Here is a 140,996-nt window from a genome sequence, read left to right on the forward strand (position 1 = left end):
TTTGAAAGTCTCTGCCCACCCCCTCCCCCATCTCCGTCTGTGCCGCTCTACCCGCTTCCCTGTCTGTCACTCTGCCCATGCTTGTCCTGGGGGAGGGGGATGCTGCTTCCAGCTGGGGTGACAGTAAACTCAGTGGGGAGGAGACCCAGTTCCTCTATCCCCTGCAGCCCAGACCTTCCCCTACACCTCCCACTCCCCATCCCTCAGCCCTTGCTACCACTGTTTAGGGGTGCACACTGCAGCAGTTAAAGGGAACTGGGGCGACCCTTGGGGACCCACAGATCCACCAGAAGCCAGGCTCTGGCTGGGTAGCACTTGGAGGAACTCATTCCTTGCCTGTCCAGCCTCCCATCCGTTCTGGCCCCCAAGGGTGCATGAAGGGGGGTCCCCCCTGCGGAAGGTGGGGCGGGGAGTTCCTTGGCAGGAAGGGAAATGGAAGGAAAAGCTGGGCTCCACCCGGGCGGGCGGGCAGGCGGCCCCAGGGCCCCCGGGGCAGGCGGCAGTAACCCGAGCCCACTGGTGTGTGGTGCTAGTGTACGCGTGGGTGGGGCTGACCCCCGGCTACTCCTGGGGGGCAGTGGGGTCTCCCCCAGGGGCAAATCTGGGAGCCCAGGGACGGGAGGGGGGCCCCCGCAGCGGGACGCGTGCCCCACCAGGGTCCTGATCCCACCCCCTGGAGGTCTGGCCCTGGCCCCCAGGCCCCGCCCCCCGGGCCCTCCCTCCCACCCCAGGGCCAGATGTTCAGCTGGCGGAGGCATCGGCTGGGGGAGGGGTGCTGAGGCCGCAGCCGGCACTACTTCCCTGCCAGCAGCTTCATTGTGTGCGCGAGGAGCGAGCGGCGGCGGAGAGCGGGCGAGCGAGCGGCAGCCCGAGCGCGGCGGGGAGAGCGAGCGCGCCGGGGAGGGTGCGAGGCGGCGCCCGCGGCTGCGCTCCGCCCGCCTCCCGGCAACTCTGCCCAGCGCCGCGCGCCGTGCGCGCCGTCCCGCCGCCGCCGCCGCCGCCGCCGGGGCCCCGGCGGGCTGCCGTCGCGGGCAGGGGTCTGCTTGGGACACGGGTCCCCGCCCGGGGACTGGGGCATCCCCGGCGCAGCCGATAGCCGCAGAACCCTGGGGGCGCAGATTACGCTGCAGCGGCCGACCGCTGAACGGCGTGGGCAGGTGGGCGGTGGGGTTCCAGGGCGCCCCGAGGACCGGGGACCGCGACTTAAGGGGAACCCCAACCCTGAAGGGCGTACATAGCAATCGCGCCCCAGCCGCGCCGGACCTTGCGCTCATCCCTTGCGTCCCCCACTTCTGCACAAACTTTTCTGACGCCCTGGCTCGTGGGGGTCGCGGAGAGCGCTGGGGCTGCCCGGTGGGCTCCCACCCCGCCGGACCCTAGCCACGCTGACCTCCTGCCTCTCCTAACCTCAGTGGCGACCTCTCCAGGCCCGGCCAGGCTAGGCACTCGGAGCGAGTGCAGCAACCACTGTCGCTCTCCGAAAGCTCCCGCGCCCCCCCGGGGCAGCTGGGCGGGGTAATGCCCTCGGTGATGGAGAAGCCGAGCGCGGGCTCCGGGATCCTGTCCCGCAGCCGGGCCAAGACGGTGCCCAACGGCGGACAGCCCCACTCGGAGGATGACAGCAGCGAGGAGGAGCACTCGCACGGTGAGCCCGGTGGCCTAGGGTTAAAAGCGCGCCGGCCTTGGGGGAGCGGAGTGGGGCGGGAGGGGGAAGAGTTGCCGACCACGAGCGTGTTACACTGATGGCTCCTGCCTCTCCTGGATTGGAGCCTCTGCTTTGCTTCTCCCCCAAGCCCAGGCTGCCGGCACAGCCAATCTGGAACCTGGGCCCCTAGCTGCTGTGGAGGCGTCCTGTCGGCCCCTCCCCTGCCCTCAGCTCCTCAGGGACTGAGGCATCCCTCCCTTGCATAGAGTGGATCTCTCATACCTTGCCATCTTGCAGGGGACTGAGGTCTGGCTGGAGCAGGGGCTGGAGAGACACCTCCACACAGAGCTGTGAGGCTCCTGTGGTGGGGAGGAGCCTTGGGTTCCTTGCAGGGCTGTGGTCCAGGTCTAGGGGCTGCCCTCCAACCCGGCTCCCCTCCCCCCAGCCGGAACAAAGCACTGTGCTTGGCCTGGGCTCTAAAACCGCCTCCTTGTCCACCCTCCAGCCCCAATGGCCATGGCTGGACAGGGTCTTTTCCTCTTCCAGTCCCTTCTGTGGCTGCAGGTAACTGAGGGGGACAATCAGGGAAAAGTGAGCCTCCTGGAAGGTGGGGGCCCTGGGTGGTCAGGAAGGAGAACTCCAGGCCAGCCACCTCCCCCGCCACATCCTCTCTCCCGTCCGCCCTCCCTGGAGTCCTGACTACCTCCCCCTTGCTCCACAGACAGTATGATCCGCGTTGGAACCAATTACCAGGCCGTAATTCCGGAGTGCAAGCCTGGTGAGTGGCAGGACAGGCTGTGAAGTGGGGTGGGGGTGGAGGCCCCGGGCTTAGCCTGCAGCCCCACCTGGGGTGCCCTTGGCTGGCTCCCCCTGGGAGGACAGGCTGGCAGGGGTGGGTGGCCCTGCGGCATGGTTAGCTTTCCTGCCCTGCCTTCCTGTCTGGGTCTCTGCCCCTCCTTCCCTTCTGGGCCTCAACCTCCCTGGCTCCACTCCTCTGCTGCCCTCTGGCCATGGGTCCAGCCAGGCTTGTGCCACCAGGCTGATCTGAGTGTCTTCCCTCCTGCTCCTCGGCCTTTCAGAGAGCCCTGCACGCTACAGCAACAAGGAGCTGAAGGGGATGCTGGTGTGGTCACCCAACCACTGTGTGTCAGATGCCAAGCGTGAGTGGGGCACAGCCCTGGGAGGTGGGGGCTTGGGTTCATCCCAGCTCCAAGCCAGCTCTTCTCAGAAGGGGGCTGGAAGCTGAGGTGTGTGTGGGTCCAACCCTTGCCCTGGGGCTCGTGTTCAGGGGCCTGGCCGCTGGGGGGTGGTCCCTTTCTGGACAGGCCTGGGTTAGGAGCTATAACCCCCTTCACCAAGACCCTGCCCCTCCTGCCCCTGCAGTTGACAAGTACATTGCAATGGCCAAGGAGAAGCATGGCTACAACATTGAGCAGGTGAGCCTTGGCCCCCAGGGACTTGGGAATGGGGTGGAACGGTGCTGGGAGCAGCTGAGCCTGAGCTGCCCCTTGCCCCGGGCCAGGCGCTGGGCATGCTCCTGTGGCATAAGCACGATGTGGAGAAGTCGCTGGCTGACCTGGCCAACTTCACCCCATTCCCTGACGAGTGGACAGTAGAGGACAAGGTGCTGTTTGAACAGGCCTTTGGCTTCCACGGCAAGTGCTTCCAGCGTATCCAGCAGATGGTAAAGCCCTTCCACCCCCACTCCCTGGCGCTCCTCTGCCCCTCCTTTCTGAAGAGTTTACCTGGGGCCCAGAGTCTTGAGTGGGCCCCAGCTTCTGGCGTTGCCTCCTCCAGCTGCCGGACAAGTTGATTCCCAGCCTGGTGAAATATTACTACTCTTGGAAGAAGACCCGCAGCCGAACTAGCGTGATGGACAGACAGGCCCGGCGGCTGGGGGGCCGCAAGGACAAAGAAGACAGGTGGGGGCAGGAGCAGGCACTGGGCATGAGGGTAGGTAGAGCTCCTGGCACCTGCCTCATTCCCTCCCTGGCCCCTGTGTCAGCAGTGATGAGCTCGAAGAGGGTCGAGGAGGCGTGAGTGAGGGAGAGCCTGACCCTGGAGACCCTAAGAGAGAGGTGAGCTCCCAGAGCCTCTGGGCCCCGCCTGCCTGTCCTCTTGCCTCTCTCAGGCTCTGCACCACCTACCCGCCTCTCCTTTCACTGGCAGCCTCTGCCCTCTCGGCCCCTGAATGCACGCCCAGGCCCTGGAAAAAAGGAGGTCCAGGTATCTCAGTACCGCCACCATCCCTTGCGAACCCGGCGTCGCCCACCCAAGGGCATGTACCTGAGCCCTGAGGGCCTCACGGCAGTGTCAGGAAGCCCAGACCTTGCCAACCTCACGCTCCGAGGCCTTGACTCTCAGCTCATCTCCCTCAAGCGCCAGGTGGGGCCCTGGGAAATGACGGGGCTATGCAAAGGGGGCACTCAGCACCTGGGAACTGAGGTCTGGGGGGAGCTGAGGTGTAAGCGAGATGGTTCAGGGGCTGAGCCCCATCCTCTAGGACTCTGGGCAATGCGGTGTTCTTTTTGGGCCTTCTTTTAAAAACTGGTCTATAGGCTGGGTGCGGTGGCTCACGCCTGTAATCCAGGCACTCTGGGGGACTGAGGCGAGCGGATCACCTGAGGTCCCGGGTTCAAGACCATCCTGGCCAACATGGTGAAACCCCATCTCTACTAAAAATACAAAAATTAGCTGGGCATGGTGGCACACGCCTGTAATCCCAGCTACTTAGGAGGCTGAGGCAGGAGAATCCCTTGAACCTGGGAGGCAGAGGTTGCAGTGAGTGGAGACTGCACTACTGCACTCCAGCTTGGGCAACAGAGTGAAATTGTCTCAAAATAAATTAATTAATTAAATTAAATTAAATAAATAAAACCCACCTGCAGATTTGCCAGGAGCCCCTGGCACAGCCCCAGACATTGTATGTAATCCCAGCACTTTGGGAGGCCGAGGTGGGTGGATCACCTGAGGATGGGAGTTCGAGACCAGCCTGACCAACATGGAGAAACTCTGTCTCTACTAAAAAAAATACAAAATTAGGCCAGGCGCGGTGGCTCAAGCCTGTAATCCCAGCACTTTGGGAGGCCGAGACAGGCGGATCACAAGGTCAGGAGATCGAGACCATCCTGGCTAACCCGGTGAAACCCCATCTCTACTAAAAAATACAAAAAACTAGCCAGACGAGGTGGCAGGCGTCTGTAGTCCCAGCTACTCAGGAGGCTGAGGCAGGAGAATGGCGTAAACCCAAAAGGCGGAGCTTGCAGTGAGCCGAGATCCGGCCACTGCACTCCAGTTTGGGCGACAAAGCGAGACTCCGTCTCTAAAAAAAAAAACATAAAAAAATACAAAATTAGCCAGGCGGAATGGCAGGCGCTTGTAATCACAGCTACTTGGGAGGCTGAGGCAGGAGAATCGCTTGAACCTGGGAGGCGGATGTTTTGGTGAGCTGAGATTGTGCCATTGCACTCCAACTGGGTAACAAGTGAAGCTCCGTCTCAAAATATACATATATATATGTGTGTGTATGTGTGTGTGTATATATATATATATAATAAAAATAAAAACTGGTCTACAGAAAGGGGAGAACCCCAGCGGCTCCCCTACTGAGTAGTGCAGGGGAACGAGCCAGATGGTGGACGGCAGAGAGCTTTGCCGGGCCAGTGGTGCTGGTGTCTATGCAGAAGTAGGGTCCTGTGAGGGGCATGGTGGTCTGCCTGAGATGGGAGTCTGATGTTCCTCCACTTCCTGGCCTTCCCAGGTACAGAGCATGAAGCAGACAAACAGCAGCCTGCGCCAAGCCCTGGAGGGCGGCATTGATCCACTCCGCCCCCCGGAGGTATGGCCGCTCTTTAAGTTAGGGTGCAAAAGGGGATTTCTCTCTGGAGGTAGCGCAGAAAGAGTACTACTTGGGGTGCAGGGCTGCCATTTGCATGGTTTTGAGTCTAAAGGCTATGTGTGTTCCTTGCTTTCCAGGCCAACACCAAGTTCAACTCCCGCTGGACCACAGATGAGCAGCTTTTGGCTGTCCAAGGTGGGTTAAACTGTGGTGAGAAGAGAGGACCCCAGGAATCTATCTCCCCACCCTCCAAGGAGTGCGGGGGGCAGAGGGGAAGGGTCAGGGAAGTAACTAGTTCTGAGGGGTATTGACGCTGCTGCCCTTTTGACCCTTGCAGCCATCCGTAGGTATGGCAAAGACTTTGGGGCTATTGCAGAGGTGATTGGGAACAAGACTCTGACCCAGGTGAAGACTTTCTTTGTGAGCTACCGGCGCCGCTTCAATCTGGAGGAGGTGCTGCAGGAATGGGAGGCTGAGCAGGATGGGGCCCCTGGAGCCCCGGTCCCCATGGAGGAGGCTAGGAGAGGGGCTCCATTGCCAGCCCCAGCCCTAGAGGAAGATGATGAGGTGAGAAGGGGGTGAGAGAAACCCCTCAGAGAGAAGAGGTGAGGCGAGGCGAGGCAAGGCGCTGCCTCGGTCCTTAGACTGGGCTGAGGGCGGGAAGAGCCTGGCTTCTCACTCTTTTCTCTCCCCTCAGGTCCAGATTACAGCGGTCTCCACATCTGTGCCCCGATCAGTGCCCCCTGCGCCACCACCCCTCCACCTCCCACCTCGCTGTCCCAGCCGCCCCCACTGCTGAGGCCACCTTTGCCCACGGCTCCCACTCTGCTCCGACAGCCACCCCCACTGCAGCAGGGCCGCTTCCTCCAGCCCCGGCTGGCCCCCAACCAGCCCCCACCACCTCTCATCCGCCCCGCTCTGGCTGCCTCCCGCCACAGTGCCCGTCCTGGCCCTCAGCCCCCACCCACCCTGATTGGAGCCCCTCTGGAGCCCCCGGCACCCTCACTCTGAGCCCTGTGGCCCTCCACCAACCACAGGCTCCAGGATCCCTTTGCTGGCCATCCCCAGGCATCTCTGGTGTCACTGAGGACAGAAGGGACTAGGGATCTGGCGGGGTCTTTGGAAGACCAGAGCTGCGCACAGCCCAGCCCCGCCCTGTGGGTTCTGCATGTGTTCCTGGCAGCTGGGCCTGTCTCCTGGGGCCATGGCCAGGCTCAGGGGCCTTTGAGCTGGCCTGAGGGCACTTTCGATTCCTGGCTGGGACTGGAATGGCTGCCTCCTAGTCTGCTGGGGCTTGGCCTCTGGGCTCTGCCCTTTATGTGTCGGGGGTAGTGACCTTAGCATGGGGTGGGGAGAGGGCAGTTGGGTGTGCTGGCTGTTCTCATTCCTCTTTCCCTTATTTTTAGCAATAAGTCTGGGGTGAGGTGGGGAGGGAGGCTGCAGAGGGGGAGGTGGGCAGAGGAGCCTTACAGCAGCTGAGGCTGGAAGAGAAGCTCTGTCTTCAGGGGCCAGCTGGGAAATGCTAAGGAGCTGAGGGTGCCCACCAAACCCACCTTCCAGAAACTTGGAGAAATGGGGGTTGGGAATTTATGCAGACATGGATTTATTTTTCAACATTTTTTAAAAATTAAAAAAAAAAAAAAACCTAAGCTTACTGAGTTTTCTTTCCCTTTTGGTGCAAGGGCCCTGGGCTTTGCTTCCTGTCTGTGCCCTGTGGGTGGGTGGGGAGCTGGGCCCACCCAGCACTGGCCCCAGACAGGAATCAAGTCTCTCCTGCAAGGCAGGCAGGCTGGGCCACATCTTGCCCACAGGGGACTGGGTCCCTGCCTGGCTGGGAGAAGAAACAGGAGGAGGCAGCTCAGATTCCAAACATTCTCTTTATTATGTGTTTGATCCAGAGGAGAAACTAAGTGCAGGGTTGGGGAGGAGGGGGCTAGCCGGGGAGGGGCCACCTTGCCTGGGTGCCCCGGGCCCCTACCCCCTTTGGGAGCCAAGCCATGCCCTCCCGGCCCCCTCAGAGCACCCGGGCTGTTCCATAGGGCAGGAGGGGAGAAGGGAGGGAGGGGGAGCCCTTGGTCTGAGCCGCAGTAGGAGTGTGGGGCAGGAGGGCTGAGGTTGGCGAGGCCCCTTCCTAGGACGCAAGGGCTCGACTTAATCGCTGAGCCTGGCCTGGGAGCGGGGGTGATGAAGAGGGGTGGAGTCATCATAAATCAAAAAAAAAAAAATAATAAAATAATAAAATAAAAAATAAAACCCATCACAAAAAAATGTACAACTCAGGTGAGGGTAGGGGCAGCCTCTGTGTAGGACTCCCTCCCCCAATTTCTCAAGAACAGAAACAGTAGAGAAATAAATTAAGGGATGCAGTGGCCACCACCAGCCAAGCGCCCAAAACCGCCCATGCCCACACTGGCCACTGAGGGCAGCAAGCTGGGAGTCGCTTTGCCTATCTGTCCCCCACCCTGTGGAGGGCAGATGCTCCCGGCCCTGCTGCCTAACCCAGCCTTCTGCCAGGTGGCCCTGGAGGCCCTGGGCAGTGTCTCCTGAGAGGAGGGGGCGACAGTGTCAGGAAGAAAAGGCAAGGCTGAGAGATGAGAGTGGTGAGGGAAGTCACTGCTATGGAGAGAGCTGGTGCCCAGATTAATGCCAATGAAGGGGAAGCCATGGGGAGAGGAAGGGCGAGGGGGCTGTGCTTTCAGACAAAGGCTCCCCCATCACAGAGTGCCCAGTGGCCCTGCTCTGGAGACCAACAGCCCAAGCGGCCCCCCTGGGGGGGCCCGAGGAGCCAATTTGCCCTGCAGTCCCCTCCCCTCTCCCAGCCCTGGGGTCAGCCCCTCCTTCTATCCGGGAGGGGTGGGAGAAGATGGCACAGACTTTGAGGAGGGAACACACGTCCCCACAGCAGCTTGTGGAAGGAAATGCCCAGCTCTGGGAAGGAGGGGCAGAGGGTACAGTGTGGAGGGAGGCGGAGCCTTGTGCCGGCCCTCCAGCCTCGGCAGCCCCGGAGCAGCCCCCAGTCCCACCCACTGCAGGGCTGCGCAGCACCCCCGCCCCCTGCCCCGCCACCCAGGCCTCCAGCCCAGGGGCCTGAGGTCAGGGGAAGGCCACCTCTGGTGGTTTGCTTGGAGGGGAAGGAGGGAGGAGAGGGAAGAAGCCCACAGCGGGCCTGGCGGAGGGCCTGACGGGAGCTCCACCACTCTTGCCTGAGAGTGTTCCAGCCCTGAGCCACCCTCCCGGGAAACCCCACAGATCCAGTCTCGACTGTCCCAATGGGGCAGGGAGGAAAGGTGGCCGCTGGGATTTTTTTTTTTTCTTTTTTCTTTTTGGTAATAAAAAATTTCTTGGTTTAGGCGAAATACTCTGTGCAACCGCAGTACCGAGGGGGAGCCCTGCCCCCCCTTCCACCCTCCCCTTCCTTTGCCTCCAGTGGGGGAGAGGGGAAGGGGGAATCTCTGGGCAGGGGTGAATGTGGGGGGCGGGAGAACAATCTCCCACCCCCCACAAACATGTAAGAGAAAACTGAGAAGGGCCAGGGAGGGGAGAAGTGCCAGCAGGGGAGACACACCAATCCATCGCTGCAGTCTCGCCCAGGTGGGGCGGCGCGGCGGCCCGGCAGCCCGTCCAGCTGGCCCGCCCCCGCCGCCCCCGCTCCTGGCAGCCTGTTAAAGCTTCAGCTCGTTGGCTATTTTGGAGGCAATGTTTTTGAAGGCCATGGAGGTGCCCGATATCCGCTTAAATCGAACCCCATTGAGAGAGAGCCGCGGCAGTTTGCACACCTCCATCTCCCACTGCACGAAGTCCTCGTGGCCCGGCGTGCCGTGCATGCACAGCAGCATGTATTTCTCATGCAGCTCGCTCTGGCAGCTGTTCGCGTCCAGCACCTTGCGGATCTCCCGCATCATCTCGTTGGGCTCCATGGAGCTCGTGGTCTTCATACTCCACGTGAAGCGGAGGGAGCGGGGTTTGGCCTCCCGAAATTCTTCCTTTTCTTTGTCGTTGACGCCACTGCCCACCACGTGAGGTCTGTGGAGAGGGCAGAGGCGGGCGTCACGGGGGGCTGAGGCACCCCACCCCAGGAGGGCCACCCTGGCAGACAGCCCTCGAGCCCAGAGAGGAGAGCGGGAGGGAGCAGGAGCAGCCAGGCGCGGCCCCTAGCTGCGGGGGCGGAGGGAGGCAGTCCTCCAACCCCTGTTTCAGGACAGTGAAGGGGAGAAGCCAGCCTTGGGGTAGGCGGGGTGGGGTCAGGGAAGACACCGGTGCCCTCAATAGCACGAGCATAGACTCTATCTCCAGAAAGAAGCCTCGCAGCACAGGGAGGTGGGAGGGTCCAGGGGTAGGAATCTGTAGCCCCGACCACCCGACCCAGAACTCCGACTTCCGGAATATACCAGACCTGAAGAGAAGGGCCCATTAACTCCTGCAATTGGGTTTGGGAAGGGGAAACTCTCTGAGGAAAGGGAGGCCCCAGAGGGTAGGGACAGGGCAGAACCACGGGAGGAAGAGCCAAGTGGCAGAAGGAAGAGAGGAGCAGGAGGCTTGTGGCAAGCCCGGTGGCCCGGGCAGGGCCAGTGCTGGCTCCAGCCCTCTCACCTGAGCGTCTCCACTCGGTCTTTGCTTTCAGGTTCATTCAGGTTCCTCAAAAAACAGAGCGAGGGAGAGTTTAGTGCTGGGATCTCTCGCTCCTTCCGCCGCCACAGACCCAGATGAGAGGGGGTCTGGGGAGGTGCCACCAGTGGGTGGGCAGGACCCAAGCCCAGGGCCCTCTGCCCATCACCTGGCAAGCCAACAGGGCTCTGCAGCACCTCACACTGGCGGCTCAACCATTTCTTTCCAGCAGGGAGCCCAGCACATGGGGCCTGTCCCTCCCCACACTCCCAGATCTGTGTCTGCGCCGGGGAGAAGCCTCCGCTCTGGGGGAGGAGGGGGAGTGGCTGTGCACGCACTTCTCTGAGCACACCGAGCACACAGCCCGGCACGAGGCTGCTCCCCCACAACCAGGGCTCACGCGCTCTTCTGGGGGTTGCGGGTGTGAGTGAGTTTTTGGAGCCACACGCTAGGGTCTCAGGACTGCAGTCCTTTTGGAGGAAAGGGGCTGCAATGCTTTGGGTCTCTGTAGGAGGAGGGGCTGTGGCTACCCAAGGGTCTCTGTCAGGAGGCTCAAAGTGCCAAGGCCTGGGTCTGCATGGTAGGCACCTGGGGATGGGTGCCTGCTGCTGAGTGGAAAAGGCCGCCTCCTCCGACCTTTCCCAACTCCCCTACCTGCTGGCCTGCCAGGCCATCTGCTCATACACAGGGAGGACGAGGGCGGGGCGGGGCAGACACCTTGGGTGGGTGGTGGGGAAGAGGTCTGGCCCCGCTGAGCGGCTTCTCCAGCTCCTGGCTGGAAGATGGGTGTCTGGAGCTAGGAAATTGGGGATTGCAGAGGGAGGATGTGAGAGGAAGGAGAAAGAGCAGCAGCACATAGAAATAAACAGGAAGACACAACCAACACAGGGGTGCACACAAGCGCACTGCGAGCAGGGAGCCCGGCTGTGCGAGGAAGGCACCCCCCCTGCTCTCTCCAGATGCCCTGTGGGGCAGCCCCCTGCTGGGGCCCCTTGAGGCAGCAGCCAGCCAGGCAGTCAAGAGCTGGGTGAGAGGAGGAGGGGATGGGGAAAGCCTGAAGACCCTGTCTGGACGTTCCTCCATCAGCTGTGGCACCAATGTGCCTGCCAGGCATCCCAGTTCCAATGCAGGGCCTGAGCAGACAGCCCTGGGGAACAAGCACTCTTAACCTGGCCCTTGGTCTTCAGCTTGGTATTTGGCCCCCAAGGCCTGCAGAGAGGATGAGCATAAGGCCAGGGGTGAAACAGCCAGGAAGGGGCCCATGAAGGGAGACCTCTGAGCAAGGGTGCAGAGATCTGTTGTTTTGCTAGGGCTTGGGGTAGAACGGCCCTTGCCCTGGAATGTCCCAGCTCCCGGCACTTTGGAAGGGACAGGCCATATCTGGAGAAAACAGCCCAGAGGAGAAGAGGCTTGATTTATTCAGATGCTGCTGGCGGCAGGGGTGCGGGTGGGTGGGGCTAGTTCTGCAGGAGCTGCCAGGAGGGGGTGCTGTGCTCCATTTGTGAGACAAAAGCTCCTAAGGTCTGGAGGATCTAGACTGAAACCTTGGGGTCCCAGGGTCCCTGTAGTGTCTCCAAGGTCCTGCCATCCCATAGGCCAAGGGGAAGAGGTCACACAGCTCTGAAGTTCAGGAAGCCCAGGAGACAGACAAGATACCATCCCAGATGCACTTGTAACCCTGGAGCTTCCTCACAGCGCATGCACATGACAGGGGAAAGCGCCAGGAAAGGATCCCAACACTTGTGACCAAAACCTGGAGTGAGGGGGAGTGGGGATGGGGTGGGGTGGGTGAGAGGAGACAATCTTAAAGGGAGGCTTCCCTCAGACAGTCTCCCCTTACTTGAGGACAGGCGTAACTGTGGGCCCAAGGAAGGCCCCTCATTTTTAAAGCCATTTGCCCTGAGTGGGCCAATGTGGCCTCTTAGCCCTGCCTGTTCGTACTGGGGGCACTGAAGGCAGGCCCTGTGCCGTTGCCCAATCAGAGGCAGTCTTCATCCCTTTAAGATGGCAGAGAGAGGAGGGCCACACAGACTTGGTTAAGCAGATGGAGGAGAGTAAGAGCCAGAAAAGGGGAGTTAGTGATGGAGGCAGGACACAGGACATGGACACACACACACACACACACACACACACACAGCGGGCTCAACGCCTACCTTCTGGCAAACCTGAAAGACAGATTTCTAAAAAAACAAACAAAAAAAAAAGACAAAATAAAAAAAGAAATAAAAAAAACCAACAAGACGGTATGTGGATAAGCAGGTGGGGAGTGGCTTTACAGGTTCAAGGGTCATCCCGTTTTCGGAAGAGCCGCTCAGCGAGACTAGAGTCCCAGGCTTTCAGACCTGCCCACCCTCTCTGCAGGCCTCACACCTGCATTCTGGGGCTCAGATGGGGCAGTGGCTTTGGCTCCTCCAGCAGAGTGGAGTGAAACGTAGAGGAAGGGCAGGCGAGCCTGCTCTCTCAAAGCCCCTGCTGCTTCCTGAGCTGCTACTCCAAGGCAGGGAGAGGAATGGGCAGGACAGGGACGCGGAGCATCCCAGGAGGCCAGCCAGTTGGCTGGATGCACTTCAAGCTGCCCCTCTGTGGTGGCTGGGGGCTCAGGTGTGAGCAACCCCATGAAGAGATCCCCACCCTGGGTCCAACACAGGAAAGCTCTGGCACAACCTTTGGCACACAGGAACGCTTTGGCACAACCTCCGGTTAGGTTAGGGAGGAGGCCACTGTGGGCCCTCGCCAGTGATTTCATTTATAGGTTTCGCCCTAAGAACCCCTGGGCAGAAGGGCATGGCTGTGGCTGCAGCCAGAAACAGAACCAGCTAAGGGGAGAGGCAGTCAAAGGGACAAGAGACCAGGACAAAATTTTCCTTGCTGGCCCCAGCCTGGCTCATGCCTCATGACTTTGCAGCTGCGTCACCAAATATAAGTTTCCATGGGAACCCAGGAGAGAAGGGGGGGCTTTTATTTTAGCATCTGAGTTCACACTCTCCTAGAGAGGAGGCGGCATCGGCCATCTGCTTGGGGCCAGAGAATGAGGGGTGCTTGTAAGGAGTTGGGGAGAGGCCTAAGAGGGGTGGGCCTGGGCACATAAGGTGTTGACAAAGACCCAATTTCTTGTGCTTCCCGAAGCCTCTTCTAACCCCAAGACCCAATACCGGTACAGTGTCCCAAATCCCAACCCCCAACCCCCCACCCACTCCCAGTCAAGTAGGAAGGCCTGGCCTAAGCCTCTCTGCCACCCAAAGCTCCTTGCTTACCTGCGTACAAACTTGGAGGTGAACTTGCTGAAGATGCTCCCAGAGGCCCCCCGCCGGCCCTGGCTGTGGCCAGAGGGAGAGGCTGGGGTCACACCATAGGGCAAATTCTGCTGGTCCCGCACCTGTCGGAGCTGCCCAGCATGGAAGGTGCTTCGGCTGGACACACCCCGGGGGAAATTAGTTCGGTCTGGGGCTCCACCACTGCTGCTGATGTTGTGGGCGGATGGGGAGGCGACAGGGACACGTTGGGGGGCTGTGCTGTGAGAAGAGAAGTGGGGTTGAGGGGGACGAATTAGGGTACAGGACAGCCATCATCCCTGGGCACCTGGACACCCTGTGGCGGGGACAGGGAGGGGATGCCAGGGCAGAGGCAGCCATCACGAGGACACAGAAGGAAGGGCGTGACTATTGAGGACAGTGGTGAGAAGGAAGTCTTGTGGAAGTGGAAGGAGATGGTTTGGGAAGGGAGGGAGGGAGGCAAGGAAGGACCCGTGTGTGGAGTGTGGTTTAGGCTGGACAGAGCGGCCTCCCTGGGAGCCGGGCAGACTGGACCCTCAAGCGGGCAATGGGGACCAACCCTCGAAGATTGAGTCCCTGTGAGGCCGACTATCCCCGGGGTCCCTAAGGAAACCCAGGAAGGTTCAGAACAAAAAGGTTTCCCTTTGGAGCCTTAGGACAGCTTCCTGCATACCTGTTCTGAGAGGGAGAACTGGAAAAGAGGGGCATTAACGCTCTTTTTTGTTCCCTCCACTTCCTGGCCGCAGGGGACAGACCCATTTCTTGTGGCTAAGATGACAAGAACAGAGCAGGACCCCCAAGTGGGAGGAAGAAATTGCTGGGGCAAGGGGGTAGGGTGGGCTGAGGGCAGCAGGTGCAGCAGCTGCCCCAGCACACTTGCCTGGGCCGCGGCACCTCACAGTTACTCTCCGTGGGGGGCAGCCCAGAGGCCTTGTTGGGGTGCACGGAGGCCGACATGGATTTCTGGTGCTGGCGGGGCCGGGCCGCAGAGACTGCGGCAGAAGCAGAAGCCGTGGAGGCCCGGGACCCTGGCATGGTTAGGCTAGGAGACAAAAGCAGCGGAGAGGCCCGTGTTAGGGGTGAGTGAGGGCAGGAGGCCTGGATTAGGAAGCAAGGGCAGGGGAAGGGCCAGAGCTGGGGAGCTCCAGCAGGGTAGAGGTCAGGCCTGGGCAGCAGCGGGATGCAAGTCAGAACTGAGGAATGCGGGGCTGGGAGTGGAGGTGAGTGAGGTCGGGAAGCAACGAGGTGGGTCAGAGCCTGGGAAGAGGAAACCAGAAATGAAGGAGAGCAGACAAGGGGCTGCTGCCTCCAGGCTGCACTGGCCTCCTAAGAATTCTAAGAATAAGAGAGTTTCTTCTACAGAAAGAGTGGGGTGTTGCTGAGGGGAAGCTTTCATAAACTCTGAAGAGATAGAGCCAGGAATGCAACACTAAGAAATGCGGCCGGTGAAGGCTGGGGAGCTCTGGTCTCATGGGGATGGCTGGAGTCGCCCTCTATGTGTACACCCCTCAAGATGGGCATCTCTTGGTTCTGCCCTGAGCTGGGACCCCCAACACAAGGCCTTAGGTGCTCATGTCTAGAGGAGGGCAGCTGCCATGCCCTGGCCGTGGTCGAGAAGCGAGCATGCAGCTGAGATGGCCACAGTCAGCCCCACACTTGGCAAACTGCAAGAAGCAGTCAGAGGAAGATGGGGAGGAGGCAATGGCGTGGAATAGGGGAGGGGAAAGCTGGACTGGACACAGCCAGGATGGAACTCCAGGGAGCAGGGAGCAATGTGCTGGCAGGGACAGGAGACGTTGCTGCTGACAGACATCACCCTGTGAGACGTGGCTCCTAGGGAGCGAGGCAGGCAGGGCCCGGGTCTCTCACCTGTCTTTGCCATTCTGGATAGAGGCCTGGCCGAGGCTGGCCCGCTCCAAAAGTGGGGAATTCCTGCTTCGATTTGTGCTGGTGGAGAGGACGCTGTTCTGTGGGGGAATAAAGGGCAAGCGTTCTATCAGAAAGCCGAAGTGGTCTACAGCCAGGTTCTCCCCCCAGGTTCATGGAACAAGCTTCCCCTCCCTTCCATCTGAAGCAGACAGTGGTAGGTTAAGGAAAGGATTCTGCTTTTACTCCTGGGAGCGAGGCTTCCTACTGCAAGCAGAAGTGGCAGCCAAAGGGAACAGAGTCTGAATTAAGAGAAGAGCTGCCTCAGAGGGCAGGCCTCACCGCAGGAAGGAAGGAGAGGGCGGGGGCTGCGGCTCACCGTGGAAGGGGTTGGGGTGGTCTTCTTCCTCTCCAGGCCGGGCAGGGGGCTGGCAGGCACCTTGGCTGTGCTGCTGGCTTTCCGCCCCGACTCCCGGTCTTCCTCGGGCCGCTTATTTTCTGCATTGTTACTCTGAGTCTTCTTAGAGTAAGAATTAGAGGTGGGAATGGCAGGACCAGCTGCTGGGCCAGAGGGAGGGTGGGAATGGGTAAGGCCAAGGGGTCCACTGAGTACCAGCCCCATGCATGCTCATCTCCTACAGGGCTGGCCAACAACCCAGCAAGCCCCCATTCCACAGAGGTGAGGGAAGGGAAGTGGCTTGCCCATAGCCGTGCTACTAATAACTGGCTGAACAAGGACTGAAACTTAGCTCTGTTACCCAAGTCCCCACAGAACCTGTGACCTCTCTGGAGAGGGGTGACTCCCTACCTACAACTCCCAAAAGCATTTACCCTGGTCGCTGAAGCGCCGCTGCTTGGGATTGGCCGACACGCTGCGCTGTACCTTGTGGGATGGGGATGGGGCGCTGCTATTGGTCAGATCAGCTGAAGGCCGGGGCTTCAGGGTGATGGTGTCACCTTCCAGCTAAAAGAAACAGAAAACAGCTTCAAGGGAGGGCAGAAGTCACATGGAAATCCCTACAGATGGACACATTTACACATACCACCCTCTCCCAACACTCAAATACCCAGGATCATACCAGACGTCCACTTGTAAGACCAATAAATCCCCCCTTCACCCTGGAGACACACATGCTCTGACACAGACACTGACAGACAAAGCCTCAGAGAGGAATACATAAGCCACACACCCAGACACAAACATCCACAAGAACACATGTCCAGATTCAAGACCACTCCCCTCAACACAGAGCAATATGGGCCTACACCAAGTGGCAGCAGGTGCCTCTTTTTTTTTTTTTGAGACAGAGTCTCGCTTTGTCACCCAGGCTGGAGTGCAGTAGCACGATCTCAGCTTACTGCAAGCTCCGCCTCCCGGGTTCACGCCATTCTCCTGCCTCAGCCTCCAAGTAGCTGGGACTACAGGCGCGCACCACCACGCCCCGCTAATTTTTTGTATTTTTAGTATAGACGGGGTTTCACCATGTTAGCCAGGATGGTCTCGATCTCCTGACCTCGTGATCCGCCCGCCTCGGCCTCCCAAAGTGCTGGGATTACAGGCATGAGCCACCGCACCGGCAAGCAGGTGCCTCTTAAGGATCCCACCACCAGAGGGACAGCAGGGCAGGGAGGCTGGGAGTTCATGTGGGGGGACACAGATGATGAACAAAACCCAAATGGGCAGAAGAACAATCACAAAGTCTCCAGATCCACAGACGGGAAGACAGACACATACACACACACACAGATACACAACCCAAACATAAAGCACTAGACAGAAGCAACAGACTCAAAATAGCCGGGTGTGGTGGCGCCTGCCTGTAATCCCAGCTACTTGGGAGGCAGAGGCAGGAAATCACTTAAACCCGGGAGGCAGAGGTTGCAGTGAGCCAAGATCCTGCCATTGCACTCCAGCCCGGGCAACAAGAGCGAAACTCCGTCTCAAAAAAAAAAACAACAACAACAACAGACTCAATCTTCTGATCAGACACACACACAGACCCCCCTGCCCCACACCCACCCACCCACCCACCCACGCAGAAATGTACACTTCCAGATACAGACACAAAGATATCTAGATCAACACAGAAGTGCTAGCCGATGACCTAGACACATCTAATCAATGCAGACTAACCTAGATCAACTACTTACCCGTATTGAAACTCTGACCCAGTCTCACACCGACCCTAACAGCTTTCTATTAATTCAGTCATGGAGATCAGTGAATGGGCCAGAGGACCTTAGACACCAAAGCTGAGGCTTAAAATTGGTGAGCAGAGAGCACACCTACTCAGAGATGAGCTTCTGCCCTCAACAGGTGTTAGAAGCATGGGTGCTACTGACAGTGAGGCTGGCCAGGTCAGAGAATGGAGCGGGGAGCACACACCTCGGAGCTCTTGTAGCCCAGGAGCAGATAGGTGGCCATCACCTCGTTGTATCTCTGGCCCACCAGCGAGTCCTGGATCTCTTCCCGTGTATAACCCATGGACACCATCAGCTCTGCACAGGGGGACATATAGTTAAGACTGGCCTCAACTCCTAGGCAAGCTTAACCTCACAGCCCGGCACAGCCTCACCTGTCCGCCGGGGGTCCTTGTAGTCAGGGAGTGGCTCCACGTAAGGCTTTAGTTCATCATCTTCGTGACCCACATTCATCCATCGATCTTTCATGATTTGCTGGGGAGCACAGAGAAGGAAAAGGGCAGGGGGAAGAAAGTCAGCTGGAAAGTTTCCATGGGGACCCCAGGCCCTTCCGCCAGTTAGGCTCCACCGCTCACCTCTAAAGTGCCTCTCTTGCTGGGATTAAGAATGAGAAATTTCTTAAGCAAGTTTTCACAGTCCGTGGACATGTAGAACGGAATACGGTATTTTCCCCTCAGTACCCGTTCCCGCAGCTCCTGTAGGAGGATCCAGGGTTAGAAAATTGAAATTATCCCAAGGCCAAAGGAAGAAATATAATATCCAAGATCCTGAGAGCCTAGGCCTGGCCAGACATAAATGAAATATGGAAGAAGGCAGAGAGCCTGGGACAAGACACCTCACCAGAGAGGCAAGTGAAGTCAAATACCCTCGTACCCTCTAACTTGACCAGTGCGAGGCCTGCAATCCGGAGTGCCTTGGGGGATGAACACACACACAGTTTATCCCATCTTTCGAGAAAGGAACTGAGGTTATTCATTCCCAGGTGCAGAAGGCCTTTGACTGCTGCTACCTCAGCAAGCCCTTCTCTGAAGCTTTGGCTTGGGACAAATGTAGACAGGTGGCAAAGGCGGGAGGTCAGGGCTAAGACCAGAGGCCGAGAGGAAATGAGAAGCAATAAAAAGCTTGCACTTCACTCCACCTTGAGATTCTGTCCATCAAAAGGCAGGGATCCGCTGACCAGTGTATAGAGGATAACTCCTAGGCTCCACACATCCACCTCGGGTCCATCATATTTTTTGCCCTGGAAGAGTTCTGGGGCAGCATAAGGGGGACTGCCACAGAAGGTGTCCAGCTTGTTCCCAAAGGTGAATTCATTGCTGAAGCCAAAGTCTGCAATCTTGATGTTCATATCAGCATCCAAGAGCAGGTTTTCTGCCTGGGAGGTAAGATGGAAAACATCAGGGAACCAAGTGAACCAGACTAAGGCCCTGGGCAGGAAGGAGCTGAGGGGAATGGGAGAACAAATGGAAAGTCATCTTCAGTCTCAGAACTTTCTCCACCAATGTCAGGGTAGGGCTTCAATCAGCGTGAATAGGCTGGGCAGGAGGAAGGCAGTGCAGGCCACTCCTCACACGGCCAGCCACGGGAGAGATGGGAACTGAAGGCCTAGAGACCCTGTGAGCTGTGCAAAGCTACAGCATCAGGCCCAGGTTAATCAAATCATGTCTGTGTGGACTCAGCAACCAAGAGACTCACAGGTGTCCTCAAACTTGAGCATCTTGGTAATAGAGATGGTATACGCGTGCCTGCCTGAAAAAGCAGCTGGGATACAGCTGTGGAACTTTCAGCACTCTTCCCTGGGTCGGCTACCAGGTTGCCTGAAAGACCAAGAAAGCCCGGAGTGCGCCTGCCTCTTTTGGCAGCACTGAAAGGTGATGTGCCAAGAGGTGAAATGGCAGAGGCCCCCTGCTCAAGGGCTGGAATGGAACCCGAGGTCCAGCCACAAGGTCTCTATCAGAGGCAGCCCTAGGGGCTTTCTGGTCATCTCAAAAAAAAAAAAAAAAAAAAAAAGAAAGGCTGGAGTTTCCTGAACACTCAGGGCCTGATGGTTATTGATGGTTTTATCATGGAGAACCAAGGGGAACAACCTGGCCCCCACTCAAAGGCACAAGGAGAAGTGCATGCCTTACCTTTAAGTCTCTATGGACAATAAACTTCTGGTGACAGTACTGTACAGCAGACACTATCTGAAAGGAAGGAAGAAGGGTTAACCCAGGGGTGCCTGAGGGTGGGCCACAGGGGCTGGCAGAGCAGTGATCCTGTGACCTAGTGCTAAGCTGCCACACAGACAAGCAGAGCCCAAAGTACCCTCCAAGGGCCACTTACAGACAGGCAGCTTATCCTTACATGTCAAACCCCAAAAGGCAGAGGTCAGGTCCAGATCCTATGGAGGGAGTCACACCTACCTGGCGGAATTTGGCTCGAGCCTCTTTTTCTTTCATCCTGCCATGAGCCACTAGGTAATCAAATACCTCTCCTGTAAGAGACCAGGCAGGGATCTCAGTCAGAGCTGGCTGGAGGTGGAAGAAGTGGGGGCACAATAGGAAGAGGCGTTCCACACCTACCGCCACTGGCGTACTCCATGACAAGGTAGAGCGTTTTCTCAGTCTCAATCACTTCAAATAATTTAACTACAAGAGAAAAGGCCAAGCCTTAAGTCAAGAAGCAGCGGGGGCCACATACTGCTCTAAAACATGTCCAGGAGCATCCTAGGGATGAAAGTCTCCCCTCCTTTCATGATCCCCCACTCCCAAGAACAAGTTCCTCTCATGCCAGCCAAACTGCTAAGGACAGCCCAGTGTGCCAGAAGGGGAAACGGATTTTGAGCTGAGCTTCCCCAGGGGTATCCTTGAAGACCGCAGACTCCAGAAGGCAGTGTGCCTCGGGGAGAAGATGACATGCTGGAAAGCAGAGCCTTGCTGTTGGGGAAGAAGAGAGAAATGACAACTTGTGCTCACCTATGTTGGGATGATTCAAAACCTTCATTATTCTTACTTCGCGGAATAGCTGGAAGATAAAATACCAGGGGTCATGCTTGCTCAACTTGCTCCCCTCAGGTCCCTCCAAACAGAGCCCCTGCTAGGATTATTTTTTCCCAAAAAAACCAAAACCAAGCAGGGAAAAGAAAATAGGGTGGTTGTCTTGCTCATGCGCGGCCTTCCCTGTGGCTGGGAAGTCGGGGAAGCTGGAGGAGGGCTGGCTGTGGGGACGTGCTACCCGGGATGGCATCGGGATGAGCCAGCCGTGCCCTCTGCTGCGTCTACCAAATCCAGCCCCAAAACAGCAGGCGGGTTTTGGCTGGGTGCCTCTGCTGGAGGGAGTGTGAGCCCATGTGCGTGAATATTCAGAACCCGAGCTGCTGCCTTGGTTCAGTGACAGTACACACCCCAGCTTGGTCTGTGTAAAGGGGTGGTGGAACCCCAGAGGGGGACCCCATCATTTTCTGATTTACAGTAGTCAGAGGGCTCTGTTCCAGGGGATAGGCCTTTCCTTCCTGGGCCTCCAGGGTGGTGACAGAAGAAGCCACTCCTATATATAGCTGATGCCAATTTTAATCAAATCCACCTCCACACACTCACGCTCTCTTTGTGAAACAAAACCAGGGGCTTCAAACCATGTATTTTCATAAAGAAAGATGACAGAGATGAACTCCTTCCCCCCGCGGGGGCCAGAGAACTGGAGGTGGGGCTTCTTGTAATTCCAGGCCTCATCACTTGCACAAAGAGCAGAACTAGTTTTTGTTGTTGTTGTTGTTGTTTTGTATTTTTTAGTAGAGACGGGGTTTCACCGTGTTAGCCAGGATGGTCTCGATCTCCTGACCTCGTGATCCGCCCGTCTCGGCCTCCCAAAGTGCTGGGATGACAGGCTTGAGCCACCGTGCCCGGCCTTTTGTTGTTGTTTTTGTTGGGGGGCATAGGGGAAGCCCTAATTCGAGATATGGTTTATGGAATAAAGTGAATACATTTGTTTCCCCTTTAATGATGCCCCAGAGCTTTCCTGAGCTAGAACGGAAAAGAAGAAAAAGGCTTTCCAATCTTCAGGAACCCAATGCTGGCCTTATCCTTTATTAGAGCCTAGTTTTTTCTTACTTTTTTCCCTGGCCCAACAGATATTTTGGAAGAAGAGGCAAAAAGCCTCGATACCACCCTCTGGGGTGGTAATGGGGAGCAGCACTGAAATGGGGCCAGAGGCAACTGCCAAGGCTTCTTCCCCTAAGGCTGCTCACCTGGCATGGAAGTGGCATTCTTCTGGGAGAACTTGGGGTTTTCTGGGCTCGTCTAGACCCCTGAGGGGGCTAGCTTCTTCAATGTTCATTTTTTAGGGATTATTGCTGAGATCACATTTTTGGCCAGAATCAGACTGGCTTTAGTAACAGAGTCTCAAAAGGTTTTGAAAATGGCTCTATTTGTCCGGTGTTGGTGCCTTCCACAGAGTCAGGAAGAATTAGGGAGAAAAACAAGGTAGGGAGTGATGGCTTGGTGGACTGGCGATTATTACGATGGCAGGCTAGGCTGCTCCCAAGGCCAAATGGCCCATCCCACGCTGACTACTTCTTCTGTGGGGCTGGAGCCAGTATGTCAGGAGCAGCCCTTTTCCCCTTCCTCCTGGAAAGCTCCAAGCAAGGACACCCTGGTGATGACAGCAATGATTCCACTGAACTGAAGAACCCTTGAAGGGATCCCGGGGTAACAATTAATAGGAAACACCTTGGTTCTGGCTATTTGCATGTCAGGGGAACAACTCATCTACTCTAATTCCATGAGCATTGCCCTCAACAACAATCCTCAACCCCTACTCCTAAGGTTCCCAGTATCACTGTATCTGACTCTAATGTTAGCACAAATCATGCCTTCTCCTAACTCAACTACCACAATATGCTACGGAGAAAATATCTGATTTGCCACAAGATGAACAGAACTAGGTTTTGTTCAGAAAATTTGAGCTGGAGCTCATTCTCTACAATGTAGCTGGCACAGAACCCAGCTGCAGGTTCCCTGTTTCCTCTTATTCTTGTATTTCTTTTTTTTTTTTTTTTTTTTTTTTTTTGAGACGGAGTCTTGCTCTGCCGCCCGGGCTGGAGTGCAGTGGCCGGCTCTCAGCTCACTGCAAGCTCCGCCTCCCGGGTTCACGCCATTCTCCTGCCTCAGCCTCCCGAGTAGCTGGGACTACAGGCGCCCGCCTCGTCGCCCGGCTAGTTTTTTGTATTTTTTAGTAGAGACGGGGTTTCACCGTATTAGCCAGGATGGTCTCGATCTCCTGACCTCGTGATCCGCCCGTCTCGGCCTCCCAAAGTGCTGGGATTACAGGCTTGAGCCACCGCGCCCGGCCTTATTCTTGTATTTCTAAAGCCATTCCCCTGGATCATTCCAGATCTTGAAGTAGCTGCATGTGTTTCTAGTAGTGGCTACAAACATGTGTTTTTGCATAGAGCTGGCCGCAAGCCAGAAGATAACAAGATGCAGGAAGTAGGTCAGACAGGTAGGCCAAGTGGCTGGGAATGAACAGAAAGACTTCACAAGAGCCAGTGCCTGTGGCCAGGAAACCCACTCAAGAGGAGTCACCACAGAGGATTCAACTAAAACCCCTAAGGTAGCAGAGCCATGTGGGGTGGTGAGTGAAATGGCCAGAAAATTTAAACTAGGAATTCAAGAGAAGGTCTAAATGGGGTGAGTAGATCATTGACCCCAGAAGAGAGATTTAGAAAGGGACAGGAGGGCCGAGCGCGGTGGTTCACGCCTGTCATCTTAGCACTTTGGGAGGCCAAGACAAGCAGGTGACTTGAGGTCAGGAATGTGAGACCAGCCTGGCTAACATGGTGAAACCCCATCTCTACTAAAAATACAAAACTTAGCCAGGCGTGGTGGCGGGCGCCTGTAATCCCAGCTACTTGGGAGGCTGGGGTGGGAGAATCACTTGAAACCAAGAGGCAGAGGTTGCAGTGAGCTGAGATCACGCCATTGCACTCCAGCCTGGGTGACAAGAATGAGACTCCGACTCAAACAAAACAAAACAAAACAAAACAAAACAAAAACAAACGGACAGGAGGTGCCATGTGCTTACCTTCTGGAGGCTCGAGGAGTTCAGTTGAGTCTTGTCAATGATCTTCACAGCTACCTGAGGATGAGACAAAAAAGCCCCAAATCACTTCTCTGACTAGGCAAAATCCAGGATTCCAATCTACTTCCTCCTTTATATTTCGCACTCCTTTTCATCCCACAGCTTTTTGCACCCCTATATCTCAGATCTCATTTCTGCCAGATAAACGAGGTTGGCTGCAGTAGTAGTCCCATCACCACCTGCTGGAGTGTCAACAGGGCTGGGAGGTGCTGCCATGTCCCTAGTCCCAGTGCTCACCTCTTTCCCAGTCAGGATGTGTCGGGCCAACTTCACCTTGGCAAAGTTACCCTTGCCAATGGTCTTGAGGAGCCGGTAGTTTCCAATGTGGGGCTGCTCATCAGCAGAGGTGGCTGAGTTGCGGCCCCGAATCATGTTGGACTTACTGCTGGGCTTGGAGTCAAGGTGTCCCAAGGTGGGCTGCAGAGTAGAAACAGAGATACCATTACAAGCTACACTTCCAGTCCTCTAAACACTCTCTGCAAAATATGTAAGGGAGGAGGGTGCAGGGGCAGACGCCAGGGGGCTGGTAGGCATGTGAAGAATCATAGGACAGGAGAAGAAAGGAGAGGGGCTGAGATGACAGCCAGTCTTCACTCCAAAGGAGCACATCATGAGGTCCAGTGCCCAGATCCTGTGGGTGGCAAAGCTCAGGAGCAGAGCTGTCCCATCACTGGCTCCCTGAACCTCCACTAGCAACACAACAGCTCATCTGGCTCAGGAGGGAGAGCCGGTACCCCACTTCCCACTATGCTGCCTGTGCACACTGCAAGAAGACTGCATCTCAAAGTCATGGTAGCAACATGGTCATAACTGCTTCAATGCCCTCATTGCCACCCAAAACTTACATGAACCTTTATTATTTATTTATTTATTATTTATTTATTTATTTATTATTTTGAGACAGAGCTTTGCTCTTGTTGCCCAGGCTGCAGTGCAATGGTGCAATCTCAGCTCGCCGCAACCTCTGCCTCCTGGGTTTAAGCAATTCTCCCACCTCAGCATCCCGAGTAGCTGGGATTACAGTCACACACCACCATGCCCGGCTAATTTTGTATTTTTAGTAGAGACGGGGTTTCTCCATGTTTCTCAGGCTGGTCTCAGACTCTCGACCTCAGGTGATCCGCCCGCCTTGGCCTCCCAAAGTGCTGGGATTACAGGTGTGAGCCACCGCGCCCGGCCATAATAACCTTGTTAGGCAGAAATGTAGTAGCCCTCCCTGCATGGAAGGACTGCGTGGCCTGAAGTTAAACCCGAGTCTCCTGCATGGGAGACGAAATTTCTGCCGCTGAACTACTAATGTCCCACCGAACCTTTATTATTTATCACTTTACATTTATTTGCTGTCTCTCCCAGTAAGAATGGAAGCACATGAAAGCAGGCATATATTCTTTATTCACTGATAGATCCCAGCACTTAAAGAGAGACTGGCTTATGTTTGCTGCTCAATGAGTACTTGTACAATGAAATAACCGAATGACTAGGTCTGAGCAAGGCAGCAGTCTGCCCTGCTCTGCCCTTCTGGCTCAAATGAGGGGATGAGGATGCAGAAGCTACAATGACCAGCACTGAACAGGCATATAAACATAATACAGGTTGAATATCCTTTATCCAAAATGCTTAGGAACAGAAACGTGTCAGATTTTTGATCGTTTTGAATTTTGGAATATTTGCATATACATAATCAGGTATCTCAGGGATGGGACCCAAGTCTAAACGTTTATTTTTCACGTATACATTATATGCATGGCCTGAAGGTAATTTCATATTTTACAATAATTTTGTTCATGAAACAAAGTGACTGAATTTTGATTATAACCTGTCATGTGGGGTTGCGTGTAGAAGTTGCCACTTGTGGCATCATGCTGGCACTCAAAAAGTTTAGATTTTGGAGCATTTTTGCTTCTGGATTACAGATGTTCAACCTGTACAAAAAGGGTATGGTCTAGACAAAAAACATGTATCTACGTGAAGACGTGTACATTCCTCAAAGTGCTAAACACAGATTATGTGAGCCAGCAATTCCGCTCCTCAGTATATACAAAAGAGAAATGAAAACATAAATCCACAAAAAACCTGCAACCAAGGTTCACAGCACCATAATCCATAATAGTCAAAAAGTGGAAACAATTCAAATGCCCATCAGCTGGATGAACAGATAAACAAACGTAGCATCTCCATACTGGGGAGTAGTGGTTGGCAGTAAAAAAGAATATACGCTACAACACAGAAGAAACTTGAAAATGATGTTGAGTAAACAAAGCTGGTCATAAAGAACCACATATTATATGATTCCATTTATATAAAATGCCCAGAACATGCAAATCTATAGAGACAGAAAGTAGGTTAGTGGTTACTGAGAAGGATGGGGGAAATTTAAGGGTGACAACTAAGGAGTGTGGGGTTTCTTTTTGGGGTAATGAAAATGTTCTAAAATTGATTGTGGTGATGGATACACAACTGTGAATTTAATAAAAGTCACTAATTTAAATTTCAAATGGATAAACTTATGGTATGTGAATTACCTCTCACTAAAACTGTTCAGAGTCTGAGCCAGGCAAGGTGGCTCATGCCTATAATCCCAGCACTTTAGAAGGCTAAGGCAGGAGGATCACTTGAGGTCAGGAACTCAAGACCAGCCTGGGCAACATAGGGAGACTCTGTCTCTAAAAAAAATTAAGAAATCTTGGGAGATTGAGGCAGGTTGATTGCTTGAGGTCAGGAGTTCGAGACCAGCCTGGCCAACATAGTAAAACCCTGTCTCTACTAAAAATACAAAAAATTAGCTGGGCGTGGTGGTAGGCGCCTGTAATCCCAGCTACTAGGGAGGCTGAGGCAGGAGAATCGCTTGAACCCGGGAGGAGGAGGTTACAGTGAGCTGAGATTGCACCACTGCACTCCAGCCTGGGCAAAAAGAGTGAAACTCTGTTTCAAAAAAAAATAAATAAATAAAATAAAATAAAATAAAAACAAATAAATAAAGAAATCAACTGGGTGTGGTGGCACGCACCTATAGTCCCAGCTGCTCTGGAGGATGAGGCGGGAAGATCGCTTGAACCCAGGAGGAGTTCAAGGCTACAGTGACCCATGATCATGCCATTGTACTCCAGCCTGGGTGACAGAGTGAGACCCTGTCTCAAAACAAAAAAACAAAAAACAAACAAAAAAAACCCAACAAAACAAAAATGCAGAGTCTGGTCTAACTCCTGATTAGAGCTCTGGTTTACAACTCACAAAGAACATCTGGTACGATCGCTCCAGCATACTGCAACAAAGCATATGAGGCCACAGCCTCATTCCAGAACCATCCAGAGCTGCCTTGGAAACTTCAAGAAACAGTTTGGAGGGCAGCAGGGTGACCAGAGGAGTGTGAGTCAAAGCTCTTCCTTTCATGGCCCCTGTTGGCTCTAAGTGAAGCACTCAAAAACCACAGAGAAAAAGAATGACTTGCTACTACTGCCCAAGGAACTGTCCAGCATTCCTAGGCAAGAACCTTGCTAGCCCAGCCAGATGCTTTTCAGGCAGAAATGACAGCAGCAAGTAAATTCAGTATCCTGATTCTGACATTTCCCCTTCTTCACTGTGCCCACGCAGGGCCTTTGCATAGTAGCTGCAGGGTGTCTTTTGGTGAGCTGTTTGACCAGATCCCAGAAACACATGGGGCTGAACCTTGGAGGAGAAAGATCCCATATATTTGGTAGATGTTTGAAGGGGGAGGCTCCTCACATCCCAGAAGAGGCCCTTTTAACTTCCTTCTTTCTGTCTTCCTCACCAACCTTTGCATCTCCATGAAGCCCCCCAGCCCTTACTGTCTGCTCATTCCAGCCCACAGAGCTCTCTGGTGCTCTGTTCTCCATGCACCCTGTAGCTCACCTAAGACTGGTTGGTTCTCAAACAGTGTTTGCTAGACAAGTGAATTTTTAAATATCTGCTTTTTTCCCTTCCAAAGGATCTCTAGGGTTCACACCCCTTGGAGAGAAGGGCATTGCTGGCACCTGACTGGGCCAGTCTCCTGAAGGGTACCCCAGCCCTATCCAGCAGGGTACTGAAAGCCTGGCCTCCTCAGGCTACCTTTTTCTCAGCCCCAGCTTCCCTTTCCGTGCTGCTAGACTGCTTCCCACTTTACCCAGTCTGCCTAAGGGGCAATGAACAGGAAAAACCTTCCTTCTGCCCCAACTCCTACGAGAGGAAGATGGGTGGGAAAGTTTCCTTGGCAATCTCTAGTTCACCTTCTAAGTTTGTTGTCACTCCCCTTTTCTCTGATGATGTAAGTCCAAGGCAGCAGGAAGAGTGACGGTCTCTAAGTTCTCAAAATCCAGACCAGGGATTTAGCATCTACCTGGGGACTTGGGCCTTTTGCCAGTTGAGACCAAATCTGGGCATCCCATGCCCATCCTGAGTTCTGCTCTGCCCATCCCTCTTGGTGAACCGAGGGGCCGGTCTGTGTGGCACAGGTCAGCATTCCCTGCCTGGCCCTGCTGCACACTGGGCCTCAAGGAGCTTAACAACCACAAGCAAGATTCTGCCATTCATTCTCCTCCTTTCTGGTTAAGACTGTAGATGTCGGAGATAACCTGCCAGGTTTCAAATCCTAAATCTGCCACCTACTCAGCACATACTAACTTTATTATTATCATCAACATCATCAAGTCAAGCACAGTGGCTCATGCCTTTACAGGCAGCACTTAGGGAAGCAGAGGCAGGAGGACAGCTTGAGCCCAAGAGTTCAAGACTGCCATTCACAAAAAGGAAAAAAAAAAGAATATATTTAAAAAGGCAATATAGCGAGACCCTCATTCACAAAAAGGAAACACACACACACACACACACACACACAAAACCCCAAAACAGAACAACTGTAACATCAACATTGTCAAGAAGGAGGTGAGATTATTACAAATAGGGAAGAGAAGTACTCAAAAAACGACCGGTGGCCAATATTGCCAGACATCTGTGCCAGGCAGCGATCTTGAGGAACTCTGCAGTCCAACAGAACCAGGTTCAAGTCCTGTCTCCCCCACCTACAAGCTTTAATTTCCTTATCTGTAAAGCGGCCATAAACGTTCCCTACTTTACAAAAGTAGATGAGAGAACACATGTAAAACACCTTATCCAGTGTTCAGTAAGAGCAACCATTGTGTCCCCAAATACTACTGTCTGCCAATCCAGAAGTCTCACTGTCAAAACAACCTTCAAAATCAAAGTTGAGCCCGCTAAGCCAGCTACAGCCCAGCTGGAGGCTGACAAGAGATGCTAGGGGCCTTTTCGCAAAAGGGGCCAGGTTGAGTGCCTGCTCTCCTCCGGACCTGGTGGACTGCCACACTCCCTCAACCTGTTGCTAGCTGACACCAGCACCTCTAGCCTTCAAAAGAGGGAAGAAGGGGAGTTAGGAACTCAAGACGGGGTCGCTGTGAAGGGCTGGTCCCACATTGGGTATCCAGGACAGGGAAAGTGAGGAGGTTCTGCTTGTTCAGGAGCCAGAGAAGCAATAAGCACTGATGCTTGCTCTTTGATCCCTTGCTCCAAAGTCACCAACCCACTTTTCAGGACTGAACCATCCAACTCACAGGACTCCAAGTGCTCAATCCTTCCCTTACTTACCCCTGCACTCCCTCTTCTATGCTGTAATATGTTTCCCACAGCAGGGATGTGAGCCAGGGTAAGGAGGCAAGCCACTGGGAGGAAGCAGAGAAAAGAGAACGGGAAAAGAGAGGAGAAAGTCTCCAACAGAAATGCTTCTTGGGGTAAGGCCCCAAGTGAGGCAACTTCCTCACCTAGCTGCTTCCCTGAAGGATAAAGTGGTAAGAGTATGCAGTGGCTAATATGGAGAGAGAGTTTCCCTTTTTGGGTTCTGGCTGCACCATTCAGCTTGGCCCTGGGTCTCACCAACAGGATGGCAGGCTGAGGATTAGCTACCCTACTAGGCCAACTCAACAGGACCTGGCAAAAACCACGTTCTCCCCTCCACCACCTCCTCCCTGCTTATAGTAAGATGTGGCACACCAGGCACTCCCAAAGCTCTGGCCTATATCACACTCCAGGCAGGCCCTGAAGGATGGAGGAGGTCTGTCGAGAGGAGTCCCTATGGCTCTCAAGTAGCCTTTAGGAAGAATAAGGGGTCACCCTGCAAGGCAGTTATTTGGAACCAAAAGGCAAACCAAGCAGTTACTAAGCAGGCCTGATTCAGAAGTAGGGCTGAATCAGCTTTGGGGTCTGCTACTGAGAGGAAGAGAAGGCAGGACATGGAGGAGAAAATAAAAAGACAGGTTTGCACCCACTGGGCCTGTCAGGCCCTTCCCGCCTGGGACCTCAGACTTGGTCTAGGTGTGTTGTCAGGCTTGCCCGGAAGACAGCCGCCACCCCGAGAGGCCTGGCGCTGACTCAGGTAGGCAAGGCCCCTGCCCTAATGCTGGAGGCTCCTACCAACAGTTGTCCCGTGGAGAAGCTCATGCTTTGGGACTCTGCATTCAGGGCTGGCCTCAAGTGTCCTTTGGCTTCCCGAGGGCTGAGAAGGGGCCAAACCAGGAGAGGTGATACTCCCTGGCCAGAAGCAGAGTAAGCCGGGTACTACAGAGTGGGGAGAGAAGAGTATCCCTTGGGCACCGGCCCTGGGTGACAGCCCTAGATCCTAGGCTCCCCCTCACTGTAGCACGAGAACATCCTCTCTGAGGCCTCGGGACTCTGCCTCCCACCAGTCCCTCCTCACCCACTTGTCAAGCCGCTTGTTCTCAGGGGAGACTCTTCTGGTATGTGCCCCTCTTCCTTTCCTAGTCAATGCCACTTCCACATCTGGACAGCCTTCCCATGAATATTACTATGCTGGACTCAGGCAGGGCGCCACTTAGCAACTCTCTAAAGATCCTATGTTTGAGGTGAGAAGGAAGAAAGAGGAGGAGGCAATCCTAGAGTAAAAAGGGGGACAACATACCAGACTGGAGAAAGGGAAAAGGACTACCAGCGACTTCCATTCAGCAGAGCCCACAGCAGAACCTGTCAGGCAGCGAGGGCAAAGTACAGAGGCCGGGAAGAGCCAGGCCCAGGGCGGGGGCTGCAGGCTCAGCCAGCCACCCTTACTCAGCCGGAGCAGGCGACACCTTCCACCACCTCCTCAGTGAAAAGTAGCTAAGCAGCCAGGCCGAGCGGTTCCTGCCTGGGAACCTGGACGGTGTCGCAACCGAAACCACCACTAGCAGAGAGAGACTGAGTTTGGCAAGGAGAGCAACAGGGACAAAGCCCCGCTGGCTTCTCAAGGGCCAGAAGCCTGGTAGTAAGGAAGTGCGTGCAATTCCAGGACAGTACACCAGAAGCAAGGTGGGAGGGAAGAGGCAGGAGGGAATAGGGCAGGAAAGGAGACAGAGAGAGAAAGAGGCGGGTTTAGATCAACTTCCTTCTCCCCTCCCCCTCCCTACCTCCCCGGAAGTGGGCAGCCCCACCCTCCCCAAGGTGCTTTGCTGGGTAACAGCTGGTGAGAGGGTGAGGAGACTCACTGCAGCCACGGCTGTCATAAAACCCTAGCTCACCTGTAGCAGGTGGGACCTGGGTAGGGGCAGATGACTTTAACAAAGCCTCCAATAGGGCTGGGGAGGAATATGTGTGACTCAGATGTGCTGACCCAGAGTGGCGGCCCTGCCAAAGACCAGCAAACTACCCCCTCAAGAACGAAGTAGGGAGGAGGGTAAGCAGAAACCAGCAAGCTGACAGTGGCGGATGGACCTCCTACTTCCTAAAAAAGCAGTGCTTAACCTTAGAACCATGCACATTCCACTTAGACACAAAATATTTTGGGCATAATTTCAGGGAGTTCGGGGACTCTATGTAAAGCCTCCTAGAGGTAGGTCTGTTTTCTAGATTAAGAGCCTTTATCACTGATAGAGCATTCTATCAATGAAAAAATCCTGTTTCATCCTAGATTTTGCCCAAAAGCTAGAAACAATCCAAACGTCTCTTCTAAGTGCCTTCCAGGCCTGCTTCTGAAAATTCATCCATCCCTAGGTTCTCACTCACCCAAGTCTCCAGTCTCCAGTTTTGCCTTACCTTCAAAACAACACTGCTTTCTCAAGGAATTCCAAAGGCCTGGGATTCCTCACACTTTCCTCCTGCTAAGCCCCCACTATCCGGGCACATGGTGAGCACGGGGCAAGCTGGCTGTCTCTCATCTGGAGAAGACTCCCCTTCCAGACCAACGACCCCTGTCTATGTGCTGGTTGCAGCCTTGCCTCTGGTTCTCAGAACGATTTCTCATTCATCCCTGATTCTAGGCTAGGCTCTTTCTCATTAAGGAACTCTGTGACCTTCTCATGTTGGTAACCATTAACCCTCTAGGGAAGGGCAAAGCTTCCTCTGTGCTCTCACAGCACTTAAGCATATATCCCTGCAAGACGATGCTACTCAGGAATGGCCAAGAAATGTTTGCCTTACACATAAGCCCTGGCCAACAGATTCACATTTCTGATACTACTGTATGTCCACTTTGTTTTCTCCAAACACAGACCTACAGGGTAGGTAGTCTCCCCGTTTTCCATTGAGAAATTGGCATTCAGAGGTTATGAGACTAGCCCAAAACCTCACAGCTTCTCAGTACAGAGCTGGGGCCAGAGCCCAGAGCTTTGTCACCATTTCAGCACTCTGCTGTTCCTGACAGTCAGTCCCCCTTACCAGTTCTCATCAGCCCTTCTTTGATGCCCAGGTGCTCTCATTTCCCCCAAAAGATAAGCCTCTGGCTCCTCCTCCATAAGCTAGGAGGCAGAAGGTATGAAGGCTCAGGAAAGGCACTCGGGACAATGGGAATGACAATGTTTGGTTCAGGCCAATGGTGGAGGGCTGTTTAAAGGCCTCTCCCAGTGGTCCCACAGCAACCCTTTCCTTTTTCCAGCCCTTGAAAAGTGGGCCCTGACTTCAGTGGGCCCACTGGATCCTGGGATCGAGCTTGCCTGGGCCCTCCGGCCCCTTCACTCACTGGTAGACTGAGAACCAGAGCAGGATCAAACAGCTTCATTTTTCCAGTCCCTTCATTTTTCTAGGGCTTTGCAATGTGACAGAAGGACTGTTTCCTCAATCCTGTTTGTGGGAGACAGTAAGGGGTTTTACAAACGGAGGAAATACAAAGCACTGACCTCAAACAGAAAGGCTGGGAAGAGATAGGGTAGGATTTAGATAAAAAGTCACATGGGGGCCAGGCACGGTGGCTCACGCCTGTAATCCCAGCACACTGAGAGGCCGAGGAGGGTGGATCACTTGAGGTCAGGAGTTCGAGACCAGCCTGGGCAACATGGCAAAACCCCATCTCCACTAAAAATATAAAAATTTGCCGAGTATGGTGGCATGCTCCTGTAATCCCAGCTACTCAGAGGCTGAGGCATGAGAATTGCTTGCACCTGGGAGGCGGAGGCTGCAGTGAGCACAGATTGCGCCACTGCACTCTAGCCTGGGCGACAGAGTGAGACTCTGTCTCAAAAAAAAAAAAAAAAGCCACATGGGGCTGAGCACTGTTGCTCGTGCCTTAATCCCAGCACTTTGGGAGGCCATGGTGGGAGGATGACTCGCACCTGGGAATTCGAGACAAGCCTGGGCAACACAGTGAGACCCTCTCTCTCCAAATTCAAAAATTAGCCAGCCATGGTGCCATGGGCCTGTAGTCTCAGCTGCTCGGGAGGCTAAAGCAGGGTGACTGTTTCAGTCCAGGAGGTGGAGGTAACAGTGAGCTATGATCGTGCCACTGCACTCCAGCTTGGGTGACAGAATAAGAATGACTCTTGTGACTCTTATTATTTTTTTTTGAGATGGAGTCTCACTCTGTTGCCCAGGCTGGAGTGCAGTGGCGTGATCTCGGCTCACTGCAACCTCCACTTTCCGGGTTCAAGCGACTCTCCTGCCTCAGCCTTCCGAGTAGCTGGGATTACAGGAGCCTGCCACCACACTCAGCTAATTTTTTAATATTTTTAGTAGAGATGTAGGTTTCACCATGTTGGCCAGGATGGTCTCAATCTCCTGGCCCTGTGAACCGCCCACCTTGGCCTCCCAAAGTGCTGGGATTACAGGTCTGAGTCACCGCACCTGGCTTTTTTTTTTTTTTTTTTTTTTTTTTGCGATGGAGTCTCGCTTTGTCACCCAGGCTGGAGTGCAGTGGCGTGATCTTGGCTCACTGCAACATCCGCCTCCTGGGTTCAAGTGATTCTTCTGCCTCAGCCTCCCAAGTAGCTGGGGATTACAAGTGCATGCCACCACATCCAGATAACTTTTGTATTTTTAGTAAGACGAGGTTTCACCACCTTGGCCGGGCTAGTCTTGAACTCCTGGCCTCAAGTAATCCACCCACCTCAGCCTCCCAAAGTGCTGGGATTACAGACATGAGCCACTAAGCCCAGTCTCTCTTTTTTTTTTTTTTTTGAGACAAGGTATGACTCTATCGCCCGGGCTAGAGTGCAGCAGCATGATCTTGGCTCACTATAACCTCTGCCTCCTGGGCTCAATTCATCCTCCCACCTCAGCCTCCCGAGTAGCTGCAACTATAGGGCCACAGCAATATGCCCGGCTAATTTTTGTATTTTTTGTAGAGATAGGGTTTTGCCAGCTTGTCCAGGCTGGTACTGAACTCAACAATTCAAGTGATCTGCCCATCTTGGCCTCCCAAAGTGTGGGGATTATAGACATGAGCTACCACTCCCAGCATAAGACTGTCTCTTAAAAAAAGTCATGTGCCTGTGGCAAGTCCCTATTTATTAATTTATTTTTAGACAGGGTCTTATTCTGTTGCCTAGGCTGGAGTGCAGTGGTATGATCTTGGCTCACTGCAGTCTTCGTCTCCTGGGCTCAAGTGATCTTCCTCTTGAGCACCTGGGACTACAGGCATGTGCCACCAACCCCGCTAATTTTTGTATATTTTGTACAGACAGGATATCACCATGTTGCCCAGGCTGGTCTTGAACTCCTTGGGCTCAAGCAATCTTCTCACCTTGGCCTCCTAAAGCGCTGGCATCACAGGAGTGAGCCATTGCGCATGGCCATATGGGACATTTGGTAACTGGGAGATGGAGTCCCTTGTTTTTTAACCCTTCCTCCCTCACTGTATCCAGAAACCGTCTTTGCATCCTTTGATTCTGAGCAACTATGGTTATCAACTGCCAAGAGTCAATAAACCAGAGGAGCATTCAGTGCTGGAGAGCTTGTAAAACTGGCAGGCACTCACCAGTGGAGAGCCTGGATGCTCCCACCCCCAAAATTAACTGTGACTGCTCCACTTGAGAAACAGCCACATTCCTTTACTATCCCACTGTAGATGGGAGGCAGGGGCTGCTCCCTCTTCCCAGCCAGGGTAGGAGCCTCCCTCACAAAGGATAACCAGAAAGCCTGCAACTTAAGTACAAAGCCAAAACCAAGGTGGTTTACTGCCCTTTAGCTCTCTGAGCTACAATCCTCAACACAAGGCAGGGAGATCAGCACTGCAGCCTGGCCCATGAGGCAGGCCAGGCCTCAAACTTGCCTGGGAAAAACCTGACATGGCAAAAGAGGTGAGAACAGAGAGCCACCTCCAGCTCACTCTCCTTCAGGCCTGGAAGCCACAATGCAAAGAGCACTCTCCAAATCTCTTGTCTTCAGAGCCACTTGAAATGCTGGGCTCCTCTTGAAAGTAGATTCTACTGAGCAACCAGGGCTTTAGAGGCTTCCAGGACCACTTTCATCCCTGAGAATCTGCTTGCTGGGGTCTGGTCTCTAAATCCCCAACTACTGTTACCCTAGCAAACTTTTGTTCAACAGTATTCTGGAGCCCTGGCTCCAGTTGCAAAGCTCAGTGAGATCTGGCTCCTGCCTTCCAGAATCTTAGAAGAGGTAAACTATACAGAAAACTTACTAGAGTCGCTCTGCCCACCTCTGCTGCTTACCAGTTGACTGAACATGAGCAAAGTGACATAACTTCTCCAAATCTGTTCTTCATTTGGGACATAAAGATACTAGCTGGACCCATTTCACAGAATTAGAGGGAAGATTAAATGAGAAAATCTGGCCGGGCATGGTAGCTCACGCCCGTGATTCCAGGACTTTGGGAGGCCAAGGCAAGCAGATCCCTTGAGCCTAGGAGTTCGAGGCCAACATGGCGAAACACCAGCTCTACAAAAAAACACAAAAATTAGCCGGGGTGTGGTGACATGTGCCTGTAATTCCAGCTACTTGGGAGGCTGATGTGGAAGGATCACCTGAGCCCAGGGAGGTAGGCTGAGGCTGCAGTGAGCCATGATCACACTGCGGCACTCCAGCCTGGGTGACAGAGTAAGACCCTGTCTCAAAAGAAAAAAGAAAAAGAAAAAAGAAAATCCGTATCAGTGTTTAGCATAGAACCTGTGTTCGGGAATGTCTTGATGATGTATTCTATTATTATCTAGCTTCACTTTGGGGTAGGAACCATTGTTTCCCATCTCCAAGGGTTCTCTAGGCTCTGGGAAGAGCTACAATACCTAGAAACTTGACTGTAAGTACCAGTATAGCTAAGTTGATTCCTGTCATCCTGGTATTCCTTCTATAACAAGGAAAAGTCAAATTCTTGCCACGGCTGGGCCATCAGGCAAAGAAGACCCTCTTTCCTAACATAAAACCATCCTGCAGGAGGAGTAGGTGAATGACAAAGTGCCCATGCCTCTGCCCTCTGTGTGGCCCAGAGGATGGTGACAGTGGTCCTGCCAGGGTTCTTCCCTTCTTCATCAGTTCCTTAACTCCCTCCTCCCAGAAAAGGTCCACAAAACAACTGATATACCAGTACCACATGGTGCCAAGGGCTGGGGGAAGCTCACACTGCCAGCCTCGCACTTTATGCGGTTCCTCCCATACCAGTGGGTTACCGTAACCATGGAGACCAACAAGTTCCTCCATATCACAGGAGAGCCAGCCTGCCAGTAGCCCAGGGCTCTGGGGGATGGGGGTGGTGGGGGTAGGCAGAAGGCAGCCTGCAGCACAGAGGTTTGGCTCACTTTACAGAGGACTGTGGGGAGGTAGCAGATCCTAACCAGTGCAGCTGAGGTGGCTGGGCTTCCTCTTAAGCTCGTTTTCTTTGCCTAGTATGTATGTTCTTGGCATATTTTCTGGGCTCTCTAGACACTGGGGCTCTCTTCCTAGCTCCACTGCTGTACACTGGGGATAATAGTGAAGGGTGCCGTTCCGGAGTTAGACCTGTGATAACCCAGCTCCACCGCGCTGCACGTGCACATACACAAAACATTGGAACAATACAGAAAAGATTAGCATGGCCCCTGTGCAAGGATGACACACAAATCTGTGAAGCATTCCTTTTTTTTTTTTGAGACAAGAGTTTCGCACTTGTTGCCCAGGCTAGAGTACAATGGCGCGATCTTGGCTCACCGCAATCTCCGCCTCCCGGGTTCAAGTGATTCTCCTGCCTCAGCCTCCCAAGTAACTGGGATTACAGGTATGCACCATCATGCCTGGCTAATTTTCCTCAGGTGATCCACCCAGCTCGGCCTCCCAAAGTACTGGGATTACAGGTGTGAGCTACTGAGCCCGGCCCATATTTTTTAAAAGATTAAAAATTTTATTATTTCAGGCTGGGCATGGTGGCTTATGCCTGTAATCCCAGCACTTTGGGAGGCCAAGGTAAGCAGATCACCCAAGGTCAGGAGTTCGAGACCAGCCTGGCCAATGTGGTGAAACCCCATCTCTACTAAAAATGCAAAAATTAGCAGGGTATGGTGGCACGCACCTATAATCCCAGCTACTAGGGAGGCTGAGGCACGAGAATCACTTGAACCTGGGAGGCAGAGGTTGCAGTGAGCCGAGATCGCACCACACTGCACTCCAGCCTGGGCCACAGAGGCAGATTCTGTCTCAAAAAAAAAATTTTTTTTTGAATAAATAAAAATAATAAGAAAAAAGAATAGGTCAGAATTGTGGTACAAAGAGTTACCCAGATCTACACATACTAAAAGGAAAGTGGTTATCTATCCTACACGTCTTCCTGTGATCCAGGTAAGTCCTCTTATCCCTTGTTTATCTCAAATCCAGACACTGTCTTAGCTGGGAGTGGTCACTCACTTCTCTGGACTCTCAGCACTCTATCTGTACCCTTCATTTCTTCTTCTTTTGTAAGAGATGAAGTCTTGCTCTCTCGCCCAGGCTGGACTGCAATGGCACAATCACAGCTTACTGCATCCTCAAACTCCTTGGCTCAAGGAATTCTACTGCTTCAGCCTCTCAAATAGTTGGGACTACAGGTGTGTGCCACTATACCCGGCAAGTTTTTCATTTATTTCTTTTGTAGAGATAGCATCTTGCCATCTTGCCCAGGCTGGCCTCAAACTCCTAGGCTCAAGCAATCTTCCTGCCTCAGCCTCCCAAAGTGCTGGGATTATAGGCGTGAGCCACCACACCCAGCCCCATTGATTTCTTGTTTGTGTCCCCATACCTTAACCCCCTCATGCTCTGACAGATCAGAGCCAGTGTCTCCTTCACCCTCATATACCCTCAGTGCCCAACAATGCCCACACCTACTTGGCCCATGTTATAATACGTAGGGAACAAGAGAGGCACAACTTTTTCATCTTTAAAGTTGCCTACTCTCGACCCCAAGAGATAAGGGTAACGGAAGGAAGATCACAACTTCTTGCTACCAGCCCCGTTTCCCCTTGTTCAAGGCATTTGTTGCCCTTGAAGTTGGTTGGTTACTATCTGTCCTTCCTGCTAGACTACATTACAAAAGGAGGGACCTTGGTCTTTTTTTTTTTGAGATAGTTTCTTCTCTGCCCATCCAGGTTAGAGTGCAGTGGTGTGATCTTGGCTCACTGGAGCCTCTGCCTCAGGAGTTCGAGTGATTCTCCTGCCTCAGCCTCCCAAGTAGCTGGGATTACAGGTGCCCACCACCACGTGTGTGTGTGTGTGTTTTTAAGTAGAGACGGGGTTTTGCCATGTTGGCCAGACTGGTCTTGAACTCCTGACCTCAGGTGATCTGCCCACCTTGGCCTCCCAAAGTGCTGGAATTACAGGCATGAGCCACTGCACCAGGCCAGGTCTGTCTTATTCATGGCCCAGAACAATGCCCAGCACAGTATTCAATATAGTACTGAATGAATAAATGTGTACAAATGAATAAATAAGAAAACATGTTGGGGTGTCTTCATGACAGTCTCTGGGACCAAGTGATAACTGAAAGCCCACATCAGTGTGCTCTGCAAAAAATACCCATGAGGGTAGTGAGCCACGAGATCCCCTATTCCAGTGATGGATGAAAAGTGAGTGATCACCAAGGTGAGCTGGAGACAGACTCAGAATATAGGCACAACCAGGGACCAGCAGGGCCCATCCCACTTGCTCCCCTAAATCAAGCCCTAGCCTTTCTTTCATCAGAGGGAAAACCCTCTCCTTCAAACTTCCTGCTGCCCAAGACAACCATCAGATACTCCCACACTTAAGACAGTTCTCTCTGCCTCTCTACATTTAGTTTCTCTACCGCTTTGCTATCAAAACCATTGTGTCTTGCTGTGACAATGAATGCAACTCGAACCATTCTAAGAGCTACCAATTGGGGACAGACAGTGACTTGTATAAGAATCTAGGAGACATTTATTTATTGTTTGCCACACTAAGAGTTCTGCTTTAATATTTCTTACGTGAACCAATGTACTGACTCTAAGGCCCTGTTAACTGTAGGGTGTCAAAATAATTTCACCCATACACACCTGCCTCCTGTCCTGCTGCACGAATCAGTATTCCCACCCTGCCCCCAACCCCTCCCCAAACTGCCTCCTGTTACAAAAAAGCAAAGGAACTAAAAACGGCAGCTGGGGAGCTCAGTTGACTCACCCAGCATAATCATCTCCTCCCAGAATCTCCCATCTTCTCCTGGGGTTTTTGCCAACACAAAGTAAAAAAGAAGCATGAGATCTTAAAACAAAACAAAAAAAAAACTCTCTCAGCATTTATGCAACAGTCTTTCTACCTGGGTACAGATTTAATCCTTTGTTTCTGCCCTTTCCAATGTGGTTTCCTTAAAACTTGCTTGTATGCTGAGGATAAGATCCAGTCTGGAGCTGGGAAACAGGCCTTCTAGACCCCCCCAGTCCCAGCATTGCTGCTGGAAAGTGCAGAACAAGACATGTGCCTCTTCCTGCTGCATCTTTCTCTGGAAGTGAAGAAATACTGCCTTCCTACTCCACCAGTTTCAAAGAGGGAGTTGAATTAGAAGGAGGAAATGTCAGAAAAAAAACACTGGGACAAAGTTTGTTGCCCCAGAAGTCACCATGGCCACAGGTCACAGCGCATCAGAAACCACCCCAAGGCTGTCACTGCCACCCTCACCTCAGAACTGTCTCCCTGTTGGGCCCGGCTGCAAAGTGGCTACTCCACTTAAGTGACCACTAAAAATCCAACTGGCTGATCTTTCTAGAAGCAAGCCCTTACAGGGCTGCTCCTGCTGATAGAGAAAGGTGCTATCTTTCTCCTGCAGCAGATCACTAAAAACCCAAGCAGGAGAGGGCACCTAAGTTGTGGAATGAGGGCCATCCTGTTTCAGGTGCTACCAGACTATGGATCAAATCAGCTGACATGGAGAACCCAGACAAACCTAGCCCTCAAGGCAATCACAGAAGACAAGGGTAGCTCTCTAGCAACTTTTCTGGGTAGGAAGAGGAGGGTGTTTCTTTTTTGCCATCTGGTATATAGGAGGACAACTTACTTGTACAATAGATAGTGCCATGACCACAAAATATGATTTAAAAAAAATTTTTTTTTTTTGAGACAGAGTCTCACTCTATCGCCCAGGCTGGAGTGGAGTGGTGTGTCATCTCAGTTCACTGCAACCTCTACCTCCCGGGTTCAAGTGATTCTCCTGCCTCAGCCTCCTGAGTAGCTGGGAGTACAGGTGCGCACCACCAGGACCAGATTTTTTTTTTTTTTTTTTTTGTATTTTTAGTAGAGATGGGGTTTTACCATGTTGGCCAGGCTGGTCTCAAACTCCTGTCCTCAAGTGATCTGACTGCCTCGGCCTCCCAAAGTGCTGGGATTACAGGCGTGAGTCACCGCACCCAGCTGAATACAAAATAAAGAGACACTTCCACAGGCAAATGCAAATCTGTTGCAGCATATTAGTCAAGAAATCCCCAAGTTACCAAAAGTTCTGTTCTGAGAAGGAACTCTTTTTCCATAGAAACATGTTACAAATGGTAGCTGTGTTCTCAGGACAGCCCATAAGGTCCCAGCATAGTATTTCAAGTGGTACGTGAATCGTACTTAAGAGTTAAACCATAGCCCAGAACAGGAAATGAATTCAGAGTTCCAACTCAGGACCTGGGAACAGATCTTTGCTCTCCAAGCACCATGTGCAGCAGACACTGGGGCTCCCTAGCCTTCAAGCTCTGGGTGAGGGCTTGAATCAAGAAGACTTGAGCTGGGCGCGGTGGCTCACTCCTGTAATTCCAGCACTTTGGGAGGCTGAGGCGGGCGGATCACGAGGTCAAGAGATCGAGACCATCCTTGCTAACACGGTGAAACCCCATCTCTACTAAAAATACAAAAAATTAGCCGGGCGTGGTGGTGGGCACCTGTAGCCCCAGCTACTGGGGAGGCTGAGGCAGGAGAATGGCATGAACCCGGGAGGCGGAGCTTGCAGTGAGCCAAGATCGAGTCACTATACTCCAGCCTGGGCAACAGACCCAGACTCCGTCTCAAAAACAAAAAAAAAAAGAAGAAAACTTGAACAAGAGAGCTTCAAAGCATTTGGGGTAGAGCTTAAGGCTGGGTGGGAGAGAGGGTCTGAGGAGTTATAAACACAGATGGAGATGAGCAATGAGGCTAGAGGAAAAATTTTAAATGGGTGCTGCCTTACACAAGAGAAGAGCTAATTAAGGAAGACCAGGTAGAACAACTTCCAGCCAGAGGAGACAAGACAACCTGCAACAGTACCCTGACATATCAGGGGCAAAAAATGCTCTTTACAACTGTCTTCCCTCCTAGGCAACTGACGCGGGGGCCATGCTTCATACCTGCCTTACTCGGCCTGCCACTGCTGCTGCAGTCTCAACCCTGTGCTGAAGGCTGGATCCTGTTACTAAGTGGCCATGGCCTAGGCAGGTATCCTGGCCAGCTTGCCAGATCAATGGAGGATTCATTTGTCAGCAGTTAGGTGAAGAGTAGAAAGCCCGAGCTTCTCAGTGAGATTGAGTATATGTCAGCTTATGGCTTTAGGCTGAAGGTGCCCCTCAAAGCCAACCACTGCTGCTTATTCGCTAGTGGCAATGACAATTTTGCTCCAAGGGGGCCCTTGCTGTTTGTACTTTCTACTTAGGAGCAAAGTATGGCAAACCAGATGACAGTCATTTTCCATCACATGTGCCTTATTAAAAAGTACTTTTTTTTTTGAGACAGGCCAGAGTGCAGTGGCACGATCTTGGCTCACTGCAGCCTCGACCTCCCCAGGCTCAGGTGATCCTCCCACCTCAGCCTTCTGAGTAGCTGGGACTACAGATGCCCACCACCACACCTGATTAATTTTTGTACTTTTGTAGAGATGGGGTTTTGCCACGTTGCCCAAGCTCCTCTCAAGTGATAGGCGTGAGCCACTGCACCCGGCCAAAAGGCACTTTTTATACTGAATTCATCCTTTCAACATCCTATGAAAAGAGTCTGGGCTGGGTGCGGCGGCTCACGCGTATAATCCCAGCACTTTGGGAGGCTGAGGCGGGCGGATCACTTGAAGTCAGGCATTCGAGACCAGCCTGACCAACATGGTGAAACTCCATCTCTACTAAAAATACAAAAATCAGCCGGGCGTGGTGGCGGCCACCTGAAGTCCCAGCTACTCAGGAGGCCCAGGTGGAACGGTCACTTGAGCCTGGGGAGGTCGAGGCTGCAGTGAGTCGAGATCACGCCACTGCACTCCAGCCTGGTTGGTTGACAGAGCAAGACTCCGTCTCAAAAAAAAAAAAAGAGTCTGATTGAACTGGTTTCTAAGAGAAGGCCCAAGGCATTTGTAACCTCTGTGGTATGAACCTGGGAATGGCACTCTTTGGTGAGATTAGCTCATGCACTGGTGGAAGCCCTCAGGGACCAGAACCACCTATTAACAGGTGGCGCTGGGAGGAAGGGGGCCACTCTTGGGCATTGCTAGATGTGCTGCTACACAGACTATGGACAAGGGAATGCTGGGTGTTTTGAAGGAGGCAAGCAGCCAAGTCTGTAGCTCTCCACCTCTGAATTCACTCAGAGACGGCAGGGAAGAAACGATGGCTCCAAGAGGAATACAGCTCCTACCCAACAAATCCTAAAAGGCAGCTCTAACTGGAAATAGGTATGGTGGCATAAATGAAGACCCAAAGAAGAAACCCACCCAGGACACCTCTCATCAGTAGAATTTAGCTTGGTGGTCACAGGCCGCGGCTACCCATTCTGTTGCTCTACATAGTTCATGCTAACTACCAAGGACGAAGAACCCCACAGCCACAGAGGGGTCCTTACCAATTCTTGAAAACAGAAGTTAAAGAGGCCAGGCGCGGTGCTCATGCCTGTAATCCCAGCACTTTGGGAGGCTGAGGCGGGCAGATCACAAGGTCAGGAGATCGAGACCATCCTGGCTAACACGGTGAACCCCCGTCTCTACTAAAAATACAAAAAATTAGCCGGGTGTGGTGGCGGGCTCCTGTAGTCCCAGCTACTCTGGAGGCTGAGGCACAGAATGGCGTGAACCCGGGAGGCGGAGCTTGCAGTAAGCTGAGATCACGCCACTGTACTCCAGTCTGGGCGAGAGAGCGACACTCTGTCTCGAAGAAATAAATAAATAAAAATAAATAAATAAATAAAAGAAAACAGAAGGTAAAGAATCAGAAATTACCAAATATCCACACCATCTAAAGCACTGAGAACAATGCCTGGCGACATGCTGGTTATTTCTATAATTTCATATCCTTTTCCAACTTATTCTGTAGGCTGCTAGAAGATACAGCTTGAACTTCTTTACTCAAAGCTCATCACGAATTCCCTGCATCTCCAAAAGGAGATCGATGTTTTCTCCAGGAGAGTCCTGCAGCTGAAGGCTAAGTTCTGGTCATCTATGCACATGGCTTGAACTTGGACTTGGGTTCAAGTCTGCACCCAGGCAGAAAGGCTGCTGCATAAATGGAGCTAGAAAAGGCTCCAGCAGCTCAACCATTTTATCCCTTCCACAAAAGGCCACTCTCCTCTCCCCTGATGAAAACACACACATCCCACCCTAGATGTATGGACCTGGAAACTTTGCAAATCAAGTCATTATGGGAAATGTGATCAGTGTTTCTCTCACACACACATGCGTGTGTGCAGTGTGACCAGAGTAAGTCCATTCTCATACACAGTGCTTACTGAAGCTGGGCGCTGCCTCTTCAGCTGTGAGACAAGGGAAACCTGTGTGCATGTATATAGGGAGGGAAGTGATGGTGCTGGTGAAAGCTTAGCCACACTTCCAGCTCCTGGGTGTGTCTGCCATAGAATCCAGCAGCCTCTCTGGCAGCCAGGCCCCTATCGCCACTGTCCTTCACACAACATAACAGGATCGCCGTTTAGGAAGATGGGATTTTTGGTGTTGAGTTTTGTAGCCCATGAACTAGCATACGTCTGCCCCATCTCAGGGGCAGTTTCCTGAAACAGCTGCATGTCCTGGGCCCCTGCAGACAGGGTCTGAGAAAGAAAAACAAGATGCCAGAACTAGAAATTTTAGGGTAATAAAGAAGGAATGAAAGTTGGCCACAGTGGCTCATGCCTGTAATCCCAGCACTTTGGGAGACAGAGGTAGGCAGATCATTTGAGGCAAGGAGTTCGAGACCAGCCTAGGCCACATAATGAGACCCCCCCCCCATCTCAACAAAGAAAAATTAGCTGGGCGTGATGGCTCACACCTGTAATCCCAGCACTTTGGGAGGCTGAGGCGGGCGGATCACGAGGTCAGGAATTTGAGACCAGCCTGAACAACATGTGTAACCCCATCTCTATTAAAAATACAACAATTAGCTGGGCGTGGTGGCACGCACCTGTAATCCCAGATACTCAAGAGGCTGAGGCAGGAGAATTGCTTGAACCTGGGAGGCTGAGGTTGCAGTGAGCCGAGATCACACCACTGCACTCAAGCCTGGGCGACAGAGTGAGACTCCATCTCAAAAAAAAAAAAAGAAAATTAGCTGGGCGTGGTGGCATGCACCTGTGGTCCCAGCTACTCAGGAGGCTGAGGCAGGAGGACTGCTTGAGCTAAAGAAGTTGAGGCTGCAGTGAGCCTTGATTACACCACTGCACTCCAGCCTGGGTAACACAGTAAGAGTCTCTTAAAAAAGTAGAAAGAATGAAATTGTCCTCTTCTCACAGCTGAAAGCCCTACCCCATGGGAGCAGACTTTTCCCACCTGGTCCTAAGGCCTCACACACACTCCCATTTACCTTTCTTCACAGACCAGGATTCCTGCTGGTATCTCCACTCTACCCTGACAGCTCTACCATGTCAAGTGACCGTGGTATCTAACGCTGATGCTGGTTACCCCATGAAGAGATAACCAAGGTCATGTGAGCTAGGCCGACACGTTCTGCTGCACTTGTTTACAGACAAGGGGATTAAAACAACCTGTCAAGGGAGGGGAGGGGGCACACGGGCAAGCACTGGCAACACAGCATAGAGGCCTCCCGCCAATAAATTTTTTGCTCAAATATAAAGCAGAAATCTCTCACCAAACACCAAACCAGCTAACTATGCCAAATACCACTTATGGTCAAGCGACCTTGAGGCACTGCTCAATTTTTCCAATGTTCTTTGGGTTTTTTGCGGGGTGGAGTGGAGGGGAAACTAGGGAGGTAGGCAACATAAGGTCCCTAAAAAGCCCCAAGTTCAATTAATACTTAAGCAAAGCATGTAGGGCTTAAAAAAGAGGAGATGTCTTAAGGGTATATTTGTATAAAGCAAGCATTCAATTCTCAGATGCCTAAACTCCGCATCAGAAATCCAAATGCCAAAACAGAACTTTCTGTGACCACTTATGTTGGAATTGGGAGGAAAGTAATTCCTCTTAGGTGCAGTTCCAGGGCAGAGGGGATCAGGTAGCAGGGAGTCTGGACACCAGGCCAAAGTCATCCTCTCTAACCAGAGGGTCAACCTGACAATGATAGTCGCTGGCCACAAGACACAGGAAGGAAGAGGGAAAGGTGGTCAGCACCTGAGACCCTGGCCTCAGGCAGTACAGGCCATAGAAACTATATGGCTGTGGCGCAAAAGCTGACCCCTGGCTCTGTGAAGTTACAGGCTTTCCACCGCTCCTCTGCAAAACCATCTGTCACAGCCCCTAAATAACCAATCCTCAGGTTGGGCACAGTAGCTCACACCTGTAATCCCAGTCCCTTGGGAGGCCGAGGCAGGCAGATACCTGAGTTTGGTAGTTCAAGACCAGCCTGGCCAACATGGTGAAGCTCCGTCTCTACCAAAAATACAAAAATTAGCTGGGCGTGCTGGCGCATGCCTGTAGTCTCAGCTACTTGGGAGGCTGAGGCAGGAGAATCGCCTGAATCTGGGGTGTGGAGGTTGCAGTAAGCCGAGATTGTGCCACTGCACTCCAGAGTGGGCAATAGAACAAGACTCCGTCTCAGAAAAAAATAAAATAAAATAAACAATCCTCCCCATTCAGCAGGGTCGGGCTGCTACTGGCTGGTCTCTGCCTCAGGCTCTCAAGTCTTAGCAGCGAGAGGATGTTTCCATTTGGGTTTTCCCACAGCTGGCTGTGGAGGTTGGCAGAAGGCTAAAGCGGTACCCCTTTCCTAGCCAGCCAAAGGGGCAACATGAAACAACTGCTGGCAGCCTGTGCTCCCGCTCCAACATCCCCTTTCTCGCAAAGGAGCGGCTACCACTCTCTTGACCTTCCATCCACAGTCTTGTTGAGGCCAGGGAAGATGCACCCAACCTAAGAAAACTGAAGGTAGTAAGTCAGCGACAAGAGAACGCAGTTTAGGAACTAAAGAACCTGGCTTTCGGGGAAAAGGGGGTATTGTACTCTAAGCGATTCTAAGAAGAAACTCGCCAAACCACCCAGCCAGCTCTTCTGAAGAGCAGGGGTATTTAGAAGTGCTTTCCATTTCCCAAGCTATTAGAGAACAGGGTGGCCTTGAACAGAGCTGGTAACAGCAGAATGAGTGCACACACCTGCCACAGACTGCCAGCCCGGGACAGTAACGTGCTCCAGAGTTTACATACTCACGCGCCCAGGAATCTCCTCCAGATCACTGCTGACAGGCAGAGCAGGGAGGTGGACTGAGTCCCGCTCTGAGCTGGTCACTCCAGTTTGCCTGGCAGGGTGGGGGTGGGGGCAGGGAGAAGTTGGGGAGAGGAGGAGGAGGAGGAAGGGAGATTACTATTCTCTATTTTCAAGCCCTGCCCCTAAAACCAGGGAGGGAAGCGGTGGGGTTCCTGTTGCAGGAGCTCCAATCTCTAGCCACTACAGAGCCAACCGGCTGCATAAGAATTTTGGAGAATGTGCACATCAAACAAGCTGGGAAAAGGAGGGGAAACCAACCGGGGTAGAAGTGGGTTGGTCCCCTGCCAAGAACTCTGAATGGTACTCCTATCAGAACTAAAACATAACAGGAGGTGGGCAGGTTTGTGGCCTCTGGGAAAAGGCAGGAGGGAAAGCAGTAAAGACTGGACAAGCATGGAAACAAAACTCACTCCCTGGCAGGAGAGGACAGCCTATGGAGTCAGAAGTGAAATGCTGTCCCAGTAAACCTTTCCCAGTAGGACAATCACATTCTAACCTTAGGTCAATTTTCATATGCTTCGCCGGCTGTGACCTGGACCCTGTAGTGTGGAACACGGTCACTTCTACAATCCTATAAGTTAAGGCCTGCCACTCCAAGCACTTGTGAGGGAAGAGGGACTCTCATTGGCTGTGTTGTGCAATCTAGTCTGTGGCCAAGGGCAAAGCAGAAGCCACAGATGACGGGCCCTCCCACAGGGAGAGGAAAGCTCCTCCCTTTCCAGAACAGAGCCCAAGGCTGCCACAGAGAGGTGCTGTTTAGTGACAGAAATATTTGTCAGGAGTGACCAGAGGAATGGCCACTACGTACTTCCTCTTTCTCACCAACTGCTACCATCAGCCTCCACTGGCTGTCTCTGAAAAGCCTGCACAACCTCCGGTGGCAGGAGTGTTCTCTGAGTCATTCCCTCAAGAGAAAAGGGAAAGTGGGCCTGACTCCTGGGCCTGAAGAAGCCTCCCAGTGCCCTCAGCCAGTCCTTGCTGCAGAGCAAAAGCCAAGGACTGAAATCCTGGGCAGCCTACTCTTCACCCACACCTGCATACCGTAAAAGCACTCCCTCTTCCTCTAGAACAGGCACGTGGCGGTGGGGGGCGCACCAACACTCATCTCCACAGCCACACAGCACTGAGAAAAGGAACTGACGGCTTCGTATTTAAAGCCTTAAAAAACCAACTTTCTGTATGCACACACGTACACACACACAAATACGCATATACACACACAAACATAACTGATTTTATCTATGTGTGTGTAGGCATATACACATATACATGTAAAATTGATATCCAGATTAGATCCACGTGGTTTCTGGATTTTTGCCCACAACTGTATTATGAGCTGGCTGTCTCCCCTTCCCTGCCTGCAGCTCCAGGCTAACTCTCTTCCCTTCCCAGAGTCTCATTCGGGGTTCCAGCCACCTGTCTTCAAATGTAGAATGGTGTCTCAGACCTCCAGGTCTTGGCCACAGTTTTCCACTGCCTGGAACACTTTCCCTCTAGCAGTCACTCCCATTCCTCTTCGTGGTGAGCCTCAGCTCAGACATTGCTTCCACCAGGAAGCTTTCCTGATCCATGCATCACTTCACAGGTTCTCTCCGGACATTTCCCAGCTCAGGCTTCCTGCACTAGCACTTCACTGCTTGCTGGACGGCCTGACTCCTTCACAACTCCTGTTGGCTGTCCTGTTCACTATTACACAGACTGAGAGCAGCATCAGGGAATTTCCAAGACTAGACCACTTTGTGTCTTCAGTGCACAGGCACAGCGCCTGGCACCTAACAGGCTCTCCAGAAATGCTTTCCTAACTCACCATGGGAAGTCTTGGGGTCAGAGTCTTCTTGCTTTTCTCAGCGTGACTCCTCACCCAAAAGCTCTTTGCACAGCTCTGCTCCATGTGACCCCTTTTAGCCCGGGTCAGGGCTAGAACGCTGGTGCCCACTTTTAAATCATTCCCAGCCAGGCGCCATGGCTCATGTCTGTAATCCCAACACTCTGGGAACCCAGGTGGGAAGATCGCTGGAGCCTAGGATTTGACACCAGCCTGGGCAATATTATAAGACCCTGTCTCCACCAAAATACAAAATATACAATAAATAATCATTCCCTAGGGCCTCTGGCACCTCTATGAACACAGTCTCTGGCAGGATTTCAGAGCTCCTCTCCGGTGTGCAGAATTGGGGCCTGTTACCCTTCCACTTGTCCTTTCCCAGCCTGCCCCTCTTAAGTGATGGCAATGGGGGCACAGTGCCAAGGCCTAAGATCCATTCTAGACCCAACTCTGTACAAACAATTTATGTCACCTTGGGCAAGTCATTCACCCTCTTGGGACCTTTGTTTTCATGCTTATAAAATGAGGCACCGGAGACGAGCCCTGAGTGTCTTCCTGTGTGGATGCGACAGTCCTCAGTGCCTCTGTGCTCACAAGCCTTCCAGACCTCTTCAAGACCACAGCAGGAAGTGGGCATCATCTGCATGTCCTGAAGATCGCTTCCTGACCTTGACTTACGTCAAGACAACCTGCCTAAAAGTCTGGCTCCGGAAGTAAACCTCACCTAACATGACTAAACAACAGGTTGGAAAATCTCTTCCGCCTAAGGCTGAAAAAATTAAAAGCAACCTAGGTAGACAACTCCAGAAATCAAGGTAGTAAGCAGCAGCACACCCCAGAAACATGACAACCCTGAACTCAGGGTGCCCTCAAGAAGGATCATCTCCCTCCCTAGACTTCATTTACTCACAATTTACAAGCTCCTGGCCCCTCCCAGACACTCCACATACCATAAATGTGGCCACAAGGCACAGGGAAAGGCACAGTCTATTTCCAACAGGCCCCAGGGCTCTGCAGCCTTACTTTGAGCAGCCCAGAGTAGGCACAGCCCCTGTTAGGGTAAATGGCACACCTAGTTCCTAGCACCTGCCCCCACCTGCAGCATGATTCCCTCAGAAGCTCCGTGAGTCTGCAGGCTTCCAGGTGGGGAGCTGCCTGCCTGCCTGCCTGCCACGAGCAGGTAATCCATGAAGAATAACTGAGTTGGCAAAGCCTAGCAAGCAGCAGTTTCAGCCTCCCTGCCCAGAGTAGGGGTGGGTGGGGTGAGGGGGGAGCAGGGAGGCAAGCACAAGCAGACCAGTTTAACAGGTCCTTATTTCCACCACCCCACACAGCTGGTGCCTTCTTCACCAGTCCAATAAAAAGAGATTCCAAAGTCAGATGGCGCTTTCATACCACACATCACAAAGACCAGAATCAAGGAAGAAAACAGTCATCCTTCTCACTCTTCCCCCACCCACAGTGGTCTCGGAAAACATGGTCCCTAATCTCACAGTTCGCGGGTCAATCAGGAAAAGCAACTGATCTGCTCTGAGATGCTCAAAGGAAAATCTGGGTCCTCGCCATCATCAGGCGCTGAGCTGGTGTGAAATCAGTTCTTCCTGTGCCATGCTCCTGGGCTTTTCTCCCACTATAAATAACTCCAGCCTTCTGACAGACCACATGACCTCTCCAACACTGGACAAAATGCCCAACACTAGTGTTCTTCTGCCCACCCATCAAAAAAGAGGCAAGACTGAGACCACTGTAACCAGGAGCAACAACGCAGGTAGACACGTTGGTGTCTGGGCAAGGTGTCAGGGGCAAGGACAGAACTCAGCAAAGCCAGGAGGGCTTGGCTCTCTGGCTCTGGTCCCTACTCCAAGAAGCCAGACAGTTTCCTCAGCAGTGCATCCTCCCTGCGGTTTCCTCTCCGAGTTAACACAATCCAGCAATGGTGTAAATCTTCTCCCTCATCTTCTCATCCTGAAAAAGCACTTCTTTGCAGTCTTTACCACACCTACTTAAGATACTGGTTAAGACTTGTGACTTACACAGCCAAAGAATCAGACAGATATCTGATTTACCAACCGACATGGACGCACTTCCCTAAGAATAGCTGTAATGGAGAATGCCCACATTACAATTTTTTTAATTAATTTTTTTATTTTTTTGAGACAAGGTCTCAAGCAATCCTCCCACCTCTGCCTCCCAAGTAGCTGGGACTACAGGCCCGCACCACCACGCCCAGCTAACTTTTCTTTTTTTATACAGACAGTGTTTCGCTATGTTGCCCAGGCTGTTTTCAAACTCCTGGGCTCAAGCAATCTGTCCACCTCCACCTCCCAAAGTGCGGGGATTACAGGCATGAGCAACCGCACCCAGCCTCATGTTACGATGTTAAAAAATTTTTGTTTCACAAATAATTCATTGAGAGATGACCATGTGCAAAGTTCTCCAACAGTTTCTGGGTGTCCACAGTGATACAGAGAAGGATAAAATACAGCCCAGCCTTCAAAGAAGGTAACAATCTAGTAGGAGATAAGCACAAATCACACAATCCAGTGTGGGACGCAAATCCAGGAACTGAAGTTATGGTCAGCCTATTCCCCCAATTTACTGTCTAAGGCTTTTTTTTTTTTTTTTTTTTTTTCCAGAGGAACAATGGGCTAAGAGAGATCTGAAGATCCCCGTATCACTTCCAGTTAGGACCTGGCCTTCCATGAATGAGGATGCCTGCCCATGGCGTCAGCCATGGTGAGAGTTAGGCAGTGCTGGAATGAGAAGCCAGCTCTGGGAAACTCACTGAAGAACCAGTCATTTAGCTTTTCTCGTCTTTCATCTCCCTCTGGAAACTTGAGACAGGCCTAGTATACAAGCAAAGGTGACATGAGAAGTGCTTAAAAATCCCAAGTTGAAAAAAATGCCGCTCAAGACTGGGTAATGGAAATGAAGTTGGAAAAAGCCCCTAATAACACGAACAGAAGAAGTTCTCTTGGGCAGGAGGTGGAAGGGATTCCTGAAGTTCTATATCCAAAACCCCAATATCACAATGCTAGCTGTGACCAAGGAGGCACATTTATATATTTTTCCTTTACTTCCCAATTATTGGTTGTCTGGTTTCCCTAATTCTGATTCAACCAGTTCTATAGCTCAGCTCATAAAACTATACCTTGGCCAAGTGTGGCAGCTCACACCTGGTATCCCAGCACTTTGCGAGGCTGAGGCAGGCGGATCACTTGAGCCCAGGAGTTCAAGACCAGCAAGGGCAACATGGGGAAACCCTGCCTGTACAAAAAATGCAAAAAATTTGCTGAGTGTTGTGGCACATGACTGTGGTCCCAGCTATTCAGGAGGCTAAGGTCGGGGGATAGCTTGAGCCTGAGAGGCAGAGGTTGCAGTGAGCCAAGATGATGCCACTGCACTCCAGCCTGGGTGAGAGAGTGAGACCCTGTCTCAATAAATAAATAAATAACTATACCCTTATCCATCAGGCTACCAGCAGGTTCAGAGCTCTTCAGGAAGATAGGGAGGAACGAATACTAAGTCCTGACACTGCCTGGCAAGAAACAAAATTCCCTAGACAGACAGAAGATTCTATGCCATATAAAAAAAAAAGAATCAGAGCCTGGGGGGTAAAGATTAAGGCCCCAGTCTTCTGTTAGGAAAAAGACACAATTCTGAAGCTACTTCTCCTATCTTAAATGGGAAAAGTTAGGGAGACGGTTGGTCCAAATCACCTCAAAAGAAAATCACTTCTTGAAATTAAAACAAAAAACAAAAAAACACAGATGAGAGTGAATGGGAACTGGTTTATTTAAAAACCTTTCCTGTACAATAGACAGTGAATTAGCTACACAAGCCTCTTCGGAAATGATGTACCAAGAGGAATTTGATAATAGAAGCATTCTGAATGTGAAACTGGGAGTTCAGCAGCTAAACGTTTCTTATTGAGAAAAATCCTCACACCACAGTCATAATGAAGGTTTAACATCAGTGTTTGACATTTTGTCATTAAGAGATTGTTTTAACAGTCTGGATTTGGCAGCCTGCCCTATCGGCTGTTTCACAAGCAGTTTCTGTGGTTTCAAGAAAGGCAGGGTGTTTGCTTTTAAACACTACTTTTTTTTTTTTTTTTTTTTTTTTGAGACTGAGTCTCACTCTATTGCCCCCAGGCTGGAGTGCAGTGGCGCAATCTCTGATCACTGCAACCTCCGCCTTCTGGGTTCAAGCAATTCTTGTGCCTCAGCCTCCCGAGCAGCTGGGATCACAGGTGCACGCCACCATGCCTGGCTAATTTTGGTATTTTTAGTAGAGACAGGGTTTCACCATGTTGATCAGGCTGGTCTCGAACTCCTGACCTCAGGTGATCTGCCCACCTTGACCACCCAAAGTAACATTATCTTAAAGTATATATTTCAGAATAGGGTCCAACCATTCCAAGACAGAAAGAGGGAATGAAAACCAAACGAAATAAATGTGGTGCTACCAAACAGAACAGGAGCACACCAGAGAGCAAGGCAGGAAAAGACATTATTCACCACCCGTACCAAAATGGCAAGACAAGCCAACTTAGTACTTCTTACAACCAAGTTAGAAAATTAGGACACAAAAGTGGCACTAAAGACATGAGATTAATAAAGGGAAATCCCTACACAGAATTTCATCTCTCCAAAATCAACTTACCTGGCCTAAATCTGTTTACTTGAAAAAACACAACAAAACCACCCCGACAGGGTCACACCAATGAAAAGGACTGTCATCTAATCAATTAGTAGCCACACCTCTCTGCCAGCACGAGATGTCGGTAATTAAGGTAGAGATTTTTCTCCCTGGGAATACAAGTACAGAAGGGCAGAGCCCCTATGGACCTAACCCATTATGACAGCCTTTTCATTAGCAAGGAAAGCACTGCCACACTCTCCAAGGAAGCCATGGCCACAGCATTAAAGAACACCTGAGTGAACAGCAGCTACCTCTGTTGAGAGATAAAAATGTGTTGGAGATGGGGTACGGGAAGCGGCAGAACCACTCCTAAGAAAACCAACAGGCTGTGTTTCTCAAAAAAACTTACATGGACCTTGGCTTTTCCACTCTTTTTTTTTTTTCTTTTTTGAGACGGAGTCTCGCTCTGTCACCCAGGCTGGAGTGCAGTGGCCGGATCCCAGCTCACTGCAAGCTCTGCCTCCCGGGTTTACGCCATTCTCCTGCCTCAGCCTCCCGAGTAGCTGGGAATACAGGCGCCCGCCACCTCACCCAGCTAGTTTTTTTTTCTTTTTTGTATTTTTTAGTAGAGACGGGGTTTCACCGTGTTAGCCAGGATGGTCTCGATCTCCTGACCTTGTGATCCACCCATCTCGGCCTCCCAAAGTGCTGGGATTACAGGCTTGAGCCACCGTGCCCGGCCGGCTTTTCCACTCTTAACAAAAAAAGCACCTATGGCTCCAGCTACTTGGGAGGCTGAGGTGGGAGGGTCGCTTGAACCTTGGGGGCCAAGGCTGCAGTAAGCTGAGATCACACCACTGCACTCCAGCTTGCGTGACAGAGTGAGACTCTGTCTCAAACAAACAAACAAACACCAAAGAGATGGGTTCTAAAGTAGTTTAGAAATGGCACATAACTACATAACTGGGCCGGATACAATGGCAACTGCCTGTAATCCCAGCACTACGGGAGGCCAAGGCAGGTAGGTTGCTTGAGGCCAGGAGTTCCAGGACAGTCTGGGCAACATGACGAAACCCCATCTCTACAAAAAATTAGCCAGGCATAGTGGCACATGCCTGTAGTCCCAGCTACTTGGGAGGCTGAGGTGGGAGGATTGCTTGAGCCTGAGAGGTCGAGGCCAAGATTGTGCCACTGTACTACAGCAGCCTGGGCAACAGAGTCAGACTCTTGTCTCGAAAAGAAAAGAAAAGGCACACAACTGTGATTTTTGATAAGTAAATCTTATTTATTTATTTAATATTAGAGATGGAGTCTTGCTTTGTTGCCCAGGCTGGTCTCAAACTCCTGGGCTCAAGTGATCCTCTCACCTTGGCTTCCCAAAGTGCTGAGAATACAGCCATTGAGCCACTGACTACATCCAGCCCTAGGTGATACTTTAATCAAGGGCAACAGACCAGGCACAGTAGCTCACTGCGATTTCAGTGGCCTGAAATCCCAACACTTTGGGAGGCCAAGGTGGGTGAGGGTCACTTGAGCCCAGGAGTTTGAGACCAGCCTAGCCAACAAAGCAAGACCACATTCTCTACAAAAAATAAAAATAAGGCCAGGCACGGTGGCTCACGCCTGTAATCCCAGCACTCTGGGAGGCTGAGGCAGGCGGATCACCTGAGGTCAGGAGTTCAAGACCACCAGCCTGACTAATATGGAGAAACCCGGTCTCTACTAAAAATACAAAAAAAAAAAAAAAAAATTAGCTGGTGGTGGTGCATGCCTATAATCCCAGCTACCAGGGAGGATGAGGCAGGAGAATCACTTGAACCCAGGAAGCAGAGGTTGCAGTGAGCTGAGATCAAGCCATTGCACTCCAGCCTGGGCAACAAGAGCGAAACTCCATCTCAATAAACAAACAAACAAACATTAAAAAAATTAGCTGGGTATAGTGGCACAGCCCCTAGCTGCTCAGGGGGTTCACGCAGGACTGAGTCCAGGAGGTTGAGGCTGCAGTGAGCATGTTTGGGCCACTACACTCCAGCTTGGGTGTCAGAACAAGATCCTGTTTCAAAAAAAAAGTGGTGGTGGTGTTGGGGGGACACAGTGGTTCTCACCTGTAATCCCAGCACTTTGGGAGGCAAAGGCGGGCAGATCACTTGAGGTCAGGTGTTCAAGACCAGCCTGGCCCACATGGTGAAATACTGTGTCTACTAAAAATACAAAATTAACCGGGTATGGTGGCAGGCGCCTGTAGTCCCAGTTACTCAGGAGGCTGAGACACAAGAATCACTTGAACCCAGGAAGCGGAGGTTGCAGTGAGCCGAGATTGCACCACTGCACTCTGAAACCCTGTCTCAAAAAAAAAAAAAAAAGCGGGGTTGGAGGAAGGGCAAGAGCTCACCCCTTTACTCTCACCCCATGCTGGCATCTTAAAATAAAAGGCACCCTTGCCAAAGTTAGACAAGCAAGTAAATTAAACCATACACTCAAGTTTAACTAAAATTCTGTAGAGAGGCATAAAGCAACCAATCCCACTAAGAAACAACTGCAGATGTCTAGGATATCTAAGATGTCTGGTCCCCATAGCTAGCCATGTGTACAGGTACGGGGACCCGCTTCAGGAGAGAGAAGCAAACCAAAGGAGAGACTGAGCAAATGCAAACAGGAAGTAGTGGCATAAATTACACCAGCGATGGGATAAAGAGACACATAGCAGGATGTCCAGAGTTCAGCTCCCAGGACTGAACTGGCAAGTCCTAAACACACACAAGGCCTGGCACTACCAGCTACAGTGCTCAGGGCTGCTAGTAGTCAAGGCTACGAACAAGTAGCTCTGTGCCTGTGTGTGTGCAAGTGGCACACAGAGGGTTGCAAGAGAGAATCTGAGTTTGCTTCCTAGAGACAAAATATACACAGTTAAGATCCACACACAAAAGCTTCTTACGTTTTGTGGGGTTTTTTTTGGTGGGGAGTGGGGCGCTTACAAAGAAAGAGTTCTAGAATCTCAACATTTCATGGGTGCCACAGAGCAGGATAGTCAAACCTAGAAATCTATAATGTCCTATACTTTAAGGTACTTAATTGTTATCAATTTTAGGACTCAGGGCTTTGGTTTTTCTAAAGGGGTTCTTGAAATTCCAGAATATGGGAAAAGATAAAGATGTGAATCAGAAGCTGGGGTCAAAGAGGGTTTCTTTAAAAGGTCTCCCTTGCATACAGCACTCAATAGTAGGGAGGTAAGCCCAGAAAGCTGCTCCCACTCCATCCACACCATTTCTGCCACATTTACCAATGGCCACCAATGACAAAAGAAACAACTGGAGGCAGAGGAGGCCATTTGTGACTCTAAATTCCATCTGTGAGACATCTGCCTCACACTTACCGTGAGCTAATCCTAAGGAAACTAACTTCTACTGCCTGGACACAACTGAAGCCAGGGACAAAGGATTCTTCACAACCAAGAAAAGCTGCTTCTGACAATGACATACTCTGGACCACCTGGGTTTGCAGCCTTAAACAAGTTATTCAACATTTCTGGGCCTCTATTTCCTCACCTGTAAAATAGTAAGATCTACTAACTTACAAAGAGTAAATGAGGCCGGGCGCGGTGGCTCAAGCCTGTAATCCCAGCACTTTGGGAGGCCGAGACGGGCGGATCACGAGGTCAGGAGATCGAGACCATCCTGACTAACACAGTGAAACCCCGTCTCTACTAAAAAATACAAAAAAACTAGCCGGGCGAGGTGGCGGGCGCCTGTAGTCCAGCTACTCGGGAGGCTGAGGCAGGAGAATGGCGTGAACCCGGGAGGCGGAGCTTGCAGTGAGCTGAGATCCGGCCACTGCACTCCAGCCTGGGCGACAGAGCGAGACTCCGTCTCAAAAAAAAAAAAAAAAAAAAAAAAAAAAAAAAAAAGAGTAAATGAAGCCAGGCATGGTGGTTCATGCCTGTAATCCCACCACTTTTGGAGGCTGAGGTGGGTGGATCACCTGACGTCAGGAGTTTGAGACCAGCCTGGCCATATGGTAAAACTGCACCTCTACTAGAAATATAAAAAATTAGCCGGGCGTGGAGGCGGATACCTGTAATCCCATCTACTTGGGAGGCAGAGGCTGCAGAATCGCTTGAACCCAGGAGGCGGAGGTTGTGGTGAGCCAAGATCGTGCCATTGCACTCTAGCCTGAGCAACAAGAGTGAAACTCCATCTCAAAAAAAAAAAAAAAATTAGCCAGGCACAGTGGCAGATACTTATAGTCCCAGCTACTTGGGAGGCTGAGGCAGGAGAATTGCTTGAACCTGGGAGGTGGAGGTTGCAGTGAGCCGAAGTCGTGCCGTTGCACTCCAGCCTAGGCAACAAGAGTGAGACTGTCTCAAAAAAAAAAACACAACAACTAAATGAGTTAATGAAGGTAAAACAGCTAAACAAGTGCTTGGGACAGAGTAAGTACTCAATAAATGTAGTTATTCTGTCTATAGCTAAAGATACACAGCCTCAGAGGCAAACCATGCAAAAATAAGGAGACCCTGCCCACTCTTCAGCCACTCAGTCCATTCCCTTTAAGGCTGAGTTTCCCAATGACTTGGAGCAGATTAATGCACTTAGAGGGCCATCCAGGAGGTGCCATTACTAAGCTATTGCCTTAACTAATACAGTAAACAAATCTTTGAAATTAAAATTCCTTTTTTTTTTTTGAGACAGAGTTTTGCTCTTGTTGCCCAGGCTGGAGTGCAATGGTACGATCTCGGCTCACCGCAACCTCCACCTCCCAGGTTCAAGCAAATCTCCTGCCTCAGCCTCCCTAGTAGCTGGGATTATAGGCACGTGCCACCACGTCTGGCTAATTTTGTATTTTTAGTAGAGACAAGGTTTCTCCATGTTGGTCAGGCTGCTCTCGAACTCCCGAACTCAGGTGATCCACCCGCCTCAGCCTCCCAAAGTGCTGGGATTATAGGCATGAGCCACCATGCCCAGCTAAAATTCTTTTTATTTTTGAGACAGAGTCTTGCTCTGTCGCCCAGGCAGGAGTGCAGTGGTGTGATCTCGTTTCACTGCAACCTCCGCCTCCAGGGGTCAAGCAATTCTCTGCCTCAGCCTCCAGAGTAGCTGGGATTACAGACACCCACCACAACACCTGGCTAAGTTTTTTGTATTTTTAGTAGAGATGGGGTTTCACCATCTTAGCCAGGCTGGTCTTGAACTCCTGACCTCGTGATCCACCTGCCTCAGTCTCCCTAAGTGCTGGGATTACCGGCGTGAGTCACCATGCCCAACCCAAAATTAAAATTCTTTATCTTCCACATAGACCAGTAGCCGAAGAGAGAAAACAGCACATTAAGTTCAATTCTGGAACTGAAATGCAAGCCACATGTAAATCTGAAAAGAAATATGCTTTATGGAAAAAGCAGATTATGGGACTTGCTGAGTGATGGGAAATGGAGCTACAATCCTGTATGTAGACAGGAATTGATATGTTGAGCACTTGATTAAACAGTTTTTAAAAAATGATTCCAATGAGATATGATTCTGAGCAAATGACATGAGTTTTTGTTGTTTTTTTTTCTTTGAGATAGAGTCTCACTCGGTCACCAAGGCTGGAGTGCAGTGGCATGATCTCTGCTCACTGCAACCTCTGCCTCCTGGGTTCAAGTGATTCTCCTGCCTCAGCCTCCTGAGCAGCTGGAACTACAGGCACTCGCCACCATACCCGGCTAATTTTTTGTATTTTAAGTAGAGATGGGGTTTCACCACACTGGCCAGGCTGGTCTCCAACTCCTGACCTCGTGATCCACCTGCCTTGGCCTCCCAAAGTGCTGGGATTACAGATGTGGGCCACCATGCCTGGCTTTTTTTTTTTTTTTTTTTTTTGAGAGGGAGTCTTTCTCTGTCGCCCAGGCTAGAGTGCAGTGGCGTGATCTCTGCTCACTGCAGCCTCCCCCTCCCAATTCAAGCCAATTCTCCTGCCTTAGCCTCCTGATAGCTGGGACTACAGGCGTGCAACCACCACGCCCAGCTAATTTTTGTATTTTTAGTAGAGACAGGGTTTCACCATGTTGGCCAGGTCGGTCTCGATCTCCTGACCTCATGATCTGCCCGCCTCAGCCTCCCAAAGTGCTGGGATTACAAGAGTGAGCCACTGCACCCAGCTGACATGAGTTTTAAAAGATTTGCTTAAAGTTGGTCAAAGTGACCATTAGAGAAGGCCCAAGGTCTATTATTCGTATGACTTACGGAAGCTGTTAAAAGCTAGAGGTGCTATGGAAATTGGAGAATGAGTATATGCAAAAGAACAATGTTGAGAATTACAGGGTAGTTTAAAGATTATATACTACTACAATTCTCCCTGTCACTTAAGGACTTGTCAAGGAAATACAAAGTTGACACCCTGCTACAAACACTCCAAATAAACCTCTTATAGGAAAATAAAGTATACCTACATAAAAGTGGGATTTACAGGCATGTTTCATTAAAAAACAAGGGTTATAGTCTGGATGCAGTGGCTCATGCCTGTAATCCCAGTACTTTGGGAGGCTGTGGCAGGTGGATCACCAGGTCAAGAGTTCAAGACCAGTCTGGCCATCATGGCAAAATCCTGTCTCTACTAAAAACACACAAATGGCGCGGTGGCTCAAGCCTGTAATCCCAGCACTTTGGGAGGCCGAGACAGGTGGATCACGAGGTCAGGAGATCGAGAACATCCTGGCTAACATGGTGAAACCCCGTCTCTACTAAAAAAATACAAAAAAACTAGCTAGGTAAGGTAGCGGGCGCCTGTAGTCCGAGCTACTCGGGAGGCTGAGGCGGGAGAATGGCATAAACCCAGGAAGCGGAGCTTGCAGTGAGCTGAGATCCGGCCACTGCACTCCAGCCTGGGCAACAGAGGGAGACTCCGTCTCAAAAACAAAACAAAACAAAACAAACACAAAAATGAGCTGACCATGGTGGCACACACCTGTAGTTCCAGCTACTCGGGAGGGTTAGGCAAGAGATTCACTTGAACCTGGGAGGTGGAGGTTGCAGTGAGCCAATCCAGCCACTGCACTCCAGCCTGGGCGACACAGCGAGACTCCGTCTCAAAAAAAAAAGAAAAAAAAGAAAAAAAAAGAAATAGGGGTTAGTCCAGGCATGGTGTCTTGCGCCTGTAATCCTAGCACTTTGGGAGGCCAAGGCAGGTGGAGCACTAGGTCAGGAGTTCAAGACCAGCCTGGCCAACATGGTGAAACCCTTTCTCTACTAAAAATACAAAAATTAGGTGGGTATGGTGGCAGGCACCTGTAATCCCAGCTACTCAGGAGGCTGAGGCAGGAGAATTGCTTGAACCCGGGAGGCGGAGGTTGCAGTGAGCTGAGATATGCCACTGCACTCCAACCTGTATGACAGAGCAGGACTCCTTCTGGAAAAAAAAAAAGAGAAAAGAAAAGAAAGAAACAGGTTAAAAAGAGTCAAGTACAAAAGGAAAAGAAACAAAAAGAAACAAAGTATGTCACCTCTGGAGCCACCCAGGGAATAGACCATTGAGTGTCTGGCCTTAGTGACTGCAGCCTACCAGCCCTCAGCTATTGTAAGCACCAAGGTTCTTCAAGGATAGAAGCTGTGTAAGGTTTGCAGTTTTCAAATTTGGAATTGACCAATAGCCAATACATAAGTTAAAAAAAAAAAAAACAAAACCTACTATCATAATAAAATCCAAGTAAGCCAAATGATCTTTTTAATCGAATAAAACAACAAAAAGTAATGCTATGTATTCAAAGGAGGAAATGAGCCAACTTTGGCCAAGGTCCATCAGGTCACTGACAACCAGCTTCCTCAGCTAGAACAACTGAAAACCAAGACAGCAAGTGCCTTCCTGAGGCCCAGTCAGGGCCCCAGAAATTGCAAAACAGAGGCTCATTATGAGGTCATAGCAAGTAATCAACCAATCAAAGACAGGGATTATCAGTCCCATCTCTGTTTACAGAAGAGTTCTCACACTGTCTGGAATCCCTTTACTCTTACTGATGACGTCAAATGGATTTCTTCGTGTGGGTGACAGCTACTGATATTTACTGCATTAAAATTAAAACTAGGCCGGGCGCGGTGGCTCAAGCCTGTAATCCCAGCACTTTGGGAGGCCGAGACGGGCGGATCACGAGGTCAGGAGATCGAGACCATCCTGGCTAACACGGTGAAACCCCGTCTCTACTAAAAAAAAAGTACAAAAAACTAGCCGGGCGAGGTGGCGGTGCCTGTAGTCCCAGCTACTTGGGAGGCTGAGGCAGGAGAATGGGGTGAACCAGGGAGACGGAGCTTGCAGTGAGCTGAGATCCGGCCACAGCACTCCAGCCCGGGTGACAGAGCAAGACTCCGTCTCAAAAAAAAAATAAATAAATAAAATTAAAACTGGCCGGGCACAGTGGCTCATGCCTGTAATCTCAGCACTTTAAGAGGCCGAGGCAGGCGGATGACGAGGTCAGGAGTTCGAGACCAGCTTGAACAACATGGTGAAAAGCCTATCTCTACTAAAAGTACAAAAATGAGCCGGGCGCGGTGGCGCGTGCCTGTAATCCCAGCTACTCCAGAGGCTGACGCAAGAGAATCGCTTGAACCTGGGAGATTGCAGTGAGTGGAGATCACGCCATTGCACTCCAGTCTGGGTGACAGAGCAAGACACTGTCTCAAAAAACAATTTTCAACTGAGAAAATGTTACACTATTAACTCATGTAAAATTATATTACAGGGTCAGGCGCAGTGGCTCATGCCTGTAATCCTAGCACTTTGGGAGGCCGAGGCAGGCAGATCAACTGAAGCCAGGAGCCTAGCCAACTTGGCAAAACCCTGTCTCTACTAAAAATACAAAAATGAGCTGGGTGTGGTGGTGTGCACCTGTAATCCCAGCTACTTGGGAGGCTGAGGCACAAGAATCGCTTGATCCCAGGAGGCAGAGGATGTAGTGAGCTGAGATGGTGCCACTGCACTCCAGACTGAGTGACAAAGCAAAACTCCATCTCAAAAAAAAAACACAAAACAATAATAATAATAATGATAAAAATAAAGCCAGGCACAATGGCTCATGCCTATAATCCCAGCACTCTGGGAGGCTGACATGAGGGGATTGCTTGAGCCTGGGAGGTTGAGACTGCAATGAGCCGAGATCATGCCATTCCACTCTAACCTGGGTGACACAGTGAGAACCTGTCTCAAAAAATAAAATATAAAAAAAATTTATTGCCGGGCGCGGTGGCTCAAGCCTGTAATCCCAGCACTTTGGGAGGCCGAGAGACGGGCGGATCACGAGGTCAGGAGATCGAGACCATCCTGGCTAACACGGTGAAACCCCGTCTCTACTAAAAATACAAAAACTAGCCGGGCGAGGTGGCGGGCGCCTGTAGTCCCAGCTACTTGGGAGGCTGAGGCAGGAGAATGGCGTAAACCCGGGAGGCGGAGCTTGCAGTGAGCTGAGATCCGGCCACTGCACTCCAGCCTGGGTGACAGAGCAAGACTCTGTCTCAAAAAAAAAAAAAAAAAAAAAAAAATTTATCAACCAAAGTCATGGAGAACCAACCCAAGTTTTGTCTACAACCATGATTCTTACAGTTTTTGGTTTCAGGACTCTTTGCATTTTGAAAAATAACTGAACACCCAGAAGTTTATGTTTATATGAATTGCATCTATTAATATTTACTATATTGGAAATTCGAATGAGGAAAAATTTAAACATGTATCAATTCATTTAACAGAACATGAGTAAACACATTACATGTAAACATAAATGATTAATCTTTAATAAAAAATTTATTTTCCAAACCACAACTAAATGTATACCAAAGAAAATCTACCTGATGAACTAATCTTATAATGCAATCAAAACACAACAGCTGACCAAAAAACAGGCCAGAGGTGGTGGCTCACGCCTGTAATCGCAGCACTTTGGGAGGCCAAGGCGGGCAGATCACCTGAGGTAAGGAGTTCGAGACCAGCCTGACCAACATGGAGAAACCCCGTCTCTACTAAAAGGCAAAAATCAGCTGGGCATGGTGGCATGTGCCTATAATCCCAGCTACTGGGGAGGCAGAAGCAGGAGAACTGCTTGAACCTGGGAGGCGGAGGTTGTAGTGAGCCGAGATTGTGCCACCACACTCCACCCTGGGTGATAAAGTGAGGCTCTGTCTCAAAAAACAACAAATACTAGCAAATTAAACAAACAAAACAAACAAAAAACAGATGAGTATAAAAACTGAAAAATTTAGGCCGGGTGCAGTGGCTCACGCCTGTAATCCCAGCACTTTGGGAGGCCGAGGCGGGCAGATCATGAGGTCAGGAGATCGAGACCATCCTGGCTAACACAGTGAGACCCCGTCTCTACTAAAAATACAAAAAATTAGCAGGACGTAGTGTGGGTGCCTGTAGTCCCAGCTACTCAGGAGGCCGAGGCAGGAGAATGGCATGAACCCGGGAGGGGGAGCTTGCAGTGAGCTGAGATCACGCCACTGCACTCCAGCCTGAGTAACAGAGCAAGAGAGACTCTGTCTCAAAAAAAAAAAAAAAAATCTGAAAAATTTAAAAATAAAAAAAAATGAGAAAAACAAAAAATAAGGCAGGTTGCAGTAGCTCATACCTGTAATCCCAGCTCTTTGGGAGGCCAAGGTTGGCGGATCACTTAGGCCAGGAGTTCAAGACCAGCCTGGCCAACATGGCGAAACACTGTCTCCACTAAATATACAAAAATTAGCCGGGTGTGGTAGCACACACCTGTAATCTCAGCTACTTGGGAGATGGAGGTGGGAGGATCAACTGAGCCTAGAGAGGTCAAGGCTGCAGTGAGCTGAGATCACGCTACTGCACTCCAGCGTGGGTGACAAAGTAAGACTCTGTTTGAAAATAAATAAACAAGCAATAAAGGAATGAAAAGGGAAAATCAGAAAAAAATTTAAGAAATAAAAAAAGGGGAGAAAAAGAATAAACAAGCCACATATTTTAAAGAACAACAACAACAAAAAGCAACAAAACCCACAGGGCCAGTGGTGTATGTATCAGAAGGAAAAAATCAGTTATCTTTGGTCAAAGTCCCTCACATCACAGGAACCAGAAGGACTGCAAACCAAAGTACTGAATGCCTCTTTGAGGCCCAGGCAGGGATTATACTGGGGCTGGGAACAGCAAAACAAGGGCTCCTTATGAAGTCATAGCAAGTAACCAACCAACCAATCAAGACAAGGGCCCCATGTTTTGTCTACTTCCGTGGTTTTCTCACCTTTGGTCTCAAGAACTCTTTATATGCTTAAAAAATTATTGAGGACTACATAGCTATCTTATTAGAAATTGAAACTAATTTAAAAATATATTTATTAATCCATTCAAGATAATAAATCCACGTTTATGCTAATAACCTTTTTAAAATAAAAAACCTGTATTTTCCAAAACAAAATGAAATTTCACCACAAGAGTAGCAGTGCTTTACATTCTTGCACATCTCTTTAATGTCTGGCTTAATGAAAGACAGCTGACTTCTCTCTCATATCTGCTTCCGCACTCCATGTGTTTTCATAAGTTGTTTTGGTTGAAATATACGAAGAAAATCTCACTTCACAGAGACATGTAGTTGAAAAACAGAGTTCAATAGCCTTTCAGATACTGAGGATTTTCTTCTTTGATACTATATCAAAATTCACTAAGTGGTAGATTTTAAAGGCTAGTTGCAATGTGGAACCTGAAATTTTATCAATAAACGTTTCATATACTTTTACATTAAAATCCATTAGTCATCCTGCACTTTGTTTTTTTTTTGAGACAGAGTCTTGCTCTGTCGCCCAGGCTGCAGTGCAGTGGCCGGATCTCAGCTCACTGCAAGCTCCACCTCCCGGGTTTACGCCATTCTCCTGCCTCAGCCTCCCGAGTAGCTGGGACTACAGGTGCCCGGCTAGTTTTTTTGTATTTTTTAGTAGAGACGGGGTTTCACTTTGTTAGCCAGGATGGTCTCGATCTCCTGACCTCGTGATCCGCCTGTCTCAGCCTCCCAAAGTGCTGGGATTACAGGCTTGAGCCACCACGCCCGGCCCACTTTGTTTTTTTTGTTTTTTTTTTGGAGATAAGGTCTCACTCTCTTGCCCAGGTTGGGGTACAGTGGCACAATCACAACTTACTACAGCCTTGACCTCTTGGGTTCCAGTGATCTTCCCGCCTCAGCCTCCTGAGTGGCTAGGACTACAGGTGCATATCACCAATGTTAGCTAATTTTTAAAAAATTTTAGCAGAGATGATGAGGTCTTGCCATGTTGCACAGGCTAGTCTTGAACTTCTGACCTCAAGCAATCCTCCCTCCTCAGCTTCCCAAAGTGCTGGTATTACAGGGGTGAGCCACCATGCCTGGCCTCATCCTGCACTTTGAATGGCTCTTTTACCCACTAGAATTCTGGAAAATATTTCTTCACTGACTTGTGCAGAATTTCCAAATACTTATATTTCACACAATATCAAAAAATCACACTCATTAATTTTACTACCAATCTCAGAAAAGTTTTAGCAGACACAAGTTTTCCAAAATTCTAATTTTCACTTGAAAACTTGAATTTTATCAGTGGCAACAATGACAGGCTCATCTTTTTCATTTTCATAAAATGTCCATATGAACAACTCTAGTCTGTCCATCAGTTGTTCTTTCAAGAAAAAATTATGATCCCTGCAGCTGGTTCAGCTCCAACACACATGATTTCCTCAAGTTTGGCATACAGCAGCAATGCTTCACAGATACTTTGTATTTCATCACTTGGAATACCTTTTTTTTTTTTTTTGAGATGGTGTCTCCCTGTTGTTGGCCTGGACTGGAGTGCAATGGCACGATCTCGGCTCACTGCAATTCTTCTGCCTCAGCCTTCCGAGCAGCTGACATTACAGGTGCCCACCACCACGCCTGGCTAATTTTTGTACTTTTAGTAGAGACAGGGTTTCACCATGTTGGTCAGGCTGGTCTCAAACTCCTGACCTCAGGTGATCCACTCACTTTGGCCTCTGAAAGTGTTGGGATTACAGGTATAAGTCACCACGCCTGGCCCAAAGAGACCTTTATTAAAGGGTTGATAAAATAAAAGGCTGGGCATAGTGGCTCATGCCTGTAATTCCTGCACCGTGGGAGGCTGAGGCAGGCGGATCACTTGAGGTCAGGAGTTTGAGACCAGCCTTGCAAACATACTAAAACCCTGTCTCTACCAAAAAAAACAAACAAACAAACAACAACAACAACAACAACAAACAAATAGAAAAATTAGCCAGGCGTGATGGTGCGAACCTGTAGTACCAGCTACTGGGGAGGCTGAGGTGGGAAAATCACTTGAACCCGGGAGGCAGAGGTTGCAGTGGGCTGAGGTCGCACCACTGCACTCCAGCCTAAGCAACACAGTGAGATCTTGTCTCACACACACACACACACACACACACACACACACAAAATTAATAGTTTTGGCCAGGCATGGTGGCTTATGCCTGTAATCCCAGCACTTTGGGAGGCCGAGGCAGGTGGATCACCTGAGGTCAGGAATCCCAGACCAGCCTGGCCAACATGGCGAAACCTGTCTCTACTAAAAATACAAAAATCAGTTGGGTGAGGTGGCAGGTGCCTGTAATCCCAGCTACTTAGGAGGCTGAGGCAGGAGAATCACTTCAACCCAGGAGGCAGAGGTTGCAGTGAGCAGAGATCATGCCATTGCACTTCAGCCTGGGAGACAGAGTGAGACTCTGTTTCAAAAAAATAAATAAAAATAAAAATAAATAAAAATTTTTAAAAAATGAATAAATTTAAAAAATAGTCTTTAGTCCTTCATTCAAGACATTCTCAAGTAACAATGGCTTTTATTTTTCAATCACAAGTTTGTGGTGGGAAAGAACACCATGACAATGACCACTGGTAGAGTTTATTGCCACTTCCTTGATCCATGTTATGGCGCCAGCAGTTTTCTCCACCACTGCTTCTGCACCAAGGGTGCAAATGGAAATAAAGTTGTTCCAGGATAAATCATGAGATTCAGGAAGTTATTCAACCCTTTGAATATTTATCACCATTTGTATCTGCTTGTGAGCATTCACATAAAATAAATTATTCTTTGACGAGCAGTTGGTGCTGATACAGCAAGTCGAGCCACGTTTATAGATTTGCTCATTTGTAAGGTGAAAGTAAAATTCTGTAAATAAGATATTAACTTGGTCTTCATGTGTGCAGCTACATCTTTTTTGTTTTTTTGAGACGGAGTTTCACTCTTGTCGCCCAGGCTAGAGAAGAATGGCACGATCTCGGCTCACTGCAACCTCCACCTCCTGGGTTCAAACAATTCTGCTGCCTCAGACTCCTGAGTAGCTGGGATTACAGGCATGCACCACCATGCCCAGCTAACTTTTGTATTTTTAGTAGAGATGGGGTTTCACCAAGTTGGCCAGGTTAGTCTCGAACTCCTGACCTCAGGTGATCCACCTGCCTCGGTCTCCCAAAGTGCTGGGATTACAGGCATGAGCCACTGCTCCTCGCTAAATCTTTAATTTAATGAATCCTGGTAACATCTGAAGTGGCACTACCTTGAATTTTACTGACTTTTCATCCAGTGGGCATTCAGGAATGTCAGCTGTTCAAGACTTCATTAGTCTCTCAGATTCCGTGTGGGCTTTTCTAGTCAAAGCAATGTGGCAACTTATCCTGATTGATAGAGGCTTCAGTGACTTTTTTATTTCTAGTTTAAAAGCTGGAAGAAATTTTGGCTTTTAAAGAGCCATAGTACGCACGCATAAAATACACAATTCCTTTTTCTTTAAACTCTAAATGATCTTGAAAGAATGCCACAACTTAACTGGTACATAATACTACATGAAAATGTTCTATTGCCTAAGACACAGTAAGGTACATTATGAACGTTTATGAAACTGAGAAGATAGTTTTCATTATAGTTCATTTCTTTTCTGCTTTTTTTTTTTTTTAGTTCTTATTTACAGTTTTGCCCAGTTTCTTTAGAGTCCTCCTTTATACTTGTTGGTATGTCCACTTTAGTATTTTTCAACATACAAATTGCAGCTATGGGTTGAAAAAGCAAGTCCTCTAATCTCCCTTTTGTAAGCCAACAATCCACCCTTACATATAAGAGAAATATTATAAATTTTTTTCTATTTTAGAATAAAGTGCTAAAATAAGTTGTCAATAAAATTTTTACAATTAGTTTTCCCCCAATTTTTTTTTTTTTTTTGATATGGAGTCTCGCTCTGTCGCCCAGGCTAGAGTACAGTGCTGCAATCTCGGCTCACTGCAAGCTCCGCCTCCCAGGTTCACGCCATTCTCCTGCCTCAGCCTCCCGAGTAGCTGGGACTACGGGCGCCCACCACCACGCCCGGCTGATTTTTTGTATTTTTAGTAGAGACGGGGTTTCACCGTGTTAGCCAGGATGGTCTCGTTCTCCTGACCTCGTGATCCGCCCGCCTTGGCCTCCCAAAGTGCTGGGATTACAGGCATAAGCCACCGCGCCCGGACTTCCCAAAAGTTTTTACAAGAAAGTTTTACAAGTAGTACTTACTTCTTATATCTCCTCAAAGGTTCCAGGAAAATGTTGGGATTTCAAAATAAGGATTTATTAGACAGTAATGAAGTGTACAAAAAGATTATGGCGGTTACAACTGAAGAAAGCTAGTAAGAGCACAGGAGTACTGAGAACAAACTGAGTTCATCAATGAAAACTTCCATATGTTTACCTTAAAATACTACCTTAAAAATTATAGATAACACAAGAATACAGAATTACACATTTCATTAGCCAGAAGAATGTGACGTCACCACACATCATTTAGCCTCTGGAAAATGTCACTGTATACTGGTGAGGGAATGAGAGTGAAAAAGACAACACTGTGTTAATATTATGATGAACAGAATTTTGACTTCGTGCATCACCTGAAACAGTCTGAGGGTCTCCAGATCACAATTAGAACCGAATTCAATATTACAGTGTCCAAAATTTTCAAGTACCTCTCCAGATCTCTCCCAAGACAGGGTCTATACTTATGGCATTCCTGATAGGTTAGAGAAAACAGGCTAGAATCACTTTAAACGCTGTCACCAGGGAAACCAGAATGCTGTCCCTAATAAGTCGCCAAGACTGGCTTTACTGAGAGGTGGCTCCAGAAACATGGAAAAAAACAAAAAGCAAAACAAAACAAAAAAAAACACACCATGTTTTCTAAAGCAGTGAATCCTTAAATGTACAGAAATCAGAGGAATGAGAGAAAAAAAGGACCAGGTGGTCTGGGATTCTATACCTGAAGGAGATCTTGGACTATCAAAATTCATACCCTGAGCCACGACATAAACAGGGCACAGAAACAGGTTAGGGAGAGTGGAACAAAGAAATGAAAAACCTAAGATGGACTGGAACAAGGACATGATAATGAAGAAAGGGAGTTCAAAGAAACCAAACAGAAAAAATGAAAGTGAAACAAGTCAGCAGAGGGGGCAAAAGGAAGAGGAAAATACAATGAAAGAAATAGTCCCGGCCGGGCGCGGTGGCTCACGCCTGTAATCCCAGCACTTTGGGAGGCCGAGACGGGCGGATCACGAGGTCAGGAGATCGAGACCATCCTGGCTAACACGGTGAAACCCCGTCTCTACTAAAAAATACAAAAAAAAACTAGCCGGACGACGTGGCAGCGCCTGTAGTCCCAGCTACCCGGGAGGCTGAGGCAGGAGAACGGCCTGAACCCGGGAGGCGGAGCTTGCAGTGAGCTGAGATCCGGCCACTGCACTCCAGCCTGGGCGACAGAGCGAGACTCCGTCTCAAAAATAAAAAATAAAAAATAAAAAAATAAAAAAATTTTTGAATTTTTTTTTTCTTTTGAGACAGTCTCGCTCTGTCACCCAGGCTGGAGTGCAGTGGCCGGATCTCAGCTCACTGCAAGCTCCGCCTCCCGGGTTCAGGCCGTTCTCCTGCCTCAGCCTCCCGGGTAGCTGGGACTACAGGCGCCGCCACCTCGCCAGGCTAGTTTTTTGTATTTTTTAGTAGAGACGGGGTTTCACGGTGTTAGCCAGGATGGTCTCGATCTCCTGACCTCGTGATCCGCCCGTCTCGGCCTCCCAAAGTGCTGGGATTACAGGCTTGAGCCACCGTGCCCGGCCTGAAATTTTTGTAGAGATGAACTCTCACCATGTCGCCCAGGCTGGCCTCAAGCAATCCTCCAGCCTCAAGTGATCCTCCTGCCTCAGCCTCCCAACATATTGAGATTACAGGTGTGAGTCACTATGCCTGGCATCTCCATGAGTTCTAAGGGGACACTGTTACCTTTCCCCAGTCACAGCTGCAATGTGAAAAAACTAAGCAACTTACCTGCTGCTCTGAGAAGGCATGCAGGCTCCAGAAATGGCAAGAGATGAAGATAAACAAGCAACCAAAAGAGACCAAAATCTGAGCTCAAGATTGAAAGTCCACAAATTCCCAGGAGCAGAAATGCCTGTGTCCCTTCAGGTTTTTGAAAGGGAGGTAACAACAACCTGCCCTTGAAGGCCACTCTACAAGGGAAAAAGGAACCTACAATCATGGGCTGCTAAGTTCCCACGTGGTCTTTAAGAAAAACTGAGTGCTTTCTCCTGTGGCCAAAGGGTCAATACCGTACTTGAAGAAAGGAACATGGCTGAGTGTGTAATCCCAGCACTTTGGGAAGCCAGTGCAGGAGGATCACTTGAAGCCAGATATTCAAGACCAGCCTGGGCAACACAGTAAGAACCCATGAGAAAAAAAAGAAAGGAAGAAAGAAAAAAAAGAGAAAAGAAAAAAGAAAGGAACATGATGGTATGAATCCCTGATCTTGGTGCTGCAGAGAAGAACCCCAGGGCTTCCCCTTTGACACACAGATCTCAACTCTCAAAAAACTCAAGCTCTGGTGACTTTGGATTTGGCCTTCTAGCCACAGATGAGGCTACACATCCACCACCATCATTTGCAACACAGAAATATAGGCAGGCAGTGGGTGGTGATTTTTTTATTTCTTTAAACAAGAAAAACTACCTAATATTTGATGCCTTATAAAACATGAGCTAGGCCGGGCACGGTGGCTCAAGCCTGTAATCCCAGCACTTTGGGAGGCCGAGACGGGCAGATCACAAGGTCAGGAGATCCAGACCATCCTGGCTAACACGGTGAAAACCCGTCTCTACTAAAAAAATACAAAAAAAAACTAGCCGGGCGAGGTGGCGGGCGCCTGTAGTCCCAGCTACTCGGGAGGCTGAGGCAGGAGAATGGCGTAAACCCGGGAGGCAGAACTTGGAGTGAGCCGAGATCCGGCCACTGCACTCTAGCCTAGGCGACAGAGCGAGACTCCATCTCAAAAAAAAAAAGAAAAAATGAGCTGAAAGTGTTCTCAGAAGTACATGAATCTCTCCAGTAGCATTCCACTTTTTTTCAGATAGATGACTGGTAAAAAAGCAAACTAGGCCGGGTGCAGTGGTTCATGCCATAATCCCAGCACTTTGGGAGGCCAACGCTGGCAGATGATGAGGTCAGGAGTTCGAGACCAGCCTGGCCAACATGGTGAAACCCCATCTCTACTAAAAATACAAAAAAAAAAAAAAAAAAATTAGCCAGGCATGGTGGTGGGTGCCTGTAATCCCAGCTACTCAGAAGGCTGAGGCAGGAGAATGGCGTGAACCCAGGAAGCAGAGGTTGCAGTGAGCCAAGATGGTGCCATTGCACTCCAGCCTGGGTAACAAGAGCAAGATTCCATCTCAAAAAAAAAAAAAAAAAAAAACCGGAAATGTTAGAAAAAGCGCCTATAGGACCCCAGTGGGTTGAAGATGCCAGGAGAACAAGATTTTTTCAACTGATAACAGAGAAATTCCAAACATCACCCCTTATACTGACCTAGAGTTGTATGGTGCTCAGATAAAATTCACTGTGTTGTTCAACTGGAACAATAACGGCAATGATTATTCTGCTGTGCCAGGTGCTATTCTAAAAGGTTTCTATTCATTAACTCTTTTAATACTCATAACCTATACCTGTAAGAGGTACTATGCTCCCATTTTACAGATGAGCAAATAGATACAGAGGGAACCTAAGATCACAGGAGACGATGATCCAGGATTCCAATACAGGAAATCTACCCACTAAACCTGCTCTTATTGTTTGTTTGAGATACAATCTCGCTTTGTTGCCCAGGCTGGAGTGCGGTGGCATGATCTCTGTTCACTGCAACCTCCACCTTCCGGAATCAAGTGATTCTTGTGCTTCAGCCTTCCGAGTAGCTGGGACTACAGGTGTATGCTACCACGCCAGGCTAATTTTCGTATTTTCAGTTGAGATAGGGTTTTACCATGTTGGTCAGGCTGGTCTCGAACTCCTGACCTCAAGTGATCCACCTGCCTTGGCCTCCCAAAGTGCTGGGATTACAGGCATGAGCCACCACGACCAGCCCATCAAACCTGCTCTTAACCATAATGGAACCACTTATCGGAAGTCAAAAAGTGTTCAAAAAGTGGGACTCTCCACTCAGCTGTGCCATAAGCTCAACATAATCAGTACGCTATGTGACATGGAGCTGGCCTAAGGAGCCCCACTTCCTGTGACTGGAGAACCAGTAATTCAAACTTTCATGGGCAAAAAGACAAAGCAACAATCTCCAAGTGCCTTCAACACTACATGCAAAGATAGCCAATGACAGTATTTTGTGGCGGAGAAGTAGGGAGTGATGGGGTAAGTGAAAGTCCAGAAGGTGGAGAGGTCAGGTATGACCTGTAGTCCCAATACTCTGGAAGCTAAGGCGGGAAAATCACTTGAGCCTAGGAGTTTGAGGCCGCAGTGAGCTATGATCACACCACTGCACACTAGCCTGGTGACAGGGTGAGACCCTGTCTCTTAAAAACAGTAAGGTCAGGCGCAGTGGCTCATGCCTGCAATCTCAGCATTTTGGGAGGCGGAGGCAGACGGATCACGAGGTCAGGAGATCAACACCATCCTGGCCAACATGGTGAAACCCAGTCTCTACTAAAAATACAAAAATTACCCAGATGTCACAGCCAGGCGCAGTGGCTCATACCTGTAATTCCAGCACTTTGGGAGGCCGAGGCGGGCAGATCACGAGGTCAGGAGACCGAGACCATCCTGGCTAACACGGTGAAACCCCTTCTCTACTAAAAATACAAAAAATTTGCCAGATGCGGTGGCGGGTGCCTGTAGTTCCAGCTACTCGGGAGGCTGAAGCTGGAGAATTGCTTGAACCTGGAAGGCGGAGGGTACAGTGAGCTAAGATCACGTCACTGCACTCCAGTCTGGGCAGCAAGAGCGAAATTCCGTCTCAAAAAAAAAAAAAAAACCCAAGAAACAAAAAATTAGCCGGGCATGGAGGCGGGTGCCTATAGCCCCAGCTACTCGGGAGGCTGAGGCAGGAGAATGGTGTGAACCCGGGAGGCGGAGCTTGCAGTGAGCTCCAGCCTGGGCGACAGAGTGAGACTCTATCTCAAAAAAAAAAAGAAAAAAAAAAGGCTTAGCCGTGTGTGGTGGCGCGCCTGTAGTACCAGCTACTTGGGAGACTGAGGCAGGAGAATCGCTTGAAACTGGGAAGTGGAGGTTGCAATGAGTTGAGATTGTGCCACTGTACTCCAGCCTGGGCGACAGAGCAAGACTCCGTCTCAAAAAAACACAACAAAAAGAAGGTGGAGAAAAAAGGGAGCTGCACGTGGGATATCAGAAAACAAAGCAAAGCTCATACTGAAATGGTAATTAGAAGCAATGAGTAGCTCACTGTAGTAAAAACAGGGGCAACCAGCCCCCAAGGACAAGGTCTAGGCTGGAGCTCTGTCTGCAGGTAGTTACACTAATTGCTAAACATTCATATTTTGGCATTTCCTGCTTAGCTGGGAGACTGGGAAACAATCCTACCTGGCTGAGCCTTGCTCCCTGAGAAAGACTCCCTACTGCTACTGCAGGTCACACATGGTGACCAGTAGCTCCCACCTTTCCTACAGGTTGTTTCCTGAAGTCCCTGTAAGCTGCCCAAGATCAAAAGCTAATTTTTCTCTCTTTTCTTTCCCAGCAGGCCTGGAGAGACAGTCCCATTGCATGGACCAAAAAAGGCCTGGGGTGTCACTGAATTTAGCAGCCAGATCATAGCAGTAAGGAGTCCTGACCCTCTTCCAGAACCATAAATGAGGAGTCAAAGGCAGACCCAGTCCCTTCCTCCTGGCCAGGCTGAGGGCCTTTTGCCAAGCTGTGAATTGGGAAGGGGGACCACAAGAAGGAGCTATGGCTTAGAGTTTTCAGTGAAAGGTGTATAAAGCAAAGCTGCCTTCAGTTCAGCATAGGGTGGAGAGAAAGCCTCCTCCCTGGAGTGAAGGACCAGCTCAGAGACCCATTCAGTGTTTGGGGAGAAGGGGGTTGTTTACAATAGATGTCTTCCAAACTTCCGCCTCACTGAACACAGCCCCAAAGGAGGCCGACCTTCGTATTGCCAACTTCCCAAAGAGCACACAAGAAAATAGGCCGAGGTTGCCCAAAACCAGCTTGACTGGTTCTACAGAGAAGCCCCTGGTCTGCTCCACCTTCCTCATGTTAAAAAGAAAAAGGCCAAAAAGGTGGCTGGGAGCCAGTCACTGAACACAGCCCTCCTCTCTTTCTGCCCTGCACCAGTTGTCCCTCAGGATCACCTAGCCACCAGTATCAGTGTCCATCTCCCCTCCCCTCCTACCAAATCTTCTGTTCATTTAGTTTTATAAGCCTAAAACTAATAATTTGGTGTAAAAAGGAAATGGATTTACTTTTGCCATTTCTGCCATTTTCGAATGAGAAATGTAAGGAATAACTGCAAGTGGGGGAAGTGCCAACCCAAAGACAGACATCTGTGGAAATAACCCCCACAGGGACTGACAAACCTTATTTATCTTGAGATGGGGTCTCACTTTGTTGCCCAGGCTGGAATGTAGTGGCATGATCATAGCTCAATGCAGCCTCAACTTCCCAGGCTCAAGTGATCCTCACATCTCAGCCTTCTAAGTAGCTAGGATACAGGCATGTGCTACCACACCCAGGTAACTGTTTAAAAATTTTTTTGGCCAGCGAGGTGGCTCATGCCTATAATCCTAGCACTTTGGAAGGCTGAGACAGATCACGAGGTCATGAGTTCAAGATACCAATATGGCGAAACCCCGTCTCTACTAAAAATACAAAATTAGTGGGGTACAGTGGCATACGCCTGTAATCCCAGCTATTCAAGAGGCTGAGGCAGGAGAATCACTTGAACCCAGGAGGCGGAGGTTGCAGTGAGCTGAGATCACACCACTGCACTCCAGCCTGGGCGACAGAGCAAGACTCCGTCTCAAAAAAAAAAAAAAAAATTTTTTTTTTTTTTTGTAGAAATGAGATCTCACTATGTTGCCCAGGCTGGTCTTGAACTCCTAGGCTCAAGTGATCCTCCTGTCTTGGCCTCCCGAAGTGCTGGGATTACAGATGTGAGCCACCACGCCTAGCTTGAGAAACTTGAAACATTCTAGACAAAAACAGATATGAAGATAAAGGGATCTAGCCTATTTACATTCATCAGAGGAGGAGCTGTCTAGAGGGCAAGAGGAGGAACTGGGATGCCTCCTCCTCTGAGACACAACTGGAAATCAAGAGGCCAGATTCTCTCTTGGTGCTGTTTTAGAATCAGCTGTAACATCTCAGTCTAAAAGATGAGCAATGATGCCGGGCACGGCAGCTCACTCCTGTAATCCCAGCACTTTGAGAGGCCAAGGCGGGCGGATCACTTGAGTTCAGGAGTTCAAGACCAGCCTGGCCAACATGGTGAAACCCCGTCTCTACTAAAAATACAAAAAGTGGCCAGGTGTGGAGGTGTGCACCTGTAATCCCAGCTACTTGGAAGGCTGAGGCATGAGAATCTCTTGAACCCAGTGAGTAGAGGTTGCAGTGAGCTGAGATCGTGCCACTGCACTCCAGCCTGGGTGACAGAGCAAGACTGTCTCAAAAAAAAAAAAAAAAAAGATGAGCAATGACTTTCAATGGCCTACACCATAAAGGAAGGGGGCAGGGGGCAGTAACATTCTGCTCAGGAGTCAGAACTTTCAGGGTTAACCTGGGGATAGCCTGGCTCTCCAGCAGTGGGAAGAGGGTGACTTCCTCCCCCACAGGTTTGTAAAGGCTTACTCTTCCCTTTGCTGAGACAGAAGGGAGAAAATGCATAGATAACACTTCAGTGACTCACTCATGTTTGATGAAGGCTGGGAGGAAGCCTGGAGAATCCAAGCTTCAAGCACAAAACGTACAAATACTGGAATCTCCCGTCAAGAGAAGGAAATTCAGCCACCTATCTGGTTTGTCATTTTGCTGAACTTCCACTGAAGGAGGAAGGGCCAGATTTAAACTCCACCCACCTTTTCCACATCCTTCTCAATTTTTGCTTTGATGGGAAAGTGGGGAAACTGGTGGCCCCACCATGGCTAAAAGAGAATCAGATCCTTTCTACACTTCTCAAAGCAGAGGCCCAGCAGCTCCAGTCCACAGCTTAACCAAGCAGAGGGAATAGGGGCTGGTCCTGGTTACCGTAGGAAAGCCTCATCAGGCAGTCTCAGGGAAGGAAGATGACCCTCCTCACTCTTTCCATCTGCTGAGGTTACTTCATTCCAATCCATTAACGGGCTTCAAAGTGCTGCTGGGGAGAGTCCATTTAGCAGAGAAGCTATCACAGGGCCAAAGGTGGCGCCCACCCCCTACCCCATTTGTCGATAATGGGCCACAAAGTCTGAGGCTTGGCTGCATTCTAGACATAAAATATTCATTCAAGTCGACATAATACATATATAGGAACGTCATGGAAGCTCCCGGGAGAAGAGAAATGCCAGCCAGGTGGCTAAGTGCTCACTGAGAAAGAGTTCATGAAGGCCTGGGTTAGTCCTGATCAAATGCCCACGGAGAATTGGGTTGTTCTGTCCAAAGGGGAAACAATGTAGTCTGAGAAGTTCTGACTCCCAAGAGCTCTAACCCCTGCAAACCTCTTAGGCAAACAAAGTCTCAATCTTTTCCTACCTCACAGGCACCAGCTCTGCTTAGGATATTTATGTTGAGAAAAAATCTCCATCCCAATCTTTGGTTAGTCTGAAAGATTCAGTTATCCCTGTGTAAACTTTTATTTGAACCTGCAGCAGGCCAAGTTTCAACAACTGCCTTATATCCATCTGTTTAGCTGCTTCCCAAAGTCCATAAATTGGAGAAAAAAATTTTTTTTTTCTGAGATAGTGTCTTGCTCTGTCACCCAGGCTGAAGTGCAGTGGTACAAACACAGCTTAATGCAGTCTCGACCTCCCCAGCTCAAGCCATCCTCCTGCCTCAGCCTTCTGTGTAGCTGCGACCACAGGCATGTGCTACCATGCCCAGCTAAATTAAAAAAAAAAAATTTCTGTAGGTATGGAGTCTCATTTTATTGATCAGGCTGGTCTTGAACTCCTGGCATCAAGCAATCCTCCTGCCTTGGCTTCCCAAAGTGCTAGGGTTACAGGCATGAGCTATGGTGCTTGACCAGAGAGAAATTATTATAGTTTACTAGGTACAGTTACTTTTACCAGGTTCAAAGGTTATGAACTCCAAGGACTCCCAAAGCCCTTACTCTAACAACACTTCCTTCCAGATCCCTACGGCCAAGCCGAAAGTGACACTATTTGGTCTGACATTCACCCACATTCCTAACCAGAAGGCAGCACCATCAAGGAGCCCCTGGCCAGAATCAAAGGATAGAGTGAGAATTAGCACCAGGGCACACTGCTGCACAGCTCAGAGTGTGGAGTGAGATGCTAGCTAGCTCATCCAATCTACCCAAGTGACACCAAAAACAAAAAAAATATATTTACCCAGCAGATCACCTGAGGTCAGGAGTTTGAGACCAGCTTGGCCAACCTGGCAAAACCTCGTCTCTACTAAAAATACAAAAATTAGCCAGGCACGGTGGCGGGCGCCTGTAGTCCCAGCTGCTCCGGGAGGTTGAGGCAGGAGAATAGCTTGAACCCGGGAGGCGGAGGTTGCAGTGAGCTGAGATGGCATCACTGCACTCCAGCCTGGGTGACAGAGCAAGACTCTGTGTCCAAAAAAAAAAAAAAGATTATATATATGTCCAGAGTCAACAATGGGGTCCAATGAATAGTGTTTGGAGTACTTCAGCTATTCTTTATAGGATCTTGTAACTTTGTTTTCTTCACCAGTACTTCCAAACTCCCCTTTCTAGAACTGAGAGAATAAACAATGCCACTCACCATCTAGAAGCCTGAGAGCTGCCCCCTTCCTTCCCACTGCAGCAGGAGTGGGGCGAGTTTTCTCTCAATCCCTCTCTCATAGTTTCTGAGGCTCAGAGGTGGGGCAGGTCCCAGATCGAGTAGCCTCTCCCCCAGGTGTTATGAACTCTAGCAGGTGAACTCTGAAAGCTGGACCTTTCTCCAGGCTTGCCTATGACTGCTGCTGCTGGCTGGAAGACGAACAGTCATCTTGCTGATTGCTTTCACAACTGCCAAGCTTCCAGGCTAGCAGAGCCATTTGGAAAAGAAGTGAACTGAAAGCTCAGCTCACAGACTAACAATCCCCCAAACTACCAGCCCCAGATTAGAACCCTCCTTCTGCAAAAGCAAGAAGTCTATGGCTGTGAACAAGCACATCTGGAATCAGGTGTCACAAAAACCACCTTAAAGACAGGGCTTGACTTTTTTTTTTAGTCTCCTACTTTCACTGTTATAAGCGAAGTCGACAGCAAACAGGCAATCTCCCTGCAACGCAAAGTTTATTTTTATGCTTCAACATTTTCTGTGTCTGTGTGTTTCACAGTGATCAAAGGGCTCCTGGAAACAGGTTCTCATCAGCCACATTTTTAAAGAAGAGGGAGAGGAAGAGCAAGAAAAGAGACTGGAGACAACCAGTGGTGTTTGTTTATCTATTTTCTGGTAAAACCAGTTTAAATAATTTAAATTTAAATAAGGTGACAGAGGACCTTTAGGGGAGGAAATCAGCCCAACTAAATCCCCTTTTTTAAAAAAATAACATTAAGACTACAGTAATGACCAAGTTTCCATGACTACTTCAGCTAAAATCACAACAGGACCAAGAAGAGGTTTCTTTCACTTGGTGGCATGATCTATTCTCGGAGGTCAATGTTTGATATACCTGGCCTTGTGACCTGAGGAGCTGCTGTTTGTCTTTTTTCCTATTTTAAAGAATACAGGAATCAGGCCTGGCACGGGGGGCGTGGTGGCTCACGCCTGTAATCCCAGCACTCTGGGAGGCCGGATCACCAGGTCAGGAGATTGAGACCATCCTGGCCAACATAGTGAAACCCCGTCTCTACTAGAATACAAAAAATTAGCCGGGCATGGTGGTGCGTGCCTGTAGTCCCAGCTACTCAGGAGGCTGAAGCAGGGGAATCGCTTGAACCCGGGAGACGGAGATTGCAGTGAGCCAAGATTGCGCCACTGCGCTCCAGCCTGGTAACAGAATGAGACTCCGTCTCAAAAAAAAAAAAGAAAGAAAGAATACAGGAATCTGTCTGGGATAGGTGCATACAAGGTTTTCCAAAGTCCCTGCTTTTACTGGAATGAGACTTCATATTAAGTCGATACAGTGATTGGCTACCCTGAGAACAGTGGAAGGTATGAAGGGGCTAAGGAGAATCTAAGTCCATAAAGAGTAGAAATAGGATGGGTAATTAATAATCGTAACAGGATGACAACGTATGCAGCTACTGCTCTGGGCAAAGTTATCAAAGAACTTACTTACATTCCCAAATGGTCACTGATTGCTGCTATCATGAAATCAGTCGATGCGCACTACGGTGGAATCCCTACTATATGCTCAGCAGTACACTAGGCATGTAAGGAAGAGAGGAAATCAACACACATATCACAGGAAAATACCATGGCAATAATGCATTTACATGTAGTAAGCAGCACAAAGAAACCACACTGAGGCAGTCTGTTACTCTGCTCTGCTGAACACAATGCCCCCCACCAGCCTCACTGAGAGAGTAGGCACTCCATCGCCACTCCCCAAATGCCTGAGGGTGCCAGTCAGTCACTTGGTCTCCTCCTACCAGCTCACGATCAACAGTCTGGGAAAGTTCTCTGGTTAAGCAGGGTTTACCTGCTAAAACAGAGGCTGTGAGAGGAAAAAGGGTGGAAAAAGCAACCTCAAGAGGGCCTAGAGAAAGCAATTCCCAGTAAGGAGAGAGAAACAGCCCGCAGGCAAGGGAGAGAAAGACTGCGAGACACCGAACATGCTCCTCTGTCTCCGAAGACCCACCTGTCCCATACAGAACCAGCTGCCAAAGCCAGTGATGAAATGGAAATCAACCATCCCTCCCTCTCAACGCCTATTTCACCCCTAGAAGCAATAATCCACAAGTAATAAAAGGATCAACCCTGCAGAAAAAAACTCTGCCTAGAACTTCTCTTAAGTTCCTAACTGCCCAGGTGACAGAGAGCCAGGGGTAACAAAATAGAAGAACACAGTAAATGAAAGGAGGTAAGATTTTTCAAAGAATGTTCACATGCAAGAGAATACAACAACTGCTCTACCGGGCTACAAAGAAAGAGGGGAATAAGAGGGAAACATAAAGGATGGAATGAGCGGAAACAAGGCAAAAAGCACAGCAGCCCCGGGGCGGAAGCGCTTCTTTTTCAAGTCAAGTTTTTTTGGCCTAGTAAACTTCTCCACCAAGAAAGGCATGACAGGCAGGGGACTCTGCACAGAGCAGTCCGCAAAGGACGCTAGAGACGGTAAAAGAAAGGGGAGGAGTGGAAAGTGGACGCCTCTGGGATCAAAAGTGAGATGACACAGAAAGGCTAAGACTTGGGTGACAAACCATAGCAGTGATTGCCAGGATGAAGGGGAGCGTGGAGTCGTGAGGCTGAGGTGTAGCGCGAGAAAACTAGCATGCAAAACACCTGGACTTCCTGGGAATTACAAAGACTTAGCCAATAGGAACAGAATGGATCCAAGCATGGTGGGGGGATACACAGGACATGAAGAAGGCAGGAGACTAACGTGGAGATCAAAGGCAACGCTGATTAAAAGGTACAGTAAGGAAGATGGGGTGAGGGTGGAGAAACAGGAAGGTAACAAGCAAGAAAGAAAATACTCTAAGTGCCAGGCACGGGAGTGAAGACACAGAAAGTCATCATGGTTTGTGTTCCAGCGTACGAAGACAGAAAGGCAAAAATTGTGATGCAGCCAGATCTGGGAAAGGACTGAGCAACAGGTTGTGTTAACACGGTGGGGCCAAGTGTCTTTCGAATGGGAGGAAGAGCCCAGTAGAAAGCTGGTAGAATCCTCACAGAGAGAAACAGGAGACCCCGGGACCTAAAAGCCAAACCCGAGGGCAAGAGAACAAGAGGGATCCAAAGACTCTGAAGGGAGTGATGATTGGAACCCCAAAGGCAACCTGTGGGAAAACTATGCGCATGACAGCTGTGGGGAAACACGGAAGCGACAAATGCCAGCGCCAGGATCCAGGGAGCTCCTGGAGCAAAGAAGGGAAAGTGATGAGCAAAGAGTAGGCGAAGGATTTGGAAAGGTGATGAGGGTGGAGCTGGTGGGTTGCAAGCAAGAGGGAGAGAACAATTTGGAAAACGAAGAAGCAGGATAGAAAAAGCTGGGGAACTGCAAGGGGCCAGGGATCGAGAGCGCAGTCCAGGGCAAGGACCCTGAGGGTGATAACCAGAGACTGGCAGAACCGGTGCGGGCGGAGGGGAAGCGAGGCAGGAGAGACGAAGGGAGAGGTGGACAACGATCTGTGGCAAATCGCGGGGTGCTGCTATTCGAGGAGCGGGAGGGTGGCTGCTTTAAGCGTGGGTGGAGGAAGACCAGAAAGGCCCCTGAGAGAAAAAGGGAAGAGAAAGGGAAGCTGGGGAGGTGACACGGAAGAGCGCAGGAGGGCGGTGAGGGGAGAGGGGGTTGGCAGAAAGACAAGTGTGCAGCTTGGAGTCAGGACGAGGTGGGTCCCAGGTCAGGACTCGGAAGCGGGATGTGCGGAGCTGGAGCCGGGAGCCGGATGACAGGGCAGCCGAGGCTTGCAGGATGGCAGCAGGGGCACGAGGAGAGCAGAAGAGGGAGGAGGCTCCGCAAGGTGCAAGGGGCCCAGCCAGAGAATTCGGGGAGCCCTCGGGGCTCCTTACCTGCTCCGTGTCCCTCTCGTTCAGCGTGGGTAGGGGGGTCCGAGCGCTGGACATGGCGCCGGTATCTCGGGGGAGGGAACCGAGAAGCTTGGAGGAAGGGAGGGAAGGGAAGGCGCGGAGCCCGGCCGGGCGGGGCTTCTCACAGCAGGAGCACCCGCCGCATGGGCCCCGGCCGGGGGTGCGGGGAGGCCGGGCAGCCGCTCACGCCAGCCCGGGGATGCGCCGCTCGGGCTAGGCCGCGCCGGCTCCGAGCGGCTCCGGACCGCACCCCCCCGACCCCCGGCTGGGCTGTGCCGCCTTTCGGCCGGGCCGCGCCGCTCCGCCTACTCTCTGCCGCAGCAGCCGGCCGCCTGCCTCGCTCCTCCCCTGCCCTCAGCGGCACTGCTCCGCGCCCGGCACACAGGCAGCCGCCGCCGGACCTGCTGCTCCCAACATGGCCGCCACCACCGCCGGCCCTCGGCTCTTTCCGCCGGCAGCAGCCGGAAACATCCGAAGCGGCTAGAAACGGGAGGTGGGGCGCGGCCACAGACTACGGGTGAATTCCGGAAACAGCCGAAGAAGGTAACCCCCGGGGACGCGCGCACCTCCTCGTAAGAAGACGAAGCTTCGGCTCTGTTTACGGAAATCCACGAAGCGACCCCGGGTACCTACCCCCCAGCCCCCGTCCACAGACATCCAGCCACGCCCACCAGCCTTTCCCCGCCCACTTCAAGAGGGCTTTCGGCAGTTTCCGGAAATACCCGAAGCTGTTCCGCGTGCTGAGCCGGCCACGCCCCCTCCCACCGCCCTGCCCAGGGCGGTCGTCGGCCATTTCCGGCAACACCCGAGGCCCTCCGAGCACCCGGTCGTTTCCCTGGGTGACTCTCGGAATCTGATTCGCTTCGTGTCTTTCCGTCAGTTTTCGGGTATTTTCAAACCTTGAACAGGAAGCATGGGTCACCTGTTCGTGCTTGCGATTTGACTAAATACAAAACAAGATTGTTAGCCGTCCCTGCAATTGGCATCCTCTGGTTCTATAGCAGCTTCTTGTCTGCATTTCTGTCCATCTGTCGGTCAGCTCATAAAATCCATCTTCTTTTTATCATCTAGCCTATCAACATACCTGTCAAATGCAGCATCAGTCTATTGCCTGTCTGCCACCGTCTATCTTGGCTTCTTTGGATCCATCCGTGCATTCCCGCATCTAGTCTGCAGGGCTCGGCAAAGCCCCAGGAAGGCCCAGGGCAGCGTCCTCTGCACCGGATGCGGGAGCGTCCAGGGCCCTGCATTTCAGCCCCAGCTCTGCCAAGTGCAAATGCTGCGTGATCTTAGAAAAATCATATAACATCACTGAGTTTAGGCTCCTCTTTCCTATGGCTTTATTCCTGCATTGACATTCGAAAGACATTTCTGAATTCCAATTACCTTTTAAAATGCCTCTGCAAGATAAGACATTTAAAGTTTATTTTCTATCCTCCTCTGCGCCTCATTTTCCCCATCAGTAAAGTGAAGCCATTGGATACATGGACTCGGAGGTCCTTCTCAGCTTTGAAGAGCCCTTGACTAACAGGAAGTCTGTATGGCAACTGCAGTCCACTCCTCACTTCCCCTTACACTGTGTTACCAAGGACGGGCAGTATCCTGGGCTGATTTCCCCAGCGCCAAGCTGTCCTCACCCATAGTACCTGGAACATGTCAGAACCACACCCTCCCGTCAGTGGCTTAAGGTGGGCAAGAGGCAGAGGCCCCACAGGAGTCAGAAACCAGGCTCAGGCAACAGGTTCCCAAAGGTACAGAAGCAGAGAGGCCCCAAGAGTTATTGGGAAAACTGCTGATTGGACCCCTGCTATTTGACCTCCAACTCCCAGCTACAGCATCCTGAGCCAGCCTTCATGCCACCAATCAGAGAAATAGGCATCTGAGCAGATGTAATTACCGAGGTATGAACGTACTTCCTAAGGCAACAGGTATCACTACACTCTTAGTAAATCCCTGGAACTCCAGCACTACTCCCCATGCCCCATGCCAGCTCTATTCAGGCACCCAACCGTTGAGGAAGAAGGTGGTGAAGGCACACCCATGAAGGTGAGGGAAAGACAGAAGAGGACAGAGAACATTTCACTCCCCCGACCCAAATTCAATCCTTGAGAATCATCTGCCCTCTGGTGGCCAAAGAGAGACACACTGCTGATTCCTGTGCCTGGTATCACCTCTAATGCCAGCGTCTGGAAAGCAGGGAAAAGAGAGAGGAAGCAGTTGGTGGTCGGTGTTCCAGCAGTCTCTCCTTGGTCCATGCTCTCGTCTAAATAGACTCCATCCTCTCCAAGCTTCTCACTCTAGCTCTAACCCCTGCCTCACCCTTGCCCTTTGATCTTCAGCCCCGACCCCTACCCTAACTATCCTTTTCTCTTCCTCACTAGCTTTGCACAAGGCTGCTGAGCTTGTCTCCCTGCCTAGACTCCCTCCAATCTACTGCACCAGACATGTCAGAATAATCTTCCCAAAGTCCAGTTCCAATAACATCTCTGCTCTGCTAGAAAGCTATCACCAGCTCCCTCACAGGTTATAGGCAGGGCTGGCTTCATGGACCCATGACCCGTGCAGTCACACAGAGCCTGTGCTTAGGAGGGCCCTGAGCTTGGATTAATGCTCTGCTGTCACCATCTTGAATTTTTTTTTTTTTTTTTTTTAGACTGGATCTCGCTCTGTAGCCCAGGCTGGAGTGCGATCTCAGCTCACTGCAACCTCCACCTCCCAGGTTCAAGTGATTCTCATGCCTCAGCCTCCCGAATAGCTGGGATTATAGGTGCCCACCACCCCGCCTGGCTAATTTTTTATGTTTTTAGTAAAAACAGGGTTTTACTATGTTGGCCAGGCTGGTCTCGAACTCCCAACCTCAAGTGATCCACCTGCCTCGGCCTCCCAAACCGCTAGGATTACAGGCATGAGCCACCACGCCCGGCCCACCATCTTGAAATTTTTGACCAAAAGGGCCATGCATTTCCATTTTGCACTGTGCCCCACCAATTATGTAGCTGGTCCTGGCTGTAGGAAAAGCCTTTAACCTGCTTTCAAAACTTTGCTCAATCTGGCCTCACATTACCTTGCAATAACCTCTCTAACTATCACTGATCACACTTCTCCCTAACTCCCACCCTGCTGCCAATCTCTCTTCCTTCCATGCCTTTGTTCAAGCTGATAAATGATTGCCCGTCACCCACCTCAGCTTCCAGAACCGCTTCAAGATCCAGTTCAAATTTCACCTACTCAAATCCATGAGCCCTCCCAGTTCTCCTCAAAGATGAATTATTGCCACACATTTACCCCCTCTCTAATCTGTAAATTCATTCATTCATTCAGCAAATCCCTGTTGAGCACCTACTATGTGCAAGGCATTGTTTTAGGCTTTTAGGTAGATCAGTGAACAAAATAAAGATCTCTGCCTGCCAGGTGCGGTGGCTCACGCCTGTAATCCCAGCACTTTGTAGGAGGCCGAGATGGGTGGATCATGTGAGGTCAGGAGTTCGAGACCAGCCTGGCCAACATGGTGAAACCCCATCTCTACTAAAAAAAAAAAAAAATACAAAAAATTAGCCAGGCATGGTGGCGGGCACCTGTAATCCCAGCTACTTGGGAGGCTGAGGCAAGAGAATCGCTTGAAACCGGGAGGCAGCAGTTGCAGTTAGCGGAGATCACAACAAAAAAACTCTGCCTTTCGGGAGCTTACTTTTCATTTTGAGGGAGACACACAACAAACAAAAGAGTCATAATTAAGTGACATCAGAAAAAAACAGAGCCAGCTAACGGGGGTCAGGAGTACAGGGGTGAGAGGGTGGAAGACAAACTGCAGTACTGAGGGGGTTCATGAAGCCCTCACTGAGAAGGTGACACTTGAGTAAAAACTTGAAGGAGACCAGGTGTGGTGACTAACACCTGTAATCGCAGCACTTTGGGAGGCTAAGAAAAAAAAAAAAGATGTGAAGGAGGTGAAGGCATGAGCTCTGCAGACATCTAGGGGAAGAGCAACCCAGGCAGAGGAGCGTACCTGGCCTGTTTGAAGAGCAAGGGGCCAATGAGCCTGGAGCAGAGTGAGTGAGGAGGTGTGTGGCGATGGGAACCGGGCCTGGTGGGCTACCGTTGTGGTTTTCCCTGGGAGTGGGATGAGTTGCCGCCGGAGTGACATGATCTCACTGGCTGCTGGGTTGAGAACTGAGTGAAAGGGCATGACGGAAGCAGACCCGGGGGACTAGCAAGGAGGCTTTTACGACAATTCAAGGGAGCGATGCCAGTGGCTTGGGGCCAGGCAGCAGCAGTGGAAGTAGTGAGAAGTGATCAGATTTGGGACGTATTTGAAAGGTGCAGCCAACAGGCTTTCGGATGGGTTGGGGTTATGAGAGAGAGGGGTTAAAGATGATTGTAGGCTTTCCCACCTGAACAGCTGAAAACACACACACAGAGTGAAACTGCCGGGAGGTGCTGGCATTCAGCGGGCCCTTCGGGGTGACAGACTTTCCATCCTAGAACTACATTTGTCCTGAGAATGAGGGTGTTCTCTCTAGCGGAGAAAAGGCCTGAGCAGATTTGGTGGCATGATGGCTCTGGGCTGAGGCACCTGGCTTCAGGGAGGTAGGAAGGCAGACACCCCAGGAAGTGTTGCAGCCCCTTCCCTGTCCCTGCACCTGCAAGCAGCCTCAGTAGGGTGCCCCCCTCCCAAGAGACTCCGGTGGCAGAGAGGGTCTGCAAGCCCATTAGAGACCCTCTCCCATCCCAGCCCCCATCTTCTACCACACCTTAGGGGTGTGCAGGATTTTACAGTTTACAAAGGGCCCCAAATGCAGAGTCTCATTTGAGCCACACAGCAGCTCAGCTGTGTGTAGGGTGGAGGTGGGGGTGACTACCACATTTTCTGCAGAGAAACAGGAAGCTCAGATTGCAGGAGCATCTGTTGGAAAGCCTCAGGGCCTGGACCAGACCAGTTCCACCACTGGGGTGTGGCAGGGGCCCAGACAGTGTCCCCCGTTCCCATTCACACTCCCACATGCTCCAGTTTCTCTTCAAGGAGGGCAGGGGCGACTGTTCCCTTGTCTCAGACTAGCTTTGTCCACAAGAAAGAGAGGATTACCAGCATTGTGATATAAAAAGACAGGTATCAGCCAGGTGCGGTGGCTCACGCTTGTAATCCCAGCACTTTGGGAGGCCAAGGCGAGTGGATCACCTGAGGTCAGGATTTCAAGACCAGCCTGGCCAACATGGTGAAACCCCATCTCTACTAAAAATACAAAAAATTAACTGGGCATGGTGGTGGCAAGCACCTGTAATCCCAGCTACTCAGGAGGCTGAGGCCGGAGAATTGCTTGAACCCCGGAGGCAGAGGTTGCAGTGTGCCAAGATCATGCTGTTGCACTCCAGCCTAGGCCTCAAGAGCGAGACCTTGTCTCAAAAAAAAAAAAAAAGAAAACAGCCGGGCGTGGGTGGCTCACACCTGTAATCCCAGAACTATGGGAGGCCAAGGCAGGAGTTATCACGGGGTCAGGAGTTCGAAACCAGTCTGGCCAAGAGAACAGCCTGGCCAATATGATGAAACCTCGTCTCTACTAAAAATACAAAAATTAGCCGGGCATGGTTGTGGGCGCCTGTAATCCCAGCTACTCAGGAGGTTGAAACAGGAGCATCACTGGAACCTGGGAGGTGGAGGTTGCAGTGAGCCAAAGATCATGCCATTGCACTCCAGCGTGGGAGACACAGCAAGATTCCGACTCAAAAAAAAAAAAAAAAGAAAGAAAGAAAGGCATATATATCTGGTCTTCATCCGGGGTTTCTGGCCCAGAACCAAAACTCCTGGAATTTCCTGAATGATGGGGAGAGAGGAGCATCTTTTGTTATTCATAATGAGTCTCTTTTCACACACCTGAGTTCACACTAATGAGATGACTCTTGGAGGATGGGGCTGGTGGCCAGAGGAACCAACCACGTGATTAGGGGATTGCAACTTTCATCCCTACGCCAGGGATGAAAAAATCAGGGAACGTAAGTAAACGTAAGTAATGTTTCCCTAATTTTTTTTTTTTTTTTTTTTTTTGAGACAGGGTCTCATTCTGTTGCCCAGGCTGGAGGGCAGTGGCGTGATCTCTGCTCACCGCAACTTCCACCTCCTGAGTTCAAGTGATTCTCGTGCCTCAGCTTCCCGAGTAGCTGGGATTACAGGCACCCGCAACCACGCCCAGCTAATTGTTGTATTTTCAGTAGAGATGGGGTTTTGCCATGTTGGCCAGGCTGGTCTCCAACTCCTGATCTCAAGTGATCCACCCGCCTCGGCCTCCCACCGTGCTGGGATTACAAGCCTGAGTCACCGCGCCCGGCCTGTTTCTCTGATTTTTGTGAGCCATTACAGTAAATTATCAAACCTAAGGAGGGGGTTGTGGGAACTTCCAAATTTGGGCTGGTCAGAAGTGCAGGTGACAAGCTGGGACCTAGAACTGGTATCTAAAGCAGGGGCAGTCTGCTGGGACTGAGCCCTTCGAAGACCTGTGGGGTCCAGGCTAACTGTGGGTAGTGAGTGTCAGAACTGAATTTTAGGACAGCCGGCTGGTGTCTGGAGAGGTGGAGAATTGGTGTGGGCGCCCCCCTCCCCACTAACATTGGTGTCAAAAGTACTGGGAATGTAGAAAGTTTTTCCTTGTTAGGTATCCCAAAAGATCTTCCACACCTGGATCCCAAGGAAGGCAGCTGGGAGGGCAGGAGGTGGCTGGCTTCAGAGAGCCAAGGAGGACTGGGAAGTCAGGGAATGGGTGTGTGGCTCAGCAGTCGGGGGCAGTGGTACCCTTTTCGCCAACCTCTTCAACTAAACGCATGGTTGGGCTTCAGCACCACATGGATGAAGGTGCCACCACCAGCCCTGAGAGTCACCGACATTTGTGCAGAGCTTCCCCAGTGTTGCACCAGGATGCAGGACCGGGGTCAGGGACTCCAAGCCAGTGTGGAGTAGGAAAGCACTGGGCAATCCGTCAGTAAGGTCCTTCCAGCCTGGGCTGGAGTCACATCCTCAGCCCCACTTTCTCCAACTCTTTCTTGGAAGCCCAGAGGTGCCACACGCAGTTGCTGGCCACACACACTCACATAGTCCCCAGGGTCCTGGCTGAGGCTGGGGAGACCCCTATTGGCCACAATGTGGGGATGAAGTTCCCACCCACACTCACCGTAGCAACCACCCTGTGCTGAGAACCACACTCCAGGGACCAGCACGCACTAGAAAAATGTCACACAGGGCCGGGCGCGGTGGTTCAAGCCTGTAATCCCAGCACTTTGGGAGGCCGAGACGGGCGAATCACGAGGTCAGGAGATCGAGACCATCCTGGCTAACACGGTGAAACCCCGTCTCTACTAAAAAATACAAAAAATTAGCCGGGCGAGATGGCGGGCGCCTGTAGTCCCAGCTACTCGGAGGCTGAGGCGAGAGAATGGCGTCAACCCGGGAGGCGGAGCTTGCAGTGAGCTGAGATCCGGCCACTGCACTCCAGCCTGGGCGACAGAGCGAGACTCCGTCTCAACAAAAAAAAAAAAAAAAAAAAAAAGAAAAATGTCACACAGGAATACACACCCAGAGGGCACTCGAGAAACATTTATTGAGCACCTACTATGTGCCAGGCCCCAGGCAGGACACTTGGAAAACAAAGTCAGTACAACCTGGTCCCTGCCGAGGAGCTCACAGTCTAGAGGGCTAAGCCATTAATCATAGAACAGCAAAGGTGCATTTAGCTTCACAATTTTACAACAAACGTTTACATACGTTTTCTCAAGTGTAAACACCCAGCAACACAGTCATGTTGTTTTAAAAGCACATTGGCATACATGTAAACACAAGTCACAGGATTGAAAGGATGGGAGAAGGCCGGGCGCGGTGGTTCAAGCCTGTAATCCCAGCACTTTGGGAGGCCGAGACGGGCGGATCACGAGGTCAGGAGATCGAGACCATCCTGGCTAACACGGTGAAACCCCGTCTCTACTAAAAAATACAAAAAAATTAGCCGGGCGAGGTGGTGGGCGCCTGTAGTCCCAGCTACTTGGGAGGCTGAGGCAGGAGAATGGCGTGAACCCGGGAGGTGGAGCTTGCAGTGAGCTGAGATCCGGCCACAGCACTCCAGCCTGGGCGGCAGAGCGAGACTCCGTCTCAAAAATAAATAAAATAAAATAAAATAAAATAAAATATAAAATAAAATAAAATAAAATAAAATAAAATAAAATAGAAAGGATGGGAGAAAACCATTTGCAGTATTTGAGATTGCAGAACCAGATTTTTAGCATTATTTATTCTTTCCTATCAGGTAGGATCCAAGTTTTGCCAATCTGTGGATAATGATGTTTGAGACATGGGAGTTCCGTGGCCTGCCTGCCGTCATGCAGTGGGGGAGCCACCCTAGATACAAGGCATCCTGAAGCCTTGGCCACTGCCTTCTGTCCACCACACCTCACTGTTTTTTAATGTCCCCTAGACAAAGACCCTGTACATTTTTAGGCTCCTCCTGAGCTTGTCAGATGGGGAGAAGGGACCATGTCCCAGGAGCCCACCAAGCCGTGAGATCCCTCATACCTGGCTTGGGACATGGTGATACCCCATCAGGGGAGCATGCAGCACACGCTACCCAGGCCCAGACCCTGCCTGCCTGAGATGAACTTCCTGGTGAGCCTCAAAATCTGGCAGCGTTGGCCGGGCACAGTGGGTGGCTCACGCCTGTAATCCCAGCACTTTGGGAGGCCGAGGTGGGTGGATCACTTGAGGTCAGGAGTTCGAGACCAGCCTGGCCAACATGGCGAAACCCTGTCTCTACCAAAAAATACAAAAATTAGCTGGGCATGGTGGCGCATGCCTGTAATCCCAGCTACTCGGGAGGCTGAGGCAGGAGAATTGCTTGAACCTGAGAGGCGGAGGTTGCAGTGAGCTGAGATCGCGCCACTGCACTCCAGCCTGACAACAGAGCAAGACTCCATCACACACACACACACAAAAGTGGTGATGTCAGTGTCCTACAGGAATAGCTACCCTCCAAGTCCCACCTGTGCCCCCACTTCTCCTATGTGCATTATTTGTCAGCAGGTGCAGAGGTGTACAGTCCCGCTTATCACACCTGCTCTAAACAGGACAGTGCAGCTGGGGTTTGAGAAGGGGCTGCCTGTGTGCTCCATCCCACCAAAGGGAAAACCGCACACAGATCTGGCACCTGTTGGTTTAGTTTATGAAGGTAAGGAATCCGGTGAAGAGACCCAAAGTGGCCTCCCCGTGGTCCAGGGAATAGGGGAAAACAGCAAGCGTTTGGGTTTAATTAGGCCAAGGGTTGGGTGGCATGAAGGTGGAAGCTGAGGGTGCAGGCCTGCAGGGCTGGAGAAGGCGGGGCTGAGTTTAGGACCCCTGTGCCCACCTCACCATCATAGGGAAAGGGAGGAGAGGAATCTTTCCACCTGTAAGCTAGCTCTACTGCCATTTCACTTCAGAAAGCTCAGGGTAAGCTGGGCGTGGTGTCTCACGCCTGTAATCCCAGCACTTTGGGAGGCTGAGGCGGGTGGCTTGCCTGAGGTCAGGAGTTTGAGGCCAGCCTGGCCAACATAGTGAAACCCTATCTCTACTAAAAACATAAAAAATTAGCTGGGCGTGGTGGTGGGTGCCTGTAATCCCAGCTACTAAGGAGTAGGGAGGCTGAAGCAGGAGAATCACTTGAACCCAGGAGGCAGAGGTTGCAGTGAGCTGAGATCACGCCACTGCACTCCAGCCTGGGCAACAAGAATGAAACTGTCTCAAAAAAAAAAAAAAAAAGAAGACAAGAACAAGCAAGCAAGCAAGCTCAGGCTAATTCCCATATTCCCATCTCCCTGGTTGTTAGCAACCCTGGGCTTCTACAGTGGCCTCTTTTGGGCAGAGGCCTACCAGGTGAGCCAGAAGGTACAATGTTAAAGAAAATTGTTTCTGACCCCATTTCCAGAGCACAGAGGAGGGGAGGGGGTAAGATGCCCACAGGTGACTGATAGTACAAGTCAGCCCTCGTCCCTGGGCTCCAGAGAGGCCTGCGCTGGTGCTGTCCCACCTTCGGGAGAGGTGGCTCCCTGGCTCCCCCTAAGACCCTCCTGCCCCTCAAGGTTGCTCTAGGCGGCCAGGTATCCTGCTAGCAAACCCATTTCCCCAATGATGGCCCAGACGGAACTCTTAATAAAAAAAAATAATTTATTGTCAACAAAGGTGATATATACAACAGGAAAACAGATGTAAATGAGAACAGGAGTGAATGGGGTGCCCAGGCCCAGCTTCAGGCCTCTGCAGGGTGGGAAAGGAAGAGGTAATGGAGGCGTCCTGGTTTAGGAGCCTGAACAAGTGGGGAGGGGAGGTGTCCCCCGAGGTAGTGGGACTCAGTTCAAACCCCCTTATGACCACTCTTGTGTAAGGCACTGTGCCAAGGGAGAATGGTGGGGAGCGGGGGGAGGGTGGGAGGAGGTCACGGGGGACAAAGAGAGGTGGGGGTCAGCAAAGGACTGGGGTAGGTGTTCTCCACAGGCCCAGTGCCCTACTGCACAACAGCCTCAACCACCCTTGCTGACCTCAGGCCTGGCCAGGAACAGACACTTTCCAGTGCCCCGAAATAACAGTGGATGTTGCCCCAGCCCCCTCCTGCCCTGGCACTTGTTTCTACTCTCTCCACCAGATGGGTAAGCCAGGCAGCTCTGAGTTATAAGCCACAGGGGGACGCTGCCTCCTCCCTCCCTCCCTCCCTCCTCCCCAGGAAAGCAAGAATTTACACCCCATTCCCTTTCTCTGGCTTCCCCGCCACAGTGGTGCTGGATTCTGACAGAACCGTGGGCCAGTCTGAGGTGTCACCTGCTCCCACACGCTTGGTGCCCTGGGGGTGCCTGGACCAGTCTTGCAGGAGGCTGACCGCTGGGGGCTCCTCCATCCGCACGCGGATAACCTGGAGATCCAGTGTCCCGCGGAGCCCCGGAGGGGGAGCTGGGCAGGGATGAGAACAGAGAGCAGTCAGAGCCTCCCAGACACCCCACCACGAGGATGCTCCCTGGAAGCTCTGCAAACTGTACCCCCATTTCCAGGGCTTTCATGATGTCCACAGCCCAGTGCCTGGCATGAGGGGAAGTCCAAGGATGGCAGGAAGCTCCATTCCTGGGTGATCAAGGAGCACTGCTGCCGGCTAGAGAATGAGGCCCACAGCCTCCCGAGGGATAAGCACATGAAGCCAGGCAGCCTTCCTTCTGCGTGTATTTTGGCCCAGGGTGCCCGGTGCTGCGTGCCTCTCCCCAGAACTCCTACCTGCAGCCAACTCCATTTTCTCTCAAACTTACTGGGCATCCTAGCCTAACGCGTTCTGCCAGAGTGGGGCAGAGGTGATGCGGTGGGAACACCCAGAAAAAATCTGAGGCATAGCTGTGCCCACCAAGGAGTTCATGAGGGACTACACAGGGTGGAGAAGACCCCTGGTGAACTTCCACCAGGCTCTTCATCTCCTGAGTGTCAACACCTACATCACCAAGATCAGGCGTCCACCTTAGCAGTATGGAGAAGGTACTCACAACGGGCAAAGCTGGGCCTCGAGGCAGACGAAAGAGGACTGAGGACTGCTGTGGCTGCACGCAGCCGTAAAAAACAAGCATGCAATAGGGATGTGTGCAAAAGTTATGTTACAATAGGGCTGGGTGTGGTGGCTCCTGCTTGTAATTCCAGCACTTTGGGAGGCCAAGGTGAGCAGATCACTTGAGGTCAGGAGTTCGAGACCAGTCTGGCTAACACAGAGAAACCCTTTATCTACTAAAATACAAAGAAATCAGGCAGGCATAGTGGTGCACCCCTCTAATCCCAGCTACTCAGGAGGCTGAGGCGGGAGAATCGTGTGAACCCGGGAGGCAGAGGTTGCAGTGAGCCAAGATCACGCCGCTGCACTCCAGCCTAGAAGACAGAGCAAGACTGTCTCAAAAAAAAAAAAAAGTTACATTACATTGAAAGGCAAAAACAGAAAATGGTGATTTCAACTACTGCACTGTCTATATTGGGAAGGATTCATTTGTGTGTGTTCCTTTTCTACGCTGTTTTTAGAGACACGATTATTTACAATGTGGCAGAGAAAACAGGCACAATTTTGCTGTGCAATGTGCTGGAATTTAAAATGACTTAGTGGCCGCCACCGAAATTTTATCACCTACCAAATTCTATTCTGTGTTCCCAGAAGCTGGTTTGTCTCCCCGATAAACTATATGCTCCCTGAAGGAACACTGAATCCCATTTGTTCATTAATTTGACAATAATTTATTGAGTACTATCTGCCCAAGGCTGTTTGGATTGCCACGGGTACAGCGGTGAATGGAGCTGCCTAAGTGGCCTTCTGGGACTTCACATTCTAGTTATCAGAGCCAATAAATAGGATAAACAAATAAAAAATGCAGCATGTTATATATGGACAGACGCAAAGTAGCAAAGTACACCAGGGAAAGGAGATAGGATAGCAGAGAGCTGACAGGGGACTGGAGACACAGAGGGAGTGAGGAGCCAGCTGGGCAGACGGGTGAAGAAACAGTATTTTGAGCACAAGGAAGAGCAAATGTGGACCCCCTGGTGGAGCACGCTGGCTTCCCCAGGAACAGCAAGGCCAGTGCCTGTGCGGGGAGCAGGGTGTTGGGGGAGAGGTCAGGAGCCTGAGGGGAGCTCACTGGTCACCATGAAGGCTCTGGCTTTTTTTTTTTTTTGAGACGGAGTCTCGCTCTGTCACCCAGGCTGGAGTGCAGTGGCCGGATCTCAGCTCCCTGCAAGCTCCGCCTCCCGGGTTCACCCCATTCTCCTGCCTCAGCCTCCCAAGTAGCTGGGACTACAAGCGCCCGCTACCTCGCCCTGCTAGTTTTTTTTGTATTTTTTAGTAGAGATGGGGTTTCACCGTGTTAGCCAGGATGGTCTCGATCTCCTGACCTTGTGATCCGCCCGTCTCGGCCTCCCAAAGTGCTGGTGGCTTGAGCCACCACGCCCGGCCTGGCTCTGGCTTTTATCTGGAGTGCAACAGGAGCAGCACAGGAAGGCCGTGAGTAGAGGAGTGACTGGATCTGACTTGTGTTCTCAGCAGGGACACTCTGGCTGCTACAGGAGAGCACAGGATAGTGGGCAGAGCTCAGCAGCCAGGAGACCTGGCTTAGGTTTGTTACAGGAATCAGGTGAGAGCCGGCCATGACTAGGGTAGTGGCAGTGGATGTGGTAACAGCAGTGTGAGCTCTGAACTTGTTTTGGAGGATCGACTGCTGGACAGATGCTGGGTTGGAGAAAGAGGATGACCGTGTGGGTGTGGCCACAGCAAACTGAAGCCTGGGGCTGCCTGTTCACTGGGAAAGGGAAGATTGTGGAGTCTGTGGGTGGGGTGCATTGGGGAGACTGGGGGTTCCATTTCAATGTGCCGAGATTTTTTTTTTTTTGGGAGACAGAGTCTCACTCTGTCGCCAAGCGGGAGTGCAGTGGCACAATGTTTGAGATCTTTTAGACAACCATGTAGAGACGTCACCTGGGCAACTGGAAAAGAGGATGGAATCAGGAAGGAGCAGCCAAGGTGGGCATTATGAGCACATACATGGCATCAAAAGCTGTGAACCTGGATGAGATCTCCCAGGGAGCGAGTACGGACACTGACCTATGGCTGGGGATACTTAAGCACTTACTCATTCACCAAACACATAAGCCGGGCCTATCCTGTGCCAGGCACTGTTCTGGCTACTGTGGATACCACAGTGCAGGAAGCAAACACCCTAACCTGCAGGCCCTTCCTTACATTCTAGAAAGGAAAAGGCTGACAACGATATGACATGTTCCAACTCTGGGAGCTGAGAATAAGCGGCAAGAGAAACTGAGAAGGAACAGCTAGTGAGGGAAGAGGAACACCAGGTGAGCAGCTGCCTGAAAAGCCAAGGGAAGAAAGTTGTCTCCAGGAAGGAGTGATCGGCCCACTGTAACCGCCAGATCAGAAAGAGAAGGACCGGCCAGGCGCAGTGGCTCATGCCTGTAATCCCAGCACTTTGGGAGGCCGAGGCGGGCGGATCACCTGAATTCAGGAGTTTGAGACTAGCCTGACCAACATGATGAAACCCTGTCTCTACTAAAAATACAAAATTAGCTGGGTGCGGTGGCGCATGCCTGTAATCCCAGCTACTCAGGAGGCTGAGGCAGGAGAATCGCTTGAACCCAGGAAGTGGAGGTTGCAGTGAGCTGAGATCGCACCACTGCACTCCCGCCTGGGCGACAAGAACGAAACTCCATCTCAAAAAAAGAAAAAAAAAAAAAAAGGACTTCCAGGCACGGTGGCTCACGCCTCTAATCCCAGCACTTTGGGAGACTGAGGCAGGTAGATCACAAGGTCAGGAGTTTGAGACCAGCCTGGCCAACACAGTGAAACCCCGTCTCTACTAAAAATACAAAAATTAGCTGGGCGTAGTGGCAGGCGCCTGTAATCCCAACTACTTGGGAGGCTGAGGCAGGAGAATCATGTGAAACTAGGAGGCGGAAGTTGCAGTGAGCCGAGATCATGCCACTGCACTCCAGTCTGGGCAACAGAGCTAGACTCCTCCGTCTAGAGAAAAAAAAAAAAAGAAAAGAGAAGGACCAAGAACAGACTATTGAATTTTATGGAAGTCAACAGCGACCTTGCCAAAGGAGCCATTTTCGTGTGGAGTGCTGAGGATGAAAGTTTGAAGCAGATTCCAGAGAGATGGGAGGCAGCTGCTACAGAAAACACAGTCCGGCTTTACTGAAAAGGTACAGGGACCAATGAGACAGTGGCTAGAGGGGCAAGGGGCTAAGAAGGAAGAAATAATAACTTTGTGTAGGCGGATAGGGAAGACCCAGGGGGCAGTATGACAAGGGGGAGGTAGGATGGGCTTTAGTGATGAGGACAAGGGCTAGCCTTTGCCAGGAGCAGTTCAGTTACATGAGCTAGAGAGAAGGCATGGAATTCAGCCTGGGTGCTAGAGGGAGGGGGGTTGGGGGCAGGGGACACTGCTTGCAGGCAAGGTTCTGAGTGGGTAGAGTGGAAATACACCAGGCTGCCAGGTGTAATGGCTCACGCCTGTAATCCCAGCACTTTGGGAGGCTAAGGTGGGCAGATCATTTGAGGTCAGGAGTTCAAGACCAGCCTGGCCAACATGGTGAAACCCCGTCTCTACTAAAAATACAAAAATTAGCCAGGTGTGGTGACGCAGGCCTGTAGTCCCAGCTACTTGGGAGGCTGAGGCAGGAGAACTGCTTGAAAAAAACAAACAAACAAAAAACGAAATACAACAAGCTGCCACCTACTAGGTGAGTGGCCCTGAGGGAGGTACCTAACCTCCCCATGGCTCAGTTTTCTCTTCTGTAAAATGGAAACCATGATACTTCAGAGGATGTTTGTATGGATTTAATGAGGTAACATTAAAAAAGTTCGGGCCAGTTGCAGTGGCACATGCCTGTAATCCCAGCACTTTGGGAGGCCGAGGCAGGCAGATCCTCTGAGCTCAGGAGACCAGCCTGGGTAACATGGTGAAACCCTGGTCTCTACAAAAAAAATACAGAAATTATCCAGGTGTGGTGGTGCACGGCTGCAATCCCAGCTACTCAGGAGGCTGAGGTGGGAGGATCACTTGAGTCTGGGAGGCGGAGTTTGCAGTGAGTGGAGGTTATGCCACTGTACTCCAGCCTGGGTGACAGAGAGACCCCAGCTCAAAAAAAAAGAAATGAGTTCAGTACATACTAAGGTAGTGCACTTCCCATAGTAGGTAGGGACTTCCCTAGCCAAGAGAATTAAGTGCCAATTATTCTTAGTGGCAAGGAGAGCAGAGGTAAGGGTAGGTGAGGAGGCTGGGCGAGCGAAGCCTGAGATCTGGTAGAGATCAGAATCCCAGGGCCATAAAAAAAAAAAAAAAAAGCGAGCTGGGAGGATTTAGCAGTCTCTGGGACAAACTAAGCCCTTCTGCACCCCTGCCCCAGAAATGCCCCTCCTTCCCAGAAATGTCACCACCAGAATGACAAGAAAAGGCAGCTATCAATCAACCACTCATCTTTTCTGTGAATTTTTTACCAGGGGCTCTCTTTGTGCCAGGCACTGTTCTAGATGGTAAAGATACAACAGTGAACAAAAATAAACACCCTTGCCAGGCACGGTGGCTCATGCCTGTAATCCCAGCACTTTGGGAGGCAGAGGTGGGTGGATCATTTGAGGTCAGGAGTTCAAGACCAGCCTGGCCAACATGGTGAAACCCCCTTTCTATTAAAAATACAAAAATTAGCCGGGTGTGGTGGCGGGCGCCTATAAGGCAGGAGAATCACTTGAACCTGGGAGGCGGAGGTTGCAGTGAGGCTAGATTGTACCATTGCACTCCAGCCTGGGTGACAGAGTGAGACTCCGTCTCAAAAAACAAACACACAAACAAACAAACAACAGCCCTGTGAAACTCACACTCACACTTACGTACACGCATGCTCGCTCTCTCACTCCGATACCTCCCTGGTCCAGCCTGCAGCACAGGATCTGGCCAAGGTATCCTAAGCCAGATCCCTAGGTTCTACTCAAACTAACACCAGTGAGGGCCACGCACGGTGGCTCAAGCCTGTAATCCCAGCACTTTGGGAGGCCGAGGAGGGCGGATCATGAGGTCAGGAGATCGAGACCATCCTGGCTAACCCGGTGAAACCCCATCTCTACTAAAAATACAAAAAATTAGCCAGGCGTGGTGGCGGGTGCCTGTAGTCCCAGCTACTTGGGAGGCTGAGGCAGGAGAATGGCGTCAACCCGGGAGGCGGAGCTTGCAGTGAGCCGACATTGCGCCACTGTACTCCAGCCTGGGTGACAGAGCAAGACTCCGTCTCAAAAAAAAAAAAAAAGAAAAAAAAGAAAAAAGAAAAACACCAGCGAGACAGAGAGGCTCCTCTTTCCATTACTTGTCAGTAGGTCATTGCCCACCTCCTCTCCTGGCCTGGACACTGTCCCCATCCTCCTCCGGCAAGGTCCTTAGAAGGTTCTAGAGTCTTCCCGGACCACCTCACATTCACATTCATCAGCTCAGCTAACCTGACCATAGGTGGCCTTTTCCAACGGTTAAATCCATGATTTTTACACCTCTATTTTTTTTTAAAGTGTCAGGATCTTTATTTAAATAAAGTCTTCAGAGAACTTCAATACGTACATAACAACACAGAAAGTAGAGACATTGTGGTCGAAGCCTCACAGGTTTCTGAGAAATCTGTCCAAGCTTTGGGTTCACAAGGCCGTCTGAAACCACAGGTCCAGAGCCTCTGCTCTGCAAAGAACCGCCACGGAGGCCCGTGGTTTTAAAGATTTACTGCCTCCAGCCTATACCCCGGGACAGAGTTTTGGAGGACAAAGGCTGTCTCACTCATGCCATCTCCCAGGGTGCTTCCCTTGGGCACAGCCTCCAGGAACACTTATGTATTACTTAGGTCTCTTCTGTGCTTTCCCAGGCATCTCCAGCCTCCACGAAGGCTGCCACTGCTGACAACACCCTACAATCGCCTCTGCCCCTCTCAGATCACTCAAGCAGCCTGCTGAAGCCCCTTCCTCTCAGACTTTGCCCACTCACCCCAAAGAAACCTAAAATCTCAGGGATTCTCTTCTCATCTACTCACCACTCCAGATAGGTGGAGTTTGCGCACAGGGTACCCCAGGACTCGAAATGAAGGCTCCCTTTCGAGAATGAAACCAGAAGACCCATTAGACAGTGGAAGAGGTCAGCCATTTAGAGCAGGGATCCACCGGAGAGAACCAGGAGACTCGGGACACGTTCAAGTCCAAGCAGCACACACGGTCTCAGGGAGCCAGGAATGGAATGTGACTCAAGCTGAAACTTGAGACAGTTAAAACTGTGATCTATGTGAAGGGGTGAGGCCTGCCTTGAGATCAGAAAAAGGGGGGCCCAAATTTAGGCAAATAAACAAAAGCAACTACGCACATACGCGAACACACAGAGCGCTCTCTCTGAAGGATACCAACCAAATTAAGAGTGTCATAGCAGTGAACACAAAGAAAAACCTTGTGAGGGGTGAGTGGAGTGTGACTAAAGGAGTATGTAACACGCTGGCTTTTTTGTTTTTTTTGAGACCGTCTAGCTCTGTTGCCCAGGCTGGAGTACAGTGGTACAATCTGACTGGAGTACAATCAGAAATTACTGCAGCCTCAAATTCCTGGGCTCAAGTGATCCTCTTGCCTTAGGCTCTAGCCTTAGTAGGGACCAGAGGTGCACACCAAAAACATGTCCAGTTAATTTTAAACTTTTTCTATAGAGATGGAGTCTCCTTATGTTGCTCAGGTTGGTCTCGAATGCCTAGCCTCAGGCAATCTTCTCACTTTGGCATCCCAAAGTGCTGAGAATGACAGGTGTGAGCCACTGTGCCTAGCCAAGGCTTTTTTCTTTATGCAAAAAAGCACACCTGTCATCCCAGAACTTTGGGAGGCCCAGCTTGGAGGACTGCTTGCGCCTAGGAGTTGGAGACCAGCTTGGGCAACACAGGGAAAACCTGTCTCTACAAAAAATTTAAAAATTAGCCTGGTGTGGAGATGCAAGCCTGTGGACCCAGCTACTCAGGAGGCTCTGGCAAGAGGATGGTTTAAGCCTGGGAGTTTGAGGCTGCAGTGAGCTATGATGGCACCACTGTACTCCAGCCTGGGCAGGGTCTCTGTCTCAAAAAACAAAAACAAAAACAAAAACAAAAGCACACCTGCTTTTCGAGAGCCCTACTCTCAGGAGAGCCTCCAGCCACCTCGTTGGCCATCATCTATGGCTGTAGTTCCAAACACACATTTCAGACAAGTTGGTACAAGGAGACATGCACCCCTGACCCACTCACTTCTTCAAGAAGCATTTCCTGACCGCCTATAAACTATGCTTGGCATGGAGAGGTGAACAGACGACTATGCTTGGTCTCTGCCCTGCTGGACTACATTCCAGGCTCATCCTAATTCTGACTGCTGGGTCACGTGTGGTTGGCAGAATGATGCCCCTCACTCCCCACCAGATGTTCATGTTCTAATCCCTGGAACCTGTGAATGTTTTGTTACATGGCAAAGAGGAATGAAGGCTACAGATGAAATTAAGCTTGCTCATCAGCAGACTAAAAAAGAGATTATCCTGGACTATCTGAGTGAGCCCAATATAATCATGAGGGTCCTTGAATGGGGAAGGGGCAGATAAGCCGGAACCCAGGGCAGTATCTGAGAAAGACTCTACTAGCCTCTGCTGGCTTTGAAGATGGAAGGAGGTCACAAGCCAAGAAATGCAGGCAGCCTCTAGGAGCTGGGCAAGGCAAGAAAATAGATCTTCCCCTAGAGCTTCCAGGAAAGAACACAGCCCTGCTAACACCTTGATTTTAGCTCAGTGAGATCCATTTTGGACCTCTGACCTCCAGAATTGTGAAATAAATTTGTGTTTTGTTTTGATTTTAGAGAGGGTCTCATTCTGTCGTCCAGGCTGGAGTGCAGTGGTGTGATTGTAGCTCATTGCAGCCTTGAACTCCTGGGCTGAAATAATCCTCCTGTCTCAGCCTCCCAAGCGGCTGGGACTACCGGCACAAGCCATGTGTGTTGTTTTAAGCCATTACATTTGTGTGATTTGTTACAGCAGCAAATAGGAAACTGACATAAGGACCATGGGGAAGAAGGAACCATTTCTTTGAGAAATAGTTTTCCCTTTTGGAAAAAGGAATGGACATCTGCCTTTCTATACAAGCTGTTTTTGTAAGGGCCAAATAAACTATATGTAACTTCTTTTTTTTTTGGAGACAGAGTTTCACTCTGTTGCCCAGGCTGAGTGCAGTGGCACCATCTCACTGCAACTTCTACCTCCCAGGTTCAAGTGATTCTCCTGCCTCAGCCTCCCAAGTAACTGGGATTAGAGGTGCCTGCCACCACGCCTGGTGATGTGCCCGCCTCTGCCTGCCTCAGCCTCTCAAAGTGCTGGGATTCCAGGCGTGAGCCACCGTGCCTGGCCTTGTATGTAAGCTTCTTGAACTCAGTAGGACACCAAACAACACAAGCACTTACTGCTATTATGAGGCAATTTACTGAGCTGGTGTCCCCTGGAGGTGTCTGTCCACTGCTCATCTCGTCTATTCCCTGGACATCTAACTGAATTGCTGAGTGGCCCCATCTGGGCCTCAGCTCCACCAGGGTAAGGTGGGCACCCCTCAGGCTCCAGTTAGAACAAACTGCACGTATGGAAATCAGTATCAGTCTCCTGGGAAACACTGGCCTTGGTCATTGGAAACCCAATTACCAATTCGAGGAAACAAGGAAACACTAAGAAAAGCCCACCTGGCCAGGTGTGGTGGCTCACACCTGTAATCCTAGCACTTCGGGAGGCTGAGGCAGGTGGATCACCTGAGGTCAGGAGTTCGAGACCAGCCTGGCCAACATGATGAAACCCTGTCTCTATTAAAAATACAAAAATTAGCTGGGCATGGTGGCGTGTGCCTATAATCCCAGCTACTCGGGAGGGTGAAGCGGAAGAATCGCTTTAACTTGGGAAGCAGAGGTTGCCGTGAGCCAAGACTGTACCACGGCACTTCAGCCTGGGCGACAGAACAAGACTCTCGTCTCAAAAAATAAAAAATAAAAAAATAGGCCAGGTGCGGTGGTTCACACCTGTAATCCCAGCACTTTGGGAGGCCAAGGCACCTGAGGTCAAGAGTTTGAGACCAGCCTGGCCAACATGGCGAAACCCTGTCTCTACTAAAAATACAACATTTAGCCAGGCGTGGTGGCGCACACCTGTAATCCCAGCTACAAGGGAGGGTGAGGCAGGACAATCGCTTGAACCTGGGAGGCAGAGATTGTAGTGAGCTGGGCTTGTGCCACTACACGCCAGCCTGGGCAACAGAGCAAGATTCCGTCTCAAAAAACAAACAAACAAAAAAAGAAAAGCTCAGCTTTCAGGCCAGCCTCCCTCATCATTCAGATCCCCCTGTCCCGACCCCGTGTCCCAGGAAACCTGAGCACCACCCAGCCCTACCCTGGGCTCTGCCACAGAGCAGCCTCGTGGAGGCCCGGCCCAGGAGCGCTGCCTGAGAGGTCTCCACTGTGCTTCCCTCTCAGGAGGGCTCACCTGGAGAGGCGCTCTCTGCCCGGGGAAGGCCTCCTTCTGCCTCTTCGCTGTCTTTGGGTGAGTCCTTGCTGTCTGGGCCCCTGAGCTGGGTGTGGGAGAAGAGCTGCAGGACGAAGCCGGCGGGGAAGCTACCATCAGTGAAGTGTCGGACCTCGGCTGGTGCTGCGAAAGCCTCTGTGGGTGAGTCTGGCGATGGGGGCTCTGGAAGGGAGGACGGGATGGAACTGGGAGTGAAAAAGCCTCAGGAGCTGCAGGCGCCCTGCGCCCGGGCCCTGCTCCATCCTCACTGACGCGGATCTCCTCAGAGCACTGCGGCCAGAGCCCGTGCCTCCCCCGGGCCTCCCCTTCACCTGGGTCAGGGTCCAGGATTTTGGTCATAGGTCTGCCTCTTTTCTTTCTCACTGGCTCTTCCCCCGGGGGCTCCTTCCATCTCTGACCACGGGGCTTCTTATTTCCTGGCTCTGTGGCAGGGACAGCTGCAAAAAGAAAAGAACTCATACCTTTTTTAAGAGGCCATCCTCGAACCCTGCCGCCCCAGGGGAAGATACTTGCCCAGAACACAGGGCCTGTATTTCACCCTGTCCCCAAACCCCCACCTCCACTGGGGCTCACTGGCTTTTCCCCTGACTAACCAGGAAGCTCGAGGGGACGGAGTCCCCTGGGCCGGCTCCTTTTAGGGAGGGATGGGTTATCCTCAGAGTCAAGGAGAACGACGATTTCGGCTGGCATTCTGGCAGGGTCTGGGTTGGAGTCTGGGTCTGGGTGGGCATCCTGGCCTGAGTCTGCAGGGAGCAAGAGCACAATAAGCTTCCAGTGCCCCAACAAATCTGACTGCTCCCTTGGCCCACCCCAGGCCCAACTACCTGAGTTGGGTGGGGACGGCTGCTCAGCTCTCACGTCTTGCAAGAGGGCTACCCCTTCACTCCAGGCCTCCAGGATGTTGCTCTTCTCAGAAGGGCTCAGGTCCAAGGTGTGAGGGTGCTGCTCCAAGATGTGTGTGCGAGCCGTGTCGGCCGAGGGTGCCCGGATCTCAGCGCCACACACCATGCACAGCGCCCGCCCGCTGCCTCCTGGGCTGCTGCCCACCAGGAACTCCTGCTCCCAAGACACTTGCTGCTTGGGCTCCTCACAGCCATCACTGCCTGCCTCTAGCGGGCTGGGTCTAGGTGGTGGGGTCTTCTCCTGTTGGGTCACTGCGAGGGGAGAGGGGAAGAGTGTAATCACGAAAGGTGCCCACAACCTACAACACTTAGCACATCTCCAGACTCGGTGGTTTGAGTGGGATGGGGGAGGAGAGCATTTCTGTCCAAAGTGTTCTTCTTCCTTCCCCTGGAGCCCACGAGGCACACACCACACTCAACACAGCCAATGTGCCTGGGATCCCACGACCGTCGCGTCTATACTTTCTCTTGATCTAGTCTCGGACCTTAGGACTACACATACTTTCCCAACAGGCTGCGTTCTTGCAGGTCTCCAGCCTTTGCACATCTGTCCAGACCACCGATTGGGCTGGGCAACGTTGTCCCTGCGAAGCTTTCCGGAAACCCAATCCCTGACAATAGATTTCATCCACATCTGACTTCTACGCTTTCTTGAGAGTGAGGAAGGTAAATTCTTTTAATTTTTAAATGTTATTTATTTTGAGACAGAGTCTCACTTTGTCACCCAGGCTGGAGTGCAATGGTGCAATCTCAACTCATTGCAGCCTTGACCTCCTGGGTTCAAGTGATCGTCCTGCCTCAGTCCCCCAAGCACCTGGGACTACAGGTGAGTGCCGCCACGCCTGGCTAATAATTTTTTTTTTTTTTTTAAGAGATGGGGGACTCATTTTGTCACCCAGGCTTGAGTACAGTGGTGTTATCATAGCTTACTGCTGCCTTGAACTCCTGGACTCACGGACCCTCTAGCCTTAGGCACCTGACTGGCTAGGGCTACAGACAGATGCATGCTATCACACCCAGCTAATTCACAACAACAAAAATTTTGTTTAACAGATGGGGTCTTGCTCTGTTGCCCAGGCTGGTCTTGAACTCCCGGGCTCAAGCAATCCTCCTGCTTCAACCTCCCAAAGTGCTGAGATTATAGGCATGAGCCACCGTGCCCGTTCTAAAGTCCACCCCATCCCCTCAGAACTAGCCTCCCTTCTCAGTGCTCACAGAGCATTTACAGCCATGGTTCCACTCCAATTGCTGCCTGATACCTGCTCTTTGTGCACACAGACCATAAGCTCTCACAGGGCATCAGCCCTTTCCAGTTCAGCAAAGAAGGCAGCCTTAAACCTGCATCAGCCTGGAAGCTCAGTGCTTTTACGAAGTGCCCATGATCCTTCATGGCTGCATCTCTCTCCTACCCTCCAGAGAGGATGGGACAAAATTAAAACACAGGAGGCCCTAATAGCTGGGGGCTGCATGGAAGAGGTGGTATTGGAAATAGGAGCCTCGGCTTGCATGGATACAAGAGGTGGTGTCTGAAAGAGATACGAGATACGCCTTCTACCTATCTCTCATGCGACCATGGGCAGAAAACCTGACCTCTTAGGTGCAATCGGCTTTCTTCCCTACTAGTCCTCCAAAACAGCTCTCATCCAAGTCAGCAGCGCTAAACTCTGTGGTCAGTTTCTCCACTTCATCCTCTGCTGATCACTTCTTCCATCTTGATTTTCATCACTTGCGTCTAGGGCATGACCTTCTGTTGGGTCTTCTTTTGCTTCCCTGGCGCTCTTTCTCAGTTACGTGTGCTGGTTCTTCCTCATCTCTTCTCAATATTCCCTCCCTTCCTCTGGGTTGTCGTTGAAGAACCATCTCCCCTCACCAGAGCACCCCATTCCCCTTATGCACCATCCCCAACACAGCACACATCACCACCTGACACTTGTTTTTGGGATGTTCACTGCCTGTCTCCTCACCACACCATAGAATCCATGACCATGGCCAGGCGCAGTGGCTCACACCTGAATCCCAGCACTTTGGGAGGCCGAGGTGGGCGGATCACCTGAGGTTGCAAGTTCGAGACCAGCCCGAGCCACAGGGAGAAACTCCATCTCTACTAAAAATACAAAATTAGCTGGGTGTGGTGGCGCATGACTGTAATCCCAGTTACTCGGGAGGCTGACGCAGGAGAATCACTTAAACCCGGGAGGTGGAGGTTGCGGTGAGCCGAGATCGTGCCACTGCACTCCAGCTTGAGCAAAAAGAGAGAAATTCCATCTCAAAAAAAAAAAAAGAGAATCCATGACCACACAGATTTCTGATGTTTTGCATCCATATCTCTGGCATCAGTATCTGTATCTCCTGGCATGTAGTGGCATTTAGTAATGTGTGATGAGGGACTGACTCGGTCTCCAACCTGCCATCACCGGAGTTTCCCAGGACTCAGTTCTTAGACACTTCTCTACTTCCCTCTCATCCCACTGTCTGCCTGCTGGCAATTTCCGTTTATGCCACTAGCCAGATACTCCCAGGAAATTTAGGCCCACATATCTGACTGCTTAGCTGACCTCTCCACTTGAATATATCATAAATAAGCATCTCAAACTTAATTATATTCAAACTTTCACTCCCAGTTTCCCATGAGCACCGCAGCCTTCCCCATCTCAGAAAATGGGAAGGCTGTTCCTCCAGTTGCTCAGGCCAAAAACCTTGAATTCAATCTTTCTTCCACGCTCCACTGAAATCTTTCCAGAAGCTTGTGCTGCCGGACCTTTGCACTTGCTATTTGGCCTGAAATGCTCTTCCTGCAGATATCTGCAAGGTTGGCATCCTCACTTCCTTCAGAACTGTGTTCACAATTCACCTTATTAGAGAACACTTTCTGAACCACTTGATACATCCAATTAAATACCCATTCCCCCTTTCTCCTTTTCCTGCTTTAGTGATCTCTGAACCATTTATTGCCACCCAACATACTATACATGAACCTATTTCTCTGTCTTTAGCCATTGGTATATATATGTCCTTCAAGAGTAAGGTTTCAGCTGCTCTGTTTACTGCTACTACTTCCCAGCCTAAAAACACTAGCCTAAACAGCCTAAAGTAGACGTCCAGTGAATATTGGTTGAATGAATTCACCTGTCTATTCCCGCCCTAACAGTGGGGGTAAGGCCACCCTTGCAGGGTTGAGAGGATTAACTGAGACAGCCTCTGACAATACCCAGTGAACACTAAACAAATATTAGCAGAAGTAGGAAAACAACCTGTCTTTTGGACTACATGCTCCGAGAAGGGAGGTGACCTTTATTTCCCTCATGAATTTTATAACCCTTCCAGTTCCAAAAAGGATGAGAGGCAGTGCAGACAGACATCATTCTGTTCGGCTGAGGTTCAATGAATGGCCTTACTGCTCTCAACTCTTCTGGGTACTGTCCCCGCTAAGAAAAGGGGGGTGGGAGAATGGAAAGATATTTGCATTTTCATGCATATTAAGTCTCCCACAAAGATGGCTCTTTGTTTTCTTATGGTTTGCAAGCTCCTGAGAACTAGAAATCGGTGAAGGGGGAGGGGAGAGCGAGTGTTCTCAGACTGTTCTTCCCATCCCCTCCCAAAGCTAATCGCATTCTAGCACTGCACTGCTTTTCCAAACTAGCTGTTGTATGCAGTCCCATTCATCCCTTCTCTCCAGAACCTGACACCTGTGGCTCCTGCAAGTGGAAGGCCCAGGAATGGGGATGAAGCGGGGTGGTGGGCAGGAAAGAGTCATGCTCGGGGAGTCCTTAAAATTCTCCTGGAAGTCGGCAGCGGCGCCCGCCTGCAGCCTCGGGCCTATAGGCTTCGCCGCCCCTCGGCCTAGAACACAGCCCGGCCGTTGTGCTTGCGTGAGACGGCGGCCTCAACCACCCAGCGCCTCTGGGGATCCGGCCTCCGGTGCTGGGCCCGGGAGAGGGGGCGCCTGGGCACCGGAAGATCCGGAGCGTGCGGGGCGTGGATCGAAGTCTCCAGACCCTGGGCGGGGGAAAGGGGGAGGGAGGGGAAAATCGAGGAGGCCTGAGCTTCCAAACCATGGTGGGGGAGGTGCAAGAGCGCGTCCTGGACCCAGATCGAAGAGGGAAGCCTGGGCCCCAGGATGAAGGGGATGAGAAGGTGCCCGGGTCCCGGACCCGACTGAGGAGGGACGGCCCCGGCCCCGCACTGTGACGCGGAAGTGGGATCCCCTCCATCCTCACCTCTGAGCATCGGCTCGGGCCGCGGAATTACGGCCACCACCATGGCCTCCTCCTCGTCCTCCCCTTCCTCGCATTTGAGCGTCACCTCGAAGCAGTCGAGTGCGGCGCCCTCGGCCTTTAGGGCCATGGTGCGGCCGTGGGCGATAGCGGTGGCCGGAGAACTGGCGCGCAGGCTTCGCCGCGCAGCCGGCAACCGCCTCCCGCCTCCTGGCCGGAACAACGCCAGGCCCGCCGCCCGCCCCGCGCAGCCCCCTCACCGCTGCCCGCCCGCCCGCCGCTCGCCGGCCGGGGCTGCAACCGGCGCGTCCGGGCCTCCCCGAGACCTCGGCGCGTCGGAAGCCCGGGCGGGGAGGGCTCAATCCAAGGCCCCTGCCCCCCGCCGCTCCCTTTTATAGAGGCTCATTGTCGGCGCCCGCCCGGCCGGCCAGCCGCGGACCCGCCCCCGATCCCGCGCGGCCAATCGCGCGTGGCCCCGCCCCGGGCACGCGGCCCCGTTGGAATCCCTCGACCCAGGAGGCGGCGGGAAGGGCCGAGCAGACCCGGGGCCGCCCAGTGCGCGGAGGCGGAGGGGCCCCCAATACCCGCACCGCGGACGTCTTAGTCGACGGGCCAAGCCCAGGGGTTTCCCTCCGTTAAGAAGTCAGTTGGGCATTTCTGCTGGCGTGGAGAGCGCTACCAGGTGGCCCCGGATTTTGATCGGGAGTCGCTTTTGCCTTTCCGTGGACAAGCCTTCCTCCGCCAGCAGATGCCCCGGGCAGGAAGAGAAGCGGTGGCGGAGTGGAAAGGGCCTTGGTATGGAAGCATAGAGACTGAATTCCTTCTCATGTGCCGGCTCTGTGGCCGTGGGCACATTATCTGTTTTATTAGACCGGCTCATCGTTTCTTTCAAAAACCATTTTGGACCTTTCTGGGAAGGCAAAGAAGAGGAGCGGAGTGGACTGTGAGCGGACGTAAACCACCCTGATGGGTATGATTTCCATTTTTTACACGTGAGTCCAGAGATTTTGTGACCCTCTCCAAGGACATACAGCAATCCCTTGAGAGCCCCAAGACCAGAGTCCAGTTGCCATGACCTTGCTTCCCTATAACCACACTCTGGGTGAGCTTTTACTTCTGTGACATGGAATGTGCATCTCCCTCTTCTTTAGCAACCCTCATGAGATTTCAGCTCAGAAAATACAAAATGTCTGACACTGAAAAAACATCTTCAAATGTCGTTATATCAAACCAGACACAGTAGTATTCAGAATCGCGTAGTAGGATGGGGGTATGAGAAGAGGTGTGAACTAGTCTATATGGATTGCAGTCAATTTTTAAAATTATTATTATTTTGAGACAGAGTCTCCCTCTGTCACCAGGTTGGAGTGCAGTGGCGCCATCTCGGCTCACCACAACCTCCGCCTCCCGGGTTCAAGCGATTCTCCTGCCTCAGCCTCCCGGGTAGCTGGGACTGCAGGTGCGTACAACCACGCCCGGCTAATTTTTGTATTTTTAGTAGAGACGGGGTTTCACCATGTTGACCAGGATGGTCTCGATCTCTTGACCTCGTGATCCGCCCGCCTCGGCCAAAGTGGGATTACAGGCGTGAGCCACCGCGGCCGGCCTTGCTGTCTATTTTTAAGGGAATTATTTTGTTGTGTGCAAGTGTATCCGGTATTTTAAAGGTTTTACAATAAAGGTTTTACCAAGCCTGTTTATTTCTACTGAATGGTTATTCTCTACCGTTTGCTACAGATCCCTTCCGTGACTCTTTGCTCTGCTCTAGATTGCAGTGGGCTGAGTCTTGTAGGGGGCAGTTTCTCAGGCTCCCAGAGCATCTGACTTCAGGCCTCGCTCGGTTTAGCCAATGGGAGGCAGTGGCAGTAGAAGAGAAGGCAGGAGGAAAGAAAAAACCAGGGTATTTCTTCTCTTTCTCTCTCTTGCTCAGGCTCAGATGACATCTCCAGCAGCAGATGAGGCTTCTCTGTGGCTCCAGCTCATGGATAGGTAGCTGTGGTCCCAACATCTGTAGGGTGATCCATGCCCCTGGGCTCTATTCAGTCGGCCTCCTCTTTTTGTCCCTGCAGGTTAGGAGTCGTGGGCAGCTTCTTGCTTTTGCTAATCTCTATACTGCCTCTCTCTGTCCCCTGCTGGGCTTTCCAGACCTCCCATTACCCCTGTTAATCATGTCACCAAAACCCTGCATTACATTCTCTCTGTTTTCATTACTTAAAGTGGTTCCCTCCTGGCGGGCCCAGTGGCTCACACCTGTAATCCGAGCAGTTTGGGAGGCTGAGGCAGATGGATCACTTGAGGTCAGGAGTTCGAGACCAGCCTGGCCAACATGGCGAAACCCCGTCTCTACCAAAAAAAAAAAAAAAGAAGAAATTAGCCCGGCATGGTGGTGTGTGCCTGTAATCCCAGCTACTTAGGCGGCTGAGTAAGGAGGATCGCTTAAGCCCAGGAGGCGGAGGTTGCAGTGAGCCAAGATCGTGCCGCTGCACTCAACTGCAGCCTGGGCGACAGAGCTAGACTGTCTAAAAAAAAAGCGGTTCCTATTTTCCTGTTGAACCTTGAGTGATACACCCAGTATTGTGCCACCCAATTAGTAGACATTATTTCTTTTAGGTCATATTATTCTTAGCTTATAGAGCAGGAAGTTGAAGCTTAAAGGGTTAGATTACCTGCCCAAGGTAATACAGCAAGAATCTCTTTTTTTTTTTTTTTTTTTTTTTTGAGACGGAGTCTCACTCTGTCGCCCAGGCTGGAGTGCAGTGGCCGGATCTCAGCTCACTGCAAGCTCTGCCTCCCGGGTTCACGCCATTCTCCTGCCTCAGCCTCCCGAGTAGCTGGGACTTCAGGCACCCGCCACCTCGCCCGGCTAGTTTTTTTTGTATTTTTTAGTAGAGACGGGGTTTCACAGTGTTAGCCAGGATGGTCTCGATCTCCTGACCTCGTGATCCGCCCGTCTCGGCCTCCCAAAGTGCTGGGATTACAGGCTTGAGCCACCGCGCCCGGCCGCAATAATCTTATTTCATCCAACCTAGAGTGAATATTTCCCCCACATTTTAATATCCCTCAAATGGCGATGCTTTCTATAATCAACATCAATGTGAAGCTTAGGACTGAAGTTTTAGGACTATCAAGAAAGTGAAAGATGGCTTTTCTGGCATTTAGACTGTGCTGTTACCAGCAGAAGGTAAGCTATGTTTAGAATGAGACATAGATGAGGCCATTTCATTACCACAAAGTGACTTCACCTTTTTTTTTTTTTTTTGAGACGGAATCTCACTCTGCCACACAGCCTGGAGCGCAGTGGTGCGATCTTGGCTCACTGCAACCTCTGCCTCCCAGGCTCAAGCAATTCTCTGCCTCAGCCTCCCAAAGCAGCTGGGATTACAGGCGCCCACCACCACACTTGGCTAATTTTTATATTTTTAGTAGAGTCGGGGTTTCACCATCTTGTCCATGCTGGTCTTGAACTCCTGACCTTGTGATCCACCCACCTTGGCCTCCCAAAGTGTTGGGATTACAGGCGTGAGCCACTGCTCCTGGCCTTTTTTTTTTTTTTTTGAAACAGTTTTGTTCTTGTTGCCCAGGCTGGAGTGCAATGGCGCGATCTCAGCTCACTACAACCTCAGCCTCCCGAGTAGCTGAGATTACAGGCATGCGCCATCATGCCTGGCCAATTTTGCATTTTTAGTAGAGACAGGGTTTCTCCATGTTGGTCAGGCTGGTCTTGAACTCCTGACCTCAGGTGATCTGCTCGTCTCAGCCTTCCAAAGTGCTAGGATTATAGGCGTGAGCCACCGCTCCTGGCTGACTTTGCCTTCTTTTAAAAAAAATAATTTTTTTTTTTTTTGAGGCGGAGTCTCGCTCTGTCGCCCGAACTGGAGTGCAGTGGCCAGATCTCAGCTCACTGCAAGCTCCGCCTCCCGGGTTTACGCCATTCTCCTGCCTCAGCCTCCTGAGTAGCCGGGACTACAGGCGCCCGCCGCCTCGCCCGGCTAGTTTTTGTATTTTTAGTAGAGACGGGGTTTCACCGTGTTAGCCAGGATGGTCTCGATCTCCTGACCTCGTGATCCACCCGTCTCGGCCTCCCAAAGTGCTGGGATTACAGGCTTGAGCCACCGCGCCCGGCCAAAAAAAAAATAATATTTTTTTTTTTAAGAAACAGGGTTTCACCATATTGTCCGGGCTGGACTCAAGCAATCCACCTGCCTCAGCCTCCCAAAGTTCTGGAATCACAGGTGTGTACCACGGTGCCCGGCCTGACTTCACCTTTTTTGGAGCAATTGCTACTTCTCTTTAGCAAAAATTACTCTAGTCCAGGCTGGGCATGATGGCTTACACCTGTAATCTCAGCACTTTGGGAGGCCAAGGTGGGCTGATCACTTGAACCCGGGAGATGGAGGTTGTAGCGAGTCGAGATCGTGCCACTGCAATCCAGCCTGGGTGACAGAGTGAGACTCCATCTCAAAAAAAAAAAAAAAAGATACCCAGTTTCTGAACTGCCCCTGTTTCTTGACAGGATTCAATCCTGAACCAGTTCCATATCCCTAATTCCTCCATAGAACTACAGGAACAAGGCCAAATTTAAGGAGTTTCCTGAGGGCGCCCTGAGGGTATCCCTGGGATGTATTCTCCTTCACTGCAGCAAATTAAACCTAATTTTGGTTACAGATGTGTTCCTGGTGGTCGTTGGTCACAGGGCTTTGACAACCCCAACCAATTTATTTTGCCTACATTTTCATTTTTATGTATATGAAGAGTGATATATCATGAAAACCTATGTTAAAGTATCACCAAATCTAGGGCCAGGTGCAGTGGCTCACACCTATAATCCCAGCACTTTTGGAGGCCAAGGCGGGTGGGTCACTTGAGGCCAGGAGTTTGCAGCCAGCCTGGCTAACATGTCCAAACCCAGTTGCTACAAAAATTAGCTGGGTGGCCGCGCGTGGTGGCACACGCCTGTAATCCCAGCACTTTGGGAGGCTGAGGCAGGGGAATCACCTGAGGTCAGGAGTTCGAGACCATCCTGGCTAACATGGTGAAACCCCATCTCTTAAAAGTACAAAAAATTAGTCAGGTCTGGTGGCGGACGCCTGTAATCTCAGCTACTCAGGAGGCTGAGGCAAGAGAATTGCTTGAACCCAGGAGGTGGAGCTTGCAGTGAGCTGAGATTGAGCCATTGTGCTCCAGCCTGGGCAACAAGAGCAAAACTCCGTTTCAAAAACAAAAAGGCCGGGCGCTGTGACTCACGCCTGTAATCCCAGCACTTTGGGAGGCCGAGGCAGGCGGATCACAAGGTCAGGAGATCAAGACCATCCTGGCTAACACGGTGAAACCCCGTCTCTACTAAAAATACAAAATATTAGCTGGGCGTGGTGGCGGGCACCTGTAGTTCCAGCTACTCAGGAGGCTGAGGCAGGAGAATGGCATGAACCTGGGAGGTGGAGCTTGCAGTGAGCCGAGATCGCACCATTGCACTCCAGCCTGGGCGACAGAGTGAGACTCTGTCTCAAAAAAAAAAAAAAATTAGCTGGGTGTGGTGGCGCGCCCTTGTAATCCCAGCTACTCTGATGACTGAGGGATGAGAATCGCTTGAATCTGGGAGTTGAAGGTTGCAGTGATCTGTGATTGTGCTACTGCACTCCTGCCTCCGGCAACAGGGCAAGACTCAAAAAAAAAAAGGAAAAAGAATCTGCAAGTCTAAAAGAGCTCTTTTTTGTTGTTGTTGTTGAGACAGAGTCTTACTCTGTCTCCTAGTCTGGAGTATAGTGGCATGATTTCGGCTTACTGCAACCTCTGCCTCCCAGGTTTCAGTGATTCTCCCACCTCAGCCTCCCGAGTACCTGGGATTACAGGCATCTGCCATCACACCTGGCTAATTTTCGTAGTTTTAGTAGAGATGGGGTTTCACCATGTTGGCCAGGCTGATCTCGAACTCCTGATCTCAAGTGATCTGCCTGCCTCGGCCTCCCAAAGTGCTAGGATTACAAGCGTGAGCCACCGCACCCGACCAATTGTTTGTATTTTTAGTAGAGATGAGGTTTCACTATGTTGGCCAGGTTGGTCTGGAACTCCTGACCTCGTGATCCGTCCGCCTCAGCCTCCCAAAGTGCTGGGATTACAGGCATGAGCCAATGTGCCTGGCCCCATTTTGTATTTTTATAGAGACAGGGTTTCCCTATGTTGCCCAGGCTAGACTCAAACTCCTGGGCTTAAATAATCCTCCCACCTCAGCCCCGCAAAGTTGTTGAGACAACTCCCTGTGGAGGAGAGAGGGTAGACCCTTACTAATCTAAGTTATGTCTGTCACTCATCTTTTGACTTAGTGAATTTGGCCTTGAGACATGAGATTCCTAGGACGAGGCAGGACAGACTGGAAACAGGAAGAGTGGAGAACCAATGACTTCTGTCCCAGCGAATAGTTGCTCCAGGTGTCCCCTAGGGCAGAGCCCCAAGCTGGAGGAAGCATTTCCTTTTGGCACAGCTTTTATTGTTGGTAGCGTTTTAGGACCCCAGTGACAAGCTGAGACAGTGAGTGGACTGCCTCAAGTGGGGATAGCTGTGGGGCCGGGTGCGGTGGCTCATGCCTATAATGCCAGCACTTTGGGAGTCTGAGGCAGACGGATCATGAGGTCAGGAGTTTGAGAGCAGCCTGGCCAATATGGTGAAATCTCATCTCTACTAAAAATACAAAAATTAGCCAGGCCAGGCGTGGTGACACGCGCTTGTAGTTCCATCTACTCGGGAGGCTGAGACAGGAGAATCGCTGGAACCCAGGAGGCAGAGGTTGCAGTGAGTCAAGATCGCACCATTGCACTCCAGCCTAGACAAAGTGAGGCTCTGTCTCAAAAAAAAAAAAAAAAAAGTAAAAGAAATATGGGTGAGCTGCTGTAGCAAGTGGACTAGACCCAGCTCCAAGTGAGGAGAGGGCTGTCTGAAGTCTAGGTAAGAGCAGGGGGGCTTCACTCTTAACTGGCTTGGCATCTAGTAGTGGTCTTCAGCAAAAACCATAATAAATATATAGCCATGCTCTTCAGCTCAGTAATCCTGTTGCCAGCTTACCCTAAAGTTATCCAAAAGAAGAAAAATAAGGACCTAACAACAATGTTGATATCAGTTCAGTCCCTAAAACTTAGCACTGCTCGGTGAAATTTTATTCAGTTGTTGCGTGTGGTCAGAAGTCCATCTCTTGGCCCCACATCCGTTGGAACACCACTATTATGAAACTTGGCATGTCATGCTGTGATTATTTGTTTGCAGGCCCAGGTTTTGTCCATCTTTATAGTTTCAGCATCAGCCCAGAAACTGTGGTGTTAGCACCAGCTCAGTGGCCACACTTTAGGGTGCTTGTTGCAGAACTCTCAATCTAAACTAGCTCAAGGTCGGGTGTGGTGGCTCATGCCTGTAATCCCAGCAGTTTGGAAGGCCGAGGCGGGTGGATCACCTGAGGTCAGGAGTTCCAGATCAGCCTGGACAACAAGACAAAACCTCATCTCTATTAAAAATACAAAAATTGGCCGGGCGCAGTGGCTCATGCCTGTAACCCCAGCACTTTGGGAAGCTAAGGTGGGCAGATCACAAGGTCAGGAGTTTGGGACCATCCTGGCTAACACGGTGAAACCCCGTTTCTACTAAAAGTACAAAAATTAGCTGGGTGTGGTGACAGGCGCCTGTAGTCCCAGATACTCGGGAGGCTAAGGCAGGAGAATCGCTTGAACCCGGGAGGCGGAGGTTGCAGTGAGCCGAGATCGTGCCACTGCACTCCAGCCTGGGCGACTCTGTCTCAACAAATAAATAAATAAATAAATATACTAGCTTGGACAAAATGGGGGATTTATTGGCTCATAGAACTCAAGGAAGGGCTGAATGCCCAATTGTGGGAAGGTCAGGGATACAGGCCAACTTTAGGAATAACCGGACCCAGGACGTAAATGCTACTAGGACGTTCTTTCCACCCCCAGTCTCTACCTCTGTCTGTGTACATCAGCCATGCGCTCTTTCCTGCAGCCTGTCTTCTTCCATATGGCAGGAGATGGGCCACTAATTCCCACAGACTAGCTTCTAGCTCTGAACATTTCAAACCTTATTCCTCCTCCTCTGCCCATGTGTGTGTTCAGTGCTAGGCACTGTGGACATCCTCGTATCGCCAAATGACTTTCTGCTCTGGACGTTGGTGTAATAAAATAAGGCGAGTCAGCTTGGTGGGCATAAGAATTCCTGGAAGCTGTTCCTACTTTTTTGTTAAAGTACCCTGTATCGTCTGATATTTTTGCTTGTATAATCAGAATTTAAAATGTCATTTCTACTTTTTAAGAAAAGACCCAGCCGGGCATGATCCAGCACTTTGAGAGGCCAAGGCGGGTGGATCACTTGAGGTCAGGAGTTTGAGACCAGCGTGGCCAATATGGTGAAACCCTGTCTCTACTAAAAATACAAAAATTAACTGGGTATGGTGGTGGGTGTCTGTAATCCCAGCTACTTGGGAGGCTGGGTCAGGAGAATCGCTTGAACCCGGGAGGTGGAGGTTGCAGCTAGCCAAGATTGTGCCACTGCATTCCAACCTGGGCAACAAAGTGAGACTCCGTCTTAAAAAAAAAAAAAAAAAGACCCCATCACACCTGTAATCCCTGCACTTTGGGAGGCCAAGACGGGTGGATCACCTGAGGTCAGGAGTTTGAGACCAGCCTGGCCAACATGATGAAACCCCGTCTCTACTAAAAATACAAATAATTGCTGGGCATGGTGGCGTGTGCCTATAATCCCAGCTACTCAGAAGGCTGAGGCAGGAGAATCGCTTGAACCTAGGAGGCAGAGGTTGCAGTGAGCCGAGATCGCGCCACTGCACTCCAGCCTGGGCAACAAGAGCAAAACTCCATCTCAAAAAAACCCCCAAAAAACAAAAAAACACAAGATGCTAATGCAGCAGAATTAGACAAAATAGATTCTCATCTTTTTATGTGTGTTTATCTCAGTCTGTCACTCAGGCTGGAGTACAGTGGCACGAACATGGCTCACTGCAGCCTCAACCTCCTGGGCTCAAGCAATTCTCCCACCTCAGCCCCTTTAGTAGCTGGGACTACAGGCACATCTTACCACATCCAGCTAATTTTTGTATTTTTTTTGTAGAGACAGGGTTCTGCCATGTTCTGCCACTTGAACTGCTGAGCTCAAGTGATCCTCCCACCTCGGCTTCCCAAAGTGCTAGGATTACAAGTGTGAGTCACCGTGCCTGGCCTGATGGATCCTTCCTGACCTGTTCCCTAAAGGTCTCATAGAGCAAGAATGGCAAGCATTTGTTCTGGGTTGGTTGGCTTATTATTTCCAACTATCCCACCCCCTCCTATAATTAGATTATATGTCCAGACCCATTACCTTGCTTTTCAGTGCCTCAAATGAGACAGTATTTCCCCACCCTTGTGACTGTGGGCGTGGCCATGTGACTTGCCTTGGCCAATGGGGCATGAACAGACATGAAGTAAGAGGTATCTAGCTGAGGCATTGGAGTAATTGTATGGTATGGGCTTGGTTTCTAGTGCTTGTGCTATCCATCCAAGAAGAGCATGTCCTAGGGAAATGCTGCTGCTTCAGCTTGGGTCCTGGAATGAGAGACACCTGGAATAAACTGGCACCTAAGTCACAGTCTGGAGCCAAGTACAGTTGAGCCCAGCTAGCCTAGTACAGCCAACAGTTGACCCACAGACCTGTAAGCAAGAAATGTTTGCTGCCATAAATGACTAAGTTCCAGGGTTGTTCGTTACACAGCATTGCCACAGCAAAAAGCTGACTAATACTCCAGACACTGCATTTTCTCCCCAAATCCCACTCCCTTTTTTAAAAATTTTATGGGCCTGGTAGGCTGGGTGCAGTGGCTCACACCTGCAATTCTAGCACTTTGGGAGGCCGAGGTGGGTGGATCACCTGAGGTCAGGAGTTCAACACCAGCCTGGCCAACATGGTGAAACCCCATCTCTACTAAAAATACAAAAATTAGCCAGGCATGGTGGTGAGCACCTGTAATCCCAGCTACTCAGGAGGCTGAGGCAGAGAGAAATGCTTAAAACCCAGAAGGCAGAAGTTGCAGTGAGCTGAGATCACGCCACTGAACTCCAGCCTGGGCGATAGCGCCGGACTCCATGTAAAAAAAAAAAAAGCATGGACCTGGTGTGGTGGCTCACACCCGTAATCCCAGCACTTTGGGAGGCCAAGGTGGGCGGATCACCTGAGGTCAGAGGTTTGAGACCAGCCTGTCCAACATGGTGAAACCCCGTCTTTACTAAAAGCTGGGCATGGTGGTGGGCACTTGTAATTCCAGCTACTCGGGAGGCTGAGGCAGGAGAGTCACTACTTGAACCCAGAAGGTGGAGGTTGCAGAAAGCTGAGATCAAGACACTGCACTCCAGCCTGGGCGGCAGAGAGAGACTCCGTCTCAAAAATTAAATAAATAAATAAATAGATAAATTGTATGGAGATAAGAGTGGTACCAGGGAGACCTCCCAGTATGCCCAGCATTGAGAGGTTTCCCAGAACGTGAGACTTTCAGGTTTTAAAAAACAGCTTTATTGAGATATAATTTACACCCCCATACACCTCGTTCACTTAATGTGCATATCAGTGTTTTTTAGTATACTCACAGGGTTGTGAAATTATCACGGCAATCTTATTTTAGAATATTTTCCTCCCTCTTAAAATGAACCTCATACCCATTAGTGGTCACTCCCCGCTCTTCTCCCTCTACCCCAATCCCTAAGCAACTACTAACCTACTTTCTGTCTCTAAAAATTTGTGTATTCTGGACATTCTGTATATATGGGATCATATAATATGTGGGCATTTTGTGACTGGCTTTTTAAAATTAGCGTAATATTTTCTAGGTCTATCTATGTTGTAACACGTATCAGTTCTTCCCTTCCTTCCTTCCCTCCTTCCCAACCTCGCTCCCACCTTCCTTCCCTCCTTCATTTCCTTCCTTCCTTCCTTCCTTCCTTCCTATTCTTTCCTTCTTTCCTTCCTTCTCTCCTTCCCAACCTCCCACCTTCCTTTCTTTCCCTCCCTCCCTCCTCCCTCCTCCCTCCTTCCTCCTTCCCTCCCTTCCTTCCTTTCTTTCTTTCTTTCTTTCTTTTTTTTTTTGACAGAGTTTCGCTCTTGTTCCCTAGGCTGGAGTGCAATGGCGCAATCGCGACTGACTGCAACCTCCACCTCCCGGGGTCAAGCCATTCTCCTGCCTCAGCCTCCCGAGTAGCTGGAATTACAGGCTCCCACCATCACGCCCAGCTAATTTTTGTATTTTTAGTAGAGTCAGGGTTTCACCATATTGACCAGGCTTGTCTCCAACTCCTGACCTCAGATGATCCGCCCACCTCAGCCTCCCAAAGTGTTGGGATTACAGGCGTGAGTCACCCTGCCCGGCCCCTTTCTTTCTTTTCCTTTTCCTCTTCCTCTTCCTCTTTCTCTTTTCTTCTCTTCTCTTCATTTCCTCCCTCTTCCCTTCCCTTCCCTTCCCTTCCCTCCCCTCCCCTCCCCTCCCCTCTCCTTCCTTCTTTTTCCTTTTCTTTCTCTTTTTTTTTTTGAGACAGAGACTCACTCTGTTGCTCAGGCTGGAGGTACAGTGGTGTGATCACAGATCACTACAGCCTTGACTTCCTTGGCACAGGTGATCCTCCTACCTCAGCCTCCTTCCTGGGTAGCTAGGACTACAAGTGCACACCGCCATGCCCGGTTAATTTTTAAAATTTTTTTGTAGCGTGGGCTCTTACTATGTTGCTCAGGCTAGTCCCAAATTCCCGTGCTCAAGCAATCCTCCTGCCTCAGCCACCCAAAGTATTGGGATTATAGGCGTGAGCCACTGTGCCTGGCTTCATTTCTTTTTATTTCTGGATAATATTCAATAGTATGTGTATATAGTCTTTCACTTCCATTCATCAGTGATGGGTATCAGGTTGTTTCCACTTTTTGGCTGTTGTGAATAGAGCTGCTATGAACATTTATGTACAAGTTTTTGTTTGAACATCTGTTTTTTCAATTATTCTGGGTATATGCCTGCGAGTGGGATTGCTGAGTGATAAGGTAATTCCGTTTAACTTATTGGAGAACTGCCAAACTCTTTTCCACAGCTGCTGCATCATACACTGCCACCAGCAGTGTAAGAGAAATCCGATTTCTCCACATCCTTGCCAACACTTGTTATTGTCCGTCGTTTATATTACAGCCATCCTGGTGGGTGCACAGAGATACCTCACCGTGGTTTTGATTTGCATTTCCCTGTTGACTAATGACATCAGACACCTTTCATGTGCTTTTTTTTGATCATTTTTATATCTTTAGAGAAACATCTGTTGAAATCCTTTGCCCATTAAAAAATTAGATTATTAGTCTTTATATTATCAAGTTGTAAGAGTTCTTTATATATTCTGGATATTAGACCCTTATCAGATATATGACATGGAAATGTTTTCTCCCATTCTGTGGGTTGTCTTTTCACTCTCTATGATTTGCAGCACAAAGTTTCTAATTTTGATGTCCAGTTTCCAGTGTATCTAGTTTTGTTTTGTTTTGTTTTTTTGAGTCGGAGTTTCACTGTTTCACCCAGGCTCAAGTTAAGTGGCATGATCTTGGCTCACAGCAACCTCCACCTCCCAGGTTCGAGTGATTCTCCTGCCTCAGCCTCCTGAGTAGCTGGGATTACAGGCGCCCACCACCATGCCCGGCTAATTTTTGTATTTTTAGCAGAGACAGAGTTTCACTGTATTGGCCAGGCTGGTCTCAAACTCCTGACCTCAGGTGATCCGCTGGGTCAGCCTCCCAAAATGCTGGGATTACAGTCGTGAGCCACCGCACCCAGTCTGTTTTTTCTTTTGTTCCTTGTTCTCTTGGTGTTGTATCTACCAATTCCTTTGCTCACAGGAGACACCTCTAATCAGTTATTATATTCTTTCTCACTGAACCCAGATGCCCCTTACCTTGAAATTTTTCTTAGCACTGCGTGGTTAAAAGCCCCAATTTTAGTTGGTCGCGGTGGCTCACGCCTGTAATCCCAGCACTTTGGGAGGCCGAGGCAGGTGGATCACGAGGTCACGAGTTCAAGAACAGCCTGGCCAAGATGGTGAAACCCTGTCTCTACTAAAAATACAAAAAATTAGCCGGGCATGTTGACACGCACCTGTAATTCCAGCTACTCCGGAGGCTGAGGCAGATAATTGCTTAAACCTGGAGGGGCGGAGATTGCAGTGAGCTGAGATCACGTCACTGCACTCCAGCCTGGGCAACAGAGTGAGACTCCGTCTCAAAAAAAAAAAAAGCCCCAATTCTAGGCTGGGCATGGTAGCTCACGTCTGTAATCTCAGCACTTTGGGAGGCCAAGGCGGGTAGATTGCCTGAGGTCGGGAGTTTCAGACCAGCCTGGCTAACGTGGTGAAACCCTGTCTGTACTAAAAATATAAAAGTTAGCCAGGCATGGTGGCAGGCACCTGTAATCCCTGCTACTTGGGAGGCTGAGGCAGGAGAATCGCTTGAACCCAGGAGGCGGAGGTTGCAGTGAGCCAAGATCCCGCTATTGCACTCCAGCAACAGAGCAAGACTCCGTCTCAAAAACAAACAAACAAAAAAACACCCAAACAAATTCTAGAGAAGAACTGAGCAGGTGCAAATCCCCACTAGTGCCACCACTTAATGGTGGTGGTTTTTTTTTTTTTTTTTTTAACCTCTGGGTCATTTTACCCATTAAACAAAATGCTGGGTGTAGGTGAGAGAGATTGAGAAGGGGGATAGAGGAGGAAGGTAATGAATATAGCTGGTTCTGCAAATCTTCTTGTGATGGGTTGGTCTTAAGAAGTGGAATATATGGGAAATCTCTTGTGCATTACTTCAAATCCTCTTGGTCATACCTCTTTGTGTGTGTGTGTGTGTCTGTGTGTGTGTGTATGTATGAGATATGAGACAGAGTTTCGTTCTCGTTGCCCAGGCTGGAGTGCAATGGTGCAATCTTACCTCACTACAACCTCCGCCTTCTGGGTTCAAGTGATTCTCCTGCCTCAGCCTCCCGAGTAGCTGGGATTACAGGCGCGAACAACCACGCTTGGCTAATTTTTTTTGTATTTTTGATAGAGATGGGATTTTCTCCAACTCTTGACCTCAGGTGATCTGCCCGCCTTGGCCTCCCAAAGTGCTGGGATTACAGGCATGAGCCACAGCGACCAGCCATGCTTCTTTTTCAAGCCACAGCTGCTACCGCCAGTTCTATGCAGGTTCTGCTGCCTTGGCATGGGTGCACTGTGATTGCACCTGGCCCACATCTGGTGCCTCTTGCTTTTTGCCCTGGAGCTTCTCTGATACCTCAGTGTGGGACCCTTGCCTGCTCAGCGCTAGCACACGTGCATCCTAGAAGTGGCAGAATCGATGCCTTGGGGTCACCACTGACTGATGGGGACGGGAGCTAACGAATAAGTCCTTATGGATTTTGTCCGCCAGTGTTTCCCAGAAGTATTCCAAAAGAGAGGGGGAAGGATGCTGAACAGGATAAACCACAGCTGTCTGCCTTTTCTACTAATTCAGACTCTATAGAAGGATTCTAGGGATCATATTTAGAACAAATAGAGGTCAGGGATCCCCAGACCCAGGGCTGCAGACCAGTGTGGGTCCGTCACCTGTTAGGAACTGGGCACACAGCAGGTGACTGGGGGGGTGAGCCATTACCACCTAAACTTTGCCTCCTTTCAGATCAGCAGTAGCTGTAGATTCTCATAGGGGCGTGAATCCTATTGTAACTGTGCATTTGAGGGATCTAGGTTGCGTGTTCCTTATGAGACTCTAATGCCTGATGATCTGAGGTGGAAGAGTTTCACCTCGAAGCCATCGGCCCCCCGACCCTATGTCCCCCCAACGCTGTCCGTGGAAAAATTGTCTTCCGTGAACCCAGACCCTGGTGCCAAAAAGTTTGGGGACCACTGCTATAGGTGATTCCCACGAACACTAATGTTTGGAAAACAGGGAATGATGGCATTTCAGAAGGAATTTACATTATAAAAGGAGCAGAAATTACAATTCAGGCTCACTTAGCCATTCATTCCCTTGTAGCATGCAGGAAAGCAGTACATCTCTTGATCTTCTCAAGGATGGCATCTTCATGGATTCTTCTCCTCTTCTGGTCCTCAGGTTCACCCTGCATGTGTCCATGAACTTCCTTCCTAGTCTCTAAGGAAGGCAACTTCTGTCTTCCTAAGGAAGACTCCACCCCTTTCCACAGGAGGAGGTTTTGCTTCTGGGTTCCTTCCTATATCCTGTTGTCTATAGCTGTGTCCTGGGCTGCAGCCAACAAGGCACTGATGTTCACTTCCTGCCAGCCCAGCAAGCTCCAGGTGATGACAGGCATCAAGAACTCAGAGCAGTGGCTCATGCCTCTAATCCCAGCACTTTGGGAGGCTGAAGCAGGTGGATCACTTGAGGTCAGGAGTTCAAGACCAGCCTGGCCAAGATGGCAAAACACCATGTCTACTAAAAATACAAAAATTATCTGGGCGTGGTGGTGCGCACTTGTAATCCCAGCTACTAGAGAGGCTGAGGCGGGAAAATTGCTTCAACACGGGAGGTGGAGGTTGCAGTGAGTAGAAATGGTGCCACTGCACTCCAGCCTGGGTGACCGAATGAGATTCTGTCTCAAAAAAAAAAAAAAAGCTGGGCACGGTGGCTCGTGCCTGTAATCCTAGCACTTTGGGAGGCTGAGGTGGATGGATCACCTGAGGTAAGGAGTTGAAGACCAGCCTGGCTGACATGGTGAAACCCCATCTCTACTAAAAATACAAAAAACATTAGCTGGGCATGGTGGTGGGCACCTGTAATCCCAGCTACTCAGGAGGCCGAGGCAGGAGAATCGCTTGAACCCAGTAGGCGGAAGTTGCAGTGAGCCGAGATTGTGCTATTGCACTCCAGCCTGAGCAACAAGAGCAAAACACTGTCTCCAAAAAAAAAAAAAAAGCAGGTATGGATTTATGGTACCTCCAAGGCCCAGGAAGTACAGGTAGAAATAATAACTATTAGAAAAGATAAGTCCAGGCCGGGCACGGTGGCTCAAGCCTGTAATCCCAGCACTTTGGGAGGCCGAGACGGGCGGATCACTAGGTCAGGAGATCGAGACCATCCTGGCTAACACAGTGAAACCCCATCTCTACTAAAAAATACAAAAAACTAGCCAGGCGAGGTGGCGGGCGCCTGTAGTCCCAGCTACTCGGGAGGCTGAGGCAGGAGAATGGCATAAACCCGGAGGCAGAGCTTGCAGTGAGCTGAGATCCGGCCACTGCACTCCAGCCTGGGCGACAGAGCGAGACTCCGTCTCAAAAAAAAAAAAAAAAAAAAAGTCCAGGCTGGGCACAGTGGCTCACACCTGTAATCCCAGCACTTTGGGAGGTTGAGGCGGGCAGATCACGAGGTCAGGAGTTTGAGACCAGCCTGGTCAAGATGGTGAAACCCTGTCTCTACTAAAAATACAAAAAATTTGCCAGGCGTGGTGGCAGGCACCTGTAATCCCAGCTATTCAGGAGGCTGAGATAAAGAATTGCTTGAACCTGGGAGGCAGAGGTTGCAGTGAGCTGAGATCACGCCACTGCACTCCAGCTCTGGGTGACAGAGCAAGACTCCATCTCAAAAAAAAAAAAAAAAAAAGCATTTTAGACACATATTTATACTTATTGCTCTCAGAAACTTTTTTTTTTCCCCCAAGATGTGCTTAAGAAATCACCAAATTGGCCAGGCGCGGTGGCTCAAGCCTGTAATCCCAGCACTTTGGGAGGCCGAGACGGCGGATCACTAGGTCAGGAGATCGAGACCATCCTGGTCTATACGGTGAAACCCCGTCTCTACTAAAAATACAAAAAACTAGCCGGGCGAGATGGCGGGCGCCTGTAGTCCCAGCTACTCGGGAGGCTGAGGCAGGAGAATGGCGTAAACCCGGGAGGCGGAGCTTGCAGTGAGCCGAGATCGCGCCACTGCACTCCAGCCTGGGCGACAGAGCGAGACTCCGTCTCAAAAAAAAAAAAAAAAAAAGAGAAATCACCAAATTTACCAGCCTGGCCAACATGCTGAAACTCCATCTTTACTAAAAATACAAAAATTAGTCAGGCATAGTGGCAGGCGCCTGTAATCCCAGCTACTTATGGGGTGAGGCATGAGAATCACTTGAACCAGGGAGGCGGAGGTTGCAGTGAGCCAAGATCACACCACTGCACTCCAACATGGGCGACAGAATGAGACTATCAAAAAAAAAAGGAAGGAAAGAATGAACCACCTAATTGGCCAGGCGTGGTGGCTTATGCCCGTAACCTCAACACTTTGGGCAGTGGAGGTGGGCAGATCACTTGAGGTCAGGAGTTCAAGACCAGCCTGGTCAACACGGTGAAATGCTGTCCCTACTAAAAGTACAAAAATTAGCCGGGTGTGGTGGTGTACACCTGTAATCCCAGCTACTTGGAAGGGTAGACAGGAGAATCGCTTGACCCTGGGAGGGTTTTAATTTGCATTTACCTAATGTCTAATGATATTGAACATCTTTTCACGTACTTAATTGCCATTTGTATATCTTCTTTAGAGAAATGTCTATTTGGCCGGGCGCGGTGGCTCAAGCCTGTAATCCCAGCATTTTGGGAGGCCGAGACGGGCGGATCACGAGGTCAGGAGATCGAGACCATCCTGGCTAACACGGTGAAACCCCGTCTCTACTAAAAAATACAAAAAACTAGCCGGGCGAGGTGGCGGGCGCCTGTAGTCCCAGCTACTTGGGAGGCTGAGGCAGGAGAATGGCGTAAACCCAGGAGGCGGAACTTGCAGTGAGCTGAGATCCGGCCACTGCACTCCAGCCTGGGCGACAGAGCGAGCCTCCGTCTCAAAAAAAAAAAAAAAAAAGAGAGAGAAATGTCTATTCAAGTCCTTTGCTAATTTTTTTTTTTTTTTTTTTTTTTTTTTGAGACGGAGTCTCGCTCTGTCGCCCAGGCTGGAGTGCAGTGGCCGGATCTCAGCTCACTGCAAGCTCCGCCTCCCGGGTTTACGCCATTCTCCTGCCTCAGCCTCCGAGTAGCTGGGACTACAGGCGCCCGCCATCTCGCCCGGCTAATTTTTGTATTTTTTTTAGTAGAGACGGGGTTTCACCGTGTTCGCCAGGATGGTCTCGATCTCCTGACCTCGTGATCCGCCCGTCTCGGCCTCCCAAAGTGCTGGGATTACAGGCTTGAGCCACCGCGCCCGGCCTTTTTTTTTTTTTTTTTTTCTTGTGGAGGATGAGTAGAGACAGGGTCTCTCTATATTGCCCAGGCTGGTCTTTAACTCAGCCTCAAGCAATCCTCCCACCTTGGCCTCCCAAAGTGGTATTACAATGGTGAGCCACTGTGCCTGGCCCTTTTGCATCATCTTTTTTTGTTGAGGGGGGGTTGTTTTTTGTTTTTTTGAGATGGTGTCTTACTCTGTTGCTCAGGCTGGAGTACAGTGGCGGAATCTCCGTTTACTGCAACCTCCGCCTCCTGGATTCAAACGATTCTTGTGCTTCAGCCTCCTGAGTAGCTTGGACTACAGGCACCCACCGCCAAGCCCAGCTGATTTTTGTACTTTACTAGCTAGTTTCACCTTATTGGCCAGGCTGGTCTCAAACTCCTTAACTCAAGTGATCCACCCGCCTCGGCCTTCCAAAGTGCTGGAATTACAGATGTGAGCCACCACGCTAGGCTCTCTCTTGCCTATTTTTTTTTTTTTTTTTTTTGAGATGGAGTCTAGCTCTGCCGCCCAGGCTGGAGTGCAGTGGCGTGATCTTGGCTCCCTGCAGGCTCCGCCTCCCGGGTTCACGCCATTCTCCTGCCTCAGCCTCCCAAGTAGCTGGGACTACAGGCGCCCACCACTATGCGCAGGTAATTCTTTTGTATTTTTAGTAGAGACGGGGTTTCACCGTGTTAGCCAGGATGGTCTTGATCTCCTGACCTCGTGATCCACCCGTCTCCCTCCTGAAGTGCTGGGATTACAGGCGTGAGCCACCGCGCCCAGCCTCCCTTGCCTATTCTTAATTGTCTTTTTGTTGAGTTGTACGAATTATTATGATTTTTTTTTTTTTTTGAGACGGAGTCTTGCTCTGCCACCCAGGCTGGAGTGCAGTGGCCGGATCTCAGCTCACTGCAAGCTCCGCCTCCCGGGTTTATGCCATTCTCCTGCCTCAGCCTCCCAAGTAGCTGGGACTACAGGCGCCCGCCTCGTCGCCCGGCTAGTTTTTTGTATTTTTTTAAGTAGAGACGGGGTTTCACCATATTAGCCAGGATGGTCTCGATCTCCTGACCTCGTGATCCGCCCGTCTCGGCCTCCCAAAGTGCTGGGATTACAGGCTTGAGCCACCGCGCCCGGCCGATTTTTTTTTTTGTTAAGACAGAATCTGCTTTGTTGCCCAGGCTGGAGTGCAGTGGTGCAGTCTTGGCTCACTGCAACCTCCGCCTCCCAGGTTCAAGCCATTCTCCTGCCTCAGCCTCCCGAGTAGCTGGGACCACAGGCATACACCACCATGCCCAGCTAATTTTTGTATTTTCAGTAGAGACGAGGTTTCACCATGTTGGCCAGGCTGATCTCGAAGTCCTGACCTCAGGTGATCCACCCGCCTCGGCCTCCTAAAGTGCTGGGATTATAGGCATAAGCCACCTCACCTGGCCATTTATTTTTATTATTATTATTGTTGTTGTTGTTTTAGAGGCAGGTCTTGCTTCGTTGCCCAGGCTGGAGTGCAGTGTGGCAATCATAGTGCACTGCAGCCTCATAGCTCACTGCAGACTTAAACTGCAGGGTTCAAGGGATCCTTTCAACTCAGCCTTCTGAATTGGTGGGATTATAGGCACACACCACCATGCCTGGCTAATTTTTACTTTTAGTAGAGATAGGGTCTCCCTGTATTGCCCAGGCTGGTCTCAAACTCCTGGCCTCAAGTGTTCTTCCTGCCTCAGCCTCCCAAAGTGTTGGGATTACACACGTGAGCCATGATGCCCAATCATATTATATACTTTAATGCTCCATTTTTTCTAGATTAGGCCAATGAAAACCCCTTTGAGCTGGTTTCTGTATTCTTCTGACATTTCACAATTCTTCTATGCACACATCCTTACTTTTTGGTAGAAGTAATAGACACCTATGTCTACGTATATAAAAAAACACAATCACAGCCAATACTCCAATTCCAGTCCAACCCTGCAGGGTTTATTCCAGCCTTCCCTCTTTCCATGTGTAACATATTACAGTGGCAAGTCTGACTCTCTTCATCCTTAATGCTTACTCACTTCCCCAATCCCACTCCTTCCCTGTCTCCTAGTCACACAGGTTGACTGGAACATATTGGGCCTCCTCATTCTGCTTTATGGGCCAGTGGAAAGCTCAGCCCTAACAAAGGGGAAGGAGAAAAGAAGGAGAAAAAAGGAAGGAGGAAATGACATCTTTTTCTGTTTTTTTCTAGGGAAATTTTCTCTACTCCAATGTTTTAAAAATATTCATCTGTCCTTTTTAATAAATTTTAAAGTTTTGTTTTAATATTTATACCCTGGCCAGGTGCGGTAGCTCATGCCTGTAATCCCAGCACTTTGGAAGGCCAAGGTGGGTGGATCACTTGAGGTCAGGAGTTCGAGACCAACCTGGCCAACATGGTGAAATCCTGTCTCTACTAAAAATACAAAACTTACCCAGGTGTAAGTTTTGTAGTCTCAGCCTGTAGTCTCAGCTTCTCAGGAAGCTGAGTCTGGAGGATTGCTTGAACCTGGGAGGTGGAGGTTACAGTGAGCCAAGATTGGGACACTGCACTCCGGAGACAGAAAGAGACAGAGTCTCTCTCTCTATATATATATTTACACCCTTATCCATGTGTAGTTGCTATTGTAATATGATGTAAGGGAGCGATCCATTTTAACTTTCGTTTATAAGGATAGCTAAGTTTTCCATCCATTTTTGAACAATACCTCCTTTCTCCAGTGACCTAACAAAACATGTCTGTCATACATCAACGTTTCATACAAAGCATGGGTCTTTGGGTTATTTAATCTGTCTTCTCTTGCCCCAACACCTCATGTTATTAAGTACCATGGCTTCCTAGTAAATTTTGATCCCTAGTTGGACAAATTTTCCTTTCTGCTTTTTTTATTCAGAAGAGTCTTGACTATATTGGTTATTACACTTCCTTTAGAGTTTTGGAATAATCATAAAAGGTTCCATGAAAAGTTATATTGGTCAGCACCATAAGACAAAGTGAAGGCCGGGCGTGATTGCTTATGCCTGTAATCCCAGCACTTTGGGAGGCTAAGGTGGGTGGATCATCTGAGGTCAGGAGTTTGAGACTAGCCTGGCCAACATGGTGAAACCCCATTTCTACTAAAAGTACAAAAATTAGCCCAGAGTAGTGGCACATGCCTGTAGTCCCAGTTACTAGGGAGGCTGAGGCCGGAGAATCGCTTGACCCTGGGAGGAGGAGGTTGCAGTGAGCCAAGATCCCATCACTACACTGCAGCCTAGGTGACAAAGGGGGACTCTGTCTCAAAAAAAAAAAAAAAGTGAGAAAAACAAAAAGTAATTATAATATTATATGTAAAATGTTTATTTAGAAATAGAATTCTTGTTCGTCAGTACTGCAAGGAAAAATCTGCATTCAGACAAAAAGTTTTCTCAGCATGGCAATTTTAATTTCTGCAGAAAGGGTGCTCGTCGCAGATGGAATAATGGTGAGAGCACACCTGAACAAAGGAGGGAAACAATTTTTATTCCTTATGCAGTTTGTCCCTGCTACTGTGTCCAGTCTCCATCAGTTGGGGCCAGACCACATGATCTAAACTAAAACCCAACTGGCTAATAATTTAAAAATTTTTTAAATCTGTAAAAGCAATGGAGAACAGAAGAAAAGAGGAAGTTGCTTATGAAAGGACTTAGAAAAGTAATAACATTCTCAAATAAGGAAGGGGCATAGGCTGTGAGCTGGGGCATGCCTGAGCATGTCCAGAACAAATACCTTGGTTAAAGTACAAGGACATAGAATGTACTTATTCCCTTATGTCTAACAGTTACATAGGATAGGGCTTAACAAAGTTATTAGCACAAAGCAAGGAGGCTTGAAGGAAGTTAGTCTTTACAAGAAACTATTATTTCTTTTTTTTTTTTTTTAGACAGAGTCTTGCTCTGTCATCCAAGCTAGAGTGCAGTGGCGCAGTCTCAGCTCACTGCAACCTCCACCTCTCGGGTTCAAGCAATTCTCTGCCTCAGCTTCCTGAGTAGCTGGGATTACAGGCACCTGCCACCATGCCTGGCTAATTTTTATATTTTTAGTATAGATGGGGTTTCACCATGTTAGCCAGGCTGGTCTTGAACTCCTGACCTCGTGATCCACCCACCTTGGCCTCTCAAAGTTCTGGGATTACAGGCATGAGCCACCTCACCAGCCAGAAACTATTATTTCTAACACTTATGATATATTTAATAAGAAGGGAAACTTTGAAGAGGAAATTTTTTACTTTATACACTGTGTGTGTCATATTTCTGGTTGGTAATATATATGGTATTGTTGCATTTTTTTTTTTTTTTGGTTGCTAATATATAATGTATTGTTATTGTTTTTGAGATAGAGTCTCACTCTGTTGCCCAGGCTGGAGTACAGTGGTACAGCCTTGACTCGCTGTAACCTCCACCTCCTGGGTTCAAGCAGCTCTTGTGCTTCAGCCACCCAAGTAGCTGGGATTACAGGCATTCACCACCATGCCTGGCTAATTTTTGTGTTTTCTGTAGAGATGGGGTTTCGCCATGTTGGCCAGGTTGGTCTTGAACTCTTGGCCTCCAAGTGATCCACCTCCCTTGATCTCCCAAAGTACTGGGATTACAGGCATGAACCACTGTACTGCCTCAGCCTCCCAAGTAGCTGGGATTACAAGCACCTGCCATGATGGCTGGCTAATTTTTGTACTTTTGTAGAGATGGGATTTCACCATGTTGCCCAGGCTGGTCTAGAACTCCTGACCCCAAGTGATCCGCCCACCTCAGCCTCCCAAAGTTCTAGGATTAGAGGTGTGAGCTACTACGCCCTTCCCTCCCTCCCTCCCTCCCTCCCTCCTCCCTCCCTCCCTCCCTCCTTCCTTCCTCCTTCCTTCTTCCTTCCTTCCTTCCTTCTTCCTTCCTTCTTCTTTCTTCTTTCTTCTTTTTTTTTTTTTTCAGACAGTGTCTTGTTCTGTTGCCCAGGCTGGAGTGCAGTGGTATGATCTAGTTCACTGTAGCCTCAAACTCCTGTGTTCAAGTGATCCTCCCACCTCAGCCTCCCAAATAGCTGGGACTACAGGTGCATGCCACCACACTCAGCTAATTAAAAAAAATTTTTTGGCTGGGGATGGTGGCTCACGCCTGTAATTCTAGCATTTTGGGAGGCTGAGGCAAGTGGATCACCTGAGGTCAGGAGTTCGAGACTAGCCTGACCAACATTGTGAAACCCTGTCTCTACTAAAAAGTACAAAAATTAGCTAGGGGTGGTAGTGAGTGCCTTTAATCTCAGCTACTCAGGAGCCTGAGGCAGGAGAATTGCTTAAACCCGGGAGGTGGACGTTGCCGTGACCCAAGATTTCACCACCATACTCCAGCCTGGGCAACAGAGTGAGACTCTGTTTCAAAAAAAAAACTTTTTTTTTTTTTTCTTTTGTGGAGACAGAGTCTCATCTGTTGCCAGGGCTGGTCTGAAACTCCTGACTTCAAAGGATCCTCCTGCCTCCGTCTACCAAAGTGTTGGCATTACAGGCATGAGCCACCATATGGCCTCCTTTTTTCATTTCCAATATTAGTAATTTGTGTCCTCTGTATTTTTTTTTCTTAGTTAGCCTGGCTAGATGCCTATTGATTTTATTTAGTTTTTCAAAGAGCTTTTGGTTTTGTTGACTTTCTCTATTGACATAGTTTCCTAAGTTGGAAGCCTAAGTTGCTTTTATTAGGTATCTTTCTTCTTTTATCTCTTTTTTTTTTTTTTTTGAGACAGGGTCTGGCTCTGTCACCCAGGCTGGAGTGGAGTGGCCCGATCTTGTCTCACTTCAACTTCCGCCTCCCAGCCAAGTGATCTTCCCGCCTCTGCCTCCCAAGTAGCTGGGAGTATAGGCATGCACCACCATGCCTGGCTAGTTTTTGTTGTTATTGTTGTTGTTTTTTGAGACGAAGTCTTGCTCTGTCACCCAGGCTGGAGTGCAGTGGCTTGATCTTGGCTCACTGCAACCTCTGACACCCAGGTTTAAGCGATTTTCCTGCCTCAGCCTCCGAAGTAGATGGGATTACAGGCGCCCGCCACCACACCCGGATAATTTTTTGTATATTTAGTAGAGATGAGGTTTCAGCATCTTGGTCAGACTGGTCTTGAACTCCTGACCTCGTGGTCCACTGGCCTTGGCCTCCCAAAGTGCTGGGATTACAGGCGTGAGCCACTGCGCCCGGCCTAATTTTTGTATTTTTTGTAGAGATGGGGGTTTCACTGTGTTGCCCAGGCTGGTCTTGAACTCCTGTACACAAGTGAGCTGCCTTGGCCTCCCAAAGTGCTGAGATTCAGGTGTGAGCTACCACAACTGGCCTCTTTCTTCTTTTCTAGTATATGCATACAATGCTATAAATTTTCTCGAATCACTGCTTTTGTTGCATTCCACAAAGTTTGATAAGTTTTGGGTTTTTTCTTTTGTTTTTCTTTTTTTTGAGACAGAGTGTTGCTGTGTCCCCCAGGCTGGAGTGCAGTGGCATGATCACGGCTCACTGCAAGCTCCGACTCCTGGGTTCACGCCATTCTCCTGCCTCAGCCTCCCGAGTAGCTAGGACTACAGGCACCTGCCACCATGCCGGGCTAATTTTTTTTAAATTTTATTTATTTATTTTTTATTTTTATTTTTAGTAGAGACGGGGTTTCACCATGTTAGCCAGGATGGTCTCGATCTCCACACCTCGTGATCTGCCCACCTTGGCTTCCCAAAGTACTGGGATTACAGGCGTGAGCCACCGCACCCGGCCAAAACACACCTTGATAATTTTTTTTTTTTTTGATAGTCTCCCTCTGTCACCCAGGCTGGAGTGCAGTGGCGCAATCTCAGCTCCTTGCCTCAGCTTCCCAAAGTGCTAGGATTACAGGCTTGAGCCACCGCGTCCGACCTATGTGTTCTATCTTGATTAATGTTCCATATGAACTTGAGAAGAGTGTGTACTCTGCTGTCGTTGAATAATGTCATCTATAAATGTCAATTTTAGACAGTTGATTGATAGGGTTGTTGAGTTCCACTGTGTGCTTACTGATTTTCTGCCTGCTGGATCTGCCCATTTCTTTTATTTATTTATTTGTTTGTTTGTTTGTTTATTTATTTATTTATTTATTTACAATAGGGTCTTGCTCTGTCACCCAGGCTGGATCACAGCTTACTGCAGCCTTGACCTCCTGGGCTCGAGTGATTCCCCCACCTCATCCTCCCAGGTAGCTGGGACTACTGGCGTGCACCAGCACGCCTGGGCAATTTTTAAATTTTTTTTTTTTTTTTGAGACGGAGTCTCCCTCTGTTGCCCAAGCTGGAGTGCAGTGGCCGGATCTCAGCTCACTGCAAGCTCCGCCTCCCGGGTTCACGCCATTCTCCTGCCTCAGCCTCCCGAGTAGCTGGGACTACAGGCGCCGGCCACCTCGCCCGGCTAGTTTTTTGTATTTTTTAGTAGAGACGGGGTTTCACCGTGTTAGCCAGGATGGTCTCGATCTCCTGACCTTGTGATTCGCCCGTCTCGGCCTCCCAAAGTGCTGGGATTACAGGCTTGAGCCACCGCGCCCAGCCAATTTTTAAATTTTTTATAGAGACAGGGTTTCCTTATTTTGCTCAGGCTGGTCTTGAATTTCTGGGCTCAAGTAATCCTCCTACCTCAGCCTCCCCTCCCAGAGTGCTGAAATTACAGGCATGAGCTACTATGACTAGCCTGCCCATTTCTCTCTCTCTCTCTCTCTCTCTCTCTCTCTCTTTTTTTTTTTAAGATGGAGTCTCGCTCTGTCGCCCAGGCTGGAGTGCAGTGGCGCAATCTCGGCTCACTGCAACGTCTGCCTCCTGGGTTCAAGCAATTCTCCTGCCTCAGCCTCCTGAGTAACTGGGACTACAGGCACACACCACCTATGCCCAGTTAATTTTTCGTATTTTAGTAGAGACGGGATTTCACTGTGTTGCACAGCCTGGTCTTGAACTCCTGGGCTTGGGCAAGCCACCCTCCTTAGCCTCCCAAAGTGCTGGGATTACAGGTGTGAGCCACTGCGTCCGGCCCCATTTCTCTCTTGTTTTTTCTTGCTTTCTGTTTTAGTCTGCCCATTTCTAATAAAGGGGTACTGGAGTCTCCAACTGTAATAGTGGAATCTTCTGTTTGTCCTTGCAGTTGTACCAGTTTTTGCCATTGATCACAGTTATTAGGTGCATACGCATTAAGAATTAGAGTCCAAGAGTTTGCAGGAGTTTAGAGTCTAAGAGTCTGAGATCGGCCTGGGCAATATTGTGAGACCTCGTCTCTACCAAAAATTTTAATAAAACAGAATAGTTAGCCAAACGTGGTGGTGTGTGCTTGTGGTCCTAGCTACTCAGGAGGCTGAGGTGGGAGGATCATTTGAGCCTAGGAAGTAGAGGCTGCAGTAATCCCAGATTGTGCCACTGCACTCCAGTCTAGGCGACAGAGTACTTCATAGTTAATGTGAGTACCTTATGATAACAAAATAATCCCAGTTCTTCTCTCTCATTCCTGTATTATTGCCATCATTCATTTCACATCAATATATATAAATATGTCTATGTACATAATAAATGCATACATAATCAAGTACATCATTATTATTAGTTTAAAGCAACTGTTATCTGTTAGATCAATTAAGGATAAGAAAAGTAAAAGTTTTTGTTTTACTTTTACTTGGTCCTTGTTCAGTGCTCTTTTTTTTTTTTTTTTTTGGAGACGGAGTCTCCCTCTGTTGCCCAGGCTGGAGTGCAGTGGCGCGATCTCGGCTCACCGCAACTTTCATCTCCTGGGTTCAAGCAATTTTCCTACCTCAGCTTACAGGGTAGCTGGGATTACAGGCGCCCGCCACCACACTCAGCTAATTTTTTGCATTTTTAGTAGAGACAGGGTTTCACCATGTTGGCCAGGCTGGTCTTGAACTCCTGACCTCAGGTGATCCGCCCACCTCAGCCTCCCAAAGTGCTAGGATTACAGAAGTGAGCCACCGTGCCTGGCCGCTCTTTCTGTCTTTATGTAGATTTAAATTTCTGACCTATACCATTGTCCTTCTCTTCAAAGAATCTCTTTTTACCATTTCTTGCAAGGTAGGACCACTGGCAACAAATTCCCTCAATTTCCGTTTGCCTAAGAAAATATTTCACTCCACTCTTTTACTGTTTGCGTGGTTTCTGAGAAGTTTGATGTGATTCTTATCTTTGCTCTTCTATAGGTAATGTATTTTTCTTCTCCTCTGGCTTCTTTCTGGACCCCCTTTCCCTTCCCTCCCTTTCCCTTTCCCTCTCTTTCCTTTTCCTTTCTCCTTCCCTCCCTCCCTCCCTCCCTCCTCCTTCCTTCCTTCCTTCCTTCCTTCCTTCCTCTCTTTCTCTCTCTCTCTTTCTTTCTTTTCTTTCTTTTTTTTTTTTTTTTGAGACGGAGTCTCGCTCTGCCGCCCAGGCTGGAGTGCAGTGGCCGGATCTCAGCTCACTGCAAGCTCCGCCTCCCGGGTTCACGCCATTCTCCTGCCTCAGCCTCCCGAGTAGCTGGGACTACAGGTGCCGCCACCTCGCCCGGTTAGTTTTTTGTATTCTTTTAGTAGAGACGAGGTTTCACCGTATTAGCCAGGATGGTCTCGATCTCCTGACCTCGTGATCCACCCGTCTCGGCCTCCCAAAGTGCTGGGATTACAGGCTTGAGCCACCGCGCCCGGCCTCTTTCTTTCTTTTCTTTCCTTTCTTTGGGGTCTTGCTCTGTCACCCAGGCTGGAGTGCAGTGGAGTGTGTGATCATAACTCACTGTAGCCTCAACCTCCTGTGCTCAAGGGATCTTCCTGCCTCAGCCTTGTGAGTAGCTGGGACTACAGGTACATGCCACTGCCCTCAGATAATTTTTATTTTTATTTTTATTTTTATTTTTATTTTTTAATTTTATTTTATTTTATTTTTATTTTTAAATTTTTTTGTAGAGGGAGTCTCCCTATGTTACCCAGGCTGATCTTGAGCTTCTGGGTTCAAGTGATCCTCCCACCTTGGCCTCCCAAAATGCTGAGGTTACAGGTGTGAACCACTGTACCAACTTTTTTTTTTTTTTTTTTTGAGATGGAGTCTCGCTCTGTCGCCCAGGCTGGAGTGCAGTGGCGTGATCTCGGCTCACTGCAAACTCTGCCTCCCGGGTTCACACTATTCTTCTGCCTCAGTCTCCGGAGTAGCTGGGACTACAGGTGCCTGCCACTGCGCCCGGCTAAGTTTTTGTAATTTTAGTAGAGACAGGGTTTCACCATGTTAGCCAGGATGTTCTTGATCTCCTGACCTCGTGATCCGCCTGCCTCAGCCTCTCAAAGTGCTGGGATTATTACAGGCAGGAGCCACTGCACCCGGCCCTTTTTTTTTTTTTTTTTTAACAGATGGGATCTTGCTTTGACACCCAGGTTGGGGTAGCACAATCATGGCTCACTGTAGCCTTGACCTCTGGGGCTCAAGCGATCCTTCCACCTCAGCTTCCCCTGTAGCTGAGACCACAGGCAGGTGCCACCACACCTAGAGAATTTTTTTAATTTTTTTTTTTTTTTGTAGAGATAGGGTCTCTCCGTTGCCCGAGTTGTTCTTGAACTCCTGGTCTCAAGTGATCCTCCTGCCTCAGCCTCCCAAAGTGCTGGGATTACAGGCATGAGCCACTGTGCCCGGCTAGGTGTCGTTTTGGCATTTATACGGCTAGATGTTTTCTGACCTTTCTAAATATGTGGTTTGGTGTCTGACATTAATTTTGAAAAATTGTTATTCATTGTTGTTTCCAATATGTCTTTTCTTTTGTTACTTTCTCTTTTTCTTTTCCTTCTGCTATTCTCAGTACACGTCGTTACAGCTTTCATAATTTCCCACAGTTATTGATGTTCTGTTTTTGTGGGGGATTTTTTTTTGTCTCTTTTCTCTTTGCTTTTTAGTTTTGTAGGTTTCTATTGAAATATCCTGAAGCGCAGAGATTCTTTCCTCACTGTGTTCAGTAATCCACTGAACATATTCTTCATTTCTGTCCTAGTGTTTTCCATCTCTAGTATTTCGTTTTGGTTCTTTCGTAGAATTTCCACCAGTCTTACACTGCCCATCTGTTCTTGCATGCTGTTGACTTTATCCATGAGAGCCATCGTGTTATGCATCGTTGTTTTAAATTCATGGTCTAATCTGAATGTCTCCCATATCCGAGTCTGCTTATGATGCTTGTTCTGTCTATTGAAACTCTGTTTTTTGTCTTTTTAGCATGCCTTGTAATTTTCTCTTGCTAGCTGGACATAATGTACTGGGTAAAAGAACCTGCTGACAGCAGGCCTTCGTAAAGTGGTGGTAAGGTGTGGGGGGAGTGTGGTAAGGGATATTGTTGTCCTGTGAATAGGTCGCAGTCTTTTAGTAAGTCTGTGCCTCTAGACTGTGGACTTCACACATGGTGCTAGTCTCCCTGCCACCTTTAGGTGGGTCTGGATGTGTACAGCAGGCTGGATTGGGGTATTTTCCTCTCCCACGGAGAAGGTTAGAGGGGTCTGGAGTTGGGTACTTCCCTTCTCCCAGCTGAATTAAGCCCTGATAAAACCCGGAAGCTTAGGCCCTGATTTCTCCTGAGGGCAGACTTTGTTGAGAACAGAATGTTCTGGTGTATTTCAAAATGGTTCCTTTTCCCCTCCCACTGCTGGAAGCATGAGGGAATTTTTCTCCAATATTTGCTGTGAAAACCAGGTCAAACTCCTGGAGGTAAAACTCACAAAGGTGTGGGGGCCTGCCTGTGACTGGGTCACCCAGGAGTTTTTAACTTTCAGGCTTGTCCACACTGAACCGTCTGCATTTTGTCAGTTGTCGTTAATGGTTTCCTCTCCAGCACTGATTCCCCCGGAGGTTTCTTGGTCCCCTCCCTCCCCTTCCCCTCCCCTTCCCTTCCTCTCCCCTCCCCTTCCCCTCCCCTCCCCTTCCCATCTCACTCTGTCGCCCAGGCTGGAGTGCAGTGGCAAGATCTCAACTCACTGCAACCTCTGCTTCCCGGGTTCAAGTGATTCTCATGCCTTAGCCTCCCAAGTGGCTGGGATTACAGGATTGCACCACCACACCTGGCTAATTTTTGTATTTTTAGTAGAGACAGGGTTTTGCCATATTGGCCAGGCTGGTCTCGAACTCCCGGACTTAAGTGATCAGCCCACCTTGGCCTCCCAAAGTGCTAGGATCATAGGCATGAGCCACTGTGCCTGGCCCCCTCAGAGGCTTCTGCTTGGGTAAATGGTGATTCTCTGTATTCCCCTCTCTGTGTCTCCAATTTTGAGGACAGTCGTTTGCCCTGTGACTCCACTTCTCTTATGGCTCTAAGAAGAGTTGTTGATTTTTCAGCTTGTTTAGATTTTTACTTATTAACAGGATGGAGTGACAACTTCCAAGCTTCTTACATGCCTGATCCAAAGAACCATTATATTTCATACAGAAGATTTTCTCTTCCACTGGAGAGTGTTCTATTTTTACTCTTTTAGGTTAATAAAGTTAGAAATTGATCACCTCAATACAGTCAGGAACTGAGCTGGATTTAGGATGAGTCTGGCTACCTCTGTTTTATCCCGGTTCCACAGCCATGATCCTCCTGAGTTTTTGAAGGGGAGCCTGGAAGGTGTCTGTCTCCTCAGCTTATAAGCTGTGGGAGATTTTGTTCTGCTGTTTATTTATTTATATTTATTTATTTATTTTTGAGACAGAGTCTCCCTCTGAGTCCCAGGCTGGAGTGCAGTACCACGATCTCGGCTCACTACAACCTCCACCTCCCAGGTTCAAGTGATTCTCCTGTATTAGCCTCCTATTTTATTTATTAGAGACAAAGTGTGGTGCTGTGACCCAGGCTGAAGTGCAGTAGTGAGAACATAGCTTACTGCAATCTCGAACTCCTGGGCCCAGTTGATCCTCACACCTCAGCCTCCCGAGTAGCTGGGGCTATAGGCGTACACCACCATGCCCAGATAATTTTTAAATATTGTTTTGTACAGATGGGGTCTTGCTATGCTGCCCAGGATGGTCTCAAACTCTGGCTTCAAGTGGTTCTCCTGCTTCAGCGTTCCCAGGTGCTGAGATTGCAGGTGTGAGTCACCTCACCCAGTCTCTGCCTTTTAGAGGTTTTGAGCCTCACTCTTTTGCCTCTTGACCATTGTATCTTCAAAATCTGGCAAATGTGCTATGTCTGGGACTTTGTCTGGTGAACACTACGAGGCTGCAGAAGATTTCATTCTGCCTTTGAGGAGCTTTTAGGAGCTTCCAGTGCCTCATGACCACCAAAAGCTCTGCTGGTTTCTCTTCTCACTAGGAGAGTCCCTTTGGCTGGACTAAGCTTTTATGTCCAGAATGGGGGAATTGCCTCCAGGGAAAAAATTTGACCAATGATGGTCAACTCATTCAAGAAAAGTTTTTCCCTCTGGATTTTTTTTTTTTTTTTGACGGGATTAAAAAAAACATTTTAAAGGTCAGGCACAGTGGCTCACGCCTATAATCCCAGCACTTTGGAAGGCCGAGTTGGGTGGATCACCTGAGGTCAGGAGTTTGATACCAGCCTGGCCAACGTGGCGAAACCCCATCTCTACTAAAAATATAAAAATTAGCCAGGCGTGGTGGCATGTGCCTGTAATCCCAGCTGCTAGGGAGGCTGAGGCAGGAGAATCGCTTGAACCTGGGAGACGGAGGTTGCAGTGAGCCAAGATCACAGCACTGCATCCCAGCCTGGGTGACAGAGCGAGACTCCATCTCAAAAAATTAAAAAAAAAAATTTTAATTCATTTCATTCTCATTGTATTCACAGCTCTCTGCTGTCTTTTAAAAAGATGATTTTCTGTGGCCAGGTGCAGTGGCTCACACCTGTAATCCCAGCACTTTGGGAAGCCGAGGCACGTGGATCATGAGGTCAGGCATTCGAGACCAGCCTGGCCAACATAGTGAAACCCTGTTTCTACTAAAAATACAAAAAATTAGCCGGGCATGGTGGCGGGCACCTGTAATCCCAGCTACTCAGGAGGCTGAGGTACGAGAATCGCTTAAACCTGGGAGGTGGAGGTTGCAGTGAGCCTAGATCATGCCACTGCACTCCAGCCTGGGCAACAGTGCAAGACTCCGTCTCAAAAAAAAAAAGAGATGATTTTTGTAATAAAAATTTTTTTGTTTTGCAATGGGATCATTGGCCTGATAAAGACTT

The 140,996-nt window shown here is 50.3% G+C and overlaps 3 protein-coding genes and 1 non-coding gene across 24 annotated transcripts; 2 read left to right on the forward strand and 2 right to left on the reverse strand.

Annotated features, from left to right (window-relative positions):
- Positions 1 to 1,373: 1,373 nt before the first annotated feature.
- On the forward strand, positions 1,374 to 7,141 carry RCOR2 (REST corepressor 2). Its single transcript, XM_033206811.1, is given in 13 exon segments — positions 1,374 to 1,645; positions 2,367 to 2,423; positions 2,725 to 2,805; positions 3,029 to 3,081; positions 3,168 to 3,329; positions 3,443 to 3,567; positions 3,654 to 3,723; positions 3,815 to 4,030; positions 5,406 to 5,483; positions 5,621 to 5,678; positions 5,821 to 6,050; positions 6,181 to 6,235; positions 6,238 to 7,141. Coding segments are annotated over 13 exon segments (1,569 nt in total). The 5' UTR covers positions 1,374 to 1,518; the 3' UTR covers positions 6,495 to 7,141.
- A 200-nt stretch (positions 7,142 to 7,341) lies between these two features.
- Positions 7,342 to 82,987, reverse strand: MARK2 (microtubule affinity regulating kinase 2). 16 transcript variants are annotated; one of them, XM_033206794.1, is made up of 19 exons: positions 82,370 to 82,984; positions 23,783 to 23,962; positions 23,489 to 23,542; positions 20,386 to 20,434; positions 19,993 to 20,058; positions 19,834 to 19,904; positions 19,558 to 19,614; positions 18,567 to 18,803; positions 18,004 to 18,123; positions 17,803 to 17,902; positions 17,613 to 17,725; positions 16,058 to 16,190; positions 15,606 to 15,784; positions 15,230 to 15,327; positions 14,241 to 14,402; positions 13,343 to 13,600; positions 12,242 to 12,268; positions 10,074 to 10,118; positions 7,342 to 9,506 (listed from the first exon to the last, which is right to left on the reverse strand). In XM_033206794.1, exons 1-19 carry the CDS (start codon positions 82,421 to 82,423, stop codon positions 9,146 to 9,148), a joined length of 2,364 nt encoding a protein of 787 aa, XP_033062685.1. In that variant the 5' UTR covers positions 82,424 to 82,984; the 3' UTR covers positions 7,342 to 9,145. The 16 variants fall into 16 exon arrangements, with proteins under 16 accessions (XP_033062685.1, XP_033062684.1, XP_033062695.1 ...); XM_033206793.1 differs by having other exon boundaries at positions 15,606 to 15,787; XM_033206800.1 differs by lacking the exon at positions 82,370 to 82,984 and adding an exon at positions 30,471 to 30,918 and having other exon boundaries at positions 9,146 to 9,506; positions 15,606 to 15,787.
- Positions 36,722 to 36,825, forward strand: LOC117081806. Its single transcript, XR_004436291.1, has one exon. It is a non-coding gene; the product is annotated as a U6 spliceosomal RNA (small nuclear RNA).
- Positions 82,988 to 92,538: 9,551 nt separating the features above from the next.
- SPINDOC (spindlin interactor and repressor of chromatin binding) lies at positions 92,539 to 109,047 on the reverse strand. 6 transcript variants are annotated; one of them, XM_033206764.1, is made up of 7 exons: positions 108,609 to 109,047; positions 104,314 to 104,643; positions 104,083 to 104,232; positions 103,801 to 103,926; positions 103,451 to 103,651; positions 99,981 to 100,038; positions 92,539 to 93,335 (listed from the first exon to the last, which is right to left on the reverse strand). In XM_033206764.1, the coding sequence occupies exons 1-7, from the start codon at positions 108,733 to 108,735 to the stop codon at positions 93,203 to 93,205; spliced, it is 1,125 nt and encodes a 374-aa protein (XP_033062655.1). In that variant the 5' UTR covers positions 108,736 to 109,047; the 3' UTR covers positions 92,539 to 93,202. The 6 variants fall into 6 exon arrangements, 3 of the variants coding, with proteins under 3 accessions (XP_033062655.1, XP_033062654.1, XP_033062656.1); XR_004436097.1 differs by having other exon boundaries at positions 93,245 to 93,335; positions 99,981 to 100,198; XR_004436095.1 differs by having other exon boundaries at positions 93,245 to 93,335; positions 99,981 to 100,240.
- Between the last annotated feature and the right edge of the window lie 31,949 nt (positions 109,048 to 140,996).

The sequence above is a fragment of the Trachypithecus francoisi genome, unplaced genomic scaffold (assembly GCF_009764315.1).
Source record: "Trachypithecus francoisi isolate TF-2019V2 unplaced genomic scaffold, Tfra_2.0 Lachesis_group8, whole genome shotgun sequence".
NCBI lineage: Eukaryota > Metazoa > Chordata > Mammalia > Primates > Cercopithecidae > Trachypithecus > Trachypithecus francoisi.

Bases quoted from the DNA above. Each gene is read 5' to 3' on its own strand.
- MARK2 (XM_033206793.1), bottom strand. From the start codon at position 82,423: ATGTCCAGCGCTCGGACCCCCCTACCCACGCTGAACGAGAGGGACACG. The intron at 19,615-19,833 runs GTAGGTGTGACT...CCTTCCTTTCAG, and splicing joins CTCGAGCCAAATTCCGCCAG to ATAGTGTCTGCTGTACAGTA. The intron at 16,191-17,612 runs GTGTGTGCTCCC...TGTTTCTTTTAG, and splicing joins TGGGCTACAAGAGCTCCGAG to CTGGAAGGTGACACCATCAC.
- SPINDOC (XM_033206763.1), bottom strand. From the start codon at position 108,735: ATGGCCCTAAAGGCCGAGGGCGCCGCACTCGACTGCTTCGAGGTGACG. The intron at 103,927-104,082 runs GTTAGTCAGGGG...TTCTTTTTGCAG, and splicing joins CCGTCCCCTCGAGCTTCCTG to CTGTCCCTGCCACAGAGCCA. The intron at 103,652-103,800 runs GTGAAGGGGAGG...CCTCCCTTCCAG, and splicing joins AATCCTGGACCCTGACCCAG to AGCCCCCATCGCCAGACTCA.